A 144179-nucleotide genomic window follows, 5' to 3' on the forward strand; every position below is an offset into this window, starting at 1 on the left:
TTTGTTGTTATTTTGGTAATTGTGTTAATGTTAGTTCGTCTAACTTTGTTTAATCGAGATTCTCCTAATTGATTATACTACTAGTCTGGGTTAAATAACAAGGCAATATAAGAGTAAAAAAATTGTTATAACTGTATACGTTCATGGTAATACAATCAGCACAAATTTATGTATTATTTGATGACAAGATTTAAAAATTAGGAGTTTCTTTTTTTCTCATTAATGTCTCCATAATCCTTTGATAGACAAAAGGTAATTACTGACACAGTGGTTTTTGATATGTCGGAATTTGTATAATGAATATTATTTTGTTTGTATAGCCCTGCGAGGCGTTGACATTTTTGATTTTTATTGTATCTATGTGTTCCAAGATTGTTAATGTGATGGAGATATTAACTTAAATAAAAATATTTTTTTTTAAAAAAAAAATAAAATAAAAATAACACAGGGCAAAAGGGGCAGCTGCCCAGGGCCTAGTCTTTGTTGAGGGGCCAAAGAGTCCTAAAAATATATATATATATATATATATATATATATATATATATATATATATATATATATATATATATATATATGGTTTATACGAGACTGCTGATGTGACATGGGGAACACACACAGTCAGTCCTAATACTGTCCCAGTCAAAAGTTCTCTGCTTATATTTTTTTGTGAGAAACTGTGCCAGACCGTGCCGTTGTCATGTGACATGCCAAGCTATTGCCCTGTGCTGTTTTAGATGTGCACTGTGCAGCACTGAATGGTAAGCCCTAACTCAGCATCTAGCCAATCCCACTGCATCAGAAAAGGTCCTGCTGGGGCTACCACTGTTACCAGGTAACTGCTCTGATGGTGGGGATTGTTTCTGGGTAGGGCTGACTGTAGGCGCATGCAGCATAAAGCACACACACTGCTCTCTTTAGTTTTTAGGCTGTGTGACTTGTCTCACGCTGTATCCATGCAGCCTTAGGCTGACAGCATCCAGTTTGCTGGTCCCCTTAGCCCTCTTCTGTCTGCTGTGGCCCTAAGATCAACTAACTGAAGTTTGTTAGGGGAACAGTGCTTTGTTGAAAGGGGTCAGTGAGAAGAATAAGTGAGTGCACACATACCCCTCCCCATGCAGCACTGTCTAGTACAGGGTGAGAGGAAACTTGTTCCTAGCAAAGAAGGGGTATGTGCTGCTGTGGCTGATGTATAGTGTCATGCTGATACTTCACACATTAATATAAGGTTTATTTTTATAGTTTTTGTTTTCTCTCTGTCTCAGATTTTATAGCTTCCCATAGTAGTTCTGTAGTTCCAGTCAGTAAACTTATATTTGTCTGCACCTCCATGCTTCCTCCTCAGTCTTTACCTTGCTTTGCTCCTGTTGGCTGCCCTAAATCTCTTTAACCAGCTAACCTCACACCAGAATCACATTCAAAAGCATATTAAATGAATCCACATTGGAGGAATTTATATATTTCACATTTTGCAATTTATCTCATTTTTTAAAAAAAATATTAGCCCAGCAGTGGATGATCCACTGCTGGGCTAATATTTTTTTTTTTATAAAATAAATTGATTTAGTTGTTTTTTGGGATGTTGGGGAGGAGAGCGAAATTGCATGTGGTGGGGATGGGGGCCCAAGAACATTTTTGTCCAGGGTCCAGTCAATATTAAAGATGGCCCTGGTCACTAGCACTCTCCCACCTTGAGGGAGATCTGGGGGCTCCCACCCGCTCCTACCACGGCGATCGTGCCTGTAGAGTGACAGGAATCGCCGGGGCTTCACATTTTGCGTGGTGACGTCACGCGCAATAACATAATGACGTCATTGCGCAACTTTATTTATACTTAACAATGTTAAGTATAGGAGCAGGGGAAATTCTGCTTAGAAGCCTGTATCTCAGGCGTCTAAGCAGCTACAGACCCCCAAGACCCACCATTGGAAAGGTAATCGCCAAAAAAAAAAAACTTAAAAAAATCTTAGGACACAGGTGGGAAAGTGCTTAGCACTCAAAGGGTTAAATGTTATAAAGTATATTTGTTCTGTCCATATATTCATATGTACATCTTTAAATGCTATTTTAGTTTTTGTGCTCCCTCTAGAGTTAATGTATATTCTATGTGCTACCTCTGACCTTTTTGAGGTCACTTCCTGCCTCCATTTTTGTTTCACTTGTGTGTGTAAATTAGTTTCACTTTCAATGTGTAAGTTTGCTAGAACTCTCTGCTAATAGCTTTGTAGAGGCAAATTCTTTTTACCTGGCAATTACCACTTCTGGAACCTCAGAATTCTTGTTTTGCAACAATAAAGCATGAAGGATTCATAAATCTCTGCTGTGGAATTTGTCTGAGTTAAGCTACTCTGCTGGATTCTACTAAACTGTAAGTTGGATTGCATGTTTAACTTTACATCATAAGGCAGTCATCTTGCAAACAGTAAATGAAAACAGAATAGTAAAAATAATACCTTCAGAGTTATTAATCTTCAATAGAAAGACTCATGTTTGGTAAACTGTACACAGCTCAGTGTGTAACTAAGGACTTTATATAATATAAATGAGAAGCTGCATTGCTTGCTGCACACAGAGCTCAGTAAATGTTTCTGCATTTAACAAGGAAGATTCCATTAAGCATCTGCACTGTCTCACACAAGATCATCTGCAACTGAGAAGTGTACACTGAACTTTTGTATAAACTGTCAGTTTCCTCAGAGAAATTTATGACTGCAGTTAAAATAGCTCTAATCTAGTTACTTAAAATGTCTGAAAAAGAACTTGCAATACAAGATACACTGTCACAGGAGAAAGAGCAGAACATTAGACCACAGCGTACAATAAAACCCACTGAGAAAGTCATACAAAGTTATCAAGCTGAGAAAGATGAATTAGTGGATGCATTGGATCAAATGTGGGAGAAGCTTAGAAAATGTGTATCTTTAGCAAATGAAACTATTAATGACAAAGAACAGTTAAACAAGATTGCTGACAGACTTAATGCTTGTTATGAAAATTATGAAAGGTTGTCACGCAAATATTTTAATCTGCTATCAAAAACTAATGTTGAGGAAACTGTGCAAATTCAAACCCAGTTTAATGAATCTAATCTACAGCGCAAGAAACTAGTGCAAAGCACATTAGCAACAGTTGAAAGCAGGATTGCAGACTTGCTAGAATCCAGATCACAGCGTGCTGCCTCAACAATTCGCTCTGCTAAATCTAGAAGTACTTCCTCTTCATCTATAAGCTCCGCCATTATCAAAGCACGTGCAGAAGCAGAAGCTGCAATGGTGCGCACCTCTTTTAGCAAAAAAGAAGCAACACTGAAAATGGAGGCAGCAAAACAGGAGAAGGAAAAAGAATTAGCAGCAGCAAAATGGGAGAAGGAAAAAGAATTAGAAGCAGCGAAAAAAGAAACAGATTTAGAAATACTGCAAAATGAAAAAGAAGTAGCTGTCGCCATGGCAAGATTAAAGGTACTTGAGGCAGCCAATACAGAAGAGCTCCTAGAATATTCTGTCAGTCTAGTGGGATCAGACTACCCAGAGAAGAGAACATGTGATTATGTTCTTAACCAGAGTGGAAAACACTACAACTCCTTTGAAGAGGAAGAAGGAGGCAATGCTCATAAAGACAGAGGTTGGAATGATGTGCACCCTACCACCAGGGCCAGATTTACATCTCAGGTGCCTGTAGGCACAAAAACCTGAAGCGCCCCCCTCCCCCCCAAAAAAAAAAGTGGAAAAAAATGAGGACCTTTTTTATTATTATTTAGGACAACTAAAAATAAATATTAAATGTAAAATTACATTTTCCCTTTTATGGAGATACACAAATACACACACCAATTGCAATATTTGTTGTAATGGAAGCTACATCAAAAATCAATATTCACTTGACTCAAATGGCCATACAATTTCTATTATGTATAACAAAAACAAATCATGTTAAACTTTTAATGCAAAATATTCTAAAGAAAACCCTATTGAAAGGGACATAAAATGTGACAGTTTGCTAGAGCATTTTAATATTGCACTAGTGCTTGCACAGAAGTGTGTTAGCCTCTTGCAAAAGAGTTAAACACATAGTCAATGTCAGTTCTGAGACAGCAATACACATCTGTGCAGACCCAGATGGGCTCATAGGACATGTTTATTGACAAGCCATTAGTGTATTGCTTTTCTGGAGATGACTTTGACTATGTGCTTAACATTTTGTTGGAGTTAAACACAGTTTTGTGTAAACAATAGCAATATTAAAACTAACAGCATGCAAGCTCATCAACAACCTGTTCAGCCAGTGGAAGAAAATATAAAATGTATGTATTTTTTCCACTACATGAAAAAAATCTTGTGAACTCTGATATTTTTGGTACAAATACACACAGATGTTACATTTATTTTTTTCTGAAATATAAATATAATATGATGTTGCTCTCAAAGGAAAACATGGAATGTTGTAGATTATATGTAATCCAGGGGTCAACAAATGTGTTTAAAATTAGAAATTTACCACAATACAAAAATACCACACTTACTTGATAAAAGAACAGATTAACAATTTTTTTATGTGATGTGTGTGTATGTATGTATGTATGTATGTATATATATATATATATATATATATATATATATATATATATATATATATATATATATATATATATATATATATATATATATATATATATACATCTACATACACATACATACATACAAACACATATGCCATGTGAGTGGTTTACACACATACACATTTTACAGCCTTAAAGTCTACAAACTGTTTTGTCAAAGTGCCCTAAAGGCTGTAAAATTTGTAAATCACAATTGGTAACTTGTAATAAAGAGCAGAGCAGCTAGTCCCACATAACCTCCACACCTCCAAGGCCTTTATAGAACAAAAACATTCATCCTGAAGCAGAATGTAACCCCCTGGCTATAAAAATGCCCTACAACACATAACAAGTGAATACACTGCAACCCTCTCTGGTAGCCAAGGGGTTAAAGTGCTCTGCTTGTTATGTTGTCATTCTAGGCAGCATTAGAAGCCTTGTACAGTCCTAACCTGTTGTTTTGAAGCTTTCATTCCTCAACAAAAAGTGTCTGCTACACATCAGCATGGAGCTTGGCTGTGTGAGGCAACAGAAGTACATAAAATAAAAGTGAAACTAAACATGCCTGGCGAAAATGGGAGGGGTTTAGTTTTAATCTTTGCCCCTCTCTCCTTCATGGCTCCCTCAACTGCTGTAACATTTTCCCAATGGAACACTCAACTCTGTAAGCAGCTGGCAGCACAATTCTTACTAAAATTAATGCCCTCACAAATTTTTTATTTTTTTTATTACTGACAGGCAGGCGCCCCTCACTGCAAGGCGCCTGTAGGCACATGCCTACTGTGCCTAATGGGAAATCCGGCCCTGCCTACCACAAATGATTTACATCTCAATAGCGATCCAATTGCTCCAGCCAGAACAGAAGCAATTCAGCGGATAAGCAGCTCAGGTGTCAATGCACAAATCACACAACTTCTTGTAAACAAACAAGTATGGGGTCCATCACAGTCACCTCCATTAAGATCAGTGAAAGAAAAGGCTTCAGCTGGATTAAATGTATCCGCGAACCCATACTATCCCTCAGCATTCAATTCCTATTACCCAAGTGATCTTCAGGCACCTCCAGTAACAAAGACTGAAAGGTTAGAGATGTCTGAGTTTGCAAGGTATATGATTCGACGTGAGCTTACTAATACAAGTCTTACAAAATTTGATGATCTGCCAGAGAACTACAGGTCTTGGAAGTCTACATTCAAGACTGCTGTAGAAGATTTAGGTATATCTGCTAGAGAAGAGCTTGATCTGCTGGTAAAGTGGTTAGGTGCTGAATCTGCAGAACGTGTCAAGAGGCTCAGAGCTGTCCATGTAGACAACCCAGTTGTAGGTTTAAAAATGATTTGGGAACGTTTGGATCAGACTTATGGTAGTCCAGAAGTAATTGAAAATGCCCTTTTAAAGAAAATACAAAAATTTCCAAAAGTCACAGTTAGGGACAATCGCAAGCTACAAGAGTTAAGTGATCTTCTGCTGGAACTAGAAGCAGCTAAAGCAGATCCATGTCTATCAGGACTGTGTTATCTTGATACTGCACAAGGTGTAAATCCAATTGTGGTGAAGTTACCTCATGCACTTCAAGATAAATGGGCAACACAAGGATCAAAATACAAGCAAGAGAATAATGTATCATTCCCTCCCTTTTCCTTTTTTAGTAATTTCATCCAAGACATAGCAAAAACAAGAAATGATCCAAGTTTCTCTTTAACCGAATTAAATCAGTGGGCGGTGACTTCTCCAGAACATGAGAAAGAAACTTCAAGATTCAAGAACTCAAAGAAATCAGTATTTGTCCAAAAGACAGATGTAGCACCTTCCAGACAGGAAATGCAAAGTGAGAAATTAATGAATTTAATTCAAGAATGCCCATTGCACAAGAAGCCTCATCCACTTAAAAAATGTTGTAGCTTTAGAGAAAAACCTTTGCAAGAACGCATAGAGCTTCTTAAAAATTATGGACTATGCTTCAGGTGCTGTGCTTCAACAGATCATCTTTCTAGAAACTGTAAAGCCAATATTAGATGTTCAGAATGCAATAGTGACAGACATGTGTTTGCTCTCCACCCAGAGTCTTCAATTTCCCTTACACTTGAAAGTATTGCCCCTACTGAAAAGCATGGCGGGGAGAAAGCAGAAGAGACAACAAACAAAACATCTGTTGCTTCAAAATGTACTGAAATATGCGGTGAAGGACTTAGTGGAAGGTCCTGCTCTAAAATATGTCTTGTTAAAGTGTATCCTAATCAATGCAAGTTGTGTAGTACAGCAACCAAACAGAGAATAATGCTCGTGAAGACAGGGGCTCTGCCAGGGTCCCCCAACATCAATGATACAAACAGTCTTGTCCACAGTACTATAATTTCAGATTCTCTTTATTTTCTGTTAAGTTACAGACATAAAAAAGCGATGTTTCGAGTGTTGACACTCTTACTCATGCTAGTTACATTGTGTCACTTCATACAAATTTAAAACCCTCAGTTTCGCGCCAACCACATCATTAAGTGGCTCTGCTGCCATCTACTGACCATCAAAATTATGACACCTTAAAAACATTACTGAATTACAATAACTGTAACTAAGTATTAAAACTTGTTTGCCTATATAGGGAGTGCAGAATTATTAGGCAAATGAGTATTTTGACCACATCATCCTCTTTATGCATGTTGTCTTACTCCAAGCTGTATAGGCTCGAAAGCCTACTACCAATTAAGCATATTAGGTGATGTGCATCTCTGTAATGAGAAGGGGTGTGGTCTAATGACATCAACACCCTATATCAGGTGTGCATAATTATTAGGCAACTTCCTTTCCTTTGGCAAAATGGGTCAAAAGAAGGACTTGACAGGCTCAGAAAAGTAAAAAATAGTGAGATATCTTGCAGAGGGATGCAGCACTCTTAAAATTGCAAAGCTTCTGAAGCGTGATCATCGAACAATCAAGCGTTTCATTCAAAATAGTCAATAGGGTCGCAAGAAGCGTGTGGAAAAACCAAGGCGCAAAATAACTGCCCATGAACTGAGAAAAGTCAAGCGTGCAGCTGCCAAGATGCCACTTGCCACCAGTTTGGCCATATTTCAGAGCTGCAACATCACTGGAGTGCCCAAAAGCACAAGGTGTGCAATACTCAGAGACATGGCCAAGGTAAGAAAGGCTGAAAGACGACCACCACTGAACAAGACACACAAGCTGAAACGTCAAGACTGGGCCAAGAAATATCTCAAGACTGATTTTTCTAAGGTTTTATGGACTGATGAAATGAGAGTGAGTCTTGATGGGCCAGATGGATGGGCCCGTGGCTGGATTGGTAAAGGGCAGAGAGCTCCAGTCCAACTCAGACGCCAGCAAGGTGGAGGTGGAGTACTGGTTTGGGCTGGTATCATCAAAGATGAGCTTGTGGGGCCTTTTCGGGTTGAGGATGGAGTCAAGCTCAACTCCCAGTCCTACTGCCAGTTTCTGGAAGACACCTTCTTCAAGCAGTGGTACAGGAAGAAGTCTGCATCCTTCAAGAAAAACATGATTTTCATGCAGGACAATGCTCCATCACACGCGTCCAAGTACTCCACAGCGTGGCTGGCAAGAAAGGGTATAAAAGAAGAAAATCTAATGACATGGCCTCCTTGTTCACCTGATCTGAACCCCATTGAGAACCTGTGGTCCATCATCAAATGTGAGATTTACAAGGAGGGAAAACAGTACACCTCTCTGAACAATGTCTGGGAGGCTGTGGTTGCTGCTGCACGCAATGTTGATGGTGAACAGATCAAAACACTGACATAATCCATGGATGGCAGGCTTTTGAGTGTCCTTGCAAAGAAAGGTGGCTATATTGGTCACTGATTTGTTTTTGTTTTGTTTTTGAATGTCAGAAATGTATATTTGTGAATGTTGAGATGTTATATTGGTTTCACTGGTAAAAATAAATAATTGAAATGGGTATATATTTGTTTTTTGTTAAGTTGCCTAATAATTATGCACAGTAATAGTCACCTGCACACACAGATATCCCCCTAAAATAGCTAAAACTAAAAACAAACTAAAAACTACTTCCAAAAATATTCAGCTTTGATATTAATTAGTTTTTTGGGTTCATTGAGAACATGGTTGTTGTTCAATAATAAAATTAATCCTCAAAAATACAACTTGCCTAATAATTCTGCACTCCCTGTATATCTTTTTTTTGAAAATTAATGCTTTTTAAATTTATACAGACCTGTTTATAATAAATTTACATTTACATGATTTGAACATTAGCAATACATATATTTACAATGTGAACATGATATTCTAGAATTAATTTTACCATAACATTTCATTACAGGAAAATTAACATTTCCTTACAGAAAAATTGACCAATCGTAGTCTCTATTGAGGCCATTAGGTTCCATACATCCTAGTTCATATATCCAGTACATTTCTTTTTCTTTCAATATTTTTTCTCTATTACTACCATTTCTCTGGGGACCCACACTGTCTATGACTTGCCATCTTAATTGGCTTATCTGATGCCCACATTTTAAGAAATGATGGGACACTGGGGCTTCAAGATTTTTGCACCGTATATTTGAACGGTGCTGGCATATCCTGTCCCTGACCATACGTGTGGTTTCCCCTATATAGATTAGAGAACAGGCACATTTTATTAGGTAGATAACGTACTTTGACTCACATGTATAATGTTCTTTTATCTCATATTTCTTCCCATTTCTAGGATGGAAGAAATATTTACCTTTAATTATAGAGTGACAACTCATACATCCTAGACATGGGAATGATCCTTTATTTTTATTACTTAAGAGTGTCTGTCTCGCCTGTTTCTTAGGCCCTACATCTGTGCTAGTGAGTTGATCTCTTATGGCTAGATTTAGAGTTTTGTCGGTAACGACCCGCGTAGCTACCGCTGGCTTTTTTCTGTCCCCACCTTTAAAATAACTCTGGTATTGAGAGTCCACAGAATGGCTGCGTTAGGCTCCAAAAAAGGAGCGTAGAGCATATTTAACGCAACTGCAACTCTCGATACCAGAGTTGCTTACGGAAGCGGCCAGCCTCAAAAACGTGCTCGTGCACGATTCCCCCATAGAAAACAATGGGGCTGTTTGAGCTGAAAAAAAACCTAACACCTGCAAAAAAGCCGCGTTCAGCTCCTAACGCAGCCCCATTGTTGTCTATGGGGAAACACTTCCTACGTCTGCACCTAACACTCTAACATGTACCCCGAGTCTAAACACCCCTAACCTTACACTTATTAACCCCTATTCTGCCGCCCCCGCTATCGCTGACCCCTGCATATTATTATTAACCCCTAATCTGCCGCTCCGTAAACCGCCGCTACTTACATTATCCCTATGTACCCCTAATCTGCTGTCCCTAACACCGCCGACCCCTATATTATATTTATTAACCCCTAATCTGCTGCCCACAACGTCGCCTCCACCTGCCTACACTTATTAACCCCTAATCTGCCGACCAGACCGCACCGCTATTATAATAAAGTTATTAACTTCCTAATCCGCCTCACTAACCCTATAATAAATAGTATTAACCCCTAATCTGCCCTCCCTAACATCGCCGACACCTAACTTCAAACATTAACCCCTAATCTGCTGACCGGAGCTCACCGCTATTCTAATAAATTTATTAACCCCTAAAGCTAAGTCTAACCCTAACACTAACATCCCCCTAAGTTAAATATAATTTAAATCTAACAAAATAAATTAACTCTTATTAAATAAATTATTCCTATTTAAAGCTAAATACTTACCTGTAAAATAAACCCTAATATAGCTACAATATATAATTATATTATAGCTATTTTAGGATTTATATTTATTTTACAGGCAACTTTGTATTTATTTTAACCAGGTACAATAGCTATTAAATAGTTAAGAACTATTTAATAGCTAAAATAGTTAAAATAATTACAAATTTACCTGTAAAATAAATCCTAACCTAAGTTACAATTAAACCTAACACTACACTATCAATAAATAAATTAAATAAAATACCTATAATTATCTACAATTAAACCTAACACTACACTATCAATAAATAAATTAAATACAATTCCTACAAATAAATACAATGAAATAAACTAACTAAAGTACAAAAAATAAAAAAGAACTAAGTTACAAAAAATAAAAAAATATTTACAAACATTAGAAATATATTACAACAATGTTAAACTAATTACACCTACTCTAAGCCCCCTAATAAAATAACAAAGCCCCCCAAAATAAAAACATGCCCTACCCTATTCTAAATTACTAAAGTTCAAAGCTCTTTTACCTTACCAGCCCTGAACAGGGCCCTTTGCGGGGCATGCCCCAAGAAGTTCAGCTCTTTTGCCTGTAAAAAAAAACATACAATACCCCCCCAACATTACAACCCACCACCCACATACCCCTTATCTAACCCAAACCCCCCTTAAATAAACCTAACACTAAGCCCCTGAAGATCTCCCTACCTTGAGTCGTCTTCACCCAGCCGAGCCAAATTCTTCATCCAAGCGGAGCAAGAAGAGGTCCTCCATCCGGTAGAAGTCTTCATCCAAGCGGGGCAGAAGAGGTCTTCCATCCAATTGAAGTCTTCATCCAAGCGGGATCTTCTATCGTCATCCATCCGGAGCGGAGCGGCAGCATCCTGAAGACCTCCGATGCGGAACATCCATCCTGGCCGACGACTGAACGACGAATGACGGTTCCTTTAAATGACATCATCCAAGATGACGTCTCTCGAATTCCGATTGGCTGATAGAATCCTATCAGCCAATCGGAATTCGAGGGACGCCATCTTGGATGACGTCATTTAAAGGAACCGTCATTCGTCGTTCAGTCGTTGGCCAGGATGGATGTTCCGCGTCGGAGGTCTATATACTATTAGTATGCTTTTCAATTAATGTACTTGGATATCCTCTATCTAGGAATTTTTTCTGCATTTCCTTCATTCTTATTTGTTTAGTTTCTGGGTTAGTGACAATCCTGTCCACCCTGAGTAGTTGACTCTTGGGTAAGGAATTTATTAAGCCTCTTGGATGGAAACTATCGTAGCTTAGTAATGTATTTCTATCTGTATCTTTTTTATACAGATCAAATATTAGTTTATTTCCCTCTTTGATTACTCTAGTGTCCAAAAAAGTTACTAATTCCTCACTCCACTCTATAGAAAATTCTAATCCTTTGATTGCTCCATTGATTTCATTAACAAACTCCATAAGGGACTCAACGCTGCCCCACCATATGCCAAATACATTGTCTATAAATCTCCACCAGGTGGCGTCGTACAGACGGAATTTCTCATTTTCATACACTATTCTTTCTTCTATTTCACTCATGAATAGGTTGGCATATGATGGGGCAACACTCGTCCCCATGGCTGTCCCTTTCACTTGAATATACCAATCATCTTGGAATAAAAAATGGTTCCAATAGAGGATAAGCCTCAATAAATTCTCAATAAATTCTACTTGTAGATCTGAACATTTCTTATTTACTTTACACACTTTTTTAATTATACCAATTCCTGTTTCGTGCTTAATAGCCGTGTAGAGGCTTTTTACATCCATGGTATAGAGCAAAAATGTATCTGTTTCTAAGCATAACTCTTTGGCCTTATTCATAAAGTCTCCTGTATCCTTAAGGTATGATGATATCTGCATCACCTCTGACTGTAATATTTTATCCAGAAATGTTGAGATGTTTGTTAAAGCAGAATTAACACTGGAGACTATGGGCCTCCCTGGTGGTCTAGCTAGATTCTTATGTACCTTTGGTACAGTATAGAAGACCGGGTTCTTAGGCTCTTTGTTAAACAAATATTCCCTTAGTTTCTTATCTATTAATTTGTTTTCAAAAGCTTTATTCAGTGTTAATTCAATTTCTTTCTAAATTTTACTTACAGGGTTATAATTTAGTTTCTGATATGTTTCCTCATCCTTAAGAGGGAAATAAACTAATATTTGATCTGTATAAAAAAGATACAGATAGGAATACATTACTAAGCTACGATAGTTTCCATCCAAGAGGGTTAATAAATTCCTTACCCAAGAGTCAACTACTCAGGGTGGACAGGATTGTCACTAACCCAGAAACTAAACAAATAAGAATGAAGGAAATGCAGAAAAAAATCCTAGATAGAGGATATCCAAGTACATTAATTGAAAAGCATACTAATAGTATGAGGAACAGAGAACAAAGTTTAAGAGAAAGGGTCAAACAGGATAAGTTGATATTAGTCACACAATTTAACCCTAACAGTGAAGAAATTAAACGTATTGTGACGAAACACTGGCACATATTAAGAGAGTGTAATAAGGAAATTGAGTTTTTTAAAAATCCACCATTAATGGCTTACAAGAGAGTAAAAAACCTAAGAGATCAACTCACTAGCACAGATGTAGGGCCTAAGAAACAGGCGAGACAGACACTCTTAAGTAATAAAAATAAAGGATCATTCCCATGTCTAGGATGTATGAGTTGTCACTCTATAATTAAAGGTAAATATTTCTTCCATCCTAGAAATGGGAAGAAATATGAGATAAAAGAACATTATACATGTGAGTCAAAGTACGTTATCTACCTCATAAAATGTGCCTGTTCTCTAATCTATATAGGGGAAACCACACGTATGGTCAGGGACAGGATATGCCAGCACCGTTCAAATATACGGTGCAAAAATCTTGAAGCCCCAGTGTCCCATCATTTCTTAAAATGTGGGCATCAGATAAGCCAATTAAGATGGCAAGTCATAGACAGTGTGGGTCCCCAGAGAAATGGTAGTAATAGAGAAAAAATATTGAAAGAAAAAGAAATGTACTGGATATATGAACTAGGATGTATGGAACCTAATGGCCTCAATAGAGACTATGATTGGTCAATTTTTCTGTAAGGAAATGTTAATTTTCCTGTAATGAAATGTTATGGTAAAATTAATTCTAGAATATCATGTTCACATTGTAAATATATGTATTGCTAATGTTCAAATCATGTAAATGTAAATTTATTATAAACAGGTCTGTATAAATTTAAAAAGCATTAATTTTCAAAAAAGATATATAGGCAAACAAGTTTTAATACTTAGTTACAGTTATTGTAATTCAGTAATGTTTTTAAGGTGTCATAATTTTGATGGTCAGTAGATGGCAGCAGAGCCACTTAATGATGTGGTTGGTGCGAAACTGAGGGTTTTAAATTTGTATGAAGTGACACAATGTAACTAGCATGAGTAAGAGTGGCAACACTCGAAACGTCGCTTTTTTATGTCTGTAACTTAACAGAAAATAAAGAGAATCTGAAATTATAGTGCTGTGGACAAGACTGTTTGTATCATTAAAGTGTATCCTAAGGGAGAGCCTGATAAATCAGTAAGAATGTATGCAATTCTGGATGATCAAAGCAATCGATCACTGGCTAGAACTGAATTCTTCAACATATTCCACGTAAATGGTAATCCTTCATCTTACACCCTTGGTACATGTGCAGGTCAGTTTGAAACAAAAGGAAGAAGAGCTAGTGATTTCATAATAGCTTCTCTTACAGATGGTATTCAGTTGCCTTTACCTACACTTATTGAATGCAATCAAATTCCAGATAACAGGGATGAGATTCCTACGCCAGAAATAGCACATTACTATCCACACATGAAACACATAGCTAGTTGCATACCAGCTCTAGAGAAGAATGCCCAGATATTGCTTTTACTTGGTAGAGACATTCTAAGAATACACAAGGTACGCCAGCAATGTAATGGACCTCATAATTCTCCATACGCTCAGAGACTTGACCTTGGCTGGGTAATAGTTGGAGATGCCTGTATAGGAAAAATCTACAGAACAGATATTACTAACTCCTTGAAAACTAATGTGTTAATTAATGGACGTCCATCTTACTTTGAGCCATGCCCAAATCACTACCATGTAAAGGAGAAATCTGGAATCTATGAATATTCATACTATGCCAGTCAAGATGATATAGTTACTCCCTTACCAGATGATGACAACATTGGAAGTACAGTGTTCCACACAACACAGCATGACAATAAACTAGCTCCTTCTATCGAAGATAAAGAATTTCTCAAGTTAATGGACAAAGAGTTTTACAAGGATGACTCAAACAGTTGGGTAGCCCCTCTGCCATTTCGCAATCCAAGACAAAGGTTACCCAACAACAGAGTTCAAGCACTCTCTAGACTTTTTTCCTTACAACGTACTCTAAAGAAAGATCCGAAGATAAAAGAACACTTTGTATCATTCATGCAGAAGATGTTTGAAAATAAGCATGCAGAGCCAGCTCCTCCACTAAAAGAAGGTGAAGAATGTTGGTATCTTCCTTCATTTGGCATCTATCATCCACGCAAACCAGGTCAAATAAGGGTTGTGTTTGATTCAAGTGCACAGTATGAAGGCATGTCACTCAATAGTGTTCTTCTTACTGGACCTAACCTTACTAACAGTCTCTTAGGAGTATTGATCAGGTTCAGGAAAGAACCTGTAGCATTCATGGCTGACATACAACAGATGTTCTATTGTTTCATTGTTAGAGAAGACAATATGAATTACCTCAGGTTTTTGTGGCATCACAACAATGATACTAGCGCTGAGATAATAGATTATCGCATGAGAGTGCATGTCTTCGGCAACAGTCCATCACCTGCAGTGGCAATATATGGACTAAGAAGAACAGCTCAAGAAGGTGAAATGGAATATGGAACAGATGCCAGACAATATGTAGAAAGAGACTTCTATGTGGATGATGGAATCAAGTCTGTACCGACAGATGAAGAAGCCATTGATCTGCTTAAAAGAACACAAAAGATGCTATCTGTAGCAAACCTAAGGCTTCATAAAATAGTCTCAAACAGCAGCAAGGTGTTGAAAGCCTTTCCTCCAGCAGACCATGCAACGGACCTCAAAGACTTAGATCTAGGTACAGATACACCACCTGTACAACAAAGTCTTGGTCTACATTGGAACATATCAACTGATGAATTTGTTTTCAAAGTTTCTACTGATGAAAAGCCATACACTAGACGTGGTGTTTTATCAATTATTAACAGTCTTTATGACCCACTGGGGTTTGTAGCTCCAGTGACTATACAAGGAAAGTCTCTGCTTAGACAGCTTTCATCTGAGTCAAAATCCTGGGATACTTTACTACCTATAGAGAAACGTCAGATGTGGGAAAAGTGGAAGGATTCTTTGAAGGATCTTGAAAAGCTCTGTATTCCACGGTGTTATGCTTCTATATCTCTATCAACAGCAACAGTAACAGAGATCTACATCTTCTCAGATGCATCTACAGAAGCTATTGCAGCAGTGGACTACCTAAAAGTGACAGACATTGAAGGAAAACCACATGTAGGATTTATTCTCGGCAAGGCTAAGTTGGCACCTAGACCTGAACACACAATTCCTAGACTTGAATTATGTGCAGCTGTTTTAGCAGTCAAAATAGCTGATCTTATACTAAGTGAAATAGACATCAAACCTGATGCTGTTAACTTCTACACAGACAGCAGAGTGGTGTTGGGATACATAAACAACCTAAGCAGAAGATTCTATGTATATGTCAATAACAGAGTAGAACGCATCAGGAGATCTTCAAAACCAGAGCAATGGCATTTACGTTCCTACTGACAAAAATCCTACAGATCTTGCAACCAGGTCGTTAACTTCAGCACAATTCATGAAATCTACATGGTTGACAGGACCACCATTCTTGTTATGCTCTACAGATACAACATCAGCCAGTACTACATTTGAGCTTGTAGATCCTGAATCTGATAAAGAGATCCATCCTCAAACTACAACACTTGTCACCAGTGTTACCAATGGAAATTGTCTTGGCTCATACCGCTTTGAACGTTTTTCAAAATGGACATTACTCATACGCACCATTGCACATTTGATTCACATTATTCATTGTTTCCAACACCAAACTTCTGGAGAACCTGAAGATTGTCATGGATGGCACCTATGTAGAAAAAACCCAACTGCAAATGAACTAAATTTTGCAGAGAATATTATCATTCGTTGTGTGCAACAGGAAGTGTACTATAAAGAAATCAAGTGTATAAGTAAGAAAGTTGATCTTCCCAAGGACAGTCCACTTTGGAAATTGAATCCAATTATTGATGAAGATAATTTACTGAGAATTGGTGGTCATCTAAAATATGCTAATTTGAGAAGTAACGAACAAAACCCATTAATTATCCCTGGTCGTCACTATGTTGCTACACTGCTCATTCGACACTACCACGAGAAAGTCAAACATCAAGGTAGACATTTTACTGAAGGGGCAATAAGATCAGCAGGACTGTGGATCACTGGTGTAAAACAACGTATCACTACTATACTCCACAAGTGTGTTAAATGTCAAAGATTAAGGGGAAAATATCAAGAACAACCGATGGCCGACTTACCAGCTGAAAGGACAAGTAATGAACCTCCTTTCACACATGTTGGTCTGGATGTTTTTGGCCCATGATCAGTAATTATACGTAAAACAAGAGGAGGACAAGCTAACAACAAGAGATGGGCTGTTCTGTTCACATGTTTGAGCATTCGTGCCGTACAAATTGAGGTGATTGAATCTATGGATACCTCAAGCTTCATCAATGCCCTGCGAAGATTTTTCTCTATCAGAGGACCTGCTAAGCAACTACGTTCTGATTGTGGAACAAACTTTATTGGAGCATGCAATGAACTACAGATTAATACTAATCACATAGAAAACTATCTAAGTAATAATGGTTGTACATGGATATTCAATCCTCCTCATGCTTCTCACATGGGCGGACCTTGGGAAAGGATGATTGGTATTGCAAGACGCATTCTGGATTCTATATTGTTTGACTCAAGGTCAAATCAACTCAGTCATGAAGTCTTGGTAACATTCCTAGCTGAAGTAATGGCTATAATTAATGCTCGACCGTTGGTACCCGTTTCTTCAGATCCAGAGTTTCCAGTTTTATTGACACCTGCTACTCTTCTTACTCAGAAGATTGGGGTAGATGTAGTTCCTTTAGAACAATTTAACACCAAAGATCTTTACAAACGACAATGGAAACATGTTCAGCATCTTGCCAATTCATTTTGGAGCAGATGGAGACAAGAGTATCTTGTTACATTACAAAGTCGTCACAAATGGCAGATAAGCAGACCAAACATTTACGTTGGAGATCTGGTCTTATTGAAGGACAAACTTGTTCATCGAAATGAATGGCCATTAGGTCTTATTGTTAAAGTTATACCAAGTGATGATGGAAAAATATGTAAAGTAGAAGTAAAAGTATCAAGAGAAGGTGTTGTAAAATCCTTCACCAGGCCAATTACAGAACTAGTACTACTTCTATCTCACAAGGACTGTGATAATACAGCTGGTTGAAGACTACAGGGGACAGTGTCAGCCCTGCTACTAATCAAGATTTATCATGTGAAAACAACATGGACTTATGTTTGCAATTGCATTTTGTATGTTTTCTCTCTTTCTTTGTCTTGCAGATCTCATGGATAAAGAGACTTCAATCAACATTTTTATGTTTATTGTTTATTGTTTGATTTATATAGTGGTATCTACAGATACCAGACGGGGAGTGTTCTGTCCATATATTCATATGTACATCTTTAAATGTTATATTTTAGTTCTTGTGCTCCCTCTAGTGTTATGTTTTATTATTGTATTCAATTTAATGTATATTCTATGTGCTACCTCTGACCTTTTTGAGGTCACTTCCTGCCTCCATTTTTGTTTCACTTGTGTGTGTAAATTAGTTTCACTTTCAATGTGTAAGTTTGCTAGAACTCTCTGCTAATAGCTTTGTAGAGGCAAATTCTTTTTACCTGGCAATTACCACTTCTGGAACCTCAGAATTCTTGTTTTGCAACAATAAAGCATGAAGGATTCATAAATCTCTGCTGTGGAATTTGTCTGAGTTAAGCTACTCTGCTGGATTCTACTAAACTGTAAGTTGGATTGCATGTTTAACTTTACATCGTAAGGCAGTCATCTTGCAAACAGTAAATAAAAACAGAATAATATTAATATATCAATGTTGGTTGTGCAAAGCTGGGGAATGGGTATTAAAGGCAGTATCTATCTTTTTAAACAATAACAATTTTAGTGTAGACTGTCCCTTTAAATAACCAATCAGGCTGGCATGCAGGGGCTGCTCTATTTGTGGTCCCAGTCCAGCCCTGGACACACTGATCAGATGCAAATGTTTTTTTGTGTTTTTTTTTACTGTGGATGGTGGTGGTGTTTTTTGTGTTTTTTTTACTTCCTTAGCTGCAGGGGAAACAGGCATATCTGCAGTCTTTGGGTACATAAGTGCATTATAATATTAAGCCATTAACCCCTTTGTCACCAGAGAGGCCTGCAACTCATTCCATAGCAGCTAGATAGACCAGCTACAGGGATATGTTGGTGTGTTTTATTTTTATATATATAATGATGATCAGTTGTAATACACAAGAAACACTAAAGTAGTATAATAGTACTGGGTTAGTGAAATCTGTATTCTAAGATACAGGGTGATGGAAAAAAATATCAGCAGTGAGCTAGTTGCAGTGCCAGACCTACTCAGCAGAGGGCCCTGGTGTAAAACATTTTTGTTTGCTTCCCCCCGGTATATAACTCAGTAATAAGCAATAGTAATAATACACGTGCTTCTCTGTATAATGATTGTGAGTATACATCCACACTGATAATGAGCATTGTAATAATTGGCCTCATATTCCAAAAATAGGAATAAAATAATCAGAGGCATAACTAGAAACCACAGGACCCAGGTGCAAGAATCTAAGAAGGGCCCCCCACCCCCCACCCCCACCCCCCAAAAAAGGTGAATTTGATATTTATTTATTTATTTACATTTAACACAGAAAAAAAAATGTGAATCAGATTACATGTCTGCAAAAGACAAAAAAACTGCATGCCCACAGTTTGTGAGATGGTCTGACCCCTTATTACTGTATATAGTGACACTGTTGCCCCCCCCCCCATGCTGTAGTAACAAGGTCTGTAATTTGCTGGTTCCACAAACATACACACACACATACATGCATAAATACACACACACACACACATACATGCATAAATACACACACAGTCACATACATACATACACACATATGCATAAATACACACACAGTCACATACATACATATACACATACACACACGCATGCATAAATACACACACAGTCACATACATACATACATACATACATACACACATATGCATATATACACACACAGTCACATACATACACATACATGAATAAATACACACACAGTCACATACATACATGCATAAATACACACACACACATACATGTATAAATACACACACAGTCACATACATACATACACACATGCATAAATACACACACAGTCACATACATACATACACATACACACACACATGCATAAATACAGACACAGTCACATGCATAAATACACACACAGTCACATACATACATACATACATGCATAAATACACACACAGTCACATACATACATATACACATACACACACACACATGTATAAATACACACACAGTCACATACATACATACACACATGCATAAATACACACACAGTCACATACATACATACACACATATGCATAAATACACACACAGTCACATACATACATATACACATACACACACACATGCATAAATACACACATACACACACACATGCATAAATACACACACAGTCACATACATACATACATACATACACACACATGCATGCATAAATACACACACAGTCACATACATACATACACACACACATATGCATATATACACACACAGTCACATACATACACATACATGAATAAATACACACACAGTCACATACATACATGCATAAATACACACACACACATACATACATACACACATGCATAAATACACACATAGTCACATACATACATACACATACACACACACATGCATAAATACAGACACAGTCACATACATACATACACACATGCATAAATACACACACAGTCACATGCATACACACACACACACATACATGCATAAATACACACACAGTCACATACATACATATACACATACACACACACATGTATAAATACACACACAGTCACATACATACATACACACATGCATAAATACACACACAGTCACATACATACATACATACACACATGCATAAATACATACACACACATACATGCATAAATACACACACAGTCACATACATACATATGCATAAATACACACACAGTCACATACCTATATACACACATGCATAAATACACACACAGTCACATACATACATACATACACACACATACACACACATACATGCATAAATACACACACACATAAAAACCAATGAGTAAAACAGAAACACTAACCCCTGTAGTCAGAGACACTAGTGAGTAGGGATGGGCGAATGTGTAAATTTTCGAATTTCGAATGTAGAATGAATGTTATTACCGAAATTCGAATTCTAAATCCGAATGTCGATAAGAACGAATATTCTTAAAAATTCGAAAATCGAATGTTATTTACAGTTTTTGAATGTCACTTTCGAATTCGAATGTTTATAATTATATTGAATGTCCACATTCGAAATTTCGAATTTAACATTCTATTTAACAAATACTATTCATAAGTTCAATAGTTCATGTAGTAGGGCGGGAATCTAGTAAATTGATACATAATAGATACAAATATATCATTTCGAATGTTTCCATATAGAATATTGCATAATTCGAATATTACATTTAAAGAAAGCATTAGAAATACTATTTCAAACACATAAATTCGAATTTTTCGAATTCGAATATAAATTCGAATTTTTCGAATTCGAATATTGCATAATTCGAATATTACATCTAAAGAAAAAGCATTATAAATACTATTACAATCTAAATTCGAATTTTTTGAATTTGAATACACGTATTGCATAATTCGAATAGTACATTTAAAGAAAAAGCATTAGAAATACTATTACAATCTAAATTCGAATTTTTCGAATTCGAATATTGCATAATTCGAATATTACATTTAAAGAAAAAGCATTAGAAATACTATTACAATCTAAATTTGAATTTTTCAAATTCGAATACACGTATTGCATGATTCGAATATTACATTTAAAGAAAAAGCATTAGAAATACTATTACAATCTGACTGACTTCCGGATGGAGTAGCAGCAACCTGTTTCCTCACTAAACGACCTGCCGTTGCTACCGCTGTTGGTGCCGTTGCACCCTAGGAAGCTGGGCTAAATCTATCGCCTGCGCAGGTGGAAGTCTACAGAGGCTGAACTTTCGGCTTGTTCGCCAGAGCCGCAACCTACCAAAGCTGTCAAATTGACATTTCAAGATACTGCCTCGGCTGGGATACCTTTCAGCAGCCGGGAGAGCGCAACATACAGAGGCTGTCCTCTAGAGTGGATATATGTGAGTGCCATGCTGGGAGCAGTGCCGTGCTGGGAGCAGTAATCTGTCATATTTGATAAAGCTGAAGGGCTACGGTGCTGCCTCGAAATCAAGAGCTGCATAAAAATTCTGTGGTCAGGAACGAATAACTGGCATTCCGCCAGAACAGAAAGAGAGCCTTGCCTGTTTGAATCGCCGGCTGCTACAACACTTTACAGCGTGGAGAGCTGACCAGAAAGAGAAGCAGGTGTAGTACTGTGGCTGAGATTGGTGTCTGTCTGTGAGGTACCTTTTATTCCCTGAGTAACACAGGGGTCTTCACAATACCCGTTGTGGGGTAATAATGCCCCCTAGGGTATAATTGTATTCTGCTCCGAGTTTGAAGAAGCATCTAAAAATGGTATCTGTTGTTTCTCCCAGCTGCTCAGTGTGAAACTTTCTCCGCAGTTGCTTGCTGCATGTAATTTGTGTGACAACATTGAGACTTACTCATTTGGAAAAGGGAAAGAAGGGAATGTAGACGTTGTCTCATTGTGTAAATTATTCCCTCGTCCTGTTTCCCTTGTTGAAGCGTCAATGGGACACTTATAGGCCCTGTCAAGTTATTTTGCTCAATCTTGCTCTATTTTTTTTTATAAGGGGGTACTCTCTAGGCTGTTTAAAGAGGAAAATGTTGCTGGATATGTTTTAGCCTTTTTTTCGCTTCTTATTACTGGCTCATAAATTGGTGAAAACCGTGTTGGTATACTTAAGGCTGTACCAATCTTGAAAATTATCCTGCTAGATCTTTATATGCTAACCACACATTTAAAATGTATACATGTATAGGAATTTTCTATTGACCCATAGATTATGATTCTACTTACAGCTTAATTGAATCTGGGGTATTTTGCCTAGAGAAAAATGTTTTTCAGTTAACATTGATGTTATTTTAGACTAGTAAGTATAAGATATACTTTAGTATCATACTAATTAACTGGTCAGACTTATTTATTTAGAGATCACTGGCTCTTTTTTTTGTGTTGTTCACTATACCTTTAAAAAAAAAAAAAAAAAAACAACACATTCACGCCCTGGATGGGCACAAATTGAGGTTCCCTTAAGTAATATTGAAGCAGTAAAAGCTTCCTTATGTTAGAATATATGTAAATTATCTTCTTACACTATTCACAGGTGTGTCTTTTTCTTGTTCTATGTTTTCTTGTTTTCATTTTCCTTTTCTTGTTTTCTTTTTTCACGTATCACTCTTTTTTCTTTTTTGATTGTTAATGGAAAATTTTTGCACTCAGGCGAAAAGTAAATCGCCCAAAATGCCAGTGAAAGCTAAAGATAAAAAAAATAGAATAACTGATTCCAGTACTGATAGTCTAAATTACTCCACTGGGGTCTCAATAGATCATCAAGTATTGCTCTCTAATGGCTAGATTTGGAGTTTGGCGGTAGATGGGGTGCGTTAGCTACGCATGGTTTATGTCTAACGCACGGCATTGTTTAACGCTGGTATTTAGAGTTCAAAAAATACCTTCTAACGATACTCCTAACGCGTGTATTTCACACGCGGAATCCTGCCCGCGTTAGACAGTCTCCCATAGAGATCAATGGAAATGCAAACAAACACGCTTTTTTCATCTAACACTCGATCTCGCGAGAAATACGCACAGCTCGGTCATATGACGCATACCACATCATGCACAACAATAACACGCCGCAAATGTCACAACAACAATCACTAAAAAAAGCACATAAGCATTACACATTCAGAAGCGGGGGGAATTTTATTTAAATAAAATACAGGGAATACGCATATACTTTAAGATGCGGAAATACGGAAAATAACAACAAGGAAAAAAAATAATAATAATCATACACTAGCAAAATACTCGCATTCAATATTACTATATATTAGGACAAACATACATATACAACACTTCAGTAATACCACACCATCGCAAATTAACATTTAAACATAATACTATTGGACAATGTTATAGAAAACGACCACTATGACATCATCGCATTCTACACATTCCACAAATAATAACTCCAAATGAGCATGCGCAAATTCACACACCTAATACACATTGCACAAATAATAAGTAAGAATAAAGCACACCTGAACACAATTTACAACGCAAACCGGTACATCATTAAACATTTACACAGGGTATATAAGCACCACACAAGAATGGCTTCTCTCACTGTGTTGCTGGTGGGTTTTTGGAGATTGGAGCTTAGAGATTTGGTGCATTATTGTGAGTCAGTTAGTGGTAGTGGGAGTTAGATAGTTAGTGGTAGTGTGAGTTAGAGAGTTAGTGCTAGTGTGAGTTAGAGAGTTAGTGCTAGTGTGAGTTAGAGAGTTAGTGGTAGTGTGAGTTAGAGAGTTAGTGGTAGTGTGAGTTACAGAGTTAGTGCTAGTGTGAGTTAGAGAGTTCGTGCTAGTGTGAGTTAGAGAGTTAGTGGTAGTGTGAGTTAGAGAGTTAGTGCTAGTGTGAGTTAGTGAACTACAGTTGGTTTGGGTGAGTGTGCGAGTGCTTTTTCTGTATACTTAACACATTTACACTTAACACATTCAATACAAACATACACTTATCAATAACACTACATACACTCCATACCCCATACCCTCTCATACTACACTCTATACCCCATTCCCTGTAGTCCCATTCCCTTTTATCCCATTTACTCTTATCCCATACCCCATCCCCATCCCATCCCCATCCCCTATTTACATTTAGTTTACATATCCTCCTTTTAGTCTTCTTCTTCATTTTGTTCATTTAAATACTCCTTACCCTCTTTTATTTATATCCCTTTCACACTTTCTGCACTTATTTTGGTCTTATTAGTTCTTTATTTTGACCCCCTTTCATTTGATCACACTCAGTTTTTGTTTGCTTATTTGGGGTTTAGTTTAGGGAAGAGATGGAGGGCAGGCAGGGGAGAAGTAGAGGGGGAGGAGAGGGAGGGGGAGAGGAACAGGACAGGAAGGGGGGCAGGAAGGGGGCAGGAAGCGGGGGTGGAAGCGGTGGGTGGACCCAGCCACTTGGTTCAAGATGAACAAGTGGCTGGGCCCAGTGGCGGACAGAGTAGGGCTTCACAGTCCGGGAAACAGAGGGCATCGTCACAGGGGAAGGCCAAGGCGACTAGGGAGGCAAGGTTTTCGATGGAGGAGAAGGAGGCCCTCGTAGAAGCCTATATGGCCAGGCCCCGACTGAGAAGAGGAAGCTCTGGCATGAGATAAGGAATGCAGTCAATGCAGTGGGTGGCCGGAACAGAGATATGGACTCTATTAAACATCGATACCGGGACTGCAAGATGGATCTTAAGAAAAAGTTAAGCCGGGAGGCCCGACATGCCACAGGAACCGGTGGCGGCCCTGCACTGGAAATCGATTACTGCCGATGGGAGGAAATGTTGCGTCCCAGCATCTCCGAGGTGGATATAGTCGGTATCGGAGGAATTGATACCGGGAACCTGCCATTCTCATCTGACGGTAAGCTCATTTAAGAATAAAATGTATTTCAAGGGACACTATACGCAAACCTTTCCTTTCATGATTAAGGTAGAGAATACAATTTTAAACAACATTCCAATTTACTTATATTACCTAATTTGATTCATTCTTTAGATATACTTTAATGAAGAAATAGCCATGCACACGGTGAACCAATCACAGGAGGCAGCTATATTCAGCTACCAATCAGCAGCTTCTAAGCATATCTAGATATGCTTTTCAGCAATGAATATCCAGAGAATGAAGCTAATTAGATAAGAAAAGAACATTAGAAAGTTGATTATAATTGTATGCTTCTAAATCATGAAAGATAAAACATTGGGTTTCATGTCCCTTTAAGGATCAGATTAATGCTATTACGTTGTTTACACGCATTCACAATTACTTTGTGGTTACATCAGTATCTAGGCTATAGGTTAGGTGTGCATTTAAACAGATTGAAAACAAACGCTAAAACATTCAGATTGACCAGAGATATCACAAACACGGTTTAGAAAATGCGGAAATCGTATTATGATTGTTAGATTTCAAAGTGGATTAATGAGGCTGCATTTGTAATTGTATCGTAAGCTAAGTAATTTAAAGCTTTATTTTGAAATATGCTAATACATACATTTATTTATTTTTCAAATATACAGAGTCTGGGGAGGAGGCAGCACAGCAACTACAGGCTCCTCCTTTTCCCCGGGATGAGAGTGGTAGGGATGAATCTCCACCTCGGAGGGAAGAGGCCTCCCTTGACGAAGAGGCCCCCCTTGACGAAGAGGCCCCCCTTGACGAAGAGGCCCCCCTTGACGAAGAGGCCCCCCTTGACAAAGAGGCCCCCCTTGACGAAGAGGCCCCGGAAGCAGAGGAAGAGGCCGCGGAAGCAGAGGCCCCTCAAGGACCAGCAGGCCACCGTGCACCAGCAGGCCACCGTGCATGGGCACCCCGCCGTGCACAACAAGAGGAAATAGCGGAGGTGCGGGTTCTACTAGACTACATTGACCAGATGCGTAACTCCCGGATACAAAATATAGAAGGCAGAACTAGAATTCTTGAAGGACAAAACAAAATCATTGAAGGCCAAACCCAAATCATACACCTCCTTACTCGAATAGAAGAAGGCCAGAACAGAACCTTTAGACTCCAACAAGAGATGTTTAATTTCTTCCGGGAGGCGCATGCTGGTCTTCCTCCTGCTGGTCTGCCTCCTGGTCCGCCATCTGCTGGTCTGCCTCCTGCTCCTGGGCCTCCTGCTCCTGGGCCTCCTGCTGCTGGGCCTCCTGCTGCTGGGCCTCCTGCTGCCGGCCCATCTTCTCCTGCCGGGCCATCTTCTCCTGCCGGGCCATCTTCTCCTGCCGGGCCATCTTCTCCTGCCGGCCCATCTTCTCCTGCTGGCCCATCTTCTCCTGCCGGCCCATCTTCTCCTGCCGGCCCATCTCCTCCTGCCAGCCCATCTCCTCCTCCTCACCTTGGTCGTCCCAGTACTCTTCCTTCCACTCTTCCCACAACATCTCCAATGAGAACTCGTCGGAGTCGGCAGTTGACCCTCCCAGAGCCTCAGCCCCGTGGGAAGAGGGGAAGGAAGAGGAAGTAAGTATTTGTTTTCATGTTTAATGTTTTTTTTATTTAATGTGTAATGGATAGGTATGTGATGATTTGGTTTTCATACACTTGTGGACCACACTCTGTATATAATCTACTTCTATGGGACCGGGTCCATGGAGGCAGATTGTTTGCAGAGTGTGGGTTATAAGTGTGTGAAAACCACATCACATACCTATCCTTGTTCATGATATTGATTGGTTTCTGTGATGTGATGTCCAAACTGTTTCCCGAATCGCAAACAAAATTACCATTACAATTATCCATGATGGCATATTACTGTTTGAATGCCAATAACACAGCTTAAAGGGACAGTCAGAACATTATTGATTACAAAGAAAACACTGTATTACGCATTATCAAGTTGGAAACAACAAAACATGGAGAAATACGTGTGACTTATGTGCTTACCCTTGTATCTATGCCTATGAAAAATGTCCACTTATTTGTTGTTCTGACATAACAACATTTTAGACATCAATGATCAATACATGGTAAATATGCTGTATGAGCTCAAGGTTTTAGATATACAAATGATATCCAAATGCCCTCTAGTGGTCAAATTGCATAATGATTACATGCACTCTTCAAGCTCTAAGAAATGAGCACACGAACCTCATAGGTTTAGCTAGCAAATTAAAATAAACACAGACAAATGATTAATTGGTGAGAAACCTTTGATATCATTGATATTACAAAATTGACTTTTTTAATAATGCAAAACATTATTTGTTTTCTAAACTGTCCCTTTAACAAAATTACATATGCTAACATTTAATATTTTCAGATTGTTGGTACATCTACATGTACTTGTTCAAACAATAAATATTGAAAACAGATTTATATTGACGTGTTAAATAAAGTCTATTTTCTTAAAGAGACATTATTGTAGAAAGACATTTGTTTTAACAATGAATATGGTTTAAAGTCCTTTTAGGAGTGGGGGAAAAAAATATGCTAACAATAATATATTTGGAGATTAACCAATGTGGAACTCATACATGATACAAAAATCAACATTTGCATTAAAGGGACAGTATACTATCTTTTTAACAGAACTGTAATAGACACTACTAGAAACAACAAGATTAACATATACTGATATCAAAATCAATATTAAAAAGCTTTAAACACTTTCTAAGAAAATCGGGTTATCTCTATTGAAAAGATAGACGAACCCCCATTACAACCGTAAAACAAGACAATACCCCATCATTAACATATGAAAAGACCCTTTACACAAACAGGAGAAAGCTGGAGATGGTACTCACATGAAACTTTGAGGCTTGGCGAGGAGTCTGAAAATTACTTCAATTTTATTTGAACAGAAGCAAAATGAGACGTGTATTTGGTAAACAATGGACTATATAACTAGAGACCAAATAAAATACTTTGGTTTTTAATGTGAGTGTCTAATGAACCTTTAATAAAATATATGACGAAATTACATTTAGAAGAAGTCGGCATCATATATTTAGCATATGATAAAGATAAATGCATATTGATTACTTTATTCTAACACAATAGCGCATATTTATGAATTAGATATCTTTAACATTAAACACAACAGTCATTTTTCATAAAAAGGAACATATTGTTGACAAACATATTAAACAACATGGACTATAGAGATTTGCACTTGCCTCGAAATATCTTATGCATGAAAACATTTTGCTTTCGTTCGTTTATTCAACCAGACATCCAGCAAAAGAGAATGTGGTGGTCTTTATCAGCTATGGGTCAACAATGTAACATGATGCAAAAAATCCATATTCGCCATGTTTTTAAACTTGTCTTCTCATTCACAAACGTGTTTAACGTGCACAAACAAATATTGCGGGACTACGTAATACAATCAGACGTTTTTTTACCTTTGCATGTGACGTCTTAATTAACATGGCGCTTCCTTGATCACGTAAGAACGCAATCCAATAAAAGGCGCATTCTTGATCACGTAAGAACGCAAACCAAAAAAAGGCACATCCTTGATCGCGTAAGAATGCAAACCAAAAAAAGGCGCATCCTTGATCGCGTAAAAACGCCATCCAATAAAAGGTGCATCCTTGATCGCGTAAAAACGTCACTCAATACAAGGAATCATTGGACAGCCTGGCAGGTGACGTCTTAAGCAACATGGTGCATCCGAGATCGCTGAAAAACCACAGCCAATACAAGGACTCAGTTGACAGATTGGCATATCAATAAGAAACGTATTTATATTTTAGTAACTAGTATGTGTCTAGATTGCTATCTAGGAATGTCACGAAATCATGAATCATCTTTTCGGACTTGACTGTCCCTTGAACTATAGCTATGGTGTATATCTTTAACATTTAAAAGATACACATGAGAAATACATATGCCATTGATGTTTTAATATATGTTTAGATTGTTTTGGAATAACAATAATGACACATGTATTGATCAAACGTGTCATTTATTCAAGTTGAAATATGGTCAGCCTACCTATAGCCATATATGGGAGGAGAAGTATTTTTTAAAAATATTTGGAAAAACATATTCCTCATCTAAAATATGCGCATTACACACAGAGATTGATTTGGTTACACTTTTACAATAAGATATAATTGAAAATGAAATACATGTGCTGTCAACATTACAATAAGATTGTTTATTAATAAGATTATATGTCCTTGCTCATGTAAAAAGGACAAAAACGCTTTAGAAATGGAAATCCATTCATTAACAATTGTGCTCAGCATCACTTAAAGGGACATGATTTTTATTTTTAAAAAGAGGAAAAGAGGATACACAGAGACAATACTATTTCAATAAAATGAACACTTTACAGGGATTATATCATTGTATCAATCCTCAGATCATTTGTTAAAGGTGCATCAATTCATGCAGAGTTTATAAATACACACATGGATGTTAAATTTGAAATATACATATATATACACAAATAACAATCTATATATACATATATAAAAGAATTACTATGCTAATCATAATCATGCAATGATAAAGCTTTTTGAAAAATATATAAAGACAAATAATAAAATTACATTGGAGATGTTAATCTTAAAGTCATTTACAATTGTATTACATATATGATTCAGGAAACACCATTATTTTTGGTAAGGTCCCTTTAAGGATCAACCAGATAAACTAGAGATTTCAATCAATGACATGAATAAGGAGGACAAAGAATCGTGCAATGACATGTATTTTATTAGTATATCAGAAAACATCAACAACGTTTATAAATAATCTTGTAAAGATCAGGAAAATTGGAGCCATATGACAAGGTAACAGAGTGCATCACAGTCCATGAAGAGAGTTGCCAAGGGCCAGCATAGCCCAATTGGAGCCATATGACAAGGTAACAGAGTGCATCACAGTCCATGAAGAGAGTTGCCAAGGGCCAGCATAGCCCCATTGGAGACATATGACAAGGTAACAGAGTGCATCACAGTCCATGAAGAGAGTTGCCAAGGGCCAGCATAGCCCCATTGGAGACATATGACAAGGTAACAGAGTGCATCACAGTCCATGAAGAGAGTTGCCAAGGGCCAGCATAGCCCCATTGGAGCCATATGACAAGGTAACAGAGTGCATCACAGTCCATGAAGAGAGTTGCAAAGGGCCAGCATAGCCCCATTGGAGCCATATGACAAGGTAACAGAGTGCATCACAGTCCATGAAGAGAGTTGCCAAGGGCCAGCATAGCCTCATTGGAGACATATGACAAGGTAACAGAGTGCATCACAGTCCATGAAGAGAGTTGCCAAGGGCCAGCATAGCCCCATTGGAGACATATGACAAGGTAACAGAGTGCATCACAGTCCATGAAGAGAGTTGCCAAGGGCCAGCATAGCCCCATTGGAGCCATATGACAAGGTAACAGAGTGCATCACAGTCCATGAAGAGAGTTGCCAAGGGCCAGCATAGCCCCATTGGAGCCATATGACAAGGTAACAGAGTGCATCACAGTCCATGAAGAGAGTTGCCAAGGGCCAGCATAGCCCCATTGGAGCCATATGACAAGGTTACAGAGTGCATCACAGTCCATGAAGAGAGTTGCCAAGGGCCAGCATAGCCCCATTGGAGACATATGACAAGGTAACAGAGTGCATCACAGTCCATGAAGAGAGTTGCCAAGGGCCAGCATAGCCCCATTGGAGCCATATGACAAGGTAACAGAGTGCATCACAGTCCATGAAGAGAGTTGCCAAGGGCCAGCATAGCCCCATTGGAGACATATGACAAGGTAACAGAGTGCATCACAGTCCATGAAGAGAGTTGCCAAGGGCCAGCATAGCCCCATTGGAGACATATGACAAGGTAACAGAGTGCATCACAGTCCATGAAGAGAGTTGCCAAATGCCAGCATAGCCCCATTGGAGACATATGACAAGGTAACAGAGTGCATCACAGTCCATGAAGAGAGTTGCCAAGGGCCAGCATAGCCCCATTGGAGACATATGACAAGGTAACAGAGTGCATCACAGTCCATGAAGAGAGTTGCCAAGGGCCAGCATAGCCCCATTGGAGCCATATAACAAGGTAACAGAGTGCATCACAGTCCATGAGGAGAGTTGCCAAGGGCCAGCATAGCCCCATTGGAGACATATGACAAGGTAACAGAGTGCATCACAGTCCATGAAGAGAGTTGCCAAGGGCCAGCATAGCCCCATTGGAGCCATATGACAAGGTAACAGAGTGCATCACAGTCCATGAAGAGAGTTGCCAAGGGCCAGCATAGCCCCATTGGAGCCATATGACAAGGTAACAGAGTGCATCACAGTCCATGAAGAGAGTTGCCAAGGGCCAGCATAGCCCCATTGGAGACATATGACAAGGTAACAGAGTGCATCACAGTCTATGAAGAGAGTTGCCAAGGGCCAGCATAGCCCCATTGGAGACATATGACAAGGCACAGAGTGCATCACAGTCCATGAAGAGAGTTGCCAAGGGCCAGCATAGCCCCATTGGAGACATATGACAAGGTAAAAGAGTGCAACAGGCACAACAATAACCAGAAAAAAAGGCCTAATGACAACCATAAAAACAAACATCAACATGTGGACGGAGGATTCTTATCTGCGCCCTTGGAGCATCTCCAGATCCTCCACTTACTGGTCATCCCCTTCATCGTCCTGTGCCTGTCCAGCTACAGATTCAAGCATTGAGTTCCACTGTCTCATCTGACGTAGAGTCATATGCTGAACCTGTAGCTGGGCCTGCATGGTGTCGGCCATCCCTCTCAGGACAGCTGCGTTCCTCAACACGGCCTGCTCTACGCGTGCTAGACCTTCTAGCGTGAGCCATGTTGAGTCACAGCCTAAAATAAAGAAAAAATCAAATATTAATGATAATTACACAACAGACAAAATAAAAAGCAAAGATACATTGTCATCATAAAGACAAATAATTCTTTAAATTAATTTGTTGACATTGATTATTTACGCATGAAATATGTTATTCAGTCAGACCTAAACCATTAAATGGACATTTTAATCCAACATGTTGTCCCCTTTAATTGTTTTTTGATGATCCACTTTTACAGCTTGAGTGTCTATAATCTTGTAAAAGGATTTACATTGTACTTACATTAGCAATTTAAAGATTTTTGTTATACTGTAGTAGGCACACCTATCCTTAAACATTTTGGCGTTGAGGACAAGCTGTGTAAACATAGCAACCAGAAGAAATTACATTCCCACTGGGTTATACAAGAGATAATGTATGAACATTTGTACATAAATTGTTGGATCCAAATAGTGGTGATTGGTATATGTAGTGATATCAAATTAAAGGGACAGTAAACCTAAATATTTAAGTTACTGATTCAGATAGAGCATGACATTAAAAAGAATTATTAATTTACTCGTATTCTTTAAATGTTTGAATTCTCTAGCTATATTTTAAATGCAAGAATGTAAGTTTATAGGGCAGGCCATTTTTGGTTATCAACTTTGGTTGTCCCTGCTGATTGATGGATACATTCATCCAACAATAAAGAAATGATGTCCATATTTTTTTTGAATAAAAAAAAAATATAGGCATTTCTTTGTTTCAATAAAGATAGCAAGAGAATGAAGAATAATTGATAAGAGTAGTAAATTATAAATTTGATTAACATCGCATGCTCTATTTGAATCACAATTGAAAACTTTTCATTCAGTGTACCTTTAAGTATCTTATAATGTTGATTTTGAATGATACTTACAGCTGTGCCTGGGAAGGACAATCCGACACCCAGGACAATGAAGGTTGAGACAGGGGGGGTGGATTGGGATTGGGTTGGGGAGGGATGGGATTGGGTTGTGGAGGGATGGGATTGGTTTGGGGAGGGATGGGATTGGGTTGGGGAGGGATGGGCTGCTGCTCTGGGGTAGCCCGTACAGCTGGGGAGTGGTGAGTTGGGGGCTGGGCAGCTGGGGTAGCTGTACGGGCCAAAAGACGGGGAGAGCGGCGAATGGGAAGGGCCGGGAGGGTCTGTGGTCTGTGGAGGGGGCTGGGCAGGGGACTGGGCAGGGGGCTGGGCAGGGGGCTGTGCAGGGGAGGAACAATGATGTCCAGAAGAGGAGGATCCATCTGAAATAAATATTATAAATATATTAACATCTCATACATCATGAAATCAAATCAACGCATTTCAAATTGATTATGTTTGCAATATACTTAGAAGTGTGTTTGAATTTCTAAACAATGATGACATGAGGATATGGTATGCATATAGGCACTCAGATGAATATCAATGACTGTCTGTACAATTATAAAATTATTATTGTGGTTTGGCCTAGAATATGCATGTGACATCATGATGGCATGCATTTCAAATCCAAATATTTAAACAAATCCAAGCATATCTTCATGCTGCCTGATATATAAAGGGGGCAGTAGTGTATTCGAACAGACAAATAATATTCCTTTTTAAAGTGCAAAAGCTGTAGACTTTGAATGTCTTTAATAAAATGATTTCCAATAAAGCAACATGTTGGAAACATGTTAGATATATTTCACATACCATCAGACTTCAAGGGAGCCTCTTCCTCCTCCGTCCCACATGTTAAATCAATCTCTGTAAAACATAACATGTTGTGTACACGTTAAGATCAGATATTATAACATATGTTACTGTTGCTCAAAGACACACATCAATGTTGCATTAAAGATATCCACACCCAAAGTTATGATTTACATCATTTTGATGGAGCATACAAATGACATTAGATTTGTTATTCTCAATGATTCAGATTTTCAATTTATTGTTTGTATTAATTTTAAAATCATAAAAGCATAGTACATAGAACATTTAAGATTTCTCATGTGTGTATCACTTGATGATTGTTGTCAAAAATGAACATGGAAACAAACATATGCTATACATCTTCTGAATAACAAAGGTGTAGACTAAGAAAGTTTTAATTATTAATCTTTCAATATTCAAATAAAATTAATATATAATCAGAGGAGTAAATTATATGTTTGTTTCAAATGTTATGCTTCATCAGAATCATGCTCATAATATTGATTACCAATACACCTTCAATGACATATAAATGAGTCAATGGACTTACCAGAACACTGCAAAGGCAGCTCTGTGTCGGTGCTGGATTCCTCTGGGCTCCCCACACCAACTCTCTCTATGAATGATATAGATATATATTAGTGAACACATTTGGGATAGCACTAAATCACATCTGTATTGATTTATAAGAATAATCAACTTGAAAATGTGTAGAATAGAGCAGTCATTATAAAAAAAAATGCTTGATTGAATCAAGGGGATTCTGTAAAAAATGATGTATTGAACATATGTTTAATTTCTGACTATATTAGACATCAAACTCATCTCATACCATGCTATTGCATATCTAAATATACCCATTGATCAATGTTCTTAAAAGAATACACACAAACCACATTTTGAATAACAGCTGTTGACAAATATAAACAAAGACATGTGGCACATCGAGCCATTTGTGCAATGTACAGTTATCTTGTTTAGGACACAACACATATTGATCACAATACCAAACCAAATTGATTAGTACAAATATGTAATCATGGTGCTGTTAGAGTATGCTTATATCTATAAAGTAACTCCAACAGTGAATATGTGAATTATATATCAATATTGTCTAATCCAAAGAATGTAAGGATTAATTAATCTATTGTTTATTAAAGGGACACTGACATGATTTATTTCAATCATTGATTTCACTGTTCAAACTGTTCCAAATGATTTAACATTGACTCCTATTATAATTTTAATGTTACTACATTTTAATCTTAAAGACAGATAAGCAATATTGGATTCAATAAATATTGTTTGTTGAAGGTATCCACCAATCATCAATAAAAACCCAGGTTGGTCAACCAAAATTGAGCTGCAGATAAACGTACATTCTTGATTTTAAAATACATTTAGCAATAGAATATTTCACATATGATTATAGTATTATATTTAAATGTTGCTTAATATTGCATGCTCTATCTGAATGACAACATTAATCATTTTAGCTCAGTGTCCCTTTAATATAAAAATATATTGATTTGACAATGTTGGTGTTAATGAATTCTCTACTCCATATGTTGATGTAATGAATGGGATTGAGCATGCAATTCCAATCTAATATGTTATTTAAGGATATCCTAAGAATTATTTAATTTTCATCTATTAAAGGGACATGAAGCTCTAAATGTGTAATTGTATACTTTTTGAAACTATGTACTACTGTTATCTGAACACATGATTTTAACTTTTGACCAAATGCCAATTTATGCATAAAAAAACAGCCGGATAATACCAGTAATGCATTGTTTAACCTAAACCAAAATCAATATGTTTTTAGAAGAACTAAAACAATAGACTGAACCAATGTAGCTCATAAAATGTTTAAACAAAACAATAAAATCACGTTTAAAAATCATTCAATGTAGGGGGGCGGAGCTAACCGTCTAGCTAGGAAGACGTGTGTCGACAGAGCTCTCTCTTAGTGAACTTCTATTTTAATATATAAAGTCCATATTTTTCCTAGCCAACCCTAAAATATAGTATATCAGATCTCCTGCTATCGAAGTTTTCGCCTGAGGCTGTGAAAGACACGCTGCATGAACATTACAACAGCATACCTCTGACCCAGTTCGGAAGCAGCGCACCATCTTTACAGGAGCCGGAGGTGCATATCTACCTTGCGGTACAGCCTAGATCCTGCCTTTGCCTGTCCCCGGCATTCACCCTCCTCTCTCCCTACACTCATCGCTGCTGCCCGGAGGGTCGGGGCTCCGCTCCGGAGCAGCAGCTCAGTGCCGCACATCAGACCTGCCTGAGAGACGCCACGCAAGGACACTTACTTAATCGGGCAGTCTTTTCTCAGTGACCTGGCTTTTATTACAACCCGGGAGTGGACCCGGTTCCTACTTTTCACTTACCGGAGCATACCGGTCTTCTTTGGAGGCATCGGAGAAGGGGTGCGCGCTGTGCCCTGCATTTTGGCGTGAATTCCCCCATCTTTGCGGCCTACCCTGGAGGAGAACGTCCTGAGACCAGAAGAGACGCGCTGCTGGAAACTGACATCAGCCTGAACGGAGGGTGAGACACAAAAGCACGACATTTATATACTGATAGCCCCCACTACCGCAGACTTTAATACACTTGTTATACATTGGGAACTATCAATAGCCAGTCAGCCTCCCACCCTGCAGGCACTACGTAGCACTCCCTAACTTAATAATTCAGGCATCACATTGAGACGTTAACCCTGCCAAATCAACCTTTGGACTACACTAACTATTGGCACATCTTATTTAACAGCTCATTGAGATTAAGCTGAGGATACAAACGAACTACGACATAACTATTTCAACCTCTGCCCTGGGGTATTTACAAGACATAAAAGCGACGCCTTGCTCATACAGGGCTTTATTTTACAATACTGAATGCTTGCTACTGTTATACTCATCTAACTATTAAGCTCCCCTACCCCTTCTGAACAGCGCAGGGAATAGGAGTTGGAGATTGATATGCCAGTTAAAGCAATATAACTCAGGCTTAAACAGTGCCCAGGCTGGAAGGATAATTGCACTTGGAAGGGCCGGAGTAATACACAATAGACTTCCTCTGCACCCTCCTGGCGCATATAGAACAAGCGCAGTGACAAGGGAACTAGACAAGCATCTATACCTTAATTAAAACTGAGCCATCTATACTCTGTAGAATATTGAATAATCAGTTTTTCTGTGAAGTTAAACAGGACATTCTATTGATACACAGTATATTATTACAATTTCCCCTGCTTGCAGGCAATATGTTGAACATGGCCGCTTAACCTAAGATTGACGTCAGGGGGACTATGTCACAATCCTCTACAATCTACTCTTTATAATTGCTATCATACATTCCAGTGCAATATCTGACTGGATTACAGTTGGCTACACTTCTACAACTGAAGACAGGAAACAGAGCATGTCCCAAAATTCTAGAAGAAGGCCAAGGCTATCTCAACCACCCAAGAAGACAGTAGTTGACCACTTTAAAGGCCACTTGTCTCATAAAGCTCAAGCATACCGAGATTCTACTTCTGTGATGGATGATAGTGAATCTGACAACAGCATTAACTCCCAAGCTCCTACATCAGACGCAATATCTACATCTATTGTGGATGCTCTCACTAAACGAATGAACCTCCTTCAGGACACATTAACTAAAGAAATAAAAGGTTCTACAGCTGAGCTACGCAGGGAGATTGCGTCACTAGGGGAACGGACGGACACCCTAGAACGCAAACAAGAAGATCTTACGGTAGATCAGGCTCATCTTCTAGCTTATTCCCAGAGCTTGGCAACCCAGTTATCTGACCTAGAGATAAAATTGGCCGATATGGAGGACAGATCCAGACGGAATAACTTGAGGTTCCGAGGGATACCTGAGGAAATTGGCTCACAAGATCTGGAACCATATGTCTTAGAGTTTTGTAAGTCTGTATTGCCTGATACCGACCCGACAAATTTCCTATTAGATAGGGTCCACAGAGTGGCAAGACCAAGGTCGGTATCTCAAGATAAGCCGAGAGATGTCCTTGCTAGGATACACTTCTTCACCCATAAGGAGAAAATAATGAAAGAATTGGCCAATAAACCACAACTACCAGAAAAGTTCCAGCAGGTCTCGGTCTTTCCAGACATTTCAAGCTTCACCCTACAAAGACGAAGAACCTTTAGGAACATTACCCAAATCCTAAGAGCTGAAAATATTAGATATAGATGGGGATACCCGACGAAATTGGTAGTCTCAAAAAATGGGGAAACCCATACCATTCTCACCATTCAGGAGGGATTTGACTTGCTTAAAGAGTGGGATCTGATAACACCTGAATCTAGAACAAGAAGAGACTCACTACCTAATACATCTGGCCCTGATACACTCCCTCTGGCCCCCCAACCTAAATTACGAGCTGGAGCCCCAGACTTCACACCTGGCCCACAAAAGCCTTCTATAGGAAAACAAATTTCCTCAGTTGCTGCTCTTCTAAGAGATAAAAAATGATATGATAGCACTTTCTCAAATGATGTATGTGCCAGTACAAGTTTTGTTGTGTACACTTATGTTTCTGTTTAGGTATATATATCATTATAAGTTCTGTTGTGTGTACTTCTGTTTCTGTTTATATACCTGTTCCATGTTGCAGAGGAGGAGATTCGAGATTCCTTGTTAATAACAGAAAATCTAGCGTGAGGCGTTTTGCCTCCATCTACTAAACATCCCTTCTCCCTTTTATTTAGATGTTGAGGGTCGCGACTATCTCCTCTTCTCCAACTAGGTTATGCTTCGAACAGTTTGACAGGCATACAGTAAGAATCGCTTAAAACTAATATCTAGATCCAACTGAAGTTTAGCCGCTGTTCTTCTGAGAGACAAAAAATTATATGATACCACTTTTTCAAATGATATAGGCCATTACGAGTTTTGTTATGGATACTTAAGTTTCTGTTTAGATACTTGTTTCATGTTGCAGAGGTGGAGATTCGGGATCTTTTGTCGGAATCAGAAAATCCGTCCTGAGGCGTTTGCCTCTATTTACTAAACATCCTATTTTTTCAGATGTTGAAGGTCGCGAATATCTCCCCTTCTCCAAATAATCTATGCTGCAAACTGTTTAACAGACATATAGTAAGATTTGTTTTAAACTAAATCTAGATCCAATTGAAATTTGTATATATGGTTATAACATGCAACAGACTAATAGCACTGAATGTAGACTTATGTTACTATGTCAATTAATCTGAGTTTTGATTGCTGTTCTACAGTTCACATTCCCCCATGATTAGTCAATCTACTCCTACAAGTTGATATACTTGTGCCGCCCCCCCCCCCACACATACGCAAATTATATTTGTGATATCCCCTTCTACGGGGACAGGAGAAGTTAGTCTAATTTCTAGATACGCTTCTCCATTTGGTGATCCGGCGGATCATCATACTTGTTAATACACTTCCACCTTAAGCAAATACACCCGAGTAAACTTGGTTTAGTATTAACAATATAGGTCGTACTGTTTATATTACATAAATAATCCCAGGCTAATTATACTTCTTCTTTCAGGTAACAATTATAGTTCCCTTGGAACTTGGTCTCTCGAGGCCTCTCTGAAAATAGACCAGAACTTCTTAACCTAAGATTACCAAGAGTCATATTTCGGTGTGCAGATCCAGGCGGGGTAAGTTTCGTGCCTTAACCCTATTCCCCTCTCCACTATCTTCTTCCCTCTCATTCCCCTAGTTTCCTATGCCTGCAAACATGTCGATCCCTAATAATATCTCTTTTGCAACATTGAATGCTAAGGGCCTCAACTCGCAAGATAAAAGAAGCATGCTTACAAACACCATGAAGGCTCTCAGAATACAAATTATCTTTTTACAAGAGACACACTGGTTAGCGTCCTCCCAGGCCCCATATAGGACCCCAGACTATCCCACTGTGATTCTAGCCTCTCACTCTGAGAAATCTAGAGGGGTAGTTATTGCTATACATAAAACTATACACTTTGAACATATCTATGAAGAAAAAGACTCTCAGGGTAGATACCTCTTACTCACCTGTAAGCTTAACGGAATTCTATTCACATTGGTAAATATCTATGCCCCTAACCAATCGCAGCCCAATTTCTTGAAAGGGATACTGTCTAAAGTAGAAAAATACAAGACTGGAACTCTGATTCTAGGGGGCGATTTCAATATGGTGTGGGACCCCCTAGTTGACAAGAAAGTTCAGAAGGAGAAAAAAATTGACACATATACCATAAATACTGCCAACAAATTCCGTCAGCACATAATCCGGCACAATCTTTATGATATTTGGAGGGCATACCACCATAATGACAGAGATTACACATACTTCTCTAGACCCCACCACTCTTACTCGAGACTGGACCATTTTTTCACAGATTCATGGACACTTGACAGAGTTTTAATGTCGCATATAAAGGTCTGTGCTTGGTCGGACCATGATATTCTCATGTTCACTCTTTCCACTAACCAAACAACTATGTCTAGGCCTAGCTGGAAATTCCCTAGACAGGCCCTCCAGGATAAGCCTTTTAGGACATCCCTCCAAAACTTTATAAGAGAATTCTTAAGTCTAAACGAAACTCCAGGCATGCCATCTCAAACAGTTTGGGCTGCCCTGAAGGCGTATGTGAGAGGAATCTGCATTCGGAGGCAGGCAAAACTTAGACATCAGTTGAAAGCCCCTCTGGGCCTTCTTATGACAGAAATACGACTGACTGAACAAGAAAATAAGATTTCCCCATCGGGCCCTCTGGCTGATAAAATTAAAACGCTTAGAGCGCAAATAGCAGACAAGGAGTTAGAGAGAGTTAAAGAAGCCCATACTCGATTCAAAAAGTTACTATACTGTCAGGGTAATAAGGCCTCGACACTCTTAGCGAATAAACTAAGAGGTAGAACTGCGGCAACTAGAATTCTGTCACTCAAACAGGGGACCATATCGGTCTCCTCGCCTAAAGAAATTGGACAAACTTTTGCGGCCTATTACTCCAATTTATACCATCTTCATCCTTCAATGGCTGGTGAAGAATCTCCCATATCAGAAGTGAAGGATTTCCTACAAAGTCTTAATCTGCCCACTCTATCAGAGGAAGATAAAGAAATACTTAAGGCCCCATTCTCCCTAACTGAAATTAATTTAGCCATCAAGCATACCCAAAATAATAAAGCCCCGGGCCCGGATGGATACCCGGCATCCTTCTACAAGCTCTTTAAAGCTGATTTAAATAAAATCCTTCTCAAGGTTTTTTCGGAAGCTCGAGAGTCAGGCCTTTTTACTAAAGAATTCCTGCAGGCAATAATTCTACCAATCCCCAAACCAAATAAAGATCCAACTCAATGTACCAGCTACAGGCCAATCTCGCTGATTAATGGCGATGTAAAGCTCTATGCCAAACTTTGGGCCAACCGCCTTAATACCCTACTCCCGAAGGTAATACACTCAGATCAGGTTGGATTTACCTTTGGTAGAGAAGGGCCAGATAATTCTCGGAAAATGCTGAATGTTCTCATAGAGGCATCTCGTTTAAAACTTCCCATGCTGGCCCTGTCTTTAGACGCAGAAAAAGCGTTTGACAGGGTCAGATGGGATTACTTGTGGTGTACACTAGCCCAATTCGGCATGCCAGGCGAAGTGATAACAGCTATCCGCGCCTTATACTCCTCTCCATCTGCGGTTGTTAAGGGCTTGGGTTTTGCCTCTCCGGAAATTTGTATCACGAATGGCACTAGACAGGGGTGCCCCCTATCACCCCTAATTTTCACACTTGCCATTGAACCTTTGGCCCAAGCCATTAGAAATTCACGTATGATACAGGGTGTACAGTTTTCCGGCCGAACTGCAAAAATTGCATTGTTCGCGGATGACGTGACACTATTCCTTACAAACCCACTGGGCTCACTACCTGCCCTCCTGGATCTTGTCTCCAAATTTGGTGCCCATAGTTATTATAAGGTCAATGTCTCTAAGACCGAGGCTCTGCCTGTTGGTCTCCCTACTTTTGAACTAGATATCTTGCGAACCTCATACTCCTTTCAATGGTCACATTCCACCATCCGTCACTTGGGGATCCAACTTGGGGCAGATCCGAAAGCGGTACTTGCTATAAACTACTCAAATATTATTAAAGAAGTTACTGAGCTCACCACTTCATGGAACTTCAAAGAAATCTCATGGCTGGGCCGCATAGCCTCTTTTAAGATGACGATCCTGCCCAAAATTCTTTATTACTTCCGCTGCATTCCCCTCAATGTTCCTAGTGCCCTTATAGATAAGCTCCAATCTCTAGGTCAAAAGTATATCTGGGGTAACTCTAAGCCCCGTATTGCAGCAAAGATGCTTCAGAAAAAATATGACCAAGGAGGCGTAGCTATGCCTAGTATTCGCGGGTACTATGAGGCCGCCAGGCTCTCTCATATTTTAGCATGGGCAGATAAAAGTGAACCGCAAGGATGGAAGACCATTGAGGCTTGTGATCTCCCTACAGGTCTGAGGTTACCTGACCTGCCATGGATTCCTGCCTATCGATTAGACACTCTGGGAATTAAAAATGTCATTATTAGAGAAAATTTGAAAATTTGGTATACCCTTCGAAATCTGCCAGAGGTTGCTCCGCACCCATCTCCTATCCAGTCTTTACCCGCTTTGCTTGCAGCCCTACCTGACACACATGTGCAGAGCTGGGGTGTCTGGGATTTGAAAACGATCTCCCAGCTATATCCCTCGGGCACTTTGGTCGCCCCGAGCAATGTAAGATCTGTCATTCCAAACCCCCCCGTATGGATTAAATTTGAGTACTCTAGACTATACGCTTTCTTGATCTCTTGGGGATTCCCTAAAGGCCCTAATAGACCTTTGACCACCTGGGAAAAATTATGGCAACTCCCTGTTAGGACCCCTAAACTTATCTCATTTCATTACAACTTACTACAGTCGTCCACAAACAAAGACAGACCTTGGCAAATTAGAGCTTGGGAGGGAGACTTGTCCAGACCAATCACTGACAAAGATCTACACACGGCAATGACACTAACCAAGAAGACAGTACATTGTGCGAACACTCTAGAATCGTATATGAAATTGTTTCTAAAATGGTACTATACCCCCTCTAGACTTTCCCAGATGTTTCCTACAACATCTCCTCTCTGCTGGAGAGACTGCGATTTGAGAGGTTCTGATATACATATATGGTGGGACTGCCCTAGGTTAAAGCATCTGTGGGCGCAAATGTCCTCCCTTTGTTCTACCCTAGGGCTTGATAGACCACTTACCCATGATATAGCTCTACTGCACATATTCCCGAGACATATTCAGGCCCCTCTGTCTAAACTACTCATTTTTGTCCTTGCGGCCACTAAACTGGCGATAGCGAGAGCCTGGAAACAGACACAACCCCCAGACATTGCAGCCATCACCTCCATAATACAGACATATGCCAGGATGGAGCAAGGTTTTTACTTCAATATGGATAAAGAAGATCTCTACTGGCAGATATGGGAACCCTGGTTTTATTACCAAGAAAACTCTATATAGATGGGCAATCCTGGACCCTTGTCACAGACCCCCCCATCTGCTCTCTTTCACCTGCAATCACTGACCCACACTCTCTCATCTACACCTTCTATTTCCCTATCCCCCACCCTCTCACCTCCCACTATGCAACCTACTCCCCTACCCCAGACCTTACTTTCTACTGCTCCTATTTCTCCTGGGGCGGTTTGCCCCGCCTGGAGATGCACACTGGAATTGATCCGTCGGATCACTGAGAGAAGCATGGTAATGGTTTTCCCTAGACTGACTTCCTGTAACTACTATAATGTTGAGTTAATACCTAGGATTATTATATCCTACCAATCATTATAATTAAGATCAGTCAAAATGTAATGTCATTGTCTTGTGTGTTTATGTAAATTGAGAAACCCTTGTGGGTATTTGATACGACCTGTGTTTGCTTATGCTGACATTCTCATTGTGATTTCAGAAAGACCTATGTATATACAAGAAACTGTATAACATGTTATTGTTATGTATCAGTTTACCTTAAAATAAAAATTACTTTTGGAAAAAAAAAAAAAAATCATTCAATGTAAAATTTAGTTGGCATGTCCCTTAAATGACGTGATCAATTTCAAAAATGGAATCTATATTTTTAAAATCAAAACATATGCAAAAGTGTGTGAATTTTTTCTAAATGTATACAAATAAGATTAAGCAATACACAAGGGAAGAATATAAATTGGACATTCAAAGAATCTTACATTAAAATTAAGATATCCAGAATAGATGGGATATCTTAAATTCGATAAAAATTCAGAGTAGTCTTACAATGTAATCCTATGTTGTTGTTGTTTTTTATTCTTATTTGTAAATATTTTAATAATCCATTTTGCAGATACATATAAATATTGAACAATGTGGATTAAGTATGTAATGTTCTGTCCATGTTTCTAAGACAAATATCAATTAAAATGAGACATACCATACTGTGACAAGCCCTGGCTTGAGGATCCAGCACCAACATCCAGATCTGTAATATATTAAATGAGGATTAGATATCATTAATACAAATCATGCCATGTTTAACATCTTTACATTATTAACAAATCAATTAAAAACTATTAATCTTTTGGTAGTCCCATGAGTTAATTGTTTCCTCAATTAAATTCATGATAAATATATCCTGTACTCTTATTTTCAATCAGTTGTGTTGTTTACTGTAGCTTTAATAATTTTTTTGTGTTATTTCATTCTCATCAATTGATGTGCATATGCTATTATTTATTTGGATTCTGCTATTATATTTTTTTTATTATGTATAATATTGAAAATAAGAATACTGTATTCTTCACATATATAATAATTCACATTTCATTTTGACCAACATGTGTAAAGCAATGCCACTTACAGCAAACCCATGTTAACGTGTATGCGCAATTCTAATTTTCGCGATCATTGCGCAATGATTCTATGCGGAATTACGTATCCGTCATTTGACCAACATGTATAAAGCAATGCCACTTACAGCAAACCCATGTTAACGTGTATGCGCAATTCTAATTTTCGCGATCATTGTGCAATGATTCCAAGCGGAATTACGCATCCGTCATTTGACCAACATGTATAAAGCAATGCCACTTACAGCAAACCCATGTTAACGTGTATGCGCAATTCAATTTTCGCGATCATTGTGCAATGATTCCAAGCGGAATTACGCATCCGTCATTTGACCAACATGTATAAAGCAATGCCACTTACAGCAAACCCATGTTAACGTGTATGCGCAATTCTAATTTTCACGATCATTGCGCAATGATTCCAAGCGGAATTACGCATCCGTCATTTGACCATCATGTATAAAGCAATGCCACTTAAAGCAAACCCATGTTAACGTGTATGCGCAATTCAATTTTTGCGATCATTGCGCAATGATTCCAAGCGGAATTACGCATCCGTCATTTGACCAACATGTATAAAGCAATGCCACTTACAGCAAACCCATGTTAACGTGTATGCGCAATTCAATTTTCGCGATCATTGCGCAATGATTCCAAGCGGAATTACGCATCCGTCATTTGACCAACATGTATAAAGCAATGCCACTTACAGCAAACCCATGTTAACGTGTATGCGCAATTCTAATTTTCGCGATCATTGTGCAATGATTCCAAGCGGAATTACGCATCCGTCATTTGACCAACATGTATAAAGCAATGCCACTTACAGCAAACCCATGTTAACGTGTATGCGCAATTCAATTTTCGCGATCATTGCGCAATGATTCCAAGCGGAATTACGCATCCGTCATTTGACCAACATGTATAAAGCAATGCCACTTAAAGCAAACACATGTTAACGTGTATGCGCAATTCAATTTTCCCTCTGTGACGCATATTCTGTAGAGCGCAAGAAACATCATTCCTATTTCATGTGTCACTAATCTAAAATCATATATCTAAACATCATATGTAGTGTATGTTGTGAGATCTGTATAGGTTTAGTATCTGACTATATACACATTTTTTAAAAATATAATCAAATATTAAGATATTATATGAAGTTGGATAGTTACCTGGTTCAGATTCTCTATCAGCTCCTCCCAGGCCACGGGACGGGGAAGCAGCTGCCCTGGCCCCCGGGTCAGGACTTTCAGATCCAGCAGCTGGGAGGGAAGAAGAGGAGGCCGAGGATGGCGAGGATCTGAATTTTTTGGGGACCCGGAGAGTGAGGAGCTCGCATAAAGTCACCTCATAAGGGAGTAGGTAGAGTTTCCATGGGGCCTCTCTTTTGCCCCCTCTTTTACGGGCTTGTACCCACTCCCTTATGAGGTTGACTTTTTTTGTCAAGCGCAACCTCATATCTCCGAATCTCCTCATGATCTGATCCTGGCTCCTCTGGATGCCACACACCAATTGAACCGCATTGGTGATAGACTCCCAGAGGGCCTTCTTAACAGGCGCATCTGTCGACCTCCTCTTGTTCCCAAACAGCTGGGGATAAAAGTCCTGGACGGCGTGGACCAGTGCAGCGCTCTCCTGCTTGGTAAACCTGGGAGGTTTCATGCCTGCCAAGATGTTTGTAGATAGATAGATAGAATAATATACCAGCAGGCATTAGAAAACTGACAAAGATGGCAACGTGTAATGGACTTTTATATGGTGAAGTAAACATGAGATGCACCATGGGACAAGTTATCTGTACATCTGATTGGATAAAAGTTTGAAATATTGTTAGAATGTCTGTGAGACCATCCTGACTCAAGTTGTGTTTGTGTGATGAACTCTGATTGGCCGTTCCTTAATGTTTCATATCTTAGCAACTTTCATACACATACCTCCTGGTGGTGCTGTTACTTCATTTTTCATGTAGAAGTATTTGTAACTCATGGGCCTGTCATGCGGATATGTGTGATGCAGATTTAATATCCGTGATTCGTTAAATATTAATGTTTAAATTCTCTTTAAAATCTAATACTGTCACATTATTAAATGTTTTAGACATTTTTCAGTTTATTTCTTTAATACAAATACACATTTAATATTGTATGTCTTTATTGTTCATAAAATCAATTTGTTGAGTTATTGTGAAGTATTGACATTGCTCTATTAAATGTATTTATAATGCACATTGATTGTGTGCTATTGCGTGACATTAGACTCTAATATTTAAAGATGCAAATCTAGTGTTTCAAGATCCGTTTCCCACGCAACATTTCTGAATGTTCAAATTCAGGTTATAATGTCAGTAACTTGGATAATCTGTTTATAGATGTTAAACTACAGGTTTGTTTGTTATTAGTAAATAAACCTCGAGCTTGTATTTGTCTGAACTGCTCATATATGTTATTGTGCAATGGCGTCTTTATTTTTAAATAGACATTACAAACAAACAATTGTATCAAATGATCTGTAGAGATAGAAATTTGTTTAGACTTTAAAATGTAACTCAATTTATCTTTGTATTTAGATATCCTCAACAGAAGAAATTTAAATGCACATGGTTGAGCCAATCACATAAGGCATCTCTGTGCATCCACCAATCTTCATCTACTGAGCCTATCTCGATATGCTTTTCAAGCAAAGTATGTCAAGATAAGAAGAGAAGTAAATACACTCTTTAAATCTCTTAAAGGGACACTGTCCAAACAAATGTAGCGTTCGTGATTCAGATTGAGCATGAAATGTTAAGCAACTTTATAATTTAATCCGATTCTCAAATGTTAAGAATTATCTTGTTATCTTTCTTTGCAAATCAATAATGATATTTTAGATTACGGACAATTTTGGCGAAAAACCTGGGTTGTCCTTGATGATTGTTGGATAAATTAATCCACCCAAAAAAAAAAAGTTCTGTCCAGAGTACTGAAGCAAATAAATTATCAATTTAATGCCTTATTTTTAAAGTAATGATAGCAACATCACGAGGAACATTGATAATATGAGACAATTTATAAAGTTGCTTAAAATAGAATACTCGTTCTGAATGTATAAATCATTAAGGCCTAGATTTGGAGTTTGGCGGTAGCCGTGAAAACCAGCGTTAGAGGCTCCTAACGCTGGTTTTAGGCTACCTCCGGTATTTGGATTCATTAAAAAAAGGGTCTAACGCTCACTTTTCAGCCGCGACTTTTCCATACCGCAGATCCCCTTACGTCAATTGCATATCCTATCTTTTCAATGGGATTTTTCTAACTCCGGTATTTAGAGTCGTGTCTGAAGTGAGCGTTAGAAATCTAACGACAAAACTCCAGCCGCAGAAAAAAGTCAGTAGTTAAGAGCTTTCTGGGCTAACGCCAGTTCATAAAGCTCTTAACTACTGTACTCTAAAGTACACTAACACCCATAAACTACCTATGTACCCCTAAACCGAGGTCCCCCCACATCGCCGCCACTCGATTAAATTTTTTTAACCCCTAATCTGCCGACCGCCACCTACGTTATACTTATGTACCCCTAATCTGCTGCTCCTAACACTGCCGACCCCTATATTATATTTATTAACCCCTAACCTGCCCCCCACAACGTCGCAGCCAGCTACCTACAATAATTAACCCCTAATCTGCCGACCGCAAAGAGCCGCCACCTACATTATAGCTATGTACCCCTAATCTGCTGCCCCTAACACCGCCGACCCCTATATTATATTTATTAACCCCTAACCTGCCCCCCACAACATCGCATCCAGCTACCTACAATAATTAACCCCTAATCTGACGACCGCAAAGCGCCGCCACCTACATTATAGCTATGTACCCCTAATCTGCTGCCCCTAACACCACCGACCCCTATATTATATTTATTAACCCCTAATCTGCCCCCCACAACATCGCCTCCACCTGCCTACACTTATTAACCCCTAATCTGCCGAGTGGACCGCACCGCTATTATTATAAAGTTATTAACCCCTAATCCGCCTCACTAACCCTATAATAAATAGTATTAACCCCTAATCTGCCCTCCCTAACATCTCCGACACCTAACTTCAATTATTAACCCCTAATCTGCCGACTTGAGCTCACCGCTATTCTAATAAATGTATTAACCCCTAAAGCTAAGTCTAACCCTAACACTAATACCCCCTAAATTAAATATAATTTTAATCTAACGAAATTAATTAACTCTTATTAAATAAATTATTCCTATTTAAAGCTTAATACTTACCTGTAAAATAAATCCTAATATAGCTACAATATAAATTATAATTATATTATAGCTATTTTAGGATTAATATTTATTTTACAGGTAACTTTGTATTTATTTTAACCAGGTACAATAGCTATTAAATAGTTAAGAACTATTTAATAGCTAAAATAGTTAAAATAATTACAAATTTACCTGTAAAATAAATCCTAACCTAAGTTACAATTAAACCTAACACTAGACTATCAATAAATTAATTAAATAAAATACCTACAATTACCTACAATTAAACCTAACACTACACTATCAATAAATTAATTAAATACAATACCTACAAATAACTACAATGAAATAAACTAACTAAAGTACAAAAAATAAAAAAGAACTAAGTTACAAAAAATAAAAAAATATTTACAAACATAAGAAAAACATACAATACCCCCCCAACATTACAACCCACCACCCACATACCCCTAATCTAACCCAAACCCCCCTTAAATAAACCTAACACTAAGCCCCTGAAGATCTTCCTACCTTATCTTCACCATACCAGGTTCACCGATCGATCCAGAAGAGCTCCTCCGATGTCCTGATCCAAGCCCAAGCGGGGGGCTGAAGAGGTCCATGATCCAGCTGAAGTCTTCATCCAAGCGGGAGCTGAAGAGGTCCATGATCCAGATGAAGTCTTCTATCAACGGCATCTTCAATCTTCTTTCTTCGGGATCCATCATCTTCCATCCGACGCGGAACATCCTCTTCTCCCGACGCCTACTAGCCGAATGACAGTTCCTTTAAATGACGTCATCCAAGATGGCGTCCATCGAATTCCGATTGGCTGATAGGATTCTATCAGCCAATCGGAATTAAGGTAGGAATATTCTGATTGGCTGACGGAATCAGCCAATCAGAATCAAGTTCAATCCGATTGGCTGATCCAATCAGCCAATCGGATTGAACTTGATTCTGATTGGCTGATTCCATCAGCCAATCAGAATATTCCTACCTTAATTCCGATTGGCTGATAGAATCCTATCAGCCAATCGGAATTCGAGGGATGCCATCTTGGATGACGTCATTTAAAGGAACCATCATTCGTCGTTCAGTCGTCGGCCAGGATGGATGTTCCGCGTCGGAGGTCTTCAGGATCCTGCCGCTCCGCTCCGGATGGATGACGATAGAAGATCCCGCTTGGATGAAGACTTCAATCGGATGGAAGACCTCTTCTGCCCCGCTTGGATGAAGACTTCTACCAGATGGAGGACCTCTTCTTGCTCCGCTTGGATGAAGAATTTGGCTCGGCTGGGTGAAGACAACTCAAGGTAGGGAGATCTTCAGGGGCTTAGTGTTAGGTTTATTTAAGGGGGGTTTGGGTTAGATTAGGGGTATGCGGGTGGTGGGTTGCAATGTTGGGGGGGGTATTGTATGTTTTTTTTTACAGGCAAAAGAGCTGAACTTCTTGGGGCATGCCCCGCAAAGGGCCCTGTTCAGGGCTGGTAAGGTAAAAGAGCTTTGAACTTTAGTAATTTAGAATAGGGTAGGGCATTTTTTTTATTTTGGGGGGCTTTGTTATTTTATTAGGGGGCTTAGAGTAGGTGTAATTAGTTTAAAATTGTTGTAATATAATTCTAATGTTTGTAAATATTTTTTTATTTTTTGTAACTTAGTTCTTTTTTATTTTTTGTACTTTAGTTAGTTTATTTCATTGTATTTATTTGTAGGAATTGTATTTAATTTATTTTTTGATAGTGTAGTGTTAGGTTTAATTGTAACTTAGGTTAGGATTTATTTTACAGGTAAATTTGTAATTATTTTAACTATTTTAGCTATTAAATAGTTCTTAACTATTTAATAGCTATTGTACCTGGTTAAAATAAATACAAAGTTACCTGTAAAATAAATATTAATCCTAAAATAGCTATAATATAATTATAATTTATGTTGTAGCTATATTAGGATTTGTTTTACAGGTAAGTATTTAGCTTTAAATAGGAATAATTTATTTAATAAGAGTTAATTAATTTCGTTAGATTAAAATTATATTTAACTTAGGGGGGTGTTAGTGTTAGGGTTAGACTTATCTTTAGGGGTAAATACATTTATTAGAATAGCGGTGAGCTCCAGTCGGCAGATTAGGGGTTAATAATTGAAGTTAGGTGTCGGCGATGTTAGGGAGGGCAAATTAGGGGTTAATACTATTTATGATAGGGTTAGTGAGGCGGATTAGGGGTTAATAACTTTATAATAATAGCGGTGCGGTCCGGTCAGCAGATTAGGGGTTAATAAGTGTAGGCAGGTGGAGGCGACGTTGTGGGGGGCAGATTAGGGGTTAATAAATATAATATAGGGGTCGGCGATGTTAGGGCAGCAGATTAGGGGTACATAGGGATAATGTAAGTAGCGGCGGTTTACAGAGCGGCAGATTAGGGGTTAATAATAATATGCGGGGGCGGCAGATTAGGGGTTAATAAGTGTAAGGTTAGGGGTGTTTAGACTCGGGGTACATGTTAGAGTGTTAGGTGCAGACGTAGGAAGTGTTTCCCCATAGCAAACAATGGGGCTGCGTTAGGAGCTGAACGCGGCTTTTTTGCAGGTGTTAGTTTTTTTTTCAGCTCAAACAGCCCCATTGTTTCCTATGGGGGAATCGTGCACGAGCACGTTTTTGAGGCTGGCCGCGTCAGTAAGCAACTCTGGTATCGAGAGTTGCATTTGCGTTAAATATGCTCTACGCTCCTTTTTTGGAGCCTAACGCTGACATTATATGGACTCTCAATACCAGAGTTATTTTAAAGGTGCGGCCAGAAAAAAGCCGGCGTTAACTACGCGGGTCGTTACCGACAAAACTCTAAATCTAGCCGTAATTTTTAACTGTTTCCCTTTAAGTATATTTTGAGTTCATGTCCCTTTAAGGAGACATTTCACAATAATGCTTGAAAAATCATAAACCTAGGCACCTTCCTTTGGCAAAATTAGTATAACATATGAGTAAAGCATATTTAGATTAACTTCTGGATTGTTTTTCACACTGACTGAAATATATATTGTAATGGATGTATTTTGCAGTCTTCAGTTTAGAGGGACATTAAGCTATATGTTATTTATGCATTTTGGATAAGATTATAATATTTGAACAACTTAATATGTTTTGTTATTCAATCATTAGATTGTAATTATATATATTCTTGGATTAAATACATATCTACATAGGCTATTTTGATGCTGATTGTTGGTTGCACATAGATGCCTTATGTAATTGACTAAGATATGTGCATTGATGTATCTTTTTCGAAGTATATTTAAAGACTGAATGTAATTCTATAGTACTTTCTAAATATGTTTAAATTCTTTTATGATTTTTTAAAATTCAATACACAATATATTTTGTGAATGTCCCTTTAAGGACCAAAACATTCGGAATGTTGATTTAACATTGTCGAAAGAAACTAAAGGGGAATGAAAATTATATATAGATATGTGATGTCTAACCCAAGAGGTAAGATTTTAAAAAATACATAATATTAATAACTATAGTTAAATGTCCCTTTAAATGACTCCACTAGAAAATAAAATCTATTAACATGGCATCCAATAACTAGCTTGTGCAAAATATGAAGTTAAATGACCTACCATTTTTAAATTTAAAATTTATAAATTTATTAAAATAATGTTTTTAGATACCTAATGAAGATACAAGATCTTATAAAATACATTTTACATTCAACAACACTGTCACTTTAATGTAAGTGAACCACTTCCCCTTCTTAAAAGTGAAACAAATAAATTTAGGTCAAATTCTGACTACATATCCGAAAATATTTTAACATTTAAGAATTACACAAGAAAAGCATCGATGGATCTCACTCCCCAATTAATTTAAAAAATATAGTTTAATTTAATATTCTATGAATCAGTGGATTTTCAAAAATGAATGCCTAATTTGATCTTATGCATGTGCTTGTCAAATAGACAACTACCAGTCATGGGAGTCAAATTGTTTTTTATTGACAGATTATATGGATATTTATTATAATCTGTTCAAAAGAAGGTATTTAATAATAAAATGTTGATTATTACCATTTAAAAATAAAAAGTTCTTTTAACAAAAACAAAAACAAAAAAATATTCCTGGAAGTCATCAGATGACAATCTGAAAAAAAAAAAAAAATTTTACAAAGTTAATACACACGTTGTCAAATATTCATAAAATACATTTACAATCATCTTGTGTCTATGCTCTAACTTTGTGCATAATTTTATCAAGATATTTATGAATTAAATTTTTGGATTAAAAACCAAACAAACCATACACCATTATATTGTGTAATAAAAATTAAATTTAAATATCAGAATTTCTAATTATACATAATAATGTATATCACATTTCAATAATAAATATATATGTATGCTGAACATAAATGTCATATTTCATGTCCATTCAAATACCTCTATTTCAACTATAATATGTATTCCTTTTTCTGATTGTGATACCTAAATATCTAATTATGAACTAAGTATGACTAATGTATGTAAGCTACTAATATTCGACATTCTTCCTGTGATTCTTAACTAGCATGCATTGGTAAACCAACCTGGATAATGCATGGTCTTTGAAAGTCAATTCAGGGGTAAACAGTTGATTTTCAATAGGTGTCTTATTCATCATTTCAAAAATAGAGGACTGAAAAACCATCTAAAAATTAGAAAATAATCTAAGTGTCTGATTGTGATACCTAAATATCTAATTATGAACTAAATATGACTAATGTATGTAAGCTACTAATATTCAACATTCTTCCTGTGATTCTTAACTAGCATGCATTGGTAAACCAACCTGGATAATGCATGGTCTTTGAAAGTCAATTCAGGGGTAAACAGTTGATCTTCAATAGGTGTCTTATTCATCATTTCAAAATAGAGGACTGAAAAACCATCTAAAAATTAGAAAATAATCTAAGTGTCTGATTGTGATACCTAAATATCTAATTATGAACTAAATATGACTAATGTATGTAAGCTACTAATATTCGACATTCTTCCTGTGATTCTTAACTAGCATGCATTGGTAAACCAACCTGGATAATGCATGGTCTTTGAAAGTCAATTCAGGGGTAAACAGTTGATCTTCAATAGGTGTCTTATTCATCATTTCAAAAATAGAGGACTGAAAAACCATCTAAAAATTAGAAAATAATCTAAGTGTCTGATTGTGATACCTAAATATCTAATTATGAACTAAATATGACTAATGTATGTAAGCTACTAATATTCGACATTCTTCCTGTGATTCTTAACTAGCATGCATTGGTAAACCAACCTGGATAATGCATGGTCTTTGAAAGTCAATTCAGGGGTAAACAGTTGATCTTCAATAGGTGTCTTATTCATCATTTCAAAAATAGAGGACTGAAAAACCATCTAAAATTTAGAAAATAATCTAAGTGTCTGATTGTGATACCTAAATATCTAATTATGAACTAAATATGACTAATGTATGTAAGCTACTAATATTCAACATTCTTCCTGTGATTCTTAACTAGCATGCATTGGTAAACCAACCTGGATAATGCATGGTCTTTGAAAGTCAATTCAGGGGTAAACAGTTGATCTTCAATAGGTGTCTTATTCATCATTTCAAAAATAGAGGACTGAAAAACCATCTAAAAATTAGAAAATAATCTAAGTGTCTGATTGTGATACCTAAATATCTAATTATGAACTAAATATGACTAATGTATGTAAGCTACTAATATTCGACATTCTTCCTGTGATTCTTAACTAGAATGCATTGGTAAACCAACCTGGATAATGCATGGTCTTTGAAAGTCAATTCAGGGGTAAACAGTTGATCTTCAATAGGTGTCTTATTCATCATTTAAAAAATAGAGGACTGAAAAACCATCTAAAAATTTGAAAATAATCTAAGTGTCTGATTGTGATACCTAAATATCTAATTATGAACTAAATATGACTAATGTATGTAAGCTACTAATATTCGACATTCTTCCTGTGATTCTTAACTAGCATGCATTGGTAAACCAACCTGGATAATGCATGGTCTTTGAAAGTCAATTCCGATTATCCTAATATTATGACGGAATAATCTAGATTTTATTAAAGAGACAGAGACGAATATTTTGCTTATAACTTTTCTTTACTGCTTAACAGCTTTTCAAAGTATAACATATAAACTGCCATCATTTAAAAGAAAAACATAAATAACATCCAATGAGAATAGGATAACATAGGACAGTATTTGAATGTCCAGTAAACAGTAATAGGTATAAATAGTCCAAGTAGACAGTTAAACATCCTCTTTTCTGTTTGATGTGATGAAGAAGAAAATTATTGGAAGAAGGAAGAAACAAAATTCTGAAAAAATGCAACACATGCTGAAAAAATACAACAATGACAAGGCCAAACGAATCCCTCGTGGAATGAACGGGTTAGTCAAACTTGATCTTGAAGACAACTTTGGAATTGGTGAATTCAGAAAATCCGAAGAGAAATTTATAGAGTCTTCTCTCTTAAATTCCTGGAGTTGAAGAAGGTGGAGCTGAAAATATATATAAAAATGATTAAATAATAAATATAAAATATATAGGGAGGGAATAACAATAAACAATAAAAGAGGTGGGAAAATATTCGTCTCTGTCTCTTTAATAAAATCTAGATTATTACGTCATAATATTAGGATAATTGGAATTTTATTACAAGGACAGAGACTTCATATTTTGCTAGTTTAAAGCAAACAAAAAATTAAGATACCAGGTGGTGTGGAATAGAAGAAATAGGTTTAAAATAAAATTGACGAAAAAAAGAATCAGAGGACCAATCTGCTGCATTCAAAATATTTTGTAAAGAAGCAGATTTTGAGAAAGCTTTAGAAGCTGAGGCTCCTCTAACTGAATGAGAAGTAAAAAATGTATCCACACCAGCTTGCATCATAATCCATTTAACCCACCTACTAATAGTAGTAGAAGAAACAGGAGAGTGAGGAAGAGAAAAAGAAATCAAAAGTTGACTAGAAGAAGAATTTCGAAGAGAAATAGTTTTAGATTCATAGATTTTTAAACAAGATACAACACAAAGTTTAGGCTGTTCATAGAAATAAGGGTAAAATATAGAAGAGGATAAAGTCTTAGTACGTCTAGACAAGGAGAAAATGACACCATGAGGAGAAAACATATTTGCATCATAATCTATAGCTCTAACATCTGAAATTCTTTTACATGATAAAAGACATAATAATGTAGCTAATTTACATGTAAGTTGTTTTAATGATAAATCAGAGTTATCAGGCCAAGATTTAAAAAGGTTTTTTTTTAACTCTAATAGCTTTCAGAAGTTTACATATAGTAACATGTTGACCTATAGGAGTATTATGAAGAAGTTCATGTCCAGCTGAAATAGCAGAACGTACAACATTAATTGATCTGTAAGCCAAACCAGCCTCAAATAAAGAAGTGAGATAATTAATGACTTCATTTAAAGGGACTCCTGATATTGCACCAGCTAGACCATTTAGACCAGGAGGAAAGATAACATTTTTTGGTTCCTGGTGCCCAAGACTCTTGAAGGAGGAGTTTAGCTCCTGACGAAAGACCATCGGAGGACCAGGATCCCCTGAAATGCTCCAAGCAATAAGTTGAAGGGAACCTAGAAGAATTAGTTCGTGAAACTCTCCTATGGGATTTGTGAGGAGGTCTTGTTGAAGAGGAATTAATATTGGAGGAAGGAAAGACATCCAGAAGAGAAGGGAACCAAGATTGGGTTGGCCACCAAGGAGTTATTAGAAGGAGAGATAATAGATTCCTTTTCACAAATTAGATTGTTCGAGGAATCATCGAAAAAGGTGGAAATGCATAAGCTCCTTTGACTGGCCAGTGTTGCAGGAAGGCGTCTGTCGCTAATGCTTTGGGATCTGGTCTCCAACTGAAAAAGGGAAGAATTTAAAAATTCAGACGAGAGGCAAAAAAATCTATAGAAAAAGGACCTCTCAGAGATTGTAAAATAAGAAAAATATTTCTGTTCAATTTCCAGTCGCTGGCATCCGATAAATATCGAGAACCCCAATATGCAGCTTGATTGTTGAGACCTGGTAAATATTCTGCTTGCAGAAAAATATTTTGAGAAAGACATAGATGAATAAAATCCTTGGTAAGATTGGATAAAATCTTTGAAGTTGTACCTCCTAAACGATTGACATATTTGACTGCTGAAATATTGTCCATCCGAAGGAGAATTGAAATTGGTTGATTGTTTTTTACAAAACTTTGAACTGCAAAAGAGCCTGCTAAAAGTTCTAGACAATTGATATGAAGATTCTTCTCTGGCCAAGACCATTTTCCTCCTGTAATATGAGGGCCGCATCTTGCACCCCAACCTGATTTGCTTGCATCCGATTCCAGAATAATGTCTGGAGATTTCCCGAAAATTGCTTTGCCATTCCATGCTTCTATGTTTGCAAGCCACCATTGTAATTTTATTCTGGCTTCCTCTGACAAAGAGATTTTGTGGAAATAGGAGAAACCTTGACGAAGATATTGAATCTTCAATCTTTGAAGAGCTCTGTAATGAAGAGGAGCTGGAAAAATAGCTTGAATTGAAGCCAACAAAAGTCCTATAATTCGAGCAAGAAAGCGAATGGGAAAAAGATCTCTTTTGAGAAGATACATAATTTCTTTCTTTATTTTCTTTATTTTCTCTAAAGGAAGACTCAGTGTAGCAGATTGAGTATTGATATGAAAACCTAAGAAAATAAGATTCTGGGAAGGAATAAGAACAGATTTTTTGAAATTTATGATAAAACCTAAGTTCTGAAGGAGAGAAATAGTGAGGTGTAAATGATCTAGAAGTTGTGAATAATCTTGGTGGAGTAAAAGGATATCGTCTAAATAAATAATTAGACGAACACCCCTTGTTCTCAACCAAGCTACAACTGGTTTTAAAACTTTCGTAAAAGCCCAGGGAGCTGAAGAAAGACCAAAAGGGAGACAAGAAAATTGCCAAACACAATCTTTCCAAAGGAAGCAAAGATAATTTCTGAAGTCTGGATGAATAGGAATGGTTAGATAAGCATCTTTTAAATCTAGGCGAACCAACCAATCGAAATCTAGAAGACAATCTCTGAGAAGATGAATACCCTCCATTTTGAAGTGATTGTATTCTAGAAAACAATTTAAATCTCTTAAATTTATTACAGGTCGAAAAGATCCTTCTTTCTTCTTCACCAGAAACATATTGCTGATGAAGGAGTTTGAAGGGAAAGGAACTTTTTCTATTGCTTCCTTTTCTAATAGATCTTGTAGTTCTAGATTCAAAAGGGACAAATCTAATTGGGAAAATTTTATTGGATTTGAAAGAAATGTTTGAATCGGAGGGGAAGTGAAATTTAAATGAAGACCTGTAATTGTCTGTAGAACCCAAGGGTCTGAAGTAATAAGGTGCCAATTTTGAATAAAAAGGGCTAATCTTCCTCCTATTCTTTTTTGGGAAAAAGGAGTGAGTACAGAGATGTGAGAACTTACCTGAGAAAGGTCTGCGGAATGATCTGTTTCTGAAGTTCCGATTTGCCCATTGTCTGTTCCTTGATGGGAAGAAATATGAATGGGAAGTTGCTGGAGAGGGCATGTTTTGAAAATAGGACCGGGAGATTGCTGGGGTACGGCTGGGAAAGCGGCCCCTGCCTTTCCCAGCCCTGTCAAAAATTCTATTTTGCTGAGGATAAAATATTTTTCTAGTACTCATTTTAATTTTGTTAAGAGAATTAAAACTATTAACATAATGACCCAGTTCTTTCAGTCCGGCGTCACCAAAAAGTAACCCATTAGCTTTAGGGCCCATCTCAGTTAAGGCGAAGTCAGAAATTTTAGGATCAATACGTCTTAAAACAATGCGTCTACGTTGTGAGGCTAAAGACGTGTTAGCGTCACCTAATAAATAAACAACTCTCTGAATCCATTCTATTAAAATGTAAGGATCAACTTGTGAGTCTACAGAAATAGCCTCTTCAGAGATTTCAAACAATTTTGTTACAGGTCCTAGAACATCAAGTAATTTATCTTGGCATGCTTTTAAATAACGGTCAGGACCTTTTCTCAAATTAAAATCTTTAGAACCAATAAATTTTAATAAATTTACATCAATCTCAGGTGTTAAATGAGTATTATGTGGAAGGTCAGGTCTAGGACATTCTGCCTTTAAAGTAGATTTTGTTTTCTTAGATAATGGTTTCCTGATATAATAATCTAGGAACTTTGCAACATGTTTAGATGGTCTCCATTGGGAGGATCTAGGATGTTGGAGTTCATCAGGATCAGTAAATAAATCTCCTTTATTATCAAAGAGTTTAGGTTTAGGAGAATTAGAAATTTTTCTCTTTTTCTTTTTAGATTCCTCTTCAGAAGAAGAATCAATAATGTCTGTAAAATTATTATCATCATTATTATCATCATTATTAACATTCTTATCATCATTTTTAAATTCTTCATCAGAAAAATCATAGGAGTCATTTGACTCAGATGTAGAAACTAAGTCTACATGTAGAAATATCATCATGTTTATGTAATGCAGAATCCTTATTGTCTGAACCAGGCAGACGTAAAACAGACTTTAACTGTCTTTTAGATTTTTTAGATAAAGGTTTATGTAAATGTTTTGTTTTCTTAGATATCTTTTTATGAACAGTAGACTGAGAACTATTAACAGTAGCAATAACAGTTTGCATCTGTTCAGACATTTGCTGTTTAAATTTCTCCATAGATAAAATAATATTATTTAAATTTGTTTCATTTAAAGATGGAGATGTATCTTGAGAAATTTCAATTAAATATAGGATAAATAACTGTAAAAAAATAATCTCAAAATATATTATTTAAAATTATATAAGGAACAAAACTAAAGATAAAATTTTAAACCAAATAAAATTAGTCAAAAAAGATCCTTAAACCACTTAACGATTGAATTAAATGCATAACAGTTCAAAGAACAAATAAAGAAACAATTGTTGCTAATCACAGTAAACTAGTTGAGCAGAAAAACTGTCAGAGTCTTGTCAGGGCGTAGCTGAATGAGGTAATGAGGAGGCGGGAGATTGTGAGTGAAGGGAAACCTATAAGGAGGCGTGAAAATGAGTCCCATGACGTAGGGGAGAAAGAAGCAAAGGAAATGGCAGCCGGAGCCTAAGACAGTTACAGAGAACAAACGAGCAGAGTAAGCAAGGAAACAACTGTAAAGGGGGAATAGTAGAAAACGGATCTAGCGAAAATGCTAAATAAAATAAAAGCGAAGGAAAAAAGCGCTTTAAAATGAAAGTAAAAAACGGAGCAATTAAAATCAATGTTAAACAAAAATAAAATAAAAACGGCAGTAACATAAAGATAATAACATGAAAAAGACCTCAAAACACATATACATAAGTATAAAAGTATACAATATGCAAATAAAAAACGAAAGGAACAACGTTTTATTAACCATATATGAGAGCAAAAATAATAATACTTATCTTTGTCAAGCAGCAAAAGAAAAGAGGATGTTTAACTGTCTACTTGGACTATTTATACCTATTACTGTTTACTGGACATTCAAATACTGTCCTATGTTATCCTCATCCTCATTGGATGTTATTTATGTTTTTCTTTTAAATGATGGCAGTTTATATGTTATACTTTGAAAAGCTGTTAAGCAGTAAAGAAAAGTTATAAACAAAATATGAAGTCTCTGTCCTTGTAATAAAATTCAGGGGTAAACAGTTGATCTTCAATAGGTGTCTTATTCATCATTTCAAAAATATAGGACTGAAAAACCATCTAAAAATTAGAAAATAATCTAAGTGTCTGATTGTGATACCTAAATATCTAATTATGAACTAAATATGACTAATGTATGTAAGCTACTAATATTCGACATTCTTCCTGTGATTCTTAACTAGCATGCATTGGTAAACCAACCTGGATAATGCATGGTCTTTGAAAGTCAATTCAGGGGTAAACAGTTGATCTTCAATAGGTGTCTTATTCATCATTTCAAAAATAGAGGACTGTGAAATACCATCTAAAAATTAGAAAATTATCTAAGTGTCTCCAATAGGATGCCTCCACAGCCTTATTCTATCAAATAGTTTGCACTTACCATGTGAACATGTCTTTGTATGGTTTTCAGCAGATTTGAAAGATAATGCCAGACATGATCCCATTGGTATTCTTCAATTTCAATCTTGTCTTTTTCCACTGTCAGTCTGGGAATTCTTCACTGTCATTCTTCAAATTCTTCCCTTTCAGTCTTTACATGAAGTCATCTCCCTAATGGCATAAAATTATTTTTTAAAATTACTAATACAAGTGTGTGAATCAGTTCTGTACCCCTCTCCCACCGCCCATTTCTGAATACATTTCTGTCACTAGCTTACTAAGCGTGTGTAGGATCTTGTGTTATGTTCTATCAAGTGTGAAGATGAGTCATATTGAGCAGAACGAACCTCTAATGTGTGACTTTGAACCATAGTCATGCAGAGGATAGTTATGCTAGAGGATCCCTTTCTGAGTATTTAATTTTAAGTAATGTGTAAACTAAATACTAGTTTAGAAAATGTATGCCATATGATGTATTTGTGTACAATTCATGCCAGCAACAGTCCATACATTTATACTTACCAGCTGATGTCCTCTTTAAAAACCAGGTGGCAAAGACTCGCTACAGGACCCAATGACCAGAGCATCACCTATATTAATAAATGAAACACATTTTTAGCATTTGATGAACAATCCTAACATGTTTGCACAATTCTCTACTTAAGGAAAGGAGACAATGGCACTACTCACTTAATGATGTGTTATAACGTTCCCCTACTGGTATTAATATACTGTAATGTGAATTATCTAATAGGGTTAGGTGCTTGTACCTGAGAACAAACTATACAAAAAATCAGTGAGGGACTGACAAAAGGGTACAAATATAGCACTCTATGAACGTTATTATTGGTACAAAAAATAGGAAATTAAAATATAACTTTTACTAGATCAAGTTAAAAACAGGGGATTAACAAACATAATTAAAAGTATAAATTTGGATCCACCACTTTTTAACCAGATGCTGTCACTGCTGGTTAATAGAGACAAACACCTTTGTTAGGTATATGTAAGTCTCTTGTAAATCAAATGACAAGATTATCTCTTGGCATATTACTCATATAAGGTAGCAATACTCCTAATTCAAGGTAGGTTTGGATATTAAAAATAAATAAAGAAAAAGATGTGTGGATTGTACAGTAGCCACTAATAATGGAGGGTATAAGTTAAACGTCTCCACTGATAATGGAGGGTGTTGGATAAACGTCTACCAACTATAGTCTATGTATGCACCCCAGATTATCTGAAATTCTCTTCCTCTGATAGAGAGTGGGAAGTCAGATATACATAAAGTGATTACTCAGTGCTGCCACAGTAACGAATACTGAAGTTCCTAAACTGGTAATTGTATAAAATTACTTAAATGAAATATTGTATAACCATTAGTCACTTTAATTGGGTATCCCTGATAATAATCTGGATTAGTGTGGATGTGTACTATATACCCCCACCACTATTGGACGTTTGTGGTCTGATATGATTTTTTGTTTTTGTGCCATATTGACTTGTGCTTGGAATTCCTAGAGTGTTAATATAAGGAGTCAGTGAATACACTCTCATAAACGGTTGCCTGTAAAACTTGTTTTCCACTAGTTTTTTTCGTGTTTGAGGAAACAAGCCTTTGAATAACGTGGAGGCCACTGATAAATTACAGTGAATTAAACTATCACAAGTAAAAGGTCAGATAGACTATTGATGGTTATCCATGAATATCTTAGTAGTTTGCACTGAAATATCTTTACCTATGGTTGTAAGGAGTTGTGAACTCAGATATTAAATTACCTGTTAATACCGTTAGTGAAATATTGCTCCTAAGTATCTATGTTCATAAGGATAAGTATTGTGCTACCCACACTGATATAGAGAGTGGGATATCTCACACATTACTGATTTTTACCTGTTAATACCGTTAATATCTGACACACTCCTAATTTTTACCTGTTAATACCGTAAAGATTAGTATTAGATTTTTCTAAAGTATTTGGTAGAAAGTCCATTACCTAATAGGTATCACTAGAATATTGTGAATTAAGGTAAATCTGACTCTATTACCAACTATATTTTGTGAATAACTTGAATACTATATATACTAGGCCTGGCCTAGATCAATACCTATATTACCTATGAGTAAGCAAGGTTTGTGGTATACCTAGTGTAGCTCGATCAGCTTAGACTAGACACCGCTATCGCGGCAGAAACTATTTTTATACCATTTTATATTGTCATTTGAATAAGAATGGTGGATCAACAAATTAAATTAAAAACAACAATTAGGGAAGAACAGGGGGACGCCACTGACGCGTTTCGCCGTGGTGGCTGTATCAAAGGGCAGTCTCACTCTGTTTGCGTGAGATTTAAATACCCTAAGGTGTTGGCGGATTGGCTGTTAGGAACGGCCTTATCTGTAATCATTGATTGGATTGGTCATAACCGAGGGTGTGTGACTTAAGATGCGTGTTGATTGGTCTATTTGCCTCAGCTCTTTATCTGTATTTGTCTCGATAATGTTGTTATCTGCATATATTTAACAATGTTATTTAGTTGGCACCACAATCTTATTGTGCCTCTTATATGATAATGTTGATGTCATTCATTTATTTGTATATAGTTGTATACTTGTTAACTGGTCGTGATCGTCGTAGCCTTTCTGTTATTGGGTACCGCATCTGTCAATCATAGTGACTTGACTTGCGAGAGCAGAGACACGGATGTTGATTGGCCTGAATGCGCTCTCTATCTTGCATTCATATCAGGTTATTCAGATTTACGTCATCCTCATTCGTGACTCGGCTTTCATACGCCCATCTCATGTTATTGGGTGACGGATCTGTCTGTCAATGTCATTCAGTGTCTCTGCCGTTTTCGCGTTCTCACATCATGTTTGTAACTATGATGAACGGAATGATCGTAACAAGTTGTATAATATATACAATAGATGTTATAATTGGTGTGTATCTTGTGCCAATTTCAACTTTGTATTTGGGAGTTATCAATGATATTTATGTTATCCAATGTCATATTTGATTTAAAATGTGCTGTTATTTCATTCTTTGGATCTTTTTGCGTACCAGGCTATTTTATGTTTAGGGGAATCTCTATCTTATAATAATAATAATGTTTAATGCCTAGATTGAATAGGTGCACAAAATAATAAAAGTGGGACAAATTGTGAAAAAGAATAAAAAGTGGAAAAACGGGGTGTTGTAAGTGAATGTCATCAAATAATAATAATGAGTGGAATAATGTCAATAAAAGTTGATATGTTGGTGCTACTTTAATAATAATTAAATTTTAAGAATATTAAATATTGTGTGACTTATGGGTGTATCGAGGATAAATAAGAAATTTAGTTGAAGAGAAAAGAGGTGTATAAAAATAGTCGTTATACATAGCAGAAAATGCTAATGGTGTTGTGACCATATAAGTGTGATCAGTGAATTGGAGCAGTGTACACTGAAATATTGGTGTAATAAAATTTAGTGTAATACTTGACACTTAAAAGTGCTTAAAAAATGAATTTATAAAGATAGAGTCCACATCCTAGAATATGTATATATTGCAGAAAAGTGTATGGAGTTCCATACCCATATTTCCATGTGAATCTTTTTTGTGTTACATATAGTCTTATCCATGTATAGGATAGTAAATTCAGCATTGGATATTTTTTATTAATAACTCTCCTTGTCGTTCAGAGATAATTCGTTAGAATGTTAACTACAGATGCTATTTTATCGTTTTATTTGATACTTTTATTTAGGAAGAAATACATAGTAGTTGTTATTTTCATTGAGACCATGTGGATTGACAGAATTGAGCAAGTAAATCCATTTGCATTCTGCCTGAAGTAATGCATCTTCTAAGTCTCCTCCTCTGATTCCTAATGATATTTTTTCTAAGCCAAAGAAGGATAGATGTTCAGTATTTGAATCATGTTTGTGCAGAAAATGTTTGGCTATCTGGGTGATCTTTTTGCCTCTTTGGAGGTCTGATTCAGCATTTCTTATATTACACATGTGTTCGCCTACCCTCTTTTTGAGTAGGCGTGAGGTCATACCTACGTAGTTTAATTTGCAACTACATTGTAATACGTATATCACACTCGCAGTGGTGCATGTGATATGATGTTTGATGTGGTGTACTTTCCCAAATCTGTCTTTGATTTGGTCAATCTGAAAAGTATTGGGGCAGTACGTGCAGTTTCGGTATGGATAATTGCCAGGATATGAGATTCTAGCCTTCTTCCTTACAAAATGACTCTGGACTAGTCTGTCCTTCAAATTCCTGGATCGCCGGTAGCAGATAGAGATTCTATCTCCAAGGCTTTCACTCAAATCCGGATCATTCTGAAGAATATACCACGATTTTTGTATAATCTGTGTTACATCCTGAATTTGTGAGTTGAATGTGGTTATTAGTCTGGTTTTGTTATCCTTCCTCTTAGATTTAGGAAATAGGAGATCTTGTCTTGGAGTGTGTAAGGCTCTATATTTGGCTTTTTTCAGGCTTCTATTACTGTAGCCTCGTGCTTTCAATCTGGTTTCCAATTCCTTTGCTCTTATTTTGAATATTGAGTCTGAGGAACAATTTCTACGTGTTCTTAGAAATTCGCCTACTGGCAGGGATCTGAGTGTGCTTTGGGTATGGGCACTGCTATGATGTAAAATTGAGTTCGTTGCAGTTTGTTTACGGAATAGATCAGTTGTCAGATTGCCATTTTCGTCTTTGGCTATTTTTAAATCCAAAAAGTTCACCTCTGTTTGACTACATTCGTATGTTAGTTTGACGTTGATGTTATTATCATTGAGTTTAATCAAGAACTCATCCAGATCTGGTTTGGATCCTTCCCAGATGAACAGGATATCGTCAATGTAGCGAATCCAGAGTGGTATTTGTTCCATTTGAATAGCATTGGCATCTGAAAAAACTGTCTCCTTCTCCCACCATCCTAAAAATAAATTAGCATATGTGGGTGCACAAGCTGTGCCCATGGCGGTTCCTCGTATTTGTAAATAATAGCGATCATTAAATACAAAGAAATTATGATTTAGTATGAATTTGACCAAATCGAGGATAAAGATGTTATGTTCATGAGATTCAGTGGAGTCTAGATCAAGAAAATGTTTTACTGCCTTTATCCCTAGATCATGATGAATACTCGTGTATAGAGACTCAACGTCAGCTGTAATTAGCCATGTTTCTCTGGCTACTTGAATCCCTTCCAATCGTTGTAGTACCTCTGTTGTATCTCTTACATACGAGGGTAGTTCTTCTACAAAAGATCTCAGTCTTTTGTCCACATATATGCTGGCTTTTTCAGTTAAACATCCATTGCCAGACACAATGGGTCGGCCTGGCGGATTGGTTATATTTTTGTGTATATTGGGGATTAGATATAGCGTTGAGATTCTAGGGTTTTTCACTTGCAGGAATTTAAATTCTTTGTTGTTGATGATATGGTTATCCTTGGCTATTTCAATCATGGTATCATACTGTCTTTTGTATGTTGCTGACGGATTGAATATTAGTTTCTTATAACAGTTAGCATCATTAAGCTGTTTATTTGCCTCACATAGATACAGTTCAATCGGCCAGATAACAATGTTTCCACCTTTATCAGATCCTTTTATTAATACATCATCCCAACCTTTGATTTCTTTTAGTGCTTGTTGTTCTTGTAATGAGATATTGGTACCTTTATTTTTGATAGTAAGTAAATTAATCTCATTACAAACTATTTGGTTGAAAGTTTGTATATTGTGAAATTGGGAAATATTGGGTATGTATTGCGATTTATTTTGAATCAGATCACGCCACTTTCGATTAGTTTCTAGGTCATCACTCTCTTTTAAAAGATCTTCCATTTACGGAATAGATCAGTTGTCAGATTTTTATTCTTTTTCACAATTTGTCCCGCTTTTATTATTTTGTGCACCTATTCAATCTAGGCATTAAACATTATTATTATTATAAGATAGAGATTCCCCTAAACATAAAATAGCCTGGTACACAAAAAGATCCAAAGAATGAAATAACAGCACATTTTAAATCAAATATGACATTGGATAACATAAATATCATTGATAACTCCCAAATACAAAGTTGAAATTGGCACAAGATACACACCAATTATAACATCTATTGTATATATTATACAACTTGTTACGATCATTCCGTTCATCATAGTTACAAACATGATGTGAGAACGCGAAAACGGCAGAGACACTGAATGACATTGACAGACAGATCCGTCACCCAATAACATGAGATGGGCGTATGAAAGCCGAGTCACGAATGAGGATGACGTAAATCTGAATAACCTGATATGAATGCAAGATAGAGAGCGCATTCAGGCCAATCAACATCCGTGTCTCTGCTCTCGCAAGTCAAGTCACTATGATTGACAGATGCGGTACCCAATAACAGAAAGGCTACGACGATCACGACCAGTTAACAAGTATACAACTATATACAAATAAATGAATGACATCAACATTATCATATAAGAGGCACAATAAGATTGTGGTGCCAACTAAATAACATTGTTAAATATATGCAGATAACAACATTATCGAGACAAATACAGATAAAGAGCTGAGGCAAATAGACCAATCAACACGCATCTTAAGTCACACACCCTCGGTTATGACCAATCCAATCAATGATTACAGATAAGGCCGTTCCTAACAGCCAATCCGCCAACACCTTAGGGTATTTAAATCTCACGCAAACAGAGTGAGACTGCCCTTTGATACAGCCACCACGGCGAAACGCGTCAGTGGCGTCCCCCTGTTCTTCCCTAATTGTTGTTTTTTATTTAATTTGTTGATCCACCATTCTTATTCAAATGACAATATAAAATGGTATAAAAATAGTTTCTGCCGCGATAGCGGTGTCTAGTCTAAGCTGATCGAGCTACACTAGGTATACCACAAACCTTGCTTACTCATAGGTAATATAGGTATTGATCTAGGCCAGGCCTAGTATATATAGTATTCAAGTTATTCACAAAATATAGTTGGTAATAGAGTCAGATTTACCTTAATTCACAATATTCTAGTGATACCTATTAGGTAACGGACTTTCTACCAAATACTTTAGAAAAATCTAATACTAATCTTTACGGTATTAACAGGTAAAAATTAGGAGTGTGTCAGATATTAACGGTATTAACAGGTAAAAATCAGTAATGTGTGAGATATCCCACTCTCTATATCAGTGTGGGTAGCACAATACTTATACTTATGAACATAGATACTTAGGAGCAATATTTCACTAACGGTATTAACAGGTAATTTAATATCTGAGTTCACAACTCCTTACAACCATAGGTAAAGATATTTCAGTGCAAACTACTAAGATATTCATGGATAACCATCAATAGTCTATCTGACCTTTTACTTGTGATAGTTTAATTCACTGTAATTTATCAGTGGCCTCCACGTTATTCAAAGGCTTGTTTCCTCAAACATGAAAAAAACTAGTGGAAAACAAGTTTTACAGGCAACCGTTTATGAGAGTGTATTAACTGACTCCTTATATTAACACTCTAGGAATTCCAAACACAAGTCAATACGGCACAAAAACAAAAAATCATATCAGACCACAAACGTCCAATAGTGGTGGGGGTATATAGTACACATCCACACTAATCCAGATTATTATCAGGGATACCCAATTAAAGTGACTAATGGTTATACAATATTTAATTTAAGTAATTTTATACAATTACCAGTTTAGGAACTTCAGTATTCGTTACTGTGGCAGCACTGAGTAATCACTTTATGTATATCTGACTTCCCACTCTCTATCAGAGGAAGAGAATTTCAGATAATCTGGGGTGCATACATAGACTATAGTTGGTAGACGTTTATCCAACACCCTCCATTATCAGACGTTTAACTTATACCCTCCATTATTAGTGGCTACTGTACAATCCACACATCTTTTTCTTTATTTATTTTTAATATCCAAACCTACCTTGAATTAGGAGTATTGTTACCTTATATGAGTAATATGCCAAGAGATAATCTTGTCATTTGATTTACAAGAGACTTACATATACCTAACAAAGGTGTTTGTCTCTATTAACCAGCAGTGACAGCATCTGGTTAAAAAGTGGTGGATCCAAATTTATACTTTTAATTATGTTTGTTAATCCCCTGTTTTTAACTTGATCTAGTAAAAGTTATATTTTAATTTCCTATTTTTTGTACCAATAATAACGTTCATAGAGTGCTATATTTGTACCCTTTTGTCAGTCCCTCACTGATTTTTTGTACAATTCTCTACTTGTCATTTCCCTAGAGTTCACATCTATTGACAATACTCCAGTCTAACTTCTATTATTTACCGTCTAAAGTGGCGGTTGATGATGTCTGCTCTGACATTGAGCCCCTCGTCCCGGAATGGCCCCTCTAGAACTGGATCATCGTCCTCATCTCTGAGGAGGTTTCGGTGCGCCTGGACGCCCTGCAGCATCCCAGCCCGCTGTGCAATATTATGCAGGACACTGCAGGCTATAACGATCTTAGCCACCTTCTTTGGGTTGTACTGGAGGGCTCCTCCCGACCTGTCAAGGCACCTGAACCTCATCTTCAGGAGCCCGAACATTCATTCAACCACCGCCCTGGTTCTCTTATGAGCCCTATTGTAACGCTCCTCAGCCACATCAGTCGGCCTACGCAAGGGGGTAATAAGCCAAGGGCGGCTCATGTAACCAGAATCACCTATAAATTATGAACAGAACATAATTCAAACTGAATCCTCAAAATTGTATTTTGAGTCCAATAAAAGATTGTGTACACGATAATCCACTAACAAATGTTTATTTTTTAAAAGAATAATCTAGTTCAATATTATTCTCTATCTTCCCATTTCAGCTAAGACATGCTACATATGCGTATTTCTCCTAAACCAGACCTTGTGTAAAATGCCAACTAAATGGTTACATTGCATTCTCTATCTGAGAATTTAAGGTAAGACATGCTACATATCTGCATTGAACTAAAACTAGACATTAGCGGAAAGAGACAATGACATGGTTAAATTGCATTAGCTAATATCTTCCCATTTCAGCTAAGACATGCTACATATGCATATTTCTCCTAAACCAGACCTTGTGTAAAATTCCAACTAAATGGTTACATTGCATTCTCTATCTGAGCATTTAAGGTAAAACATGCTACATATCTGCATTGAACTAAAACTAGACATTAGCGGAAAGAGACAATTACATGGTTAAATTGCATTCTCTATCTGAGCATTTAATGTAAGACATGCTACATATCTGCATTGAACTAAAACTAGACATTAGCGGAAAGAGACAATGACATGGTTAAATTGCATTAGCTAATATCTTCCCATTTCAGCTATGACATGCTACATATGCGTATTTCTCCTAAACCAGACCTTGGGCTCCATGTACTAAGCTGTCTGCGAGGTCTTCGTGACTATTTTCGTCTAAATTTCTGCGTGCGGATCAATAACCGTATGTACTATCCCACGAATCCATTGAAAACCTTATATTAAAAAAAGGCGAGCGAACTTGCCCGCAAATCTTGAATTCTCGTCTTTTTTGTAGCTAGAAAATACTCGCTCGACATAAATCTCGCACAAAACAGGAATTACTAAACTATCTATTTCTACGCTCTTGAATTTCTCCGCACCTACCTCGTTAAAAATCCCTCGCCAGCTAATAGGTGGCGAGCACCATAATAAACAATAGGGTCTATCAGATCAACGCCTACAACTGATTTAAAAGAGGTGTACAATTGAATGGTTACTCACTTTTGATCCTGTTAGCCATTATGGAGACACTTCTTCAACTTTATATTGTTCGTCTGATGCAAATGAGGGGTAGAAGGCAAATTTGTCAACCTGATGCCCCAAATCCGGTTCGAAGAAGGCGATTACGAGTACAGCGGGTATTCCTTCCTCGGGTTCCTTTAGATGCCCTTTCCGATCAAGAGGTTATTCAAAGGTTCCGTCTGGATCGACATTCAATATTGTCTTTATATGCTCAAATAGCAAATTTTCTAGAGCCTGTGACGGCTCGTTCAAGGGCCATTCCCGGAAAACTAAAGTTTCTTGCTGCCTTGCACTTTTTTGCCACCGGATCATTTCAGGCAGTGTCCAGCGTCATCATTGGTTTCAGTCAGTCTGCCTTTTCTCGTCATCTTTCCAAAGTTATCGATGCACTCATGCATATATTCCCCGAATATGTTTGTCTACCATCTACCACAGAAGAGTGGCAATCGATAAAGTCGCAATTCTACAGTGTGGCTGGAATGCCAAATGTTCTTGGGGCAATAGACTGTACCCATATTGCAGTTCGACCGCCACGGTTACGGGAGGAGATTTACCGCAACCGAAAGTCCTGCCATTCCTTGAATGTACAGATGGTTTGTGACCCCAAAATGAGAATTATCAGCGTGAGATCAAATTACCCTGGCTCCTGCCATGACGCTTATATCCTGCGGCAGACTGGACTGTACCAAAAATTCGAAAATGGGGAAATGCCAGAGGGATGGTTATTAGGTAAGCTTGAATTGAACTCAACCAAAATTTTTAAAGGTTTTTTAAAGAGCATGTAATTTTAAACGACTTTCAAATTGACTTTTTATTCTTTTTATATCAATTGTTGAAAATCATATCTAGATATATGCTCAATAGCTGCCGATTGGTTGATGCACCTAGAGGCCTTGTTTGATTGGCTCACATTTGTGCATTGATATTTTTTCAACAAAGTATATATAAATAAATTTTGAAAAAAAAACACATTATATAATTAAATTTTTAATTTGTTACTATAAATTTATACTAATTTGACGCTAGCCTCAATAACTAATAAAAATTATTTTGTCTTTTTGGAATGACTTACATCAATATTTTTTTTTTTTAATTACAGGGGATGCCGGTTACCCTTGTTATGAATGGCTTCTGACACCCTATAATAACCCCCAACTCCGGAAACATATTCGTTTTAATGAAGCACACAAGAGCACAAGGGGTGTCATCGAAAGGACTTTTGCATTATTGAAAATGAGGTTCCGATGTCTGGACAGATCTGGTGGTGCAATGCAGTATTCTACAGAAAAAGTAGCAAGAATAATCTTAGTTTGCTGTGTCTTGCATAATATTGCCACCAAAAGAGGATGCCCCATTGATGACGATATTGCCATGCCTTTTAATGACTTTCCAGAAGAAATTTTCAGAGAAAACACCAATAGACGTGGCATGGCCACAAGGGATATGGTTTCTGACCAATATTTCGAAGATTGATCTTTCTCTAACAATTTGTTCATCTTATGTAAATTGTGTTCTGCATTTTTTTTTGTTTTTTCAAATAAAATTTGTGTGCAACATCATCATATTGTTATTTCTTTGTAGCCCTTTTTCTAAACAAACCTTATTTTCATTGTTCACACCCCAAAAATAAATGAAACAGAATTTTTTTTAAATGAAAATAATATAACAATTTATTTTAAGTTCAAAAGGCAACAAGAATAAGAATTATAACTATTTCTATCCTAATACAACTAATATATTTACATAACTAAAAAAGTTCAACATTTATCTATTCAAAAGGTTACATATTAGACTTACTATTCTACATTTAACCAGTGATTTTGTTACATAGTAATTGTATCAAATATAAATGAATCACAAAATTTGAGAATATATATATTGGTAGTGTTATCTGTGGTCAATGACCTAGGATATAGTGATGTACTAAAAAAAAGATTATCCATGACGATATATTTATATCGTCATTGTTCATTCCTCATGCAAAATTTATCGTTCCAACAGAAATTTAATATAATATTGGTTATTAATGGTTAGTCGGATCAACAATATTATTCATGTTACATTGTATTAGAAAAATAAAGATTCAACAAAAAATAATGCTACATTGTAAAAATAGTCATGCGTCAATTTGATTGACAAGTATAGTTGTGACGTCAGATACTAACATGTCGCTAACGGAGCCTTTCACAGCTGGAGAAATAGTCATTCTGGTATATGCAATGGAACGATATTTTCCTCATCGTATGGGAGGAGTTCGATTGGTAAAGCAGGACAGTCGTGATCATATTATATACGAAATGATAAGAAAGATGTATAGAGTATCAAAGATAAAAAGGACAAGACGTCAATGCCTAAGAAAGTACAGCGATTTGAGGCGTAGGGAAACTAATTATTACAATTCAATTAAACGACTAATAAGAAACTGTAAGTATAAATGTTTAGTGTTACTTATAGTAAGTTTCAATTTTAATAGTTATTGATAGTAAGTCCAATAACTGCGTCATCTTTTACCTTTCACCATTGATTGATTTGCAATAATAGTAGGAACAAGGGACAACACATTTGACTTTCAGTGTTCCGTTAAAACTTTTCTATCTGAACATTGAAAGACAAAAATTATGTTCATTGTTCCTTTAGCTTTAATAGACTGTTATTTATAGTATCTTATTTTTTTATAAAGCTATTCACCTGTAAGTAAGCTATATACATGTTGATTAAACTAGAATGTACTGTCTAATAATCCTTTAATTAATAGAAATCTCAAAATCCAATTTTACATTGATAGTAGCATTCGATAATCGATTTAATCATATATTTTTAGTATTATTAATACAGAAAATGTTTGTTTTTAGTATATCTTCAACTTGCATATATGAAATGAAAATTAACATCTATTAATCATTACAACTATAAAAATAAAGTCAATTTTTACAAACAGATATGAAAAATCAAAATCAAAAACTCAAAAAAATCCACGTTATTTAAGAGAAATAAGGATTGAAACGCCAAATAGTGGGATCACTTCACCACCCCTTCCTTTGACACTTATGGACATACCAATGACTCCTAAAAATAACAGAGCAGTGAAAAAAATGGCTGTCAACACTCAAAAAGGTACATAACTATAGAACAGTGTTAACAAGGTTTTATAAATTGTAAATAAAATAAATAATAATTAAAAAAAAAATTATGTTTAATAATCTAATGCACATTTAGATATCCCTGGATGTTCTTATGAAGAAATTCCATCCTTTGAAAAAGAACCAAATTATTATTTTGATCTTGAGGTCGATGAGCCATGCACAAAAGATTATGATACTAATCTTGGAAGAGGTATTAGAATTTTTGTTTTTTAGGGAAGTGAAATATAGAAAAAATAATGTAATTTTAATTTTAATTTTTTATATATTTATAAAAAGGTCAACCTTTGGACAAAGCGGTACAAGTTGAAATAGAATTGGATGGCATGGTATACGCAACAAGTAATGATATTGGACAAAACATGTTTCCTCCTAAAAAAAATCTGATAGACAAAGGTATTTTATTTAGTTACCTTTGTCAAAAATAGAATAATTGTAAAAACAATAAATTAAAAATTAAAAATTTTATTTATTTATTTTACTTTAGCCTCTGGTTCAAGCGATGCTTACACATTAGAGGAAAAAATTGTGCAGACAGAAAATTATATGGATATCATACCTCCCAAAGAAAATGAAGGTATATACAGATATCAATATATTATTTATATTTTGTTATGTGATTAATATGTGAATTTAATTTATTTTTATTTATTTTAAGGTATAGAAGTTTTTGAAGAAAAAATCGATGAAAGCACACAAACTTTTTTGGATGATAACTTCAAAATTAAATTGGCAAAAATTAGGTCTACAATGGGAATGTTGATGGAGCAAGTTGATTTTTTGTACAAGAAATATGGCATTTAGTATTTTTTTTTTAAATAAATCTTTTAAAGCACTTTCTATTGTTTTGAAAAAAAAATTACAAATTTAGAAACATCCAAAAAAAAAGGGATGATGAGTGTTTGTTATAAAAATCGAAATTTTTGTTCTTTTTTTTACCATTTCATAAAAAAATATATATTGTAAGCAATAAAAAAAAAATTTCAATGAAAAAAAATTTGGATTCATTCTTTTTTCAAAAATTTTAATAAAAAACACCAAAAATTATTTTTAAAAATATTAGTGCAACTCGAAAATATAAATATATTTTGAACAAAAATATAAAACAAATCAAAAAGTGCAACATCAAAAACAGTATAAACTCAAGTTATTAATACAATTAATAAAGATGTCTATCACTACTGTCCTGGCCTATTTGGTTCAGAAGGACCCTGTCTTTCACGAATAATGGACAGGAGAGAATTCATTGCTTGTTCTGCGAGGCGTAATGAACGGTTTATCTGTTCGTTGTGCTCCTCGTCCATTCGCCTCTGCCAATCAAACCTCTCTCTGTCTAACTGCAATTGTCTTTCTGCTAATGATGCACTTCGGTCCAGGTGTGCGATTAAAACATTCTGTAACTCTCTATGATCCACCCTATATTGTCTAGCAAGAGAGATCATTTCATTGAGACAGACATCATCCACTTCTTCAATTTCATTGTTGCCAGGTACCACAGGTCTTTCATTAGATTGTGTTTCTGCTGGCTCTACATTTCCTTGAATTGTTTGTTCTTGTACTTCTGCTTCATCAGGGACAGGTTCATGGATCTCCATTGGTTGTGCATCCATGATATCATCCAACAAATCTGGGGTCTCACTTCCATGATCCCTGGATTGAAGTTCCTCCTCCTCAGGTCTTTCTGGTTGTACAGCAACCAGGTTTAAGATGACCTCCCTCGATGACTCCTCTGGATCTGTGAAAATTAAAAATAAAAAAATAAATATATATGAATATATTAATATTTTAATATCTATATAAAAATATAATGTAGATATATAAATATATATATATTTTTAAAAAAATATATATATATCTATATATATATATCTATATATATATATATATATATATATATATATATATATATATATATTATATATATTTAAAAAAAAAATAAATTTTTTTTTTAATGATTTTTGTTCATAAAAAAATAAAATACTAACAAAATATTTAGTAGCAGCTGTGAATATGTACTATGGAAAAAAAGGCAGCACTCACATGTCATTTGTAACTAAAATTCAGCTGTTCATAACACAAAATTAAATAATCTTTTTTTTTTTTTTTTAGAAAATTTAATGAAGCTTTTGTATTATTAAATGCTCTTTTTAATTTTAAATGACGAGTGATTGATGCCTTTTTATGATCTATAATTCTAAATATATCTATCTATATATATAAGTGTGTATATATATATAGATATATATATATATATATATATATATATATATATATGTATATATATATATATATATATAGATAGCAATATATATATTTTTATTTATATAAATATATATCTTTATATATCCAAAAAATAATAATATATATGAAGATGTTGCTATCTTGATATTTATGTATAAGAAGAAAATAAAAAAAAAGGAATGTATTAATAGTACAGATTCTCACCATCAAACAACCGTGGAGAACTTCCTGTCATGTTCCGAAAAAGATGTCCAAGGTCAGCTATGATAAAAAATATATATATATATATATATATATATATATATATATTAAAATAAAATTTCTTTAGTGAAAAATCCAAAATAAAAAAATTACAATAAATCAATGTTATCTATATGGCCTAAGTGAGCAAACACTACCACGCTTTTAAAAGAAAACAAAAAAAAATGGAATTCAAGTAATTAGATTTTTTGAGAGAAAGCGAATTTTGGTTAGCTTTGACCAGTATGACCAGTGGAGAATGGAAAAAATGAAAATATATTGTTTACCTGTACCTCTACCAACACTGGTTTCAGGGGTGCTGGTACGGATATCTGGAAGTGTATCCGCTGATAAAAAGGTATGGCTAGCAGATGATGTGCTTCTTATCGTTTGCCCAATAACGACACCACCACTAATCATCGACGTCCCAGAGGAGGTTGATGGAATGGCTGAAGCAGGGTCATCACCACCCCTAGCTGTCACGGATTGTGGTCGAGCTGTTAAGAGATAAATAAAATCAATCGTTATTCATGTTTCGATCCATAGAAGATTAATAAACAACTAATATTTAAAATTTTAAATAGTGGTTATTGAAAGGGCCAGTGTAGCACACACAATAGTAACCAGGTTGAAGAATTTGAATGTAAAAATTAAAAATTTTTGTAGACACTCAAGGTTGTTTGTATTGAAACTGTTTTGTAAAGCTTGTTTCTAGTATTTAAAAAGTGTTGAGTACTTTGTTTGACATAAAACAATAGTCCTGTGTTTATGTAATCTTTCATTCTATTCATTATTCATTCTATTATATTCTTTAATTCTATTCATTCATTGTATTATGTATCAACAAGCTGTTATAAGTGTTATTTGAACTTGTCATTTAATTACCTTGTTAACAATTAACTGTAAACGAAAAAGAGTCGTCTGCTCATTTGCTAATTAAATGACAAGTTCAAAGAATACTTATAAGAGCTTGTTGATACATCATAAATTAGTTGAATGAATGAATAGAATGAATAGAATGAATAGAATGAAAGAATAATGAATAGAATGAAAGATTACATAAACACAGGACTATTGTTTTATGTGAAACCAACTATTCAAGTTTTTTTTAAATAATAGCATTTAAACACTCATTAATCCGCTTAAAAAACAATATCTTGATATTATATATACACTAATGTTGAGAGTGTGTATCTGCATGTGTAAGTGTATAATATTAGTGTGTGTGTATCTGCATGTATAAGTGTATATTTTTTGGTCTGTATACATGCTTGTCTAATGTATACTGTAACGTTTGTTTTTGTGAATTTGTAGGTTTATACTATGCCGGTGTATATGCATTTTATTATCATTTTAATTTTTTTTTTATTAAAACTACAATTTGTCTACAAAAATATAGCACTGTATTTTCAAAAGATCGTTGAATACAGAGCTCACATAGCAATAACAATATTGTTTGGCGCAGCTTTTGATTTGATGAATAGGGACATTAAACCACAAAAGATTTGTTCATCAGTCATAAAGAAATTAAGATTTTAAAATAGATCGAAATTTACTTCCATTAAAGACGTCTATTTACAATTAGCTAGTAAGCAGTTCTAAATATGCTTTTCATCAAAGGATATCAAGAAAATGAAGTAAATTAAAATAGAATTGTTATTTATAAAGCGATACAAAAATAAAGCAGTAATAGGACTATATTCTGCATAATCAAAATTGGCGCCAATAAATATTGATTTTCCAAAATATAATTAAATGTTAAATATTTTTATAAACCGACTCCACTGGAAAATTACAATATGATCATCAGTCAATTTAAAAAATAGTAATTATATTAATGTTTTACATCTTCGGTCGCTATCACAATCATCTGTGATCATGAATATTACATTACATACGTTATTGGTTAAGCTATACAAAAATCTAACAGTAATCTGCATTGATGTAACGTAATCAAAATTGAGGCACCAAAAAATTGATTTGAAAAAATATCTTTACAAGATAGATATTTGGATAAACCAACTCTAATGGATAATTACAATATGATCATCATTCAATTCAAATAATTGTAATTCGATAATTGTTTTACATCTTCGGTCGCTATCACAATCATCTGTGATAATGAATATTACATTACATACGTTATTGGTTAAGCTATACAAAAATCTAGCATTAATCTGCATTGATTTAACTTAATCAAAATTGACGCACCAAAAAATTGATTGGACAAAATATCTTTACAAGATACATATTTGTATAAACCAACTCTAATGGATAATTACAATATGATCAACATTCAATTTAAATTATAGTAATTCGATAAATGTTTTACCTCTTAGGTCGCTATCACAATCATCTGTGATCCCGACGATTACTTCTGGGCCTAGACGCTGCACCAGTCTCTGCTCGTAATCATTAAGATCAGCGACATAAGCTGTTCCACCTCCGGTAGCACGGGTTGAATTTTTTTCTTTTGCCAATTTGGCTTTTGCAAATCGTTTGATGTCGTTGTACCTTTTTTTTATTTGATCAACGTCCTTTTTCCCAGGTCCCTGAGCACTGACAGCATCACTTATCCGGGTCCATATACTTTTTTTACGGATACTAGACGTTTGCTTCGAACGACAACCAAATAAATAGTCATACGAGTCTAGCACCATATCGACAAGAACCAGGTTCTGCTGATGTGAGAAGTGGGGATTCTTCGATTTGGACTGTGAATCAGATCGAGAAGTAGCCATACTTAATTTATCGATAACAATAAAAGTCAGTAAAGCTTCAAGTTCTTGAAATATGCAGTCTGAAAAACTTTATTAAATAGAGCTTATATAGTGCTGCAATATGTTCCCGCGACAAAGCTGACGTTTCTGACACCTTGCAGTCACGTGGGACAAACATGACCGACAGTTTGTAAGCGATTAATAGTACATTCGCAAATAGCGAGGCGTCATATGTATGAATCATTCGCCAGTGCTCAATGCGGATTAGACGCGCCTTTTTTTTTAATAGTTTTTAGTACATATGGCGGGCGGGCAACATCTCGCTAGCTGCGAGTTAGAGCGAGTCGAGCAAACACGTTGTCGGCGAAAAAATTGATGCTTTAGTACATGGAGCCCCTTGTGTAAAATACCAACTAAATGGTTACATTGCATTCTCTATCTGAGCTTTTAAGGTAAGACATGCTACATATCTGCATTGAACTAAAACTAGACATTAGCGGAAAGAGACAATGACATCGTTAAATTGCATTAGCTAATATCTTCTCATTTCAGCTAAGACATGCTACATATGCGTATTTCTCCTAAACCAGACCTTGTGTAAAATGCCAACTAAATGGTTAAATTGCATTCTCTATCTGAGCATTTAAGGTAAGACATGCTACATATCTGCATTGAACTAAAACTAGACATTAGCGGAAAGAGGCAATGACATGGTTAAATTGCATTAGCTAATATATTCCCATTTCAGCTAAGACATGCTACATATGCGTATTTCTCCTAAGCCAGACCTTGTGTAAAATGCCAACTAAATGGTTACATTGCATTCTCTATCTGAGCATTTAAGGTAAGACATGCTACATATCTGAATTGAACTAAAACTAGACATTTGCGGAAATAAAAATAAATGGTTAAATTGCATCCTATAGCTGAACATTACGCTAACATTTTAAAACTACAGTGGCAATTGTCAAACTAATTAACCATGTTGTGCACAAATACTCACCAACGAGATAACCAGGGGGCATTTGTCTTTCCTCAAACGGTCTCCACAGGGACGACTGAGAGAGGATGTGGGCATCATGACAAGCTCCTGCAAAATTCGCACACACATGCATAATCCTCATCTGTGCGTCACAAACAAACTGCACGTTGAGGCTATGAAAATGTTTGCGATTTCTGAAGGGCAAGTCATCAATTGGAGCACGCAGCGCAATGTGGGTACAATCTATGGCTCCCAAGACATTGGGCAATTGAGCAATAGCAAAGAATTCCCGCTTCAGGCGCCTCCAATCACCATCATTCTGTGGGAATCCTATGTATTGCTTACTGATACGTACCATGGCGTCCAGAAAGTTATCAAACACCACAGAGAATGTACCTTGAGCCAGGCCATGCATGTACATTTCTCCGGATTGAAAACTCCTGGAAGCCAGGACGTATAGACAACTTAGCATCTTACTCATGCCGGGAACAGCAGTCATTATTCTTATACGTGGCTCCAAATGAGGTTTAAGAAGATCGTAAAGGCCAATGAGCTGTTCGCGATTGAGCCGATACTTATCATAAACCTCAAAGTCGCTCATGTTTTTCAAGGTGGGTCTCACCCTGTAGACACGAGGACCGCGAACCAGACAAGCCCTTCGTCTCACTCGGAGATGCCGAGGCTGCCTGATTCTATCAACAGCTAGTTCGCCAATAGCAGCACCAGCAACGTCTACCATCTCATCATCATCCATCTTTCAAAACAGCAGAGCAAGGCGTAACAAGGTATGCAAATTGATCTGATGTGGATCACAAGGGATGCTTTGGCCATGTTGTTTGGGGGATTTATAGTACAATTAGTCCAATGGTAGTGAGTTTGTAATGATTGCTGATTGTATACACTTGTTTGTATGTGAGCGGCGTGAATGCTTTCACAGTGGGCGTTTTTTTGGTGTTTGCTGAAATGTTGTTTTCCCACAATGAATCTCAATGTGAAAGTGTCAAATATCACACATAAAGTGCATGTTTGTAATGTTTGATCATATGCGTAATCAATATTTATTAAACGCGATCTTATAGTAACAAGCACAAACAGGCACACATGAATGAAAGTGCATAGTTGTGTATAATGTGCATCGAATGTGATCGATCAATGTTGCTGCAACATTGTTTGTAAACGATAAAGTAACATCTGCCATCTGTAGTATTGTATATATAAGTGATTGCCGAGCCGTCAATATTGTACGCGTCCCTTTAAAATCGCAATAATAATTCAGAACTTCCGGCTGTCATCTGTAGTATTGTATATATAAGTGATTGCCGAGCTGTCAATATTGTATGCGTCCCTTTAAAATCGTACTAATGCTGAATAACTTCCGGCTGTCATCTGTAGTATTGTATATATAAGTGATTGCCGAGCTGTCAATATTGTATGCGTCCCTTTAAAATAGCACTAATGCTGAATAACTTCCGGCTGTCATCTGTAGTATTGTATATATAAGTGATTGCCGAGATGTCAATATTGTATGCGTCCCTTTAAAATCGCAATAATAATTCCGAACTTCCCGTCTGCCATCTGTAGTATTGTGTATATATAAGTGATTGCAGAGATGTCAATATTGTATGCGTCCCATTCAAATCGCACTAATACTGAAGAACTTCCGGCTGTCATCTGTAGTATTGTATATATAAGTGATTGCCGAGCTGTCAATATTGTATGCGTCCCATTAAAATGGCACTAATACTGATTAACTTCCGGCTGTCATCTGTAGTATTATATATATAAGTGATTTGCGAGCTGAAAATATTTATTAATTGTCCCATTCAAATCTCCCTAATAATGCTGTTCCAAACTGTTGTTTACGTATATGTTGTATTGTAGTATTGAGTGGTAAATTTCTGAAAGGGGAGGTACAGTCGTGAATCTGTAATATGTATGGTTGAATCTTCTAATGACGTCATCATATTATTAACCTGCCTATGTAGTTCTGAAATCCTCATTGTGTTGTTGTATTGTGCTACATTGTTATTGTGTGCTGAATAAAATATAAATGTGTGCTTTGTGGTTGCGTGATGGGTGATGCGTGTTATGTACATATACGTATATATTGTGATTGTGTCCCACATATGCTGACTTCTATATAGCAGTCTGGCATTGTTGTTCCTTCCCATAAAGTGACATCTGTAATCTGGTGTAATGATGTTCTTCTTGTACGTAATTCCTAATGGTTTATTGTGATGGAATCATGATGTTAAAAGTACAGTAAAATCCATATGTTCTGTGATTCCTAGAGAGAATGTAATGTGTTTTTTCCCCCATCATTTGAATGCACATGTATGAGTGAATGCTAAAAGTAATGTATGTGCATCCATGACTGATCATGTGTTAAGCCTATGTAGATATGCTGTTGCTGCAAGCATATGAGTTGAATAAATGAAATGCAATAATAAAGGTAAACGAGAGGTGTTTCCCATTGTGTACTGTTTGTGAATCCTGAAATGTTGTAATTATTTTTGTGTCCGTTTAAATGTGATTTTATTTGTAAAAATGTTTGTTACTAGTGATGTTGATTTGTAGTTGATGTAATGTAAAAGTATAAAACAATTTAATGTTGTTGTGAATATTCAATAAGTAAAATCCATAAGTCCACCATAGGGAAATAGTCATTTCTTGATCTATTTGTCATAGCTGGGTGTAACGCAGAAAAGCATGTATTTTTTTCCTATTTCTAGCACTGGTATTTGGAGTTTTTTTGTCTACGCTATTTGCGTGCGTTAGGGAAATCTGTCTGTCGCATGCACGAGCACGTCTTCCCTATAGAAGTCAATGGAGGCTCCAAATTTTGGTCAATTTTTTTACAAAGACTGGTTTTCCTCGTAAAGTAAGTGACGTCATGAGCTTGTGTGAAAAAGTAGATAAATCTTGTTCATTTTGTAATAAATAACTTGTTTGTGTATGTAATGTGGTGTATATTTTTTGTATGCATCGATGAGTGTATGTTTGTGATAATGTTATTAGTTAGATGTAGCTATATGAGGGTCTTTTCCCGTGTGTCAATGTAAGTCAATGGCAAAATGAATTTCTGTTGTTTTTTTTCTAACACCCGAGATCTCGCAACTTTGATCCTTTCTATTTTGATGAAAAATTATTAAATCTGAAAAATAAATATAGTGTAGTGTTTGTATGAGTGTAAGTATACTTTGTGTAATATTTGTTTTGTGATTCGTGGGTGTTTATTTTGTCGGTAGATGTTAACTACTGGGTCTGAGCTGTCGGTAGAGATTTGTGCGTTGGCTGATTTTTGAGTGTCGGTAACTAAACTCTAAATACCAGAGTCCGTAAAAAACAAGCGTTAGGAGCCTCTAACGCTGGTTTTGACGGCTACCGCCAAACTCTAAATCTAGGCCTAAGTTAACTGACTTATTCTCGCCACAATTTGAATCCATTAAAAAGGAGCTAGGTACTATATCAATGGAAATAACTACATTATCCACTGAAGTCAGACAGTTTGCAACTAGGTTGTTTGAGGCTGAAACCAGAATCTCTGACTTAGAGGATCAAATGAATGTACAAGAATCTATAATACATAAACAAGATTCAAAAATTAAAAATATGCAGTTGCGCCTGGAGGATCTTGAAGACCGCTCCAGGCATAATAATGTTAGGTTAGTTGGCCTCCCTGAAAATGCTGAATATGAGGATTTAATAAAAAAAAATTCTTACACCCTACCTCAAACATTAGGGATGCCCTCTCATATGCTACCGCTTATAATTGAGAGAGCACATAGGCTCGGCCCTAAAAGATCAGGCCCAGATGGCACTATAAAAAATAGATTGTGTATAGTCAAATTTTTTAAATTCCAAGACAAAATAGAACTGTTAAAATTTTATAAAAAAAGTGATCCTCCGGTTTTTGGAAATAACAAAGTTTTATTATTTCAAGATTTCTCATCTGAGACGTCTTCTAAAAGGAGATTAATGGCTCCATACTGTACACAATTAATTAAAAAAGGTATTAAAGCCCATCTGCTATACCGGCTCGTATCTTAGTAGAGGAAGGGGATACTAAACTAATGTTTAACGAAGTCACTGAAATTAGGAAGTACCTTGCTACTGAATAGTTGTTGATAATAGCTGCTAGTGAAGCTATATCTAATCTATATAGAGAATAGTATCCTTAATATGTATGCCGGTGTTAGGTTGATTTTGCTGTGTTTCCCCCCACCCCCTTTTTTTTTTTTCTTTTTTTTTTTTTTTTCCTTCTCTTCTCCCCCTCTCCTCTCCCCCCCCCCCCTGAGCGCACGTACCAGTACACAATTGTTTTTATAATATTAGCCACAGTTTTTCCTGTGAAGATTTCTAATGACTGAAGGTATTAGATTTTTGTCATGGAACGTAGGGGGTATCTCCTCTCCCAGCAAGCGTAAACTGATTATCAAAACGTTAGCCAGGAATAAACCTGATATTGTCTTTCTTCAGGAGACACATATTAATGAACAAGAAGCGGCTAAACTGAGAATTAAATGGGTGGGGGAAGTTATCTCTACAGCCGAGAGTACTAGAAAGTGTGTGGTAGTGATTCTTCTACATAAAGATCTAGAATATCTAGAATTCTTAATGTAGAAATAGATCCAACAGCTAGGTTTATTTTGATGCAAATTCAAATAAAGAGTCTTAACTACATTCTATGTAATATCTATGCACCTAATGTTTTTTCTAGAGTGTTTTGGGAGGAGCTAGGAGTACGGCTAACTCCTTTTATATCAGAAGCTATTATTTTAGGAGGGGATTTTAATGCAACACTATGTCCGATACTTGATAGGCTAACTAAGAAAAATAGATCACAATATAATAGAAATGCAAAATGCTTGAAACAATTCTGTCAAATGTTAAAATTGGTAGATATTTGGAGAATCAGGAACCCAGATATACAGGCTTTTTCATGCGAGTCAAAAGTTCATAGAACATTTTCTCGAATAGATTTTTTTTTAAAATCCGAAATTCTAGCAGTACATAAATTAGAGGTGGAGATTGGAGAAATTATAATATCTGACCATGCGATTATTGCACTATCTCTTCCAATAGCTGAAAACAGGGCTCGTGTACCTGGATTCTTTTTTCCCAGATATCTTTGCGCTAATCTTAGATTTATCAATAAATTGAAGTCTGTCTGGCAGGAATATTGTTCACATAATATGAATTATTTTGGAAAACCAGAAATATTTTGGGAAGCGTTTAAAACGGTGATTAGAGGAGAGATCCAGGCCTATATGAGTCTAGTTAAGAGAAAAAACAGAGCATGGGAAGTGCAGATCACCAACAAAGTGAGGAATTCTTTTAGAAAATATTGTTCAGATTGCACAGAAACTAATTGGAAGAAGTATTTAGATAATAGGAAGGAAAGAGACTTATTTTTAAAGAAAAGAACACTAGAGGAGGAAGCTAAAATTAGCTTACAATTTAAAGGCTTCCATGGCTGTTCAGCTAAACATCTTGCTAGGTTAACTAAAATTAGAAAGAAAAAAAATGTGATTCTTGCTATTCAGACAGGTAATGATCGCTTTACTGAATCTAGAGAAATCTCTGAGGTTTTTTTCTCCTACTATCAACAACTTTATTCCAGAATAGAATCAAATGAGTTGAATCAAGAAGTATTTTGGACCAAGATTAAGATGCCCCAAATGCATATTGATGATTTAACGTCAATGAATGCACCCATCTCTATAGAGGAAATAAGAGCTATAAATAATCTTAAATTAAATAAAGCGGCAGGGCCGGATGGGCTGCCAGCAGAGTTTTATAAATGCCTTGGTGAAGACCTCTGGTTAATCTTGGAAAAATTGTTTAATCAATATTTCTCGGCTAAGGGTACTATTTCGAGTTTTTTTTTTCTGCAGCTAATATTTCTCTGATATTAAAGAAAGGTAAGAATGCGGAAGACCCAGCATTGTATAGGCCAATGTCTGTGCTCAATTCAGATTACAAGATTTTGATGACTATTATTTCTTCTAGACTTTCAATGGGTCTTCAAAAAATTATTCATCCTGATCAGACAGGATTTATGGTAGCCAGAAATTCTACAAAAAAATATTCGCAAGCTTATAAATTTCCTAGATTATGCCTGGAATATAGATCAAAACAGGAAGAAACCCCTGTTTCGAGATGTTGCTATTTTATCATTGGACGCAGTCAAAGCATTTGACTCAATTGTATGGCAGTATCTATTCAGGGCATTAGATAATTTCGGATTTAAAGGTAACTTTTTACAATTTATATCTAAACTTTATTCAAAACCAATATCTTTTCTTCTTATTAATGGTCATTTGTCTCCTGGGATAGTTCTGCAGAGAGGCACCAGACAGGGCTGTCCCCTATCGCCATTGTTATTTAATATTGCGCTTGAGCCTTTGGCAATTCTCTGTAGAGATATCCTGATTGGAGTCCAGATGGGCCCGCAGAAACTCAAAACGTTACTTTATGCTGATGACGTGCTGATCTTCTTAGCTGATTACCAGCAATCTATACCGGCCCTTTTACAAGCTCTCAATGACTTTAGTTCCTTTTCAGGGTATAGGATCAACTTAGAAAAAAGCGAGTTAATGTGCTTAGGTAATGCTCCTGCTATATCCAGTATACCATTTAAAGTGGTCGATACTATTAAGTACCTGGGTTTAGTTTTACACAAAAATCCGACCCAGTGGTATAAAGCTAACTTTGAATCTTTATTCCAAAAAATTGAAAGAGATCTTCAGATATGGGCGGTATTTCCACTGTCAATTACAACTAAGATTAACTTAATAAAATCCATCATATTTCCTCGTCTTCTTTATACTCTTCAGAATCTTCCGTTATTTATTCTCAATAAAGACCTAAAGAAGGTCTATACACAGTTTTCAAGATTTATCTGGAATAATAAAAAACCTCGTATTTCACTCCTTAGATTAATGCAAAAAGTTGAATCTGCTGGTCTGGCTCTCCCTAATCTCAAACTATATAATATAGTGGCTATGGTTAAAACAGCAGTAGATTGGCTTGCAGGAACTGATATTATCTCTTCAGGAGATTTGGAAACTTTTTTTTTTTTTTATAATATTTTTATTGAAAAAGGAAATCCATGAGGGGTACAGAAAAAAACAAAGGAGAAGGACATTGGGGTATATTACATCTCAAGTTCACATATTTAGAAGTTGTAGATATACATTTTACATTCGGACAAAGAAAAAAAAAAAAAAGGAAAAAGTTTCCTTCTATGTTATATACCAGCCAGTTAACCACGGGCTTACTCACAGGAATTAAATAAAATCTCAATCCTTCAAATCCCCTACCTTCCTTAGTAAAACCAAAACAATTAATTCCTCCCTACATGAACAACCTTTTATTATATGGTATGGAAACAGCCAACCAAACAAAACAGGGTAAGGGAAAAAAAAAAGAAAAAGGAAAAAAAAAAAAAAAAAAAAAAGAGAAAAAGAGAAAAAAGGAATATAAGTATAGTGTCCTCAGCCTACTCTTATTCCCAGCTCAGTATACCAAGGGTAGCTCATTTCTAAGTATGGCATTCATGACATACTCTGTAGATCTGAGTGGATAGATAATTTTCTTTTGCATATCCGGTGACTGTGAATATATAAATATTTCCCATTTCTTGAAAAATCTCTCAACTTCATTTCTTTTATCTAATTCTAATAAGCATTGCTCTATAGTCATTTGTTTCATGATCTGATTATTTACTTCAGATATAGCAGGCACTTTTTTCGAGATCCATGTTTTCAGTAATAAGAACCTGGCCACCCCAATAGCTAGTTCAATAAATTCCTTATTATTGATCTTTTCTTTTATATCTGGAGGGACTAGAAAAAATACTAAAGCTCGATAGATCTTAAACTCTTTTTTTAATATTCTCGATAGCTAGAAACTCATTTTATTCCAGTATTGTCTAATTAATGTGCATTCCCAAAAGTAATGCACGATATCAGCCCCCCTGTTACCGCATTTGACACATTTATCTTGCGTTTTGCTATTCCATCTTGCCATGGCAGAAGGGGTAAGATATATTTGATTTAATATATTATTGTGTACTTCTCTAAAATTAGTAGAAATAAAGATCTTATTAGAACTCGTGATACTATTTTGTATATATTCTTCATTGCATTCTGTTAAACCCTTCAAATGCCATTTCTTAGCGATCAGTTGCAGATTTGAAATACCCTCCTGTCTTAATGACTCCTTGTACCATTTTTTTATTGAAAAATTCCCACTCTTACATAGATCCAGAAGATAAGTAAGTGACGGCCAGCCCCATTCATTATTTTGATTCTGTAGTAATTTGTTGACAAGATCTCTTAATTGTAGATAAGCAAAAAAATCTTTGCTAGGGAGGTCAAATTCACCTCTTAGCTCTTCGAATGTTTTAATCTGTGCTATAACTGAAGTAAAATTAATCATTTGACTAATATTTATTAAGCCCTTTCTTTTCCATCTATGGAATACTGCAGATTTTAAAGCTTCTGGAAACGGGGGATAACCAGTTATTGTTAAAAAATTGGATACTGCAAAGTTAACTTTTAATTTCTTACAGTATTGTTGCCAAGCTTTTATAATGCCGAGATATGAAAACAAACGTTTAATTTTCTGAGGGATATCTTTAGCTTGTGTGTGTAGTAACGCTTTAGGTATGTAAGGCTTTGCAATCTCTTCTTCTAATAATTTATCTGTGAAATATTCTTTATCTATCAGCCATTCAGCTGCTGTTTTAACCAGGCATGCTAAATTGTAATTCCCAATATCTGGTAATGCATAACCCCCATATTCTTTTGAGTATGATAGTGTTTTTAATGAGATTTTTCTCCTTCCATTTCCCCACAAAAATTCTGTTATATTTTTATTAAACAGTGTGATATCGGCCTTCTTTAGAAGGAGAGGTAGATTCTGTAGTTTATAGAGGATCTTAGGGAAAATGATCATTTTAATTAGACCAATCTTTCCAGATAGAGATAATGGTAAATGTTTCCAAGCATTTAGCTGAAGATATATTTTCTGGAGAGTTGGAATTAAGTTTAAATCATACCAACATTTTGGATTCTTATTGAGAATGATACCTAGATACGAAATTTGATCAACAACTTTAAATGGACTTTTATACGAGTCCTTATAATTACTGAGCCATAAGAGTTCCGATTTATTAACATTTACTTTATAACCTGAGAAGGAGCTATATAGTTCTATTATTTCCATTAATTTTGGGATATTGTACTTACTATTTCTTAAAAAAATCAGTATATCGTCCGCATATAGTAAAATTTTTTCTTCTATATTTTTACATAGGGCCCCTTGCAACACCTGGCGGATTTTAATCGCTAGCGGCTCAATTGACAAATTGAATAAAAAGGGAGATAGGGGGCAACCTTGTCTGGTACCTCTTTCCAGTATTATTTCTGTAGAATCTAACCCATTCACCGATATTGTAGAAACCGGATTGTTATAAATAATTTTAATAAAGTTCACGAATGGTCCTGAGAAACCAAATTTAAGCAAAGACGTAAAAAGATGATCCCACTGAACTGCATCAAAAGCTTTTTCGGCATCTAGAGCTATTATAGCCGCGTCCTGGTTTAATTTATGAAGTTTCTCAGGTTGGTACGATAATTCTTTAAAATATTCAATAATGATACATGCCTTTCGAATATTTACTACAGAGCTTCTACCATTCATGAAGCCCACCTGATTAGAATGTATAATATTACCCATGATATTTTTTAATCTTTCTGCTACTATAGTAGCCAAGATCTTATAATCTACATTAAGTAGAGGGATGGGCCTATATGAGTCTACCCTCTCAGGATCCCTTCCTTTCTTAAAGATCATAATTGTAACAGCCCTAGTAAAATTCTTTGACATTGCTCCATTCTCTACATAATAATAGTTAAATAATCTAGTCAGGTGTGGTATAATTTCTTTATTTAATATTTTATAAAATTCGGCTGGAAGCTGATCTGGTCCCGGGGCTTTATTTAATTTAGATTTATATATTGTACCCTCTACTTCCTCCTCTGAAATTGGCGAGTTAATTTTTTCAATTTCTTCTGCTGACAATTTAGGGGTTACAATAGTTTCCCAGAATAAATCCTTATTGGCAATATCTACCTCACGTGCACTGTAAAATTTCTGGAATGTGTGATAGAAGGTCTCATTAATCTCTATGGGATTATGTAGAAGTTTGTCCTCTACTCTTAATGCAGATATTATATTATTTTTTTCTCAGATTTCACTTATCTAGCTAAATAGCTACCTGTCTTATTCCCAAACTTCATATGTTTTGCCTTTTTTTTTAGGTCCTCTCTTGTAGCTTCGCATAGATAGAAAAGATCTCTCTCCTGTTTTGCCTGGGTATATTTTAACCAGTTATTCTTTGAACCACATTGAAGATATCTATTATACATATTAGTTAATTGGTTAGTAAGTTGCTTTTCTCTTTCCTTTCTTTTTTTCCTAAATCTAGACATAAAACTTACAATTAGTTTCTACTCTATCATCATATTCTCTGTTTAAATTTAGAAAGATATGCCATTTTTCTTTTAACATAGCTACAAAGGATGCATTTTTTAGCATGTATTTGGGGAAATAGAAAGAGTTGCTTTTATAGCTACTAGTTTTTATATCATCTGCAAAAAATTCTAATGTGATGGGTGCATGATCAGAGATTGCAAAGTCCTTTATATCAGTCTTAGGTTCTATTTTAAGAATGGAGTCCGCTACTAGGAAGTAATCAATTCTAGAAAATGATAGTAGTGATTTAGATAGACATGCGAATCTTTTGACATCTGGGTACTGAACTCGCCATATATCGGATACTTTAAGTGTTTTTTTAAATGTATTTAAAATTCTCATTTCCTTAGCTATTCTAAAGTCCTTCTCTCTACCTTTTGTGCTCTTCCTATCTATTGGAAATTTAGGTGTTAAATTGAAATCTCCGGCTATTATTAAATTGGTCTCTACATAGTTCAACAATAATGCTTGGAGTTTCCCCCAGAAGTCCATATCTAAATTATTCGGACCATATACATTGCATATAGTATATATCTTCCATCCTAATTTCTAATTGCAATATAAGAAAGCGAGCATTTTCATCTAGTTTAGCCTCTAAAATTTTATAGTCCAAATTTTTGCTCAGCAAAATAGCGACTCCTTTTTTCCTTTCTGTACATGGTGTGGCTAGAATTTCTTTTACCCAGTTAATTTTTAATTTAGCTATTTCCGCTGCAGATAATCTGATCTCTTGCAATAATGCAATGTCAGTATTAAATTTTCTAAGATGTTTAATGATTGCCTTTCTTTTAATCGGGGATACAATTCCTCCGACATTCCATGATGTAAAATGAATTAGCGGTTTTAAACCAATAGCCATATTATTATTCTAAGCAATTTTTATTATTGGTGTATCCACCTTGGTTACTCCCGTACTTTATTAGTACTATATATATAGAGAAGGCTGAGGAGAGAGGAAGAGAAAAAAAAAAAAAAAAAAAGGAAAAAAAGGGGAAAAAAAAAAAAAAGGGAAATAAAAATCATTTAGCACTATCTGAGAATATAACACTTTCATGATCTTTTAGCAAGATACTGTATAGCTTCTTCACTGTTCTGGAAAGATTTAAAACCTTCCTTATCCCCTATCTTTAAGATAGCAGGATAGATTACAAACGCTTGTATTCCTTTTTGAATAAACTGTGAGCACAGCTGAGACATTACTTTCCTTTTATTGGAAGTTTCCAAAGAAAAATCCTGAAAGATAAGAATCTTTCTATCCTCCAGCATTAGCGGTTCTGAGAGTTTTTTATAGTGTTTTAAGATTTCTAGTTTATCTTTATAATTTAAAAATTTAGCTATCACTGGTCTAGAGAAAGACCTATTTGGACGATCTTCTGTTACCAGCTGTTTATTGGGACCTAGTCTATGAACTCTTTCAACTATAATTTCTGAGCCTTCCCTTAGTATTCCTAGTCGTTTTGGGATTTCCTTTATAATTAGTGCTTCTAGATCTGCATTTGCGAATTTTTCTGATATACCTATGAATCTTAAATTGTTCCTTCTTGATCTATCTTCTGCTGTATCAACTCTCTCTTGTAGTTTTGTGATTTGCTCTGAGAGTGTCTCAATTGTGTTACTTTTAATGCTCAATTTGTCCTCTAGATCAGAGATTCGATTTTCTGCCTCTCCTAACCTCTGGTTAAATTGTTTTACTTCATTTGACACTGCTGAAAGTTCTAATCTCAATTTGTCAAACTGGGGCAGCATTAGAGCTGATATCTGATCTAATAGTAATTGTGTATCTATATTACCATGCGTTACATTTAGGCTTTCTGCGCTTTCTTGTGTTTGATCATTAACATTTTTATTCCTGTTTCTCTCTCTATTTTTAGCTGACGTCATGATTGGTGATTTATCTTTTAAATTATGGACAAATCTGTCCATTTATATTAATCTACTCCCTTTAAGTGAGATCTGTCTGTGTATGTGAAAATGAAAGACAAAAAAGTGAATATTTGTTGCAAACAAGTAGGAGAGTGAAAAAAGAAGGAAGAGTGAAACCCCCCAAAAAGGAGGCAGAGAAAAAAAAAAAAAAAAAAAAAAAAAGGGGGGGGGGTACAATAAAAAGCAAGTAGGTCAGTAGCTAACCTTCTGACCAGTGAATCTAAAGTGGTGAATCTCTGTGTCTATTAGTGATAAGTGATTTATGGTTCCTCAGACGGAAAGTGAAAAAGTGAAAAAAAAGAGAAGAAGAGAAAAAAAAAAAAAAAAGAAACAAGAAGTGAGCACACTAATGTAGTGGAGGGGGAGTCTTATAGTATTTGCTCACCAGCTATTATTACAGCTTGTTATAAACAGGTAGGCAAATTTACTAGAAGCTGAGCTAAGCTCTTTATACTCTGGGCCCTTGATTCCTTATAGACAAGTATTGCAGTCATATTACCATCAATGTTAAGCCTAAAAAGCTAAGCCTCTACACAGGGTAAAGAAACAGTATTTATCAGCCACTATATGGCTTTTTCATAGATTTAGACTATCTTAAATTGGTATATGCAATCCTTATAGCAATTTATATGCAAATTGAGTAACACGCTCAGTAACACCTCTGAAATAGGTTTACAGAGTAATAAGTCCCTTATATGGGGAATAAACAGCTAGCAAAAAGAAATAAAAAAGAAAGGAAAAAAAAACCATGTAAACAATTATTGCAGTTCTAAATTCTTTCCTTCCTCTTTTCTGCCATTTTTCCCCTTCCCTTCCTTTTCTTTAACGACCAGAATCTTTACATTTAACTCTTTTACCAGGCATCCGTTGTATATGAGACAATGTTTAAGATATTAATCATTAACATCAACATACAAATACAGTTCTATGCATAGTATATCACTTGGCTAAGAAATTTTACTGCAAAGAACTTTTTAAACTAAAAAACATTTTTCCAATACTATGTGCTCTCTATCTTTGATGTAACTGCAAGGGCTTGATTGTCCAGAGCAGTTAGTATAGCTTCCTGCATCAGATTAGCCTATAGCCAATTTTTCACTGGGTGCTATCAGATCCACCAATAATTTTAAACTTATATATTTAGGACCAAGTGCTCCCAGCTTGAGCGTTTAGCATTTTAAATGACCGGTTTGTGAGAGATCTTCTTCTTTGATAAGGAAAGTTCCAGCAATTATTAAGACTTTTTCCTTTTTGATTTTCCTGATGTTAAATCTGTGCACAGCCAATTACACAGTCTTAGTTAGAAAAGTTCCTGAAAAAAGTCACACACGCAGCTCTTATAAACTTTTCCTGTGTTCCTCCCTTCTTGTTTTTACTTTCCTTGCTTAGCCAATATGCAGAATGTTCTGTAATTCCTTACAAGATAAATATAGGCATCAAAGAAGTAGGGAGAACAAGCAAAACAGTCACTGTTAGCTAAGTGTATGCCTCTTCACTGGGACTTCTGTATAAGCTGAGTACTGTACTGTAATACTGAAACCTTTAGGGCTCTGTGCAGCGATACCACAGTTCAGCTTGTTAGTGTATTTTCATGCCATGCCAACAGCATACCACAAGAAATTATTACAGCAAACTTTAAGGAGGGGTATAATAGTGAGTTCTTATAAAGTGTGCAGCTTCACTGGGGTCTTATGAGAACAAACATGCTTCCACATACACTTTGTGCATATTCTGCCACCAGACTTCTATGCAACACTTAACCCTTACCAGCTCCTCTTCCTTTACTGCTAGCACAGCTAATCTTGTCCTCGACAACCTTGTTTTACACAGGATAGCGTCCTCTCTAGCGCTTTTTTCACCCCCGCAGGTAAACAGTAAACAGAGAATGTCACCTCAAACTTAGATTATTCACCCAGACTTTAAACTTTGCACTTTGCATACACTAAACATATTCCAGAAAAAGCAGAAAAAACACTTATCTTTGTTTGCACCAAACGTGTGCTTGTTTTCAGCGTGTTTCTCCCCAGCGACATCAATCAGAGGGTGCTGCTTCAGCTACGAAGCTTTTTACAGCAAATGACAGACTTGGCGGAGTATCACTATACTCCTGTTCGTACGCCACTTTCAGTGTGTGCTTCTCAGCACCGGCACTCGGTCTTTAGTGGTGCTCCAAACTGACTTGTAGTGCCTATGCCCGACTCCAATAGCAGCCAATGGCTTGGAACTGGCGGATTAGCTTTCCCTCGGTCCGCGCGGCCTAGTCGCGCTCTGCTGCCATAGATCCCGCCCACCGGAAGTCTGTCTTATTTTCTGTCGATTTGGAAACTTTTTTAATTACGCCATTTTCTTTAAAGGCTATTTTGCATCTCCCGGTACGTAAGTTACCTCAGAACATCTGTGGACTTTCTACTGTTAAAATATAATTATTGCCTGGCAAAAGTTCTGCAAATCCCTGGATATAGATTATACAATCTCTGAATTTTTACCGATTATTGGTAATCCTAATTTTTTACCAGGGATGTATCAGGAAGTATTTAGAGAATGGGCTCAAAAAGGGCTAATTTTTGTGAATCAATTATTAGACGGAAATGGTCTAATACATATGTGTCGATCGTTGTTTAATAAATATGAGCTGCCCAAGACGAACCTGTTTGCATATTTTCAATTACGCCATTTTGTTTTCTCACAAAATTGGCTGTTTCCCCTATCAATTGCATGGTCAGATATTAGACTTTCCATTAAAAAATTGTTGGCAGGAGATTCATCGATCTCACTGCTATACGACATTATGTTGAATAAACAAAGCTTGCTATATCTGGATAATATCTGTAATGTCTGGTCCTCACTAATGCCTATATTGGATCATAAAAAAATAAAACAGAGTTTTGACTCTCTTCATAAATGTAAAGTATCAATGGCTATAAAGGAATCCCACATGAAGCTGATTAATAATTTCTATCTATCTCCACTTAGGTTATCTAAGTTTTATATAACAAGGACTAGCAGATGTCCACGTTGTTATTTTAATTCAGCGGATATAGGTCATATGTTTTGGTGCTGCCCTAGAGTGAGACAGCTTTGGCTAAAGATAATTTTTTGGTTTAATAAACTATATAAAGTATCAATAGGACTTTCCTTAGAGGAAGTCTTGCTCTTAGCCTCCTCACAAAATGCTCTTAGCAATAGTTCTAGAAATAGTCTTAACACTATTATACTCCTGGTTAGAGGCTGCCTGCTTAAAAACTGGAAGGCTAATCATGTACCAGGGCTAACTGTGATATTCAAAGCTATTCAGGAACAAATAGTATATGAATCTTATCATCTTAAGAATGCGTCAGAAATTAGGATTAAGAACTTCTTATGGAAGTGGGCCACAGTTATTTTAACTTATTCAAGACCACTCCAAAAACGGATTCTTTATCCTTACTTGCAGTCAATTAGTTTTGCTGAATTGACAATATTAAATGTGTTTCCTCACTCATGGATTGAGGATCTTTGAGAAAGGTGTGCTGGTTGGGTGACAGGGGGTGGGGATGGGGGGGTCGGGGTTCTTTTTTTTTTTTTTCTCTCTTCTTTCCCTCTCTTTCTTTCCTTCTTTCTCTTTCTTCTTCTGTGGTATCCGTTTGTTTATTCCATTGTACCTGTGTTGTCTTCCCCTTTTTGGGGGAAGGAAGAATCTAAAATCCAGCAGCGAAATCGATTTTTGCGGAAATTATTAAATTTTAGTCTGGAATTCTGTCATTTTTGTTAATATAATATTGTATGACTAAAAAAAAAATGTTTTGACCCTGCGTGGTGCAAAAGATAATATTGGAAAGTCTTAATTTATGTTTCTGTTTTCATTTGTTGATTTGGTTTTTGTTATATTTTGCTGGAATTAAATAAAAAGAAAAAAAAATATTGAAAAAAAGAAATACTATTACAATCTAAATTCGAATTTGAATATTGCATAATTCGAATATTACATTTAAAGAAAAAGCATTAGAAATTCTTTTACAATCTAAATTCAAATTTTTCGAAAAGAATATTTTCGAATGTAATCGTAAAATTCGAAACCGAACATTTGAAAATCGAATGTTAGAATGTTATGTAAACATTCAAAATTCGATTCGAACGAACGAATGTGTTAAAATTCGTGCCGTTTTTCGAATGTTGAGAAACATTCGCCCATCCCTACTAGTGAGGCATCATCTCACACTCACAATGCAAGCAGTGGCAGGTCAACCCCCTGTAGTTTCGCCCCTGATGGGCAATTAAAAGAGCTGAATGGAATTTCTATTTTTGTATTCATATCTAAGCAATACTTTTTAAAAAGACAAAAATTATCACTGCTCTATTAACTTGTATTGTGCATGCTAACATTAAAGTATCCTCACCCATGCTCTGAGTCCTTACAGACACATGATGCATAACTTCAAATCACAAGTACTTAGAACATATGACATGTGTCACCTACTGATTCTCTATTCTATTGGTGACTGTTTGTGCACATAAGAAGTATTATTGATTGATCAAGTTAACCAAAGAAGCATATCTGCAACTACAATATTACAAATCGGAATTAGATTTGTGAATTTATTTTCTCCTCCTGTAAATATGATGTGTGTGAGGCAAAGAAGGATATGTGGGGAAAAAAAGGAGTGCATGCATTTTCAGGGGATAAACACCCCCCTCAGATTTCCCCTGCTATTGGAGGAGAGATTATGGGCCAAATGGGAAGTGTCCAAGGGTCATTGCCTGGCACTGCCTTAGTCTATGTAATTATATGGGCTGTCACACATGAATTGCCTTAAAAAAAAATAGAGCAAATCATTAAAAAAAATATTAACCAAAACAAAATTTACATTCAAATGAAAGAAAGTACTATTTGCGAATTATAGTAGATTATTTAGTGTAATGGCACTTTAGATTATGTTAGTGGTTTGATGACTTTTAATAATTATATGCTGTAGGGTCAAATTAAAATTTAAATAAATACATTGCTATAATGCAGAGCTTTTGCTCTCTATTCCACAGCACAGTACATCCAGTCACTTCACTTTCCAAATGCCAATCTTCAACTAACCAGCCTCTCTCTCTCTCTCTCTGCAATCCGTACAACTTTGAAGTTATAATACAATCAAAATATGTGAAATGAAATCATATATATACACTTGACTCACATATGATAACAAAGTCAAAAGGAATGCATAACTCACCGGATTTTTCAAAGGATTTAAAAGGTCATCACCTTTATTGTGTACCGGCCGCATTTATTTACCATTTTGTGCCCATTGAAAAAGTGTTGGGCTGTTGGCAGTTGGTGCGGTCAGCAAACTGTCTGCATGTCTCTCTCCTGACTCCTGTGATTTAACTTAACAGACTTCTTTCCCGCTAAGCAGGTAATGTGTCAGAGCATTGCCATGGTAACCCAGCCACGGCAATGCTCTGACTAAGTTCAAACTCTCAGAACTTGACAGTCAGCAGTCACACAGCCGCACAGGCAGAGGGAGGGGCCACGGGGGGGGGGGCCACAGGGGGTTGAGGGGAGAAATTATGTATAAAAAAAAAAAAAAAAAAAAGTTTGAAAAAAATGAAAAAATGTGCTGAAGATGGGGCCCCCCTGATGGGGGACCTCCTGTGGGCCCCGTCGCAATTGCGACTGCTGCACCACTGGTAGTTCCGCCCCTGAAAATAATAATGTCCTCCTGAGTATCTGTACAATCAATAGGTTTTAGCCAACGCCTTGGTTATCTCATAGAGGCCTAAAATCATGGTGCCATATTCAGGAAGCAATACAAAAGACACTAAATTGGCTAAGATATGCAAATGCTAATTCGATTTTATAGTCCAAAAGCACAAAACAATACTGGAGCCTCCTCACTTAAAGGGACAGTCTAGTATAAATTAAACTTTCATTATTCAGATAGGACTTTTAATTTTAATCAACTTTCCAATTTACCTTTATCATCAAATGTGCTTTTTTCTCTTGGTATTCTTAGTTTAAACTAAACCTAGGTAGGCTCATATGCTAATTTCTAAGCCTTTGAGGGCTGCCCCTTATCACATGCTTTTTAATTCTCTTTTCAACGCAAAGAGACAGAAAGTACACATGGGCCATATAGATAACACTGTGTTCAATGCTAAATTTAAGACAATAGATAATAAACAGTCACAGTCATGTGACCAGGGGGCTGGAAGAAGGTTCCTAGATACAAGGTAATCACAGAGGTAAAAAGTATATAAATATAACTGTGTTGGTTATGCAAAACTGGGAAATGGGTAATAAAGGGATTATCTATCTTTTAAAACAATAACAATTATATGGTAGACTGTCCCTTTAAAATGCATGAGTTGCAGGGAATCTTTGATTAGGTCAAAGCAATTGGAGACAGCTGCTAAATTTTTAGTAAATTGTTTAAAAATGTGCAAATGTCTCCAGTGTTTGACCCACCCAAATTTAGTATAAAAATCCTACCAAAATTCAGTAAAGCCAGCAGTCTTTTGAGGAGTTGTCAGAGTGTGAGCTCCCTAAATCTTCAGCTTCATCAGAGTGGTAAGTATACTGGTATATTTCTTTGTCTAATAACTTGTAATAATTTACTATTTATTTCCACAGATTGTTTACAATAATATTGATGTTTCTTTCCCTAGAAGGATTTATTTAGAAATCACTGACCTATTCTTTTTTGGGTCATTTTTTTATTTTTATTATTTTGACTTAAAGGGATAGTTTAGTCAAAACTTAACTATCATGTCTCAGAGAGAGCAGGCAATTTTAAGCAACTTTCTAATTTACTCCTATTATCAATATTTATTCATTCTCTTGGTATCTTTATTTTGAAAAAGCAAAAATGTAAGGAGCCGGCCTGTTTTTGGTTTAGCACCTGGTTGCTCTTGCTGATTGGTGTTTAAATGTAGCCACCAATCAGCAAGTGCTACCCAGGTTCTGACCCAAAATGGGCTGGCTCCTATGCTTACAATTTTGCTTTTTCAAATAGTTACCAAGAAAAATTGATAATAGGAGTGTTTAAAATTTCATGCTCTATCTGAATCATAAGTTTAATTTTGACTACACTGTTCCTTTAACATTTGTGTTCTATGTTCCATCAAACACTGGGGGAGACATTACTTGTGGTCATTGCTGTTACTAATGTCAAGTAGGCTGTATTATTGGGGGATAAAAGCTATATCCCTCTTTTTCATTGCTAGGAGTGTCTGGGTTTTTGGTGTGTTTTTGCATAACTTTGTGTGTGTGTGTATATATATATATATATCTATCTATCTATCTCAAAACAAGCAGCACTCCAAAGGTCTTATATCCATATGTCACCTTTATTTAAGGACATATGGATATAAGACCTTTGGAGTGCTGCTTGTTTTGATGTATTAATAATTTGGCTCTAAGCACCCAAGGCTCGTACATACAGGATCTGGAGTGCACTTTGCTGGACATTTCTATATATATATCTATCACACTATACCCTGATAGGTACAAAGATCTGTATGTATAGTCTGATAAATATGCTGTGCTGTATAACAATGTGAATATCTATACACTATATACTTTTTACCTCTGTGATTACCTTGTATCTAAGCATCTTCTGACAGCCCCCTGATCACATGACTTGATTTATTATCTATTGACTTGCATTTAGTACTGTGTTGTGCTAAATCTTAAATAACTCTGTGGGCGTGAACACAATGTTATCTATATGACCCACATGAACTAGCAGTCTCCTATTGTGAAAAGCTAAAAAAAAAAGCATGTGATTAAGAGGCTGCCTATAGTGGCTTAGAAACAGGCAGACATTTAGAGGTTTAAATGTTATAAAGTATATTAATATATCAATGCTGGTTGTACAAAGCTGAGGAATGGGTAGTGAAGCTGTAGTTGTATAAATCTATATTTTTAAAGAACAATTTTAGTGTAGAATGTCCCTTTAATAAAACAATATGAGGTATGGATAATTTGCATTTACAGGTAGACAACATTGTGTAATATTTAGGTTTTGACTACAACAGAAAAGAAGCATTTGGAAAATAACATGGAGAAGAAACTGCTGTTTGTTCTGGGAATCTGTATTCTGGTGATTCTTTGTTCCAATACAGGGAGAGGTGAGTTAAATATCTGACTCTCATAGAAATGTTTTTTTAAAAGATGTTTATTTACTATAAAATAAAGCCGAAGGGTTAAAAGACTGCTTCTGCAAAGATTACAAACACAATTTATCTCCCGAAAAACATTTAAAGGGACAGTAAAGTCAAAACATTCATGATTCAAACAGAATGTAAATTAAAAACAACTTTCCAACTTACTTTTATTTACTATTATCAAATTAGGAGCTGATAGTTTAGTAGTGGGCACATTTCTTTAGCCACAAATGGCAGTCTCTGCAACTATGTATAACATTGCTATAAACATAGCTGCAAACACTGCTGCCAGATGGTTAAAAAATCTACACGCTCTCGAGCGCACCTAAGATTACTTTTTAACAAAGGATACCAAGAGAACTTGGCAAAATGGATACTAGAAGTTATTTAAAATTGCATAATCTGTTTGAATCATGAACATTTAGTTTTGACTTTACTGTCCCTTTAAATCTTATTCATTAGATAAATGTATTTGCATTTTTCTTTATTTTCTTAACCATTTAAAATTTTAAATTCCATTTATATTTAATTTTGACCTCTCCCTGCCAGTTTGAAAAGGCATCTTGTGTATTATCTAATACACACAACCCAATGCTTAAGGCCAATGACAGTAATTAAGGACGTACAACACACACTTAGAAATTATTATTTCAGACAATATGAAAGTGGGTAAACAATAAAGTAGCACAGAAGGCCAGTGAGATGATTGGCTGTAAAGGAAGAGGCATTAGCGGGAGATTTGAGGGACTTATTACACTTTTATAGATCACAGTTCTGAAGATCAAATCATCAGGACAACATTAAACTAGAAAGTCTCTAAACCAATGATAATAAAATAGTACTTGGTATGAAAAGGAAAAAACCTTACAGTATTTGTGTAACTGAGAGGGGAGCCATGACTCAGGAGGGAGAAAGAGATGGGATAGACACAAAGGGAGAGAGATGATTAAAATATGTAAGTACATTGAGACATTTTTAAAGCTGCAGAAGAAAGTGTTGGCGGATTAGAAGAAATTTGCAGAAAGATGATTGGTTAATGGAATCGGCTTTCGATTGAGTTAGTAAGAAAAATAAACAAAAGGGGTTTACACTGTACTGTAACATATTTTCCCCTTACTGTGTTCCCCATTATTTGTTACACCAGCTGCCGGGTATTAAGTGTATAAGAACTTGTTCCTTTAAGTTAATTTTGGCATTTGAAATCCCAACCCATTGTTTTAAAGAAAATGCCCATGGAAATGGGGATTGTCTTCAGGAAGAGCAGACCTCATCATATATTTCTCTTTTTATAGGCATAAATGCAATAGATATAGGTATTTAAATGCTCATTTAAGGTGGCAGTTTCAATGAGCAAAAATGGCTATTTCAATCTCAAAAATAAAGATTAAGGATCAAGTACCAATACATTTAATTTAACGCAGCTGGTATAACATATAATTTACTACATAGTAGGCAGAAAACAAATTTACAGTCCACTGCCCCTTTAAGAAGGAAATACCCACAGATCAGTGGGAGTTTTAGCAAACAATAAATTGGGGAGTATACTAGAACGTTGGCAGAATCATGGATGAGTGCAGGGTTACTGGTGAGAGTTGGGAAGTCCAGGTGAGTTAGTGGGTTACTGGGGCCTGATTATACAAAAAGTCCTAAATGCCGCAGCACAAAATCTTCTTTTACTATATGCTTAAAAGGACAGTTCACCCAAAAATGTTCTCCTATTTAAATTGTTTCCAATGATCCATTTTACCTGCTGGAGTGTACTAAATTGTTTACACATTGCTCCTTTACCCCTATTTTGGCCTTTGAAATAGCTGATTTAGCTTGTGGTTTCCCAAACCTATACTGAAAGTTTTGATAGCTATTGAATAGCCTAAGTAAACACAGCCTGCAGAATAAATTGCACTCCTAGTGGGGTGCAGGATAGTTGAGTAATAAAATGGTAATTTCCCATTGTTCTCTCTATGTATTGAGCTTTAGCTTTCCTGACAGATAAGGAAGCAAGTGTGTGTACACAAAGTGATAACATAATGAGATCTCATTTTAGTACACTCCAGCAGGTAAAATGGATCATTGGGAACAATTTAAATGGGAGAACATTTTAGGGTGAACTGTCCCTTAAATTCCTACTTTTGAACAAAATATACCAATAGAACAAAGAAAATCTAATAGAAGTAAATTAGAAAGTTGTTGGGTTTCATGTATTTTTTTTTTATTTTGATTTGTTGAGAATTTGTATACTTAAGATTAGAAGCAACTGAGATTGTCATGATATAATTTGTTTCTGTTTAATAGAATATTCTATGATTAAAGGGACACTGAACCCAAATTTGTTCTCTTGTGATTCAGAGAGCATGCAATTTTCTAATTTACACTTTTTTTTTCGTTCTCTTGCTATCTTTATTTGAAAAATAAGTCATCTAAGCTATTTGGTTCAGTGCTCTGGCCAGCACTTGTTTATTGGTCGGTTAAATTAATCCACCAATCAGCAAGAACAACCCAGGTTGTTCCCCAAAAATGGACCGGCATCTAAACTTACATTCTTGCATTTCAAATAAAGATACCAAGAGAATTTGATAATAGGAGTAAATTAGAAAATTGCTTAAAATGTTCTATCTGAATCGCCCAAGAAAAAAATTGGGTTCAGTGTCCCTTTAATCATGCATCCAAGTATGGGATTTACCCTCCATGCTTTTGTCATTTTAATTTTTGTATTAGTAAAAGTATTGTACATCTAATTTCAGCATCTATGGAGAAGTCTACGGCATCACAGTTTTTGGGAAAAATTGAAAGAAAACGCTCTTTACATGAAGAATGTTATGTGGAACAATGTAATTATGAGGAAGTTCTGGAGGCTTATGGAGACCGTATAGCTGCTGTGAGTATCCAATAAACTAACATTTAAACTGCCTAGAATTGGGGATATTGTATTGATTGTGCAATCATTCAATAATATGAGAGAACTTTGACATAAAGAGCATATTGTTTAACCTCTTCACGCCCTTAGGACATTCCATGCCAGTACTGAGCTTTAATGCCTCTTAGGACGGCATGGAACGCCCTAACTTTTTAGCGTCCCTTCATAAAAGGAAACATCCAACTGGGGGATGTGCCTAGAATCATAGGCAGTCCCCCAGGATCCAATCCCAGCATTGAAATGACGTGATATGTTCTGTTTCCTCTTAATGTTTACGTCAGAACTTTATTCTGATTGTTCAGGACTCTTGCCCTGCCCTGGAGGGGTTAATAGTCACACACAGCTCTCCACATTTTCTGGAGTATATCTTGGATGAGGAGGCTAGTGGCTGAGTTAGTGGTGGTTACCAGAAACCATATGAGGGTGGAGTTTGTGGTGTTGCAGTATTTTTAAGGGGGACCTCTGTAATTGTGGGGGGGGGCATGGCTATGGTATTAGGGGGGGGTCACTAAAAGGACAGTGGCATGAAGGGGTAATTGTTACCCTACTTTTTAGTCTAATAGTAGTGCAATATAGAAGATCAGAGTTCTTTTGCAACCTCTGTCCCTCAGCAGAACCCCCCCCCCCCCCACTGGGCTGAGTCAGGGACATATGGGGGTGGTGGAGATGTAAAACCTTGGGATGGCATCAAATTATGTCCAGAGACAGGAGAAGAGCTAATCAGGAACTGTTGGATCTGGCACAGCTTGGCAGTCCCCAGTAAACCAGGGCTTTTATAAGGTTCCCTAAATGATGATAATCACCCATGATGGCCGTCAAATGATGCAGTGGGAAGGAAAATATCTACTGCTCATGTGCAAATCAAACTAAGTGTCTTACATTGTATATTTATTGATTTTGTTATTCTAGTGTGTTTAGTGTAAATACATAATATATGTACACACATTATATAGAAATACTGTATATACATAAACACATTTAGACGTGATATATATATATATATATATATATATATCTCTATCTATCCCTTTTTGTCAAACCATATATTTCACATAGATTTTTTTTAAATCTTTATAAGATAATTATCTTATGAGTGTAACTATACCTTTAAATGTATTTATGTTGTAAGTGCAGCTTTTTTATATTAAGGAAAGGAGTATCTCAGTAATTGCTTGAGAAAAATAGGGCGTGCGCATTCTACTGACTCAACAGAAAATAGGGCTGGTCTTTTACATTTTCCAGGACAAATTTCTTATAACCAGGATGGCCCTACGTGCAGATCAAATTTTATATAAATAAAGGTCCTTCTTTCTGAGTGAATAACCCCTTTTCATTATAGAGTTTTAAAACACACACTTCTTTACAATCTTTTTAATTTAAAAACAAATGTGCTTTTTTTTTTTTTTCTTCACACTGACTTTTTGTATTATATTTTATACATCATGATATATACTAAAGACCGCTGCTCCATAACTTGTCCGGCTGCTCTGAGGCCGCGGACAGAAATCGACTCGATCGGGTTGATTGACACCCCCTGCTAGTGGCCGATTGGCCGCGAATCTGCAGGGGGCGGTATTGCACCAGCAGTTCACAAGAGCTGCTGCGATGAAAAATGACGAGAGCATATGCTGTTGGCATTTATCGATGTGCGGCGGACATGATACGCTACATTGTATCATGTCCGCTCGCACATTAATAAATATACCCCAATGTGTAGTTTTCTCACTGAAGAATAACCTAGAGTAGGGCTTCAGTGTGAGCAGCTGTGTAAAATGCCTCATTTTGTGTTGTGTTTCAGTAATAACAATATTGTATTTTGAGGTATATGATATATAGGAATATAAAACGGATATTACATTGGAGACAATAAACCATTTGCAAGGGTTAAAGGGACAGTTTATGGTTCAGACAGAGAATTCACTTAAACAACTTCCCGGTTTACTTCTGCTATCTTTGTTCTCTTAGTATCTTTTGTTGAAAGGTATACCTAGGTAGGGTTAGAAACAGCAGTGCAGCACTGGGAGCTAGCCTCTGATTGATGGCTGCACACATATACCTCTTGTCATTCGTTCACTCAATGTGTTCAGTTAGCTCCCCAGCAGTGCATTGTTTGTTCAACAAAGAATACCAAGAGAAGGAAGTGAATTTGATAGTAGAAATACATTGGAAAGTTGTTAAAAATGTGTTTTTATCTGAATCGTAAAGGAAAAATGTGTTTCATGTCTCTTTAAATAAACACTGTCTTCATTTATATGAAACAAGCAGAAAACAGTTGCAATCTTTTAGACTGCACTGAAAAATTCCCCTCCCAGCTGCTGTCTCTCCTCACATTCCCCTAGTCAGATTGTTGGACTACCCACCTATTCCCACAGAACACCTGTGAATTTGCACTAGTGCATAATAACCACACCCACAGAACAGCTGTGACTCCACCCACATGCCCCCTGTTATTTTATGGCATGAGCTTACTAACCACCCCAAAAAGAGAGAACTGAATTGCTGGAGCCATCTCTGGCTGCAAATCAATGTGATACCCTGAAACAAAAATACAGAGCTCAAGAATAATGGTAAAATATACTCACACAAATAAATAGCCTGGTTATTTCTGAACACACTAAGCAAAGTATGATGTAAATACCTTGCAACACTATAGATAGCTTCTGGGAGGTTTAGGACTGAATTTGAGCAGATTCATGTTTGGTGCTGAAGCTATGGCAGAAGGAGTGGGGTCACTGGTGGTCTGGGTTAAAGAAACTCTCTGGTTTCACTTTCGAAAAAGTAAATATTTGTTTCATTTTAACAAAACTAATATCTGAATGCACTAATTTAAGAGATAACTAACATAATTCATGAATATGTTTTTGTTCTTTAAATTAGGTGTATTACCTGTAGCGCTCTGGGCTGTTTTTTCTTGTGCCCTGAAATAATATAATCGGCAGTTTTTGGCCCCTTACAAATTAAAACACATTTCAAAATGTATCAAAACAGTTTATTCTTTTATTTATTTTAATTTAAAGGACATTACATAGCATTATAATTAGGCATACAATACAGTTGCCTAGGGCAACTCAACAGAATGCTAGAAATGTACAGAGATATATATTTTGCAGTACTGTGATATATTTTCTCATTATTTTTGTTTTCTAATGTGTCTCTCTTTCTTTCAAAGGATGCTTACTGGAAACAATTACATGGAAAATGAATGTCATCAAAAGTTTTATTTTGGTGTCTAAAAATGTTTTTTTGTACTCAGATGCAATCAAGAATCATGTTATAACTGAACTGCATGCTGGGATATGAGAAGCAAACTAAAAATGAATAAAGATTATTTAACCTATTTTAGTAGAATTATTTTTATCCCACAAGCTACCCTGATACACACATTACCTATGGCTAAGTAGTCCTGTTAGCTATTGACAAGTTAGCCCTATCATGAATTCCTGTGTTTTTATGCTAGCACACCTCACAATACAGCAGCTATCCGGGATGGGAAGGCTGGTCACAGATTCCCAGAGATCCAGGGGCGAGTCGCAACACGTTAGGGAAGGACTTTGGTATAGTGGACAGAGCTATATGGGAAGTTAGATGGAGCTGGGTATGTAGGGGGCAGATCACAGACATAGATATATGGTCCTCTGCAAATCAAAATAGTCCTATAAAAAGTGGGGTGATGCTCAGCAAGCATTTTCTAGGATCGATTACTTTCTCATCTCAGATTCTCTGCTTAACCCCTTAATGACCGGACCATTTTCAATTTTCTTACCCTTAAGGACAAGGGCTATTTTTACATTTCTGCAGTGTTAGTGTTTAGCTGTAATTTTCCTCTTACTCATTTACTGTACCCACACATTATATACCCATTTTTCTCACCATTAAATGGACTTTCTAATGATACCATTATTTTCATCATATCTTAGAAGTTACTATAAAATATGAGGAGAAAATGGAAAAAACACACTTTTTCTAACTTTGACCCCCAAAATCTGTTGCACATCTACAACCACCAAAAACAATCATGCTAAATAGTTTCTAAATTTTGTCCTGAGTTTAGAAATACCCAATGTTTACATGTACTTTGCTATTTCTAAACTACTTTTTTTTTTTCAAAATTAGCACTAGTTACATTGGAACACTGATATCTGTCAGGAATCTCTGAATATCCTTTGACGTGTGTGTATATATATATATATATATTTATATATATATATTAAAAAAAAAAAAAAAAAATTAAGACAACCCAAAGTATTGACTTATGCCCATTTTGGTATATTTCATGCCACCATTTCACTGCCAAATGCGAGCAAATAAAAAAATAAAAAAAAAAAATCGTTCACTTTTTCACAAATTTTGTCACAGGTTTCTCAAATTATTTACAAACGTTTTGTGCAATTATGGCACAAATGGTTGTAAATGCTTCTCTGGGATCCCCTTTGTTCAGAAATAGCAAACATATATGGCTTTGGCATTGCTTTTTGGGAATTAGAAGGCCACTAAATGCCGCTGTGCACCACACATCTATTATGCCCAGCAGTGAAGGGGTTAATTAGGAAGCTTGTAGAGTTTATAGGGTTAATATTGGCTTTAGTGTAGAGATTAGCCTCCCACCCCCTGATCCCTCCCAAACGGCTCTCTTCCCTCCCCCACCCCACAATTGTCCCCCCCCATCTTAAGTACTGGCAGAAAGTCTGCCAGTACTAACATATTTTTTTTTTTTTTTTTTTAAATCAGCTGTGATGGACCCCTGCCTTAGCCCCCAACCTCCCTGATCCCCCCCCCCCCCCCACAAAAAAAGCTCTATAACCCTCCCCACCTATTTGCCACTATCTTGGGTACTGGCAGCTGTCTGTCAGTACCCACTTTTCTCTAAATAAAGGGTTTTTTGTGGGGGGGGGTGTTTAATTAGAGCTTTTTCTGTAGTGTAGCTGCCCCTCCCAATACCCCCATCCCCCTAACCCTACCAGATCCTTTTTTTTTTTTTTTTAACTTTTTCTGCTTACTCCCTCTTAATAGTAATCATTGGTGTTAGTGGTTGCTGCGTGCACACGCAGGCCCCCCCTCCGTACGCTCCTAGCATCCGGCATACACAATGCACTTGAAGGAACTGGATGCCGGGTAGTGATGGGCCGCCCACCCGCCTCCCTTGTAAGCACCCACCAACGAACGGCACCATCGCTACCGGTGCAGAGAGGGCCACAGAGTGGCTCTCTCTGCATCGGATGCTTTTGCATCACTGCAATATCCTGAGAGCTGCTGGAAGTGAATGCGATCGCTTCCAGCACTCTTAAGACAACTGACGTACCAGGTACATCCATTGTCACTAACTGACAGTTTTTGCAGGACGTACCGGGTACGTCAGTTGTCATTAAGGGGTTAAATGGAATTGGGTGACGAAAATTGAGGATATAGTAATATCCGATCACGCCGCCATCTCGCTGAGCTGTAGATCTGGTGTCAGGAATAGTGATGTCCCGAACTGTTCGCCCGCAAACGGTTCACAGCGAACATAGGTTGTGGGCGTTCGCGTTTGTGGGCGAACACATGGCGATGTTCGATCCGCCCCTATGTGTCATCATTGTGGAAACTTTGACCCTTTATGTCACAGCCGCCTGACACATTAGAGCTAATCAACATCAGACACTCCCTCACAGACACTCCCAGCTACTCGGAATCCGCCATTTTAGACTCATAACGACCTTGCTTTTTTAATGATAGGACGTGTTTTGTTTTTGCTCCTGACATTAATAGGAAAAACATAGCTAGGCTAGTGTATTTACAGTCCAGAAGGACTCCACTCATCTCTGCTGCAAGCACAGCACCCCAAAAAGCCCTTTTTATATTTCGTACCGTTTTTTTTGTTTGGTTTTTTTTTATTAGCATTTGCCTGGCTTTCAGCTGTGTGTTTAAGGCTCACAGCATATGCTGTGACTACTGCCACCACTGATATCTCCCTAACAACATTAGTTTAAATTTAACTAACCCAAAAATATAATTATTTTTCTAGTGTAATTTTTTTATCATTTTCTATCAGGCCAGTGTCACACAGCATATACTCTGGTTCATTGCTCTGTGCCAGCCAGCAGCCACCAGTGTTAATATCCGTTTATAACATTATTTTTAATTTTAAAAAAAAACACAAAAAATATTTTTCTAGTGTAATCTAATTACATTTACTATCATGCCTGTGTCTGTCAGGCTCACTCAGCATTAATATACCTTTTTTTCAGTCTTTTGGTTAATTGGTCTGAGCCAGGCAGCCACCCACCCAGCACTCATATCTATTTTTCTTTCACCTTAATTTTAATATATAAAAAAAAAAGTTTAAATTTGTTTGCTAGTGTAATGTAATAAAATTTTCTATCCGGCCTGTGTGTTTTGCTGACATAGAGAGCCTACTGTGTTTACTTGCTGCCCTACCTACCATCCACGACTCATATCTGCCAGCCTGTCTGCCAGGCCCAAGTAGCCAATTAGTGGCACCAATCACAATTCTTGTAACAGTAATTAAAAAAAAAAATCATAATTTTTTGGACTGCAAATATTCAGTCTCCTAGTGCCATTGAATTTCATTTACCTCCTGCCTGCCACTGCCAGCCTTTTGTGCCAGGCCGTCTAGCCAACTATTTACACCAATCATAATTCTTGTCTCAGACAGTATAGTTATTAATTAAAATATTTTTTTTTTGTGTTGATCTTAATCCTCAGTTTGCTCGTGCCTTTGAATTGCACTTTTCTACAGCCTTCCAAGCCTGTGTGCCAGGCTTAAAAAATATTTACACCAATCATATTTGTTGTGACAGTATTCTAATAATTAAAAATTAAAATTTTTGGTAATAGTTGCTGGGATTTGAATCCTCAGTTTGCTGGTGCCATTGAATAGCACTTTCCTCCTGCCTTGCAGCCTGCTGTGAGCCAGGCCCCCACCTAGCCAATTGTTGTCAGCAATCCTATTTCTGTTAACAGTATTTCAAAAATTGTCAATCATCACTGTTTAGACTGTCAGTAATCAGTCTCCTAGTGTCCTTGAATTGCATCTCCCTCCTGCCTGCCATCCTTTTGTGCCAGGCCGTCTTGCCAACTATTTACACCAATCCAAATATTTTGTCACAGTATAGTTACTAATTACAATTAAAAAAATCTTTATTGTTGATGATCTTAACCCTCAGTTTGCTCGTGCCTTTGAATTGCACTTTTCTACTGCCTGCCAGCCTGTGTGCCAGTCCCAACTATCCAATTAGTGCTAGCAATCATATTTCTTTTAACAGTATTGCAAAATTTGTCAATCAACACTGTTTTGACTGTCAATCTGCAGTCTACTAGTGCCCTTGAATTGCATTTTCCTCCTGCCTGCCTGTGTGCCAGTCCCAACTAGCCAATTAGTGCCACCACTCATATTTATTGTAACAGGATTGGAATTCTTGTTAATCATAACTGTTTTGACTGTGATTCTTCAGTCTCCTAGTGCCATTGAATTGCAGTTTCCTTTCTCCCAGCATGTGTGCCAGACAGGCCCATTGGCCAAATAATCATATTTGTTGCCACATTACTAGTAATATTTCAAAAAATTAACAATTTGTGATTTTTAAAACATCTCTTTTTTGTTGTCAGTCTCACAGGGTATACTGTGCCCACTTTCACAGTGCCACCACTCAATTGGTGTAATAGTATTGTTAGTGTCCATTTAAAAAAAATGACAGGCAGAGGCAGGCAACCCTGCAGGTTCCGTGGTCGTGGTGCTGTGATTCCTTTAGACCCTACAAATATGCACATTGTTCAGACGCCGGGTGCCAGGGGGGATGCAAAAACTTCTGAGGAGGACCTAGTTGAATGGCTAACACAGGAAACCCAATCTTCTTCAGCTTCCGCTGCTAATCCTCCTAACCTTGATGCACCATCTACATCCAGCTGTGCTTTGGGCAGGTCTCAAGTGACCAGTGCCACTCCGCCGCCTGTCGCCACCACCAACACTAGCACCACAGCTGTTTCACTTGATCTGTCACAGGAGTTATTGACCCATCATTTTGAAGAAATGAGTGATGCGCAACCATCATTGACAGAGGATGTAGATAATAGTGATCAGTCTCAGTCAGGCAGCATTTCCGACATGGAGGTATGGTGTGATGATGATGTTGTACCCACTGCTGCTTCCTTTCTTGATGTTTCAGATACAAGTGAAGCGGTTGATCATGATGTGTCGGTGGATGTCACGTGGGTGCCTGCTAGAAGAGAAGAAGAAGAGGGGGAAAGTTCAGATGGGGAGACAGAGAGGAGGAGGAGATGATTTTGAAGCACTGGGAGGTCGTCTCAAGGAGCTAGTGGCACAGTCAGACAGCATGCATCGTCACCAGGGGTCAGCCAGACAGCCCGTCGACGCCCATCAACGCATGCTGTTGCCACCACCAGAATGCCGTCATCGCAGAGCTCAGCAGTGTGGCATTTTTTTTGTGTGTCTGCCTCTGACAACAGCGATGCCATTTGCAACCTGTGCCAAAAGAAACGGAGTCGTGGGAAGTCCAACAGCCACCTAGGTACAACTGCTTTGCGAAGACACATGGTCTCCCATCACAAAGGCCGATGGGAAGAACACATGAGTAGAAGCAGCACACAAAGTGAAAGCCGCCCTCCTGCTCCAGCATCTTCAGCCACGTCAACCAGTGCTGTCATCCTTGCCCCCTCTCAACCATCCTCCAATCAGTCTCTCTTACGTAGCAGTTCCTGGTCATCTGCTCACAGTCAGGTGTATGTCAAGGACATGTTTGAGCGTAAGAAGCCAATTTCTCAGTCACCCCCTTGCCCGGTGTCTGACAGCTGGCTTGTCTGAACTCTTAGCCCACCAGCTTTTACCATACAAGCTGGTGGAGTCTGATGCTTTCAAAAAATTTGTATCTATTGGGACACCGCAGTGGAAGGTACCTGGCAGAAATTTATTTTCACAAAAGGCAATCCCAAACCTGTACTCTGTTGTGAGAAAGGAAGTTATGGCATGTCTGGCACACAGTGTTGGGGCAAGGGTCCATATGACCACGGATAGCTGGTCTGCAAAGCATGGTCAGGGCAGGTATATCACCTACACTGCGCATTGGGTAAACCTGCTGACTTCTGACAAGCATGGAATGCGTGACTCTGCAGAAGAGTTGTGACACCGCCACGACTTGCAGGCAGGCCTGCTGCTACCTCCTCTACTCCTCCTACTCCATCCTCTTCCATACCCTCTTCCTCGGCTGAGTCCTCTTCAACTTCTGCGTCTTGCCCCACATCTATGGCACCCCCCCCAGCTCCCCAGGTACTATGCTACATCCCGGGTACGGCAGTGTCACGCCGTCTTGGGGTTGACTTGCCTGAAAGCGGAGAGTCACACCGCACCAGCACTCCTGACCGCCCTGAACGCACAGGTGGATCAGTGGCTGACTCCGCACCAACTGGAGATTGGCAAGGTTGTTTCTGACAATGGAAGTAATTTGGTGGCGGCATTGAAATTGGGCAAGTTGACACATGTGCCGTGCATGGCACATGTGTGTAATCTAATTGTACAATGATTTGTCCATAAGTACCCAGGCTTACAGGACGTTCTGAAGCAGGCCAGGAAGGTGTGTGGCCATTTCAGGCATTCCTACACAGCCATGGCGCACTTGTCTGATATCCAGCGTTGAAACAACATGCCAGTGAGGCGCTTGATTTGCGACAGCCCGACATGGTGGAATTCAACACTCCTAATGTTTGACCGCCTGCTCCAACAAGAAAAAGCTGTTAATGAGTATTTGTATGACCGGGGTGCTAGGACAGCCTCTGGGGAGCTGGGGATATTTTTGCCAAATTACTGGACGCTCATGCGCAATGCCTGTAGGCTCATGCGTCCTTTTGAGGAGGTGACAAACCTTGTCAGTCGCACCGAAGGCACCATCAGCGACATCATACCATTTGTTTTCTTCCTGGAGCGTGCCCTGCGAAGAGTGCTGGATCAGGCAGTAGATGAGCGTGAAGAGGAAGCGGGAGAGTTGTGGTGTCCATCACCCCCACAAACAGCCGAATCAGTATTGCTTGCTGGACCTGCGGCAATGCAGGAAGAGGATTGTGAGGAAGAGGAGTCAGAGGAGGAATGTAGCTTTGGGGAGGATGAGGAGGAGGAAGACCGAGCACAACAGTCATCCCAGGGTGCTCGTTGTTGTCTCCTCTCTGGTACCCGTGGTGTTGTACGTGGCTGGGGGGGAAGAAGATACCATCAGTGAGGAGGAGGAACGTGACATGATTAGCTCAGCATCCAACCTTGTTCAAATGGGTTCTTTCATGCTGTCATGCCTGTTGAGGGACCCTCGTATAAAAAAGCTGAAGGAGAACGACCTGTACTGGGTGTCCACGCTCCTCGACCCCCGGTATAAGCATAAAGTGCCTGAAATGTTACCAAATTCCCGCAAGTCGGAAAGGATGGAGCATTTTCATACTAAATTAAAAACTATGCTTTACACAGCATATAAGGGTGATGTCACAGCACCACGGGAATGTAACAGGGGAAGAGATGAAATTAATCCTCCTCCTCTCACGACCACGGCGGCAAGGACTGGGCGCTTTCCTGACGTCTTGTTGATGGAGGACATGCGTACCTTTTTAACTCCCATGCACCATCAGAGCCTTTCGGGATCCAGCCTTAGAGAAAGACTCAACCGACAGGTAGCAGACTACCTAGCAACTAGTGTTCAAGCCACACGCTTTTAGGGCATTTTTTAAATGTTTTACAAACATCGATTTTTCTGGCCGCTGCTACAACAATACCCCAATTTTTCAGTCATTTGTACATTCCTAATTTTTCTGGCCTCTGCTGCATCTCTGTGGGTACAAAACTCAAATAAAAAAAGATAAGGCACATAACACTAGTGATTAAACTGTTACGAATTACAACTTTACACACCACTCATATCCGGTGGACCATTCAATTGAAAGCAAAATGCAACAAATTTGAAAGAGTAGGACCGACCAAGCATCTTTATCCGTCTCTTGGTTGCTCTAAATTATCTCCGTGTCCCATCTATGCCATACCTGTACTCTATTGTGCAAAAGGGTGGCATATGTTGTGTTTCATGCTGTTGTGTCTGCTGCGGGTCGTGGCCCATGATATAAAAAGGCTGAAGGAGAACGACCTGTAGTAATGGGTGCCCCATCCCATTTTTAGAAAAATGTTCCTGGTTCCTCTCAATTATCTTTGGGTTTCTAAAATGGATGCCATACCTGTACTCGCTTGTGCAAAAGGATGGCATATGTGGTGGTATTTCCTGCAGTTGTTTCTGTTGAGGGTGCTGGACACTCTTATAAAAAAGCTGAAGGAGAACGACCTGGAGTGGGAGTCCAAGCATGGTTTTTGGGGCTATTTCACTTTTACAAACAATTATCTGTTGGTTTTAACAAATCAATTCCGTACCAGTACTCTATTGTTCCAAAGTATGCCATATGTTCTCTTTCCTGCTGGTATTTTGTTTGAGGGTCCTGGACACTCTTATAAAAAGGCCTAAGGTGAAAGAGGTGTACTGGGTGTCCACTCATTTTTATTTTCTATTTCTCATTTGACCAAAATTATCTCTGGCTTTGTAAAATCAATTCCGTACCTGTACTCTATTGTTCAAAAGGATGCCATACGTCCTCTTTCCTGCTGGTGTTTTTTTTGAGGGTCCAGGACCCTCTTATAAAAAGGGCTAAGGAGAAAGAGGTGTACTGGCTGTCCATCGAATCATTTTTTTTATTCAAATTTACATTTGCAAAAAATTATCTATGGGTTTCTAAAATCAATGCTTTTCCTGTACTCTTACTCTATTGTTCAAAAGTATGCCATATGTCCCCTTTCCTGCTGGTGTTTTGTTTGAGGGTCCTGGACCCTCTTATAAAAAGGCCGAGGGAGAAAGAATTGTACTGGGTGTCCATCCAATCATTTTTTTGATTCAAATTCACGGTTGCAACAAATTTTCCCCGGGTTTCTAAAATCAATCCCTTTCCTATAATCTTTTTTTCACAAAGGATGCCATATGTCCTCTTTCCTACTGCTGGTTTTGTTGAGTGTCCTGGAGCCTCTGCTAAAAAGGCCTAAGGCTAAAGAAGTGTACTGGGTGTATAATCTATGTTTTTTTAGATTTCACGGTTGCAACTAATGATCTCTGTGTTTCTAAAATCAATGCCTTTCCTGTAATTTAATTTTCTAAAGGATGCCATATGTCCTCTTTCATGCTGCTGGTTTTGTGGAGGGTCCTGGAGCCTGTGCTAAAAAGGACTAAGGATAAAGAAGTGTACTGGGTGTATAATCTATGTTTTTTTTAGATTTCACGTTTGCAACTAATGATCTCTGTGTTTCTAAAATCAATGCCTTTCCTGTAATTTAATTTTCTAAAGGATGCCATATGTCCTCTTTCATGCTGCTGGTTTTGTGGAGGGTCCTGGAGCCTGTGCTAAAAAGGACTAAGGATAAAGAAGTGTACTGGGTGTATAATCTATGTTTTTTTTAGATTTCACGTTTGCAACTAATGATCTCTGTGTTTCTAAAATCAATGCCTTTCCTGTAATTTAATTTTCTAAAGGATGCCATATGTCCTCTTTCATGCTGCTGGTTTTGTGGAGGGTCCTGGAGCCTGTGCTAAAAAGGACTAAGGATAAAGAAGTGTACTGGGTGTATAATCTATGTTTTTTTTAGATTTCACGTTTGCAAAAAATTATCCACGGGTTTCTAAAATCAATGCCTTTCCAGTAATCTATTATTCACAAGGATGCCATATGTACTTTTTGATGCTGTTGTTTCGGGTGAGGCTCCGGGAGCCTCTTATTAAAAAGGCCTAATGAAAAATAAGTGTACTGGGTGTCTAATCAATGTTTTTTTCAATTTACCGTTTGCAACTAATGATCTCTGTGTTTCTGAAATCAATGCCTTTCCTATAATCATTGTTTCCAAAGGATGCCATATGTCCTCTTTCCTGCTGCTGGTTTTGTCGAGGGTCCTGGAGCCTCTGCTGCGCATAATAAAGAAAAAAAAAAAATTTAACTTGACATAATAACTGAAGCATGACTTCAGGAGTCAGGTGTGGTCGTAGGTAGTGGTTGTTGTTAGCAGATTATTTTTATTGCAAATTGCAATTGCCACAGCGTGCATAAAATGTGCGTCACTAGTCCAAATTTTAATTTTTTTTTCTTCCATTCAGGATTAGTTTGGGTTACGGCGCAATATTGGAAAGGCAAAAAACAGGTCTCCGTACCCGTTGATATAAGGGGTGACTACTAGTGCTTTTACCAGGCTCCTCTTGGATAGCCCCAGAAAGTGTGAGTATGAATCCCAAAAAGAAAATTAAATTAAGGTTGAAAAATTACTCCTAAGTAAATTGTAAGACCTGGAGCTCCTCAAACACACGTCCTACCGCAACAGGAATAGGCTCCGCCCACCCAAATCTTACCTTTTTAATGCCAATTGATATTGCCACAGCTGGAATAACAGTAACTAATATGTGCGTCACCACAGTCTCCGAATCTATTGTCGGATGTATACAAATACAACAATAAATAATTCCTTTTGGGGCGCAAAGAGATGGCTACCGGAACACTCCAGGAACTTCACAAAAGTGTCTTGTGTTTCTGGTGATGTTGTAGACATCTGGGTAGTGTACAGGGAGGGCAAAAATCCTCTCCATCTCTGTGCACCACAGGACAGGACGTCCTTGTCATCCAGAAGCACATGAAATTGCTGGCATTTTCGTTGCTTCAAGAAGTTCAGTTTTTGTGGTGATAGTACAGAATTAAATAAACTTTGGTTTCCTAACATACTCAAGGCAATCTTGTAGTTCAAGCTTCGGACTTGCTGTGGGAAACAGTGGGCTGTTCATAGCAGGAAGATGATTTAGACAGAAGTAACGGGCTCTGCTTGCAGGTGACACATGTTTATCGTCAATCATCAAAGGGGTTGCGTGCAGAATATGGCTGATGGCCCCTTATTCACATGTTTGTCCAGAGCAACAACATTTGCAAACAGCCAGAAGAGAGGTCGGTTCTCACCAGCCTTAAGTTGAGCTTCAATTACCAAATGCTGATATTCAATAAATAGACAAACAGTGCCTTAAAAAACACATTTGCAATATGGATTCACCAGAGCAAGGTCCTTGCTAGTATTTCCCACAATAACAAAATTAAAATGTAACAACTCCGCAATCTTCCCCTTCACATTATTATTGTCACACTCCATTGTACTCCTATGCCCACCTCCCTGCTCTTGTTTTTGTTGAGGGTCCTGGAGCCTCTGCTAAAAAAGCCTATGGATAAATAAGTGTACTGGGTGTCTAATCAATGTTTTTTTCTATTTCACGGGTCATATAAATGATCTGTGGGATTCTAAAATCAATGCCTTTCCTGTAATCTATTATTCAAAAGGATGACATATGTCCTCTTTCATGCTGTTGTTTCTGTTAAGGCTCCGGGACCCTCGTATTAAAAAGGACTAAGGATAAAGAAGTGTACTGGGTGTCCAATCATTTTTTATTTCTATTTCACGGGTCAGATAAATGATCTCTGTGTTTATAAAATAAATGCCCTTCCTGTAATCTAATTTACAAAAGTATGCCATATGTCCTCTTTCCTACTGCTGGTTTTGTTGAGGGTCCTGGAGCCTATGCTTAAAAGGCCTAAGGATAAAGAAGTGTACTGGGTGTCTAATCTAAGTTTTTTTAGATTTCATGGTTGCAAAAAATTATCTACAGGTTTCTAAAATCAATGCCTTTCCTGTAATCTATTATTCACAAGGATGCCATATGTACTTTTTAATGCTGTTGTTTCTGTTGAGGCTCCAGGAGCCTCTTAATCTTATTAAAAAGGCCTAATGAAAAATAAGTGTATTGGGTGTCTAATCAATTTTTTTTTCTATTTACCGTTTGCAACTAATGATCTCTGTGTTTCTGAAATCAATGCCTTTCCTATAATCATTTTTTCAAAAGGATGCCATATGTCCTCTTTCCTGCTGCTGGTTTTGTCGAGGGTCCTGGAGCCTCTGCTGAGCTTAAAAAATTTTTTTTTTTTTATTTAACTTGACTTAATAACTGAAGCATGACTTCAGGAGTCAGGTGTGGTCGTAGGTAGTGGTTGTTGTTAGCAGATTATTTTTATTTCAAATTGCAATTGCCACAGCATGCATAAAATGTGCGTCACTAGTCCAAATTTTAATTATTTTTTTTTCATTCAGGATTATTTTTGGGTACGGCGCAATATTGGAAAGGCAAAAAACAGGTCTCGGTACCCGTTGATATAAGGGGTGACTACTACTGCTTTTACCAGGCTCCTCTTGGATAGCTCCAGAAAGTGTGACTATGAATCCCAAAAAGAAAATTAAATTAAGGTTGAAAAATTACTCCTAAGTAAATTGTAAGACCTGGAGCTCCTCAAACACACGTCCTACTGCAACAGGTATAGGCTCCGCCCACCCAAATCTTACCTTTTTAATGCCAATTGATATTGCCACAGCTGGAACAACAGTAAATAACATGTGCGTCACCACAGTCTCCGAAGCTGTTGTCGGATGTATACAAAAACACTGATAAAGTATTCCTTTAGGAGAGCAAAGAGATGGCTACCGGAACACTCCAGGAACTTCATAAAAGAGTGGCTGTATTGTGTTTCTGGTGATGTTTGAGACATCTGGGTAGTGTACAGGTAGGGCAAAAATCGTCTCCATCTCTGTGCACCAAAGGACATGACGTCCTTGTCATCCATAAGCACATGAAATTGCTGGCATTTTTGTTGCTTCAAGAAGTTCATTTTTTGTGGTGATAGATAGTACAGAATTAAATAAACTTTGGTTTCCTACCATACTCAAGACAATCTTGTATTTCAAAATTCGTACTTGCTGTGGGAAACAGTGGCCTGTCCATACCAGGAAGATGATTTAGACAGAAGTAACGAGCTCTGCTTGCAGGTGACACATGTTTATCGTCAATCATCAAAGGGGTTGCGTGCAGAATATGGCTGATGGCCCCTTATTCACATGTTTGTCCAGAGCCACAACATTTGCAAACAGCCAGAAGAAAGGTCGTTTCTCACCAGGCTTAAGTTGAGCTTCATTTACCAAATGCTGATATTCCAAAAAATAGAGAGACAGTGCCTTAAATAACACATTTGCGATATGGATTCACCAGAGCAAGGTCATTGCAAGTACTAAGTTCCCACGATAACAAAATTAAAATGCCACAACTATGCAATCTTCACCTTCAGATTATTATTGTCACACTCCATTGTACTCCTATGCCCAGCTCCCTGCTCTTGTTTTTGTTGAGGGTCCTGGAGCCTCTGCTGAAAAGGCCTATGGATAATAAAGTTTACTGGGTGTCTGTTCAATGTTTTTTTTTATTTCCCGGTTGCAAGTAATTATCTCAGTGTTTCTAAAATCAATGCCTTTACTGTAATCTTTTATTCAAAAGGATGACATATCTCCTCTTTCATGCTGTTGTTTTGGTTGAGGCTCCAGGACCCTCGTATTAAAAAGGCCTGAGCATAAATAAGTGTCACGGGTGTGTAATCAATGTTTTTTTCTAATTTCACGGTTGCAAATAATGAACTGTGGGTTTCTAAAATCAATGCCTTTACTGTAATCTTTTATTCAAAAGGATGACATATCTCCTCTTTCATGCTGTTGTTTTGGTTGAGGCTCCGGGACCCTCGTATTAAAAAGGCCTGAGCATAAATAAGTGTCACGGGTGTGTAATCAATGTTTTTTTCTAATTTCACGGTTGCAAATAATGATCTGTGGGTTTCTAAAATCAATGCCTTTACTGTAATCTTTTATTCAAAAGGATGACATATCTCCTCTTTCATGCTGTTGTTTCGGTTCAGGCTCTGGGACCCTCGTATTAAAAAGGCATGAGCATAAATAAGTGTCACGGGTGTGTAATCAATGTTTTTTTCTAATTTCACGGTTGCAAATAATGATCTGTGGGTTTCTAAAATCAATGCCTTTCCTGTAATCTATTATTCAAAAGGATGACATATCTCCTCTTTCATGCTGTTGTTTCGTTTGAGGCTCCGGGACCCCTGTATTAAAAAGGACTGAGGATAAATAATTGTGTAACGGGTATCTAATGAATTTTTTTTTTATTTCACGGGTCATATAAATGAGCTCTGGGATTCTAAAATCAATGCCTTTCCTGTAATCTATTATTCAAAAGGATGACGGTACTACCAAAATACAGCCAATGAAGGGCCTTAGGAAGACTGAGCCAAGGTTGGATTGTAGTATTTGGTTAGGCTAATCATGATGGCCATGTAGACCACCACCACCGAGAATCCTGGAAGTAACAGGGATGATGAGATGATAGAGCTAAGAATGGTAGAACTTGAAAGAACAGAGTTAGCCATGGGTGTTAGTGCAAAACCGCTTGGCTTTTTTTTGGCTTTGGGTGCGGCTATTCATGCAGGCCATATAGAGCTGACAACATTCGGTGTCGTATCAGCTATTAAACTAATAAGAACAGTACTACCAAAATACAGCCAATGAAGGGCCTTAGGAAGACTGAGCCAAGGTTGGATTGTAGTATTTGGTTAGGCTAATCATGATGGCCATGTAGACCACCACCACCGAGAGTCCTGGAAGTAACAGGGATGATGAGATGAAAGAGCTAAGAATAGTAGAACTTGAAACAACTGAGTTAGCCATGGGTGTTAGTGCAAAACCGCTTGGCTTTTTTTTGGCTTTGGGTGCGGCTATTCATGCAGGCCATATAGAGCTGACAACATTCGGTGTCGTATCAGCTATTAAACTAATAAGAACAGTACTACCAAAATACAGCCAATGAAGGGCCTTAGGAAGACTGAGCCAAGGTTGGATTGTAGTATTTGGTTAGGCTAATCATGATGGCCATGTAGACCACCACCACCGAGAGTCCTGGAAGTAACAGGGATGATGAGATGAAAGAGCTAAGAATAGTAGAACTTGAAACAACTGAGTTAGCCATGGGTGTTAGTGCAAAACCGCTTGGCTTTTTTTTGGCTTTGGGTGCGGCTATTCATGCAGGCCATATAGAGCTGACAACATTCGGTGTCGTATCAGCTATTAAACTAATAAGAACAGTACTACCAAAATACAGCCAATGAAGGACCTTAGGAAGACTGGGCCAAGGTTGGATTGTAGTATTTGGTTAGGCTAATCATGATGGCCATGTAGACCACCACCACCGAGAGTCCTGGAAGTAACAGGGATGATGAGATGAAAGAGCTAAGAATAGTAGAACTTGAAACAACAGAGTTAGCCATGGGTGTTAGTGCAAAACCGCTTGGCTTTTGTTTGGCTTTGGGTGCAGCTATTCATGCAGGCCATATAGAGCTGACAACATTCGGTGTCGTATCAGCTATTAAACTAATAAGAACAGTACTACCAAAATACAGCCAATGAAGGGCCTTAGGAAGATTGAGCCAAGGTTGGATTGTAGTATTTGGTTAGGCTAATCATGATGGCCATGTAGACCACCACCACCGAGAGTCCTGGAAGTAACAGGGATGATGAGATGAAAGAGCTAAGAATAATAGAACTTGAAACAACAGAGTTAGCCATGGGTGTTAGTGCAAAACTGCTTGGCTTTTTTTTGGCTTTGGGTGCGGCTATTCATGCAGGCCATATAGAGCTGACAACATTCGGTGTCGTATCAGCTATTAAACTAATAAGAACAGTACTACCAAAATAAAGCCAATGAATGGCCTTAGGAAGACTGGGCCAAGGTTGGATTGTAGTATTTGGTTAGGCTAATCATGATGGCCATGTAGACCACCACCACCGAGAGTCCTGGAAGTAACAGGGATGATGAGATGAAAGAGCTAAGAATAGTAGAACTTGAAACAACAGAGTTAGCCATGGGTGTTAGTGCAAAACCGCTTGGCTTTTTTTTGGCTTTGGGTGCGGCTATTCATGCAGGCCATATAGAGCTGACAACATTCGGTGTCGTATCAGCTATTAAACTAATAAGAAAAGTACTACCAAAATACAGCCAATGAAGGGCCTTAGGAAGACTGAGCCAAGGTTGGATTGTAGTATTTGGTTAGGCTAATCATGATGGCCATGTAGACCTCCACCGAGAGTCCTGGAAGTAACAGGGATGATTAGATGAAAGAGCTAAGAATAGTAGAACTTGAAACAACAGAGTTAGCCATGGGTGTTAGTGCAAAACCGCTTGGCTTTTTTTTGGCTTTGTGTGCGGCTATTCATGCAGGCTATATAGAGCTGACAACATTCGGTGTCGTATCAGCTATTAAACTAATTAGAACAGTACTACCAAAATACAGCCAATGAAGGGCCTTAGGAAGACTGAGCTAAGGTTGGATTGTAGTTTTTGGTTAGGCTAATCATGATGGCCATGTAGACCACCACCACCGAGAGTCCTGGAAGTAACAGGGATGATGAGATGAAAGTGCTAAGAATAGTACTACTTGAAACAACAGAGTTAGCCATGGGTGTTAATCCAAGACCGCTTGGATTTATTTTTGTATTGGGTGCGGCTAATCATGCAGGCCATATAGAGCTGCCACCATTCGGTGTTGTATCAGCTATAAAAATAATAAGAACTGTACTATCAAAATACAGACAATGAAGGGCCTATGAAGACTGAGCAAAGGTTGGATTGTAGTATTTTGTTTGGCTAATCATGATGGACATGTAGACCACCCATAACAGGGATGAAAGTGGTAAGAATAGTACTAATTGAAACAACCGAGTTAGCCATGGGTGTTAGTCTAAGACCACTCGGCTTTTTTTTGGGTTTGGGTGCAGCTAATCATGAAGGCCAGATAGACCTGCCACCATTTGGTGTTGTAACAGGTATGAAAATGCAAAGAACAGTACTACTTAACACAACCTACTTATCATGGGTCCCAGAGCATATGTTTGGTTGTTATATTTTGTAAGGGTAATCATGCAGGCCATATAGACCTCCACCGATAGGGTAAGTATGAGTAACAGCTATTAAAATGCGAAGGACATTACTAATTAACACAACATAGTTACCATGGGTCGCAGACCAAGAGCAGATGTCTTATTATTATATTTTGTATGGGTAATCATCCAGGCCGTATAGACCTCACCAAATAGGGGGAGTTACAGAGATTAAAGTGCTAAGAATGGTAGTACTTTAAACACAACCTCGTTAAAATAGGTAGCAGACCACATGTCTTATTATTATAATTTTTAAGGGTAATCTGGCAGGCCATATAGAACTCCCCCGATAGGGGGGGGGGAACAGGGATTAAAGTGCTAAGAAAAGTACTAATTGACACAAGCTAGTTGGGTCCAAGAACGCATGTTTGATTATTAGAATTTATTAGGGTAATTATATATCTAACAAATCTATCTATTTCTCTTCTAGCGATTCAATCTAACTATCAATCTATGTATATCTATCTATCCTATCTATCACTATCAATCTATCTTCTGTCCGGGATGTTTTGAGACAGACACTTTGGGAATGTTAGTTGATTTAGACCCATTATGGCTTAAAAGCAGACTCTGCATCAACTATGTAATTTTCCATGGGAGTTTTGCCAGGGATCCCCCTCCAGCATGCAACAGTCCAGGTGTTAGTACCCTTGAAACAACTTTTCCATCACTATTGTAGCCAGAAAGAGTCCTTGTAGGTTTTAAAGTTCGCCTGCTTATTGAATTCAATGGCGGTTCGCGCGGTTCGCGCGTTCGCAAACAATACCGGAAGTTCGAGTCCGCCATTCGTGAACCGAAAATTTTAGGTTCACGACATCACTAGTCAGGAACTCAGGTAATAATTATACTTATTTCCCCAGATTTTTAAGTAACAATACTAGCTTCCAAAACTGTCTACGATCAAAATGGGCAGATTATATTAAAACAAAGGAAATTATTTGGATACAGTTGAAGTGTTTTGGGAGGCCTCTAAGGCCGTTCTACGTGGGGAAATTAAATCGTATGTCACACTGGAAGAAGAAATGTAGTCAGGTTGCTAGACAGCTTGCCAATCAAGTGAAAAATTCTTATAGAGCTTACTTAATTAACCCTAGCAAAGGATGTTGGGATGCATATGCAAGGGCAAAAGCACTCTGTGATATGCATATTAAGCAGAATAGTGCCCAAGAAGAGCTTAGAACAAAAGCTCTATATGGTGGATTCGCAGGTAGATCGGCCAAATTCTTAGCCAGAATAGCTAAATCCTCCCTAAGGCAGGCAATTTCGGCCATTAAACAAGGTGCAATGAGTCATCCCGATATTGAACGAGTGTTTTTCAAGATTTGTACAAACCAGACCCTCCCAATTTAGTAAAGAAAAGAGAAATCTGGGAGAAGCTCAACACACCAAGATTGTCGTTGGAAGCCAGGGAGTCTATTAATGCCCCCATTACTGAAGAGGAGATTATACTAGCAATTAAGAACGCTAAACCCAATAAAGCGGCCAGGCCAGACTCATTCCCTATTGAATTCTACAGAATGCTACAAATCCAGGTGACTCCTACATTGACCAGGCTATTTAATTTCTACTTTTCAGATATTAGGTGTTCACCTTCTTTCGCAGCAGCAAATATCACGCTAATCTTAAAAAAGGGTAAGGACCCTGAGCTGCCAAGTTCTTTTAGACCCATTTCACTCGGCCATTGTAGCTTCTCGACTGAAACCTTATATTGGTGACCTAATTCATGAGAACCAATCTGGATTTATGTCAGGTTGGAACCCTGTGAGAAACACGAGGAAACTACTAGTGCTCATTGAGTCTTTTTGGAACAGATATAAGTCCTCCAGTTCTCATGAGATCCTAGATAAGGCCATCTTAACGGTCAACGCAGAGAAGGCCTTTGATCGGGTCAGCTGGGTTAATTTGTTCTTTACCCTAGATAAATTCGGACTTTCTGGGGGTTTTTTAACAACTATATTCGGTTAATTTATAGCGCCCCTACATCTGCAGTCATTATCAATAATGTGACCTCCTAACGATTCGTTCTGTATAGAGGGACTAGACAGGGATGCCCACTCTCGCCCCTTGCTATTCAACATCAGTTTGGAGCCCCTGGCCATACGATTACGCCAAGAGCTGGAAGGTATCTCACTGGCAGGCGAGAAACTGGTCCTGTTTTTATATGCGGATGATCTGTTATTCTTATCTAATCTTAAGGTCACGTTGCCAATTCTCCAGGATATTATTCATGAGTTTGGCGAGATTTCGGGATTCGAGGTTAACACCTTGAAATCGGAACTAATGTGGCTCTATAAGAAGCCTTCACATGATATTAAGCACCCCTTCTTGGAAGTCTCTCAGATTACTTATTTAGGTCTTCGATTATCTAGAAACCCGGAAGAGTGGTATAAGTCGAAACCATAATTTAAGCTATGTAGTAAAAAATTGGAGTAATGGACCCTGCTGCCCATTTCTTTATCTGCTTGTGTAACATTGATTAAATCAATTATCTTTCCTAAACTTATGTACATTTTTCAAAATATTCCTTTGTTTTTACACAAAAGGGATATTGCTATATATAACAGAGCTTGCTCTAAATTTTTGTGGAAAGGAGACAAGCCTCGGATTGCCTCCCATCGCCTTATGAACTCTAAATTGGCAGCTGGACTTGCACTCCCTAATATTCAGATGTACAATGTAGTGTCCATAGCTAGATTTACGCTGGACTGGTTAACTGGTAAAGATCAAATTTCTTCTTCTGTTTGGGAAACGTAGCTAGTGGCCCCTTTCCAGCTGAAGGCTACACTAAATTGTCCATTGACTTCACTTCCTTCAAATATATTCTGTTTGTCCACCTTTAAGAATATCATAGTTGCATGGACAGAGGCTGTGTACAGAGGTGGATTGCTCACCTTATGTTTCGCAATATCTACCCATATGTGGCAACCCTAACTCCAGCCCTGGACTCTCAAACCAGATATTTAAAGACTGGGAGCTAAAAGGTTTAAAAACCATGAGTCCATTCCTGGGAGCAGAAGGGCATCCACTAACCTATGCAGAAATTGCAAATAAATTCAACCTAGGTGCACATGAATTCTATGCCTACCTTCAAGTTAGGCATTTTCTCCAGGAGTTGCTCAAGAACTATGGGAATAATTGGTCCATGGGTGAATTACAGTCCAGGATTTCAATTTATGCTTCTGGGATGTTTACAATTTCTTCACTATATTTACTTGCAATTCAGAGAGCCTCGAGTCTTCAGGTTGGCGACAAGGTTGCCAAATGGGTTACCCAATTCTCAGATATAGATGAGCAAACCATTGTTGGGAGCTTTAAAATTACTCAACAGAGTTGGGTTCCAACAACATGGAGAGAATCTCAGATAAAAATTGGGCTTCAGAGGTATCTTACCCCAGGAATGCTATCTAAATGGTACAATGCAAGGGTTCCTTGCTCCAGATGCTCGATATTGGATGCAGATTTATTTAATTGTTTGTGGGGTTGCCCAAAAATTTTCCAATACTGGAAAAAGATCTCATATTGGATGAGCGCAGTCTTAAAACTGGAACATGAGCTAATTCCTATTGAGATATTTTTTTCTGGTGAGATTTCAAGGAATAAACAAACTATAGCTTTATAAATACAATTATACTAACTGGACATAATCTCCTCCTTTAACTATGGAAGGCACGTTCAGCACCTACAATGGTACAATTTAAAGCAGCTTTAGTCAATCAATTTACAACAGAGCAGTTCAACATACCCTACCCTCAAGATCTTCACTTGCCCGCCTTCTTTAGAAAATGGGAAACATTTGTAAGATCCTTGCCCCAGTTTACCAAAAAAAAAAATATTAAACCATTCAGGGAATCTGAATTCGATAAATATCCTGGCGGGTAATTTCCCTGGAGATTGGGCAGTGGGCGTAGAGAGAGAGGGGCTCGGGGGGGATCGGAGCGGGGAGAGGGTGGACCTTCCCCTTTTTTTTTTTTTTTTTTTTCTTTAACCGTTTGGTTTGGTTTTGGTCTGTTTCGATATGTCTGGTTTATCTTGCTCTGGTTTGTTTCTATTGTCTGACGCACGCAGGTTCAATCGTTTTTTAAAAAATAAAAAATTAAAAGAAACAAAAGGGAAGAATGGGAAGCAATGAGATAGATATATTTGAAGCTGGGTTCACATCCTGTTACTTCATATCTAGTACAGGCTATGTACTAATCTTCTTACTAGGTGACTCTGCTGTGACACTTTTAGATAGTCCTGTATTTTTGCATTGTATTTTTTCCAACATTCCTCTTGAACTGTATTTTATATTGTACATTTTCGGGTTGTTAAACTTCTTGTCTTTCTTTATAAATAAAGATTTAAAAAAAAAAAGAAGTATGGGGTGTTAGGGAACGCTTTGCCAGCTAGCCGTTCATATTTATTTAAGGCACATGTAAGTACAAATTAAAGTTTGATGGCTCAGAGCATCCAATTTTAGTGCACTCTTTTCACGCTGCTTCTAATACAGGGCTCAAAACATTTGTTCAAAATCTAGGAGCCACTAAAATACAGGACCCTATTGATGACAAGAAGTATGATACATGTACAAAATAAAAATGTCACTGTAACTTAAAACAACAAATAAAGGATAACAATACAAATGTATCTCTATCAGTAGTATGAAACACATCTAAAAATAAAAAAACCACAGCGCTCTACCAGAGTTGTTATTCAAATAACCCTTATAAATACCAAAAATCTTTAGGTATAAAAAAAGTATTGATAAAAGAAAGATAATAAAATAATATTCCATGTAATGAACAGTAGCTTCAATTCAGCACAAATATTCAATCCCAATATGACTGGGGAGCAGCTTTCTTCAGGCCACAGTAGTGTTCATATCCTCCAACGTCACCATCTATAATGTACAAAAGACAAGTGCATTTACGATTCACAGCATCCGATTTATTGTAACACTTCAAGCATAGCACAATACACAATTACTAAAAGTTTATCTTAAAGGGACATGAATCCCTAAAATATTCTTTAGGGATTTAGAGCATACAATTTTTTTTTTCCCCAGCTTTTATTTACAACCAGCATTATATACAGCGAAATCAAAATCCATATCTTGCGCCACGCAGGGCCCAATATCTCTTAAAATAACATAAACCAAGGGCAGTAGAAAATTATCAGTATTGTCAATATTTCACAAAGTTGTGCCAATGTATAACGTCAAAAATGAATTGTATACTCTGCTGGGGTTTTTAGATCTATTTTCTTAAACATCATAACAAACAAAACATTCTGATATACAATAATCAAAGAAATTTAAAAATATAACATAACAAAAACAAAAAAACAACAGCTATGGGGGAAAAAAAAGGAAAACCAGGAAAATAAACTGATAAATTGTGTCTGTATCATCACATATTTGTATAAGTTAGTAATATACATTATCATATATAACAAGTCAGGCTGAAGTCAACGAGACTTTAATACAGATTATGGTACGAGACCAAAAAAAAGCTTATATCAGCATAGTGCCTTAATCACAAAGAATGGTGAGATCCAATTATCTTTATATATCTACTATTGGATTTTTCTCTTTATTTCCCCGTTCACCCTATTGTCCCAATTTACTCCCTCTCTTGACTACAATCATAACAGTGACCAAATCGACAACCGCAAACCACATCAACAAAAAAAAAAAAAAAAGATACAAGAAGAAACAAAGAAAAAGGACTAGTTACTCTCTGCCCCCCTCCTCACCTACCAAATGCCAAGAAGAACTATTTCTGAATTTTTAAATGGGAAAATCAGTCAATTTCTCTATCATGGAATGTTTTTATGAATGCTGCCCATTTATTAAAGAAGTTCCTTATATCAGATTCATTATTGTTTGTGTCTTTTTGTTCCAATACACATTGTTTTTTTAAATAATTCCTAACTTCGGAGATAGTCGGCAATGCTCTCATTTTCTATTTCTTGCAGATCAAGTATCTAGTAGCTAAAATAGAGAGATTTACTACTTTTTCATTAGTCTGATAACTGCCTTCCGTCTTTAGGCACAGTATAATTTGGTACAGTGATAGAGAGAGTGTCTCAATTTTCAATGTAGTTTTAAGCCAGAATTCTAGTTTATTCCAGAAACTTATTATTTTTGGACAATGCCAGAACATATGAGTCAGGTCTGCCGCAGGGTAGGAGCACTTAGGACATTTATTAAATTCCTGGTTGTGAACTCTGAGACCTTTCTCTGGGGTGAAATATGTCCTATGAAGAAGCCTAAGGTGTGCCTCTCGCCAGGTAGCCGATAGCGTAGACATTGCTACTTTATTTATTGATAATTGAAGAGTTTTCAACTCAATACTGCTCTGGGGGATTAGGAAGTTCCAAACCGAGGCCATATTATCCAGAATAGGGGCACCTTTACTAGCGCCAAGTATGTGATAACACAGGGCAATAGACATACAGCCTTTTTTAGTTTCAAATTAACCAATTTTCCAGCTTGCCTATCGCCCAGCACCAGCCTACCTCTTTGATTAATTTGACAGCATAATGTCTTATTTGCAGGTATGCAAAGATGTCTTTATTAAGAAGATTAAATTCAATCTTCAGTTCCTCGAAAGTCTTGACACATTTTCTGTCTTTGTCTATTAAGTAGAATAACCTATCCAGGCCATTATTGTGCCATCTATTGAAAACCGCTGAGTTTATACCTGCTTGGAATCGCGGATTCCCTATCAAAGGGAGATATTTCGAGACGGTGCTAGTTATTGAAAGAGACTTAGTTAATTTCCACCATGCCTTAAGGGAATTAAATATAGTTTTAAGTCCTTTAATATCTGCTGGTAGCTCCTTTGGTAAGGAGTGAATCAGAGCTAATGGAAGGTATGGCTCACAAACGTTTAATTCCAGCTCATTGTTTAGAATATAGTTCTTGGTGAAGATCCAATCAGTTACTATGCGAGCTAAGAAGCTAAGGTTGTAGAATCTAATATTTGGCAATGCTAAACCTCCAAATTCCCTTAGTGCAGCAAGTTTGGTAAGAGATATCTTAGATCTTTTCCCTTGCCATATAAATTGTCTGAGTGAAGTGTTAATAGAGCGAACATCTTTTTCTAATAAGATTAATGGAACATTCTGAAGAATATAAAGGAGCTTTGGGAGAAGAACCATTTTAAATAATTCTGATCGACCAGAGATTGATAGCGGTAGATTCTGCTAGCTTTTGAGTTTCTCCTTGATGTAGGTTAACGTAGGAGATATATTAAATTTGTATAGATCTCCTAAATTAAACGGTATATAAATCCCTAAATACTTAAAAGATTCTGTGACCACCCTGAAAGGGATGTTTAAGGTAGAGCTATTATTTCTCCTGAGCCAAAGTATTTCGGATTTTAACTTATTCACCTTGTATCCCGAGAAGGAGCCAAAGTGATCAGTTATTCGGAGAAGTTTTGGTATATTTAGCTTTGTATTGGACAGATATATTAATAGATCGTCAGCATATAATCCAATTTTTATCTCATAGTTTTGAATTTTTATACCATCAAGGGATTCCCTTATCATAATTGCCAAGGGTTCAATAGCTATATCAAAAAGAAGCGGAGAGAGAGGGCGCCACTGTCTATTGCAATCGGAGAGGAGATAATATCATTTATTATCAGTCTCATATAGGACTGGTTATGTAAGTTTTCTATATAGTTGGGAAAGTTGCCTATGATCCCAAATTTTGTTAAAGATGTTATTATATGGTAAAAGACTACAGAGTCAAACGCCTTTTCTGCGTCGACTGACAAAATAGCCAGGTCCGGGAGGCCCTCTCTCTCCGCCACAGAAGGAGGCAAGTTCTGAATATGATCCAGTGTGACAAGAAGTTCTCTGATTTTTGCCGCAGAGTTACGCTTGTTAAGGAAACCAGCTTGGTCAGCATGTATTATTTTCGCTAAGATAGTCTGTAATCTAGTTGCTAAGATAGTGGACATAATTTTGTAATCTGATTTTAGTAAAGCAATTGGTCTATATGACTCTTTTTGCATAGGCTCTTTCTCTCCTTTTAAGATCAGAGTTGTAAATGATGAAGAAAAGGAGGATGAGACCAATTTACCGCTGATGTAAATCTCATTGTAGAGGTTACCCAAATAGGGTGCTATTTCTGCTGATAGAATCTTATAGAGCTTGTTCGGTAATCCAACCGGACCTGCTGCTTTGTTAGGGGAGAGTTTGAGAATTACTTTCTCTATCTCTTCCTTTGAAATAGGGGAATTAAGGCTAGCAATTTCTTCAGCCGAAGCTATTGGATGTGTAATTCTGCTCCAAAACTCAGAAGCTTTCACTGTGTCATAACCTTTACACGTATATAGATCTTGGAAATATTCTAAGAATAGAGCAGAGATTTCCTCAGGCTTCAGTAGCTGTTTCCCATTATGTTGGAGTTTTTCTATAGTTGGGTTTTTTTCCCTCATTTTTAAACAATTTGGCTAGCATTTTTCCAGATTTATTGCCGAATCTATATAATTTGGCTTGAAATCTGAGTTCTTTATGCGTTTCTTGGGTCATTATAAAAGTTTCTCTAGCACTTTTGGCACGAATGTATTTTGCCCAATTTAGGGGAGTTTTTTCAAGAAGAAAGTGGTTGTAAGAATTAATCAGTAGATTACTCATTTCCCTTTCTCTTGACTTCGTCTTCTTAGTTAAAATGGCAATATAAGCAATAATTTCTCCTCTGAGCACTGCTTTTGCAGTCTCCCAGAATATATCCGGGCGCTCTATATAGTCGCTATTGAAATTAACGTAATTGTTAAACTTGTTCCTAAGCCATTCTTTAAATTTTAGATCTGTGGTTAAGTGATAAGGGAAAAAAAATTGCGACAGTTTAGGCTTTGACTGATCAAGGTGGAGTTCAAGAAAAATAGGTCCGTGATCGGATAAGAGAATCGGCATTATTTCTGCTTTTACCCTTGTTATAGATAGACGTTCGTCAGTTAGAAATAGATTGATCCTGGAGAGTGTTTTGTGGGCTTTGGAGAGGCAAGTGTAATCCTGAATATCAGGATTCTGAATTCTCCATATATCACGTAGTGCCAGGTTTTGCTTAATTTTATTGAACATTTTGGTATCTAGACTATCTTTTTTCTGTTTTAACTGTTTAACATTTCTTCTAAGTCTGTCTAGAGGGCATTGTGGTGCCATGTTAAAATCTCCTCCTAAGATCAAGTAGCCTTCACTAACTAGTAAGAGTTTGGACTGGATAAGGTTCCAAAACTCCGGGTCGGAAGTATTTGGTCCATATATATTGCAGAGTGTGTAGGTCCCCTGAGCAGCCCTCAGCTTCACCAGGACATACCTCCCCCCAGAGTCAGCCCCAGAGTGCAAAATCTCCACTTGAGACCTTTTCCCTATTAATATGGCCACGCCCCTCTTTTTCCCAACACTTGGTGCTGCGAAAACTTCCTTAACCCATAGTGCTTTTAATTTTAAGTATTCCTCTAAGTTTAAATGGGTTTCTTGTATGAAACCAATATCTGCTTGGGATTTGCGTAGGTGGGCAAGAATTGCCTTCCGTTTAATAGGAGACGAGAATCCCCCCCATATTCCAAGATACTATTTTTAGTTTATCTACCTTTTATACCATTTACGTGAGGGGGGGAGGAGAGAGAGAGAAAAAAGGAAAAAACAAAAACAGAAACTAAAACAACAAGAAAAAAAAACACCAGACAAGCCATCCCCGGCTCAAGGGGATTCCCCGGTCATAAGACCACCCATCTTCTCTGTATGAAAAAATCATCTCCTAGTGAGATTATGGGTTCAATGTCTTAAAGAAATTCTCAGCCAATTGACCATCCTCAAATAAGTGTGTTGTATCGTTCACTACAACTCTAAGTTTGGAGGGGTAAATTAAAGTAGCTCGGTATCCATTTTGTATAAACTTAGTGCAGATCGGAGCCAGCTCTCTTCTCTTAGAGGCTGTATCAGCAGAGAAGTCTTGAAAAATTAGAATCCTGGCATTGTCTATCAGGATTGGCTGATATTTTAGAAAGTATTGCAGTAACATATTCTTATCCTGATAATTAAGTAATCTTGCAATAACAGGTCTAGGACGATTACTATTTTTCAGGGCCGGACTGGGAAAAAAAGCAGCCCTGGAAAATTTGAAGACCAGCCATATTTTACGTTGACTCTGTATAATGCGTACACCCCATTTTTATCAATGGGGATTACTGGGATACTACTTCCCTAAATATTTTATATTAGAATTATATTATATTAGTTTGTATTTAAAAAAGTGCAAGATAGTGGCTATATAGGTACCCTACAACCCAATTGCATCCATTAATCACCCCTTTAAGTTGTAGCTTTCCAGCCCCAGCTTCTGCAGTCCACCGGGAAATCTCCTGGTATCCTGGTAGGCCAATCCAGCCTTGCTATTTTTGTTGTCTGAGCGGGGGGTCCCTATTCTGTGCGCTCTTTCCACTAGAATCGGGTGGTAAGTTGGAGGGATTTTTAGAGCCTTAGTAAGTATGTCTGATATGAAAAAACACAGGTTTTCATATTGCTTATCCTCTGGGAGGCCTATTATTCGAATGTTTTTTCTTCTGGAGTGATTTTCCAAATCCTCCAGCCTATCATAGATTTTTTGAATGTTACTACTTGAAGTCTCAAATTTAGAGCTATACGCTGTTGTTAGATCTTCCAGGTCTGACACACTCTGTTCTACTTCCTGCAGTCTATTAGAGAATTGTCTAAACTCTTGAGTTAATGAGGAAATATCTTGTTTAATTTCTGTCCTGAGAGCATCAAATTTGGGTGCAAGAGCATCTGAGATACTAGTAACCAGGCTCTGTATGTTAGTAGGTTCAGGCATAACTACCATGTGAGATAGGGCTGGTTGCGTCTCAGTGACAGATTCTTGAGTGCTCTTAGGTTTCCTGTCCCTGTGCCTAGCTGCAATATTTGGAGAAGGTGTCTTAGATGAATTAGAAAGAAATGTATCCATGTGCCACGTGTCTGTTTGTGATAGTGGGGGGGGAGAACGTTTAGCAAAACGCTTAAAAGTGAGGTAAAAAAGAAAGTGGTGTTATGTGAGCAAAAGGAATAGAGATGAGTTTGATAATCCCAGATAAAGATAATCCGGTAAAGTGGAAAGAAGTGAGGATGTGATGGTGTAGGAGAAGTGAACAAGATATATAATGGGGCACACAGAAAAAAAAAGAGGCAAATACTTTAGTTTAACAAATGCTGCTTTGTGGCAGGGGGCAAGAAGGTTGTGAATTAGTCAGTGTTTAAGCTATCCTTATAGTAACTATTAAGATATACTATAGGATAGATATTTACGTTTATTCTATTTATAGATGTGAGTGTTCAGATTATAGTGTTGAACTTGTTGAGGGAGGAAAAGAAAACAAAAAGGGGTATAAAGTGAGGCTGAAGTGTTTGTAGTTTTAGCAAAAACTCAGGTATACGTGATTATCAACAATTCAGGTGATAGGATTCTAGGAAGTGCTCCGTCCTCCACAGTATAAACCAATGAAGCAGTTACCCTTTTCTCTGATATAGAAAGAAAAAGAGTCTATGAGAAATCTCCCCCTCTCCTTTTTATAGAGTAGAGAATTTCTAATCTATTAGGCAATTGCAGTGTGAGTTAATATCTCCTGCTGGTTCGTTGCTGAGGTTGATAGCAGGTTATTTTAGCTAGTACTCTAGCTGTATCTACTTACATTTATGATTAGGCGAGATCAGTTTAGCTATAAATTTTCAATTTCAAACACACATAAATCAAGTGAAAAAAGAGCAATATATTACAACATCAGGATAGCTTACTTTTCACAGTTTTGCTATAAGCAAGCAAATAGCAATTTGATACCCCCCTGTTCTTTTTTTTGTTTTTTGCAGATTGATTACTGCAGCTGTTAGTCAGGGGGTGAATTTATGGTGATCAGTCCCCATAATTTTGGCGTATCTAACTTACGCCTAGATTTAGAGTTCTGCGGTAGCCGTCAAAACCAGCATTAAGGGCTCCTAACGCTGGTTTTTACCGCCCGCTGGTATTTAGAGTCAGTCAGGAAAGGGTCTAACGCTCACTTTCCAGCCGCAACTTTTCCATACCGCAGATCCCCTTATGCCAATTGCGTATCCTATGTTTTCAATGGGATCTTCCTAACGCTGGTATTTAGAGTCTTGGCTGAAGTGAGCGTTAGAACTCTAACGACAAAACTCCAGCTGCAGAAAAAAGTCAGGAGTTAAGAGCTTTATGGGCTAAGGCCGGTTTATAAAGCTCTTAACTACTGTGCTATAAAGTACTCTAACACCCATAAACTACCTATGTACCCCTAAACCGAGGCCCCCCACATCGCTGCCACTCTAATAAAAATTTTTAACCCCTAATCTGCCGACCGGACACCGCCGGCACCTACATTATCCCTATGTACCCCTAATCTGCTGCCCCTAACACCGCTGACACCTACATAATATTTATTAACCCCTAATCTGCCCCCCCAACCTTACCTACATTTATTAACCCATAATCTGCCGACCGGACCTCACCGCCAATATAATAAATGTATTAACCCCTAAACCGCCTCACTCCCGCCTCGCAAACCCTATAATAAATTTTATTAACCCCTAATCTGCCCTCACTAACATCGCTGACACCTAACTTCAAGTATTAACCCCTAATCTGCCGACCCGACCTCACCGCTACTATAATAAATGTATTAACCCCTAAAGCTAAGTCTAACCCTAACCCTACCACCCCCCTAAGCTAAATATAATTTAAATCTAACGAAATAAATTATTTCTTATTAAATAAATTAATCCTATTTAAAGCTAAATACTTACCTGTTAAATAAACCCGAATATAGCTACAATATAACGAATAATTATATTGTAGATATTTTAGGATTTATATTTATTTTACAGGCAACTTTGTATTTATTTTAACTAGGTACAATAGCTATTAAATAGTTATTAACTATTTAATAGCTACCTAGTTAAAATAATTACAAAATTACCTGTAAAATAAATCCTAACCTAAGTTACAATTAAACCTAACACTACACTATCAATAAATTAATTAAATAAACTACCTACAATTAAATCAACTAAACTAAATTACAAAAAAACAAACACTAAATTACAAAAAAAAACAAAACACTAAATGACAAAAAATAAAAAAAGATTACAAGAATTTTAAACTAATTACACCTACTCTAAGCCCCCTAAAAAAATAACAAAGCCCCCCAAAATAAAAAAAATGCCCTACCCTAATCTAAAATAAAAAGTTAACAGCTCTATTACCTTACCAGCCCTTAAAATGGCCTTTTGTGGGGCATGCCCCAAAGAAATCAGCTCTTTTGCCTGAAAATAAAACATACAATACCCCCCCCAACATTACAACCCACCACCCACATACCCCTAATCTAACCCAAACCCCCCTTAAAAAACCTAACACTAAGCCCCTGAAGATTTCCCTACCTTGTATTCACCCAGCCGGGTATCACGGAGTTGTCCAGAAGAGGGTCCAAAGTCTTCATCCAATCCAACAAGAAGAGGTCCTCTAGAGGGTCCGAAGTCTTCATCCTATCCGGCAAGAAGAGGTCATCCAGAGGGTCCAAAGTCTTCATCCAGGCGGCATCTTCTATCTTCTTCCATCCGGAGCGGAGCGGGTCCATCTTGAAGCAGCCGACGCGGAGCCATCCTTCTACACCGACGGACTAACGACGAATGAAGGTTCCTTTAAAGATAAGATATGATGAAAATAATGGTATCTTTAGAAAGTCCATTTAATGGCGAGAAAAACGGTATATAATATGTGTGGGTACAGTAAATGAGTAGTTATGTCGCGAACCGCCATTGAATTCAATAGGCAGGCAAACTTTAAAACCTACAAGGACTCTTTCTGGCCACAATAGTGATGGAAAAGTTGTTTCAAGGGTACTAACACCTTGACTGTCGCATGCTGGAGGGGGATCCCTGGCAAAACTCCCATGGAAAATTACATAGTTTATGCAGAGTCTGCTTTTAAGCCATAATGGGTCTAAATCAACTAACATTCCCAAAGTGGCTGTCTCAAAACATCCCGGACAGAAGATAGATTGATAGATAGGATAGATAGATATACATAGATTGATAGTTAGATAGAATCGATAGAAGAGAAATAGATAGATTTGTTAGATATATAATTACCCAAATAAATTCTAATAATTAAATATGCGTTCTTGGACCCAACTAGCTTGTGTTAATTATTATGTTTCTTAGCACTTTAATCCCTGTTCCCCCCCCCCCCTATCGGGGCTGTTCTATATGGCCTGCCAGATTACCCTGAAAAATTATAATAATAAGACATGCGGTCTGCTAACTATTTTAACTAGGTTGTGTTTTAAGTACTACCATTCTTAGCACTTTAATCTCTGTAACTCCCCCTATTTGGTGAGGTCTATACGGTCTGGATGATTACCCATACAAAATATAATAATAAGACATCTGCTCTTGGTATGAGACCCATGGTAACTATGTTGTGTTAATTAATAATGTCCTTTGCATCTTAATAGCTGTTACTCATACTCACCCTATTGGTGGAGGTCTATATGGCCTGCATGATTACCCTTACAAAATATAACAACCAAACATATGCTCTGGGACCCATGGTAAGTAGGTTGTGTTAAGTAGTACTGTTCTTTGCAGTTTCATACCTGTTACAACACCAAATGGTGGCAGGTCTATCTGGCCTTCATGATTAGCTGCACCCAAACCCAAAAAAAAGCTGAGTGGTCTTAGACTAACACCCATGGCTAACTCGGTTGTTTCAATTAGTACTATTCTTAGCACTTTCATCCCAGTTACGGGTGGTCTACATGGCCATCATGATTAGCCGAACAAAATACTACAATCCAACCTTTGCTCAGTCTTCATAGGCCCTTCATTGTCTGTATTTTGATAGTACAGTTCTTATTATTTTTATAGCTGATACAACACCGAATGGTGGCAGCTCTATATGGCCTGCATGATAAGCCGCACCCAATACAAAAATAAATCCAAGCGGTCTTGGATTCACATTCATGGCTAACTCTGTTGTTTCAAGTAGTACTATTCTTAGCACTTTCATCTCATCATCCCTGTTACTTCCAGGACTCTCGGTGGTGGTCTACATGGCCATCATGATTAGCCTAACCAAATACTACAATCCAACCTTGGCTCAGTCTTCCTAAGGCCCTTCATTGGCTGTATTTTGGTAGTACTGTTCTTATTAGTTTAATAGCTGATACGACACTGAATGTTGGCAGCTCTATATGGCCTGCATGAATAGCCGCACCCAAAGCCAAAAAAAAGGCAAACGGTTTTGCACTAACACCCATGGCTAACTCTGTTGTTTCAAGTTCTACTATTCTTAGCTCTTTCATCTCATCCCTGTTACTTCCAGGACTCTTGGTGGTGGTGGTCTACATGGCCATCATGATTAGCCTAACCAAATACTACAATCCAACCTTGGCTCAGTCTTCCTAGGCCCTTCATTGGCTGTATTTTGGTAGTACTGTTCTTATTAGTTTAATAGCTGTGTCAGGATTTCACCTTTTCTTCACTCCTCCCACTTCCCCTATAAATCCTGTCAGTCAATATCAGACATGTGCTTAGTATTTTGTAATTGCAGACCTGTTTGTTTGTCAGCTCAGCTACTGCTGGCAATCAGCTCTCTCTGAATAAGCCTTTACTTGGAAGCTAATCCTTTGCAGATTTACACTGAATCTCAATACCGCCAGCTTTCTACATCTCTAAACCTCTCCCAACCTTGTTGCTTGCAGCTTCATATAGAATCTGTTTGTGTTGCTATCGGAGATTACTACTCATACCTGATCACGGATTACAAGTCAGCTCAGCCTACCTCCGGAGTTACACCTCAAGCACACAGTTTGTGCCACGGAGTCGACTAGGAGACAGACCGCATCACTACCACTCATTCTTGTCAGCTCTCCTGAGAAGTAGTTACCCTGAAGGGTAGTTTGCTAACGGAATGCAACCTTGCTGAATCACGGCACCAGACCACGCCCCCCTGTGATGTAACAGGTTACGGGCAGTTCAGTCTCACTCCCTCTCAGCTGCCGCAGCACTGCGCTTTCTCTGCGCTGTAGGTCACTTGATTGAACTTTGCCTTATTTACTTAGGTGAGTCTCTTGTATTATTATTTGCTACAACTCTGCTGTGGATAATTCACGCTCCTGTGAAGCAACAGGATAACGAGTTATAGGTAGCACTCAAGATAGTTTTTAGGTAGCATTATTGTAGGGATTTCAGTCCTAGTTTAGTCAGTTTCGATTCTCAGTTAAATTACTGCTTCACAAATCTCCCTCTGCTTGATCTTTCCAACTTAGGGATCTAGCAGGAATTTGTTACATTAATTCACATTTCATTCATTGCTGTTACTTTACTATTTGTTGCAGTTTGAATACATTGTGATACATTCCCACAATATTAGTTCCGCAACTGAGTATCCTTTTTTGAAAAATGTACTTACTCTCTTGAGAGAGGAAAGCCAGACACTACAAGCTGATACAACACCGAATGGTGGCAGCTCTATATGGCCTGCATGAATAGCCGCACCCAAAGCCAAAAAAAAGCCAAGCGGTTTTGCACTAACACCCATGGCTAACTCTGTTGTTTCAAGTTCTACTATTCTTAGCTCTTTCATCTCATCCCTGTTACTTCCAGGACTCTCGGTAGTGGTCTACATGGCCATCATGATTAGCCTAACCAAATACTACAATCCAACCTTGGCTCAGTTTTCCTAAGGCCCTTCATTGGCTGTATTTGGTAGTACTGTTCTTATTAGTTTAATAGCTGTTACGACACCGAATGGTGGCAGCTCTATATGGCCTGCATGAATAGCCGCACCCAAAGCCAAAAAAAAGCCAAGCGGTTTTGCACTAACACCCATGGCTAACTCTGTTGTTTTTAGCTCTTTCATCTCATCCCTGTTACTTCCAGGACTCTCAGTGATGGTGGTCTACATGGCCATCATAATTACCCTCTGTAAGGATGCTGTACCTTTAAGTCTCTCTCCACCCCTTTCTCTCCTAAGCTACTTAACCTCATTTCCTTTAAACAGACATTGCTTGAGTATTTTGTTAATAGTCTAGCTGTATCTTACTCTGGATTTAACAACCTCAAATCAGGCTACCTTTTCATAAGAATTTTGGAACATTTATTCAGTTTCCTTTTTGTTTCAAACAGTGATTTATTTGCTGTTTTCCTCAATTCATTCCTGAGTGATTTCCTGTGCCTATCAGCCTCATTCTGGCTTCTGACCTCCTGCCAGCTTGCTAGGAATCCTGCTTACAAGGAACTTTGTGAATCTACACACATCTCTGAAGCAGCTGGGATATTTGGATAACAAACCTCCATTTAATAGACTGCAATCCTCTTCATTTCAGCTCTCTGTTGTGCATCTATTTGCAAGCCTGAAATCGCAAGTATAACTTTTGTATAAGGAATTACCTGACATTGTGTGTTTGCTTGCTTGAACTTTTACTACTATATTTCTGTGCTTTGCTTGAAACAAACATCTTGTTCTCACATTCAGATACATTTGTATACATGTTCCTGAACTTTAAAATATTATTCAAAGTGTCTATTGCTGGCTGGGCATATGTTTATATTACTTGCTTGTCTCTGCACACTTTGTTTTCATGTTAAATGAGAACCCTTGCAACACTTAATTAAATCTGCTGATTTTGTTCATTGCTAAGGTTAAAAACATTTTTCCTTAGAAGCAAATCTCAGCTACAAAACTACAATTTATAAACACAAGATTTTAAAACACATACTGTTAAAACCTTACATAATACTCAAGCCATAAAAAAGAAAAATGATATATTAAAATGGATCCTAAAGAAATCAGTTCTCAATTTGAAACACTTAATCACAAAATTGATTACTTAGCAATGGGTTTAACTGAGCTCCAGGCAGAAAATGCAGCACTAAAGAGTGTTCTTAAAGACATAGTAACAACAAAATCAAATAGTACGACTACATGGTATACCCAGTTCAATCATAACAGATCGGGGAACTAAATTTACCTCCCATTTTTGGAAAGCCCTCTGTCACAAACTTAAGATTAACCCTAAATTCTCAACTTCATACCACCCTCAGACAAATGGTCTTACCGAGAGAGTGAACCAGATACTAGAGCAGTATCTTAGATGCTACATCTCCCACCTGCAAGATGATTGGTTAAAATATTTACCTATGGCAGAGTTCTCTTATAATAACTCTATATCTAGTTCAACTAATACAACTCCTTTCTTTGCCACTTATGGTTACCACCCACAAATTATATCTATATCTCAAGCAAACACCAATTCACCTGCAGCAAAAAATTATTCAGACAATCTCAAGGAGGGTTTAATTCTTCTAAAGAAACATTTACAGGATGCCAAAAGAAACCAGAAATATTACTATGACTTAAGGCATAGACCCAGTCCTGATTATAAAATTGGAGATACGGTTTGGCTCTCAACTAAATATCTCAAACTAGCTATACCATCTAAAAAACTTGGAAATCAATTTATTGGTCCGTTTTCCATCAAACGGATTGTGAACACATCAACTGTTGTATTGGATCTCCCTATTAAGTATAAAGTCCATCCGACTTTTCATGTATCCCTTTTGAAGCCATACCACCCAAACACTAATCCACATCGTGCTAAGATACCTCCACCTCCGGTTCATTTCGAGGATCATGATGAGTTCGAAGTGGAAGCAATTCTTGATTCTCGTATCAACAGAAGAAGAAGCGAATACTTAATTAGATGGGAAGGTTATGGACCAGAAGAGGACTCATGGATCCCCGGAGATCAAATTAACGCCCCTGATTTACTCACAGCTTTCCATGAAAGGTACCCTCACAAACCTTGGGTCGAATCCTCGGAGAGGATTCCTTAAGGAGGGGGATCTGTAAGGATGCTGTACCTTTAAGTCTCTCTCCACCCCTTTCTCTCCTAAGCTACTTAACCTCACTTCCTTTAAACAGACATTGCTTGAGTATTTTGTTAATAGTCTAGCTGTATCTTACTCTGGATTTAACAACCTCAAATCAGGCTAACTTTTCATAAGAATTTTGGAACATTTATTCAGTTTCCTTTTTGTTTCAAACAGTGGTTTATTTGCTGTTTTCCTCAATTCATTCCTGAGTGATTTCCTGTGCCTATCAGCCTCATTCTGGCTTCTGACCTCCTGCCAGCTTGCTAGGAATCCTGCTTACAAGGAACTTTGTGAATCTACACACATCTCTGAAGCAGCTGGGATATTTGGATAACAAACCTCCATTTAATAGACTGCAATCCTCTTCATTTCAGCTCTCTGTTGTGCATCTATTTGCAAGCCTGAAATCGCAAGTATAACTTTTGTATAAGGAATTACCTGACATTGTTTGTTTGCTTGCTTGAACTTTTACTACTATATTTCTGTGCTTTTCTTGAAACAAACATCTTGTTCTCACATTCAGATACATTTGTATACATGTTCCTGAACTTTAAAATATTATTCAAAGTGTCTATTGCTGGCTGGGCATATATTTATATTACTTGCTTGTCTCTGCACACTTTGTTTTCATGTTAAATGAGAACCTTTGCAACACTTAATTAAATCTGCTGATTTTGTTCATTGCTAAGGTTAATAAAATTTTTCCTTAGAAGCAAATCTCAGCTACAAAACTACAATTTATAAACACAAGATTTTAAAACACATACTGTTAAAACCTTACACCCTCACCAAAATATAACAACAATACGTGCGTGCAGGGAACCATGGTAAGCTTACTTCCTTTGCAAAATCGAGTATAACAGTTGCAGGCAGAGTTTCTGACCCTGCATTATGGCTGCACCTCTCCCTAAAAGAGGCATGCGTTACAGAGTCTGTGGGCATGTATGAAAAGAGCTGGCCTGCCTAAAAAGAGGAGCAAGGCTGTACAGGTTGTTCTCCTTCAGCCGTTTTATACGCTGTCCCACGGCCACGACCCTCAACAACCACAACAGAATGAAACACCACATATGCCATCCTTTTGAACAACCGAGTACAGGTATGGCATTGATTTTAGTTACACGGTGATATTTATTATGAACCGTGAAATAGAAAACAAAAACATGATTGGACACCCAGTACAGTACAGGTCATTCTCCTTCTGCCTTTTTAGAATAGTGTTCCGGACCCCCAACAAAAACAACAGCAGGAAAGATGACATATGGCATCCTTTTGAAC

The 144179-nt window shown here is 37.2% G+C and overlaps 1 protein-coding gene across 4 annotated transcripts; it reads left to right on the forward strand.

Annotated features, from left to right (window-relative positions):
- The first annotated feature begins 13872 nt into the window (after positions 1 to 13872).
- On the forward strand, positions 13873 to 107387 carry LOC128666383 (uncharacterized). 4 transcript variants are annotated; one of them, XM_053720951.1, is made up of 5 exons: positions 13873 to 18539; positions 70285 to 70380; positions 100992 to 101100; positions 103878 to 104011; positions 107220 to 107387. In XM_053720951.1, exon 1 carries the CDS (start codon positions 13947 to 13949, stop codon positions 16209 to 16211), a length of 2265 nt encoding a protein of 754 aa, XP_053576926.1. In that variant the 5' UTR covers positions 13873 to 13946; the 3' UTR covers positions 16212 to 18539; positions 70285 to 70380; positions 100992 to 101100; positions 103878 to 104011; positions 107220 to 107387. The 4 variants fall into 4 exon arrangements, with proteins under 4 accessions (XP_053576926.1, XP_053576923.1, XP_053576925.1 ...); XM_053720948.1 differs by lacking the exon at positions 70285 to 70380 and having other exon boundaries at positions 100967 to 101100; XM_053720950.1 differs by lacking the exon at positions 70285 to 70380.
- Positions 107388 to 144179: the final 36792 nt, after the last annotated feature.

The sequence above is a fragment of the Bombina bombina genome, chromosome 7 (genome assembly GCF_027579735.1).
Source record: "Bombina bombina isolate aBomBom1 chromosome 7, aBomBom1.pri, whole genome shotgun sequence".
Classification (NCBI taxonomy): Eukaryota; Metazoa; Chordata; class Amphibia; order Anura; family Bombinatoridae; genus Bombina; species Bombina bombina.

Coding starts and splice junctions, on each gene's coding strand:
- LOC128666383 (XM_053720951.1), top strand. CDS start 13,947: ATGTATGCAATTCTGGATGATCAAAGCAATCGATCACTGGCTAGAACT.